Source organism: Saccostrea echinata, unplaced genomic scaffold (assembly GCF_033153115.1).
Source record: "Saccostrea echinata isolate AGI-Se365-2 ecotype Australia unplaced genomic scaffold, CSIRO_AGI_Sech_v1 ptg000033l, whole genome shotgun sequence".
NCBI lineage: Eukaryota > Metazoa > Mollusca > Bivalvia > Ostreida > Ostreidae > Saccostrea > Saccostrea echinata.
In genome coordinates, this window is record NW_026889782.1 from 13,678,120 (window position 1) to 13,822,298 (window position 144,179).

General features: G+C 33.2%; 6 protein-coding genes and 1 long non-coding RNA gene across 7 annotated transcripts; 3 read left to right on the plus strand and 4 right to left on the minus strand.

Annotated features, from left to right (window-relative positions):
- Nucleotides 1-31,970: 31,970 nt before the first annotated feature.
- Nucleotides 31,971-60,277, minus strand: LOC133198997 (beta-hexosaminidase-like). The gene is made up of 11 exons (XM_061334897.1): nucleotides 60,117-60,277; nucleotides 54,872-55,400; nucleotides 38,725-38,885; nucleotides 37,942-38,363; nucleotides 37,012-37,444; nucleotides 36,428-36,641; nucleotides 35,550-35,634; nucleotides 35,187-35,421; nucleotides 34,023-34,275; nucleotides 33,452-33,592; nucleotides 31,971-32,892 (listed from the first exon to the last, which is right to left on the minus strand). The coding sequence occupies exons 1-11, from the start codon at nucleotides 60,163-60,165 to the stop codon at nucleotides 32,736-32,738; spliced, it is 2,679 nt and encodes an 892-aa protein (XP_061190881.1). The 5' UTR covers nucleotides 60,166-60,277; the 3' UTR covers nucleotides 31,971-32,735.
- A 4,256-nt stretch (nucleotides 60,278-64,533) lies between these two features.
- On the minus strand, nucleotides 64,534-82,727 carry LOC133198156 (uncharacterized). The gene is made up of 17 exons (XM_061334295.1): nucleotides 82,691-82,727; nucleotides 80,112-80,795; nucleotides 79,129-79,562; nucleotides 76,937-77,668; nucleotides 76,450-76,690; nucleotides 75,363-75,612; nucleotides 70,912-71,052; nucleotides 70,618-70,664; nucleotides 69,829-70,521; nucleotides 69,221-69,642; nucleotides 68,326-68,758; nucleotides 67,833-68,043; nucleotides 67,475-67,559; nucleotides 67,015-67,252; nucleotides 66,417-66,669; nucleotides 65,861-66,010; nucleotides 64,534-65,003 (listed from the first exon to the last, which is right to left on the minus strand). Exons 1-17 carry the CDS (start codon nucleotides 82,725-82,727, stop codon nucleotides 64,877-64,879), a joined length of 5,178 nt encoding a protein of 1,725 aa, XP_061190279.1. The 3' UTR covers nucleotides 64,534-64,876.
- A 9,314-nt stretch (nucleotides 82,728-92,041) lies between these two features.
- LOC133198682 (putative nuclease HARBI1) lies at nucleotides 92,042-93,466 on the plus strand. Its single transcript, XM_061334716.1, has 2 exons — nucleotides 92,042-92,369; nucleotides 92,988-93,466. Exons 1-2 carry the CDS (start codon nucleotides 92,042-92,044, stop codon nucleotides 93,464-93,466), a joined length of 807 nt encoding a protein of 268 aa, XP_061190700.1.
- A 100-nt stretch (nucleotides 93,467-93,566) lies between these two features.
- Nucleotides 93,567-98,965, minus strand: LOC133198157 (uncharacterized). The gene is made up of 4 exons (XM_061334296.1): nucleotides 98,554-98,965; nucleotides 94,753-94,924; nucleotides 93,910-93,997; nucleotides 93,567-93,725 (listed from the first exon to the last, which is right to left on the minus strand). Exons 1-4 carry the CDS (start codon nucleotides 98,963-98,965, stop codon nucleotides 93,567-93,569), a joined length of 831 nt encoding a protein of 276 aa, XP_061190280.1.
- Nucleotides 98,966-105,487: 6,522 nt separating this feature from the next.
- Nucleotides 105,488-114,266, plus strand: LOC133198683 (uncharacterized). Its single transcript, XR_009722544.1, has 3 exons — nucleotides 105,488-105,573; nucleotides 113,308-113,390; nucleotides 114,030-114,266. It is a non-coding gene; the product is annotated as an uncharacterized LOC133198683 (long non-coding RNA).
- LOC133199124 (uncharacterized) lies at nucleotides 106,848-110,258 on the plus strand. The gene is made up of 4 exons (XM_061334996.1): nucleotides 106,848-107,259; nucleotides 107,865-107,991; nucleotides 108,187-108,351; nucleotides 109,337-110,258. Exons 1-4 carry the CDS (start codon nucleotides 106,848-106,850, stop codon nucleotides 110,256-110,258), a joined length of 1,626 nt encoding a protein of 541 aa, XP_061190980.1.
- Nucleotides 111,427-112,633, minus strand: LOC133199126 (uncharacterized). The gene is made up of 3 exons (XM_061334997.1): nucleotides 112,168-112,633; nucleotides 111,904-112,028; nucleotides 111,427-111,729 (listed from the first exon to the last, which is right to left on the minus strand). Exons 1-3 carry the CDS (start codon nucleotides 112,631-112,633, stop codon nucleotides 111,427-111,429), a joined length of 894 nt encoding a protein of 297 aa, XP_061190981.1.
- Nucleotides 114,267-144,179: the final 29,913 nt, after the last annotated feature.

The window sequence follows — 144,179 nt, forward strand, 5'->3', positions numbered from 1 at the left end:
ACGGAGTTGTTGAAATCCTTCGAGATATCAACTTATTTATCGATAGCTTTCCTCGATTTAAAAAAATGATCGTATTCAGAGTATTGCAGGATGAACCTACACCATTCTGTCAACTGAATGGACACTGAAAGGTCTGGAAAGGTATCTTGAAATGCTGTGAGATTTTAAATTTTCCAAAATTTCTTTTGATTTTCTTCCATATGTTGTAGAACAATACGACTGAAGTTTCTCCGTCACTGCAGTTTATGAAATAGTAAAAGATAAACCCCTAGTCAGTTCAACGTGGAAATAAAGTAATTACAATTCGTATTAAACACGTTCGATGTCACAACACGTTGTATTCATTTTTCCATATCTTTTCCAGAAGCTAAAAAAACTAAAATGCATCCGAGGATGTGAATGGCGAAGAATCTTTGAATTTTATTGAAGATGCAAGATGTATGAGATGATGCAAATAATGTAACTGTATTTTGAAGTTAATTGATTTTAATCTATATAGAGCAAACAAACAGACATATATTTAGACATTAGATATAAACAGATATACTAATTGTTAAAAAAAAAATACACAATTTTTTTTTATTAAATACACATGTAAATGATAAAATATTTACTAGCTCTCTGATTGGCGTTGATCGAACATTGAAGAAAAATTACTATGTTATGTTAACTGCACCTGACCTTCAAGGTAAAGGTAAGAATGTATTGCGAAATGCAAAATTGAAATAAATATTTCTGTAAAGTTATTTTACATGCAACCGACTTCCACTCATGTGAACATAACATTTAGGCACATAGAGTCCGGGAAGGGTACTGCCCCTCCCTAACCTTTTATTCTGAATGGACAATTTTACTATTTAGTACGAAAATGTTCATTGAAAGGCTGACTATCTGCCCCCCCCCCCCTCCCTTCCACACACACACACCTCCTGATACAATATTATAGTCAAATCCAATTCATCGTACCCATTCCCCACACACACCTAAAATTAAAAAGAAATGAAGTTTGGTTTGGAGAGTTCTTTTTTTCGGGGGGGGGGGGGGGGGGGGTTGGGGTTGGGGGGGTCCAAGCCCTTAGATTGTTAGTCGTCAATTCGTTTCGTTATAATCCCCTTCATCCACTCTCGAACTCAATCAAAAGTGCCTGACATTATACATTTATTGACTGGGTTCGAGGGGAACATGCGTTTTGTCGGACCCAAGAACCAAACTGTTTGCCTGTGGCCGTTAGGCCGAAGGCAAACAGTTTGGTTCGAGGAGTCGACAAAACGCATTTTGCCCGAGAATACAGTCAATAAATGTTTTGTTATACCTTTACTTTTTATTTTAATATAACATGATGTAAATTTTGTTTACCCGCACGGAGGTTTAAACTTGGATAATTCTGTAAAGTTCTGTCGAACTCCAACGAATGCAAATAAGATACAGCTGACCCCGCCCACACTGTGACGTAAGCGGTCCAACATCTCATCAACAGGTCCAATATCTCGCTCTGCGGTCAAACATCGATTTTTTTTTTTATAACCGCACAGTGAAACATTGGAAATATTATACTTTTTTTAGTATAGAATTATATAGGAAACATTTTTTAAAGGTATAACAATAAATTTTAATACATCGCACTTAAAATAGATAAAGAAATTTCAAGTAAATACAATTTGTTATTTTTATTTTAACCCTGCTTCTTTATTGTGTTTGGCCAGGACTTTGGAGAATTGTACATAAGTAGGATAACATGGATCGATTAATAGTTTTTTTTTTTTATTTAATGATTGAATCATATATTAACAAAATAATTATTGCTGGGGGTTTATTCAGTCAATAATAAAGTCAACATGCACCTCGCCATTTGGACTGGGTGAATATATTACTCCTGGCTAAATCAGCATATTAATATCAAAAACAGCAGTATTTGTATAATGTTACTGATTTCTCCTGAACTTAAACTAATCTGCTGATTTGAAAAAAACGACAAAATGTCAAATATTATATACTTTTGGAAAAGCCCTGCAATTTTGCTTTATATCTAGCTGGAATTCTTTTCCTTGCATACAAAACAGTAGAAAGTTAAGAAACTGTTCCTTGATACATGTAACTGCTGTTCTGCTCATTTGAAGGGCAAATTGATATAGTTTGATGAAATATGACGTAACTCTAATTGTTTAATAAACGTCAATTAATCATCTGCCCAAAAAAAAAATCGCCAAACGTTATTAATTTATCATGCAGATGAGCAGTACCGCAATTATCGTGGCAGAGCTAACAAAAGCCTCAAAAAAGTCGATAAATTTCACACACGTAGTAATGTCTGTTTACAGGATCCTCGTCACCACAATGAAAATCATTTTCACTTGAGGAAGCTAAGTGGGTCTCTTCTGGATAGTTTGTCTGTCTGAAGCTTTTGCAATAATATTTGAAGAAAGTACCATCATGAAATCTCCATGCCCCGTCTATTTCCTCTCCTTGGAGCCACACTTTATAATGAAAATTAAAGAAGGGCTGTTGTACTGAAAGATTATGGAAAAATTATGGTTACAATTTTTTCCACATTTTGATAGTGCAAAAATAAGTATTTGATGAATGGAATGCATATAATTCAAAATTCAAGGATAAATCAGTATGGAAAAAAAAGATGAACATTATTGAATTTGATTATTATATAATGAATACGGCGTTAACTTTTGCAATAGATAAATATTTTTTAAGGGAATATAATATACTTTTATCAATTATAATGAGTGAAATATCCGGACTAGACGCCAACAAATTTAAGTCGATGTGTTCTCATATTCTTATATTTTCATTTAAAAATGTATTACTTATATGTTCATTTAAAACAATACTGCATATACGTACACATATGACTTTGAAAAATGTGGTACTTTTCCATTGAGTCAAGTTTCACGAGATCTCCGCCCTCATTTAAACAGTTACTAACAGCCTCAGAGTGGTTAACTGATACTGGTACAAATTTCAAACAGATCTCAAAGTACGAGTACTTATACACAGTGTACCCTGACGGACAGTGGGCTGAAATAAGAATAAAACGTGAGGTCATCGATAAAATGATGGATTGCCTAGTTGGTTAGATGATTGACTGATTGGTTGTATTTTCAGATTGCAGCAAGGGTGTCTTTTCCATATCAATGGCATCTTTTACCTTTGGGTTATACTAATCACGCTATCGACCAAACCAAATTCTACAACTTACCCAGTTTATAAATTGGACTAACAACGATTATAGAATAAGAGTAAAACGGTTTTTTAAATTATTTTAAAGAAAATATTTTTCTCCTTTCAAAAATGTACATGAACAATTTATTGAATGGCTTTAATCATTATGGAGGTACCTTCATCAGATCCAATATATCTTGGATTTTGTACCACAGAAGGATATGAATATAAATACAATACCAACCAGACCTAACCTGACACCTAAGCAGTCCAAGAAAGCAGTCCCCGGGACTGCTTTGGGACCGCTCTGGGACTGCTGTGGGACTGCTCTGGGACCGCTGTGGGACTGCTCTGGGACTGCTGTGGGACTGCTCTGGGACTGCTCTAGAAAGCAGACCCAGCAGTCCCAGCAGTGCCTGGGACTGCTTTCTGGGACTGCTTTGTTCACTCATGCATGAAAAAGGTTCTGAGTGACATGATAGCTCCGCCCTTGTGTATTCTGAATTTGCAGGCTCCCTGTTGTTGTTTTGTTTACTTTCAGCAGAGAGATGTTTAAGATAAAGAATAAAAAAAAAATTACTAAATGTCTTCAGGGGCTGTAAATTTACACAATTGAAGTCTAGAATTAATTTTAAAAAATGAAAGTAGTTAAAAGGGAAGTCAGGAGATGACTTTTATCCTTTAAATTAAACTTTAATACAGGTGTTTGAAAAAAAAATATATCTAGGCCTATTTAATTAATTAATGCTAATTAAAACTTTAATACAGGTGTTTGAAAAAAAAAAAAATATCGAGGCCTATTTAATTAATTAATGCTGTCAAGTTACGGAATGTACTCAAAGTTTGCATCAGCACTATTTAAAAACAAACAAACTTGTCATTACAATAAGACATTCAGAGGGACGTACTCTACTGGATTCTTTTTAATTAAAAAAGCTAAAACCATATGCATGCTAAAAAAGAGCATTCCATGCTATTTTTACCGCCCTCAAATAAAACCTAATAATTTATTAAATGACCATGAAATAAAATTATTCTACCATTCTTCAGTCATTTAAAACATTGTATTTGTGATCAATTATTGGGGGATTTATTTATGAATTTGTTTTTGATTTATAATTTTGATTATAAGTAATTAAAAGAGTAAATTTATAAACATTTTCAAATATTGGGAATTGTGACTTATTTCTTATTTGTTTTGTTTGTGTTTTCCTTGCCGATTAATAAAAAGCCATACAAATGTATAAAATGATGTCAACACCTGACGTTTCAATCGCCTTCGGGCATGATTAGCAGAAAGTCAATGCATGTTATTTGGGTATCAGTGTTACACATCACTGAACATGCTGGTCAACAATGACACTAATTTCAATCTATGTACTGCAAAAAATCTTCGTTTCAATAAATGTGTATAAATTTATTTCGGGATTAATTGATTTTGAACATAATCTGAGGGTTCCATTCGCGTGATTTACAGATGTACACTCAAACGTTTATATAATAAAGTAGTATTGTTTTCTGTTACATAGATAATTTAACGATAATTAAATTGGCAAGTCAGTCCCCGGGACTGCTCTGGGACTGCTTTGTGTCAGGTTGGGTCTGGTTGGTACTGTAAGCACTTAATGAAATTAACAACTTTTTTCCCAACAAATTAAAATGAGCATATAAAATCTAACAAGTGACTTCTTGACACAGACTACATATACTTCTCTTTGAAGATAAAGAAATTATGTCTTTGGTAACCTTCATGGTTTGTAGGCAAAATAGACTATGAGGTTAAATTTTTACTGCAATATATCATGCATTACAAATCGGTTTAAATTTTTATTTCAAAATGCTTCTAAAAGTAAATATTAAGACTTATAGGATTGGGACGGTTAAATTTTGACGAATTCATGTTTGAAACTTTTGATATCCTCTGGAAAAAAAAAATCTGATCATGCTGAAGCTCAACCTGGTTTGAAATCATTATAAAGGGAGTTAGATGTAGAGATGATATTAATTTACTCTTTTTATTACACACTAACATATGCCATGCTTTTTAGCATTTCGCGTTTGTTTTGTACACTGTGATGATGTAAACTAGAACCAAAGACAAAGGGACTCAGATTTATTCTTAATCATATCCCGATGATATTGATTTTATGGGGAAAAGTATAATTGCCAAAAGTTTACTAGAAATAGACAGTGTAAATTTTATCAAGAAGTTTATCAAATGAGTTTTGATATTACAACAATACGAATTTCAGTTTAATTTCAAATACACCATAATGCAGATTTAGTACCCAGATATATAAAAGAGGCGCACCACTGTTTCTGTACATATTAATAACTTGAAACACGGTATACACATAAAAAAATTATACTTACGAGGTATGAAAGATTTCCATTTGGAATCATTCAAAATATTACCAGGAAGATCAGCACAGCACAAGCAACTCTGATCATCGACGCTGTGGCTCAGCATGTAAACGTGTTTCTCGGTTGATAAACAGTTGAAAAAGCAGTTCGAAATACTATGAATTCTGTTTTTCTGGAGGCAAGATGAAGTTGGGTGACTGTTAACTTTAACCGCTTTCCATAGTTCACAGCCATTTTGAGATAGTTGTCCATTTGTTATCACGGGAGCAATAAAATACGAAATAAATGATCTTAGTGCTATTCGGAGTAATAGATTATATAGTTTCATTGTTCTTGTCTGAATGACTGAAAATAATTCCTGTACAGCACATAATGAGTAAAATCTTTGGGTTTGTCTCTGGCAATATTATTATTTTGGACCAATCACAACCATTTCAAGTCAACTTGTACACGTGACTTTTTATATAACAAACATTTTTAGAGCTATGTTCGCAAGATATACATGTACGTCAAATTTGTTTTAAGAGTATCTATTTTAGTATGACATAAAAATATAGAGTGAAAATGTATTTTCAGTTAATATTCTATTATTTTTTGTTTTATTTGTATTTTTTTTTTGTCTAGATATGCACAGACGAAAAGTGTACAAAATGTATTTATTTTTTTTTAAATTCACTCCTTTGAATCCGAATTGGCAAACAATATAAGGTAGATTCATTCTCAAATGTATACCGGTCGAGAAATCCGTTTTTACTGAATAAAAAAAAACAAATGAAAATAAATAAACAAAGCAACAGACTTTATACACAGGTAACTCTCGATACTTCGAAGTCCGCGGGACCGAGGAAAAACTTCGAGAGATCAAGAGTTCGAGTTTTCAAGAGTCTGGAATTTTCCGGTTTGTTGACAGGTTTTAAAATTAGTCTAAACGGATGTTATGATTTTCATGCAGTGCTAACCTTTTACACGTGGTTTTATAAAACAGCGATACTTTTTCGTAACTAAGCTGGATATTTCATTTATGTAATATACTTAAACCATTTTCTTCACGGATTTTATGCAAGAGAAATTGTGTATTTAACTCTATTAACCAAAGTCAAAAAGTCAATAAAATTCATGTAAATTTCATGTATATCTGTTGTCACATGCGTTATGGTTGCAATTATTTGGTAAACAAGTGTTTTAAAAAAGATTTTCAAATCATATATGGACCAGTCACAGTAGAGTCGTGGTAGAGCTTTTGCTTTGTGATCGGGAATCTCGTTCGCTGAGACGCGCCAAACTTAAGACCTAAACATTAGTAGTGACTGTTCCTTCGCTAAGCGGCTGGCACTAAAAGTGAAAGTCACGCGCCTTTAGATGAGACCTTAAATTGAAAACTGAGTTCCGTGTCAAGGTAGCCGTTGACACGGTATTGGTCTAAATTCGAAACCCTTCACCGGTATATGGTGATGTCTCTTTATGAGTGAAAAATTCTCAAATGAGACACGAAACAACATACAATCAATCAATCAAATCATATATTTTTTATGTTTCCTTTTCTGCTTCTAATTCCGGAAAGTGCAATGACATATGCATTATGTACAAAGAGGAATTAGGATAATTGCAGCTCACATTTTTTTTTTTTTTGCTAACTTTATTCTGCTATTATCGATGAATTAAATACTTTTGCAGGCTCTTCGGATAATTCTATGTTTTGTTGTCATATGTAAATGACAAAAGTAAAAAAAAAACGCTAGAAGATATCTGGCTCTGTTCTAACTGTATAAAACCCAAAAAGATGTAAACGATGTATATACATGTATATAAATCTGTCCTAAATAGGTCTTAATCTCTCAGTGATTTGGAGATGGCGGGCTCAAGCCCCGGCTTCGACAATCCTAGTAAATAACTGGTAGGTAACAACCGTTCTTTCCACCGCTGTTCAATAACCATGAGTGCCGAGTAAAGTCTTTATTTGAAGTCTTTCACCGGCATAAGGTCTCGCCTCATAGGAGTGAAATAATCTTGCACGGGACAAACAACAATATAGGCTTACATAAATATCTGTTTAAAGTTTCATAGTATTTAAACTGTTTTAGAAAACTAGAAAGTCTGCAGAAGCGGTATATATGCTAAATTTTCCATACCTAACAACCGGATTCCCGTAAGATTTCATCGAAGAAGAACAAAAGATGGAGTTGCTATTTGCTAACTCACATATCAAAATAAAGCTTGATATCTGCAATCTTCTTCAAATGTCCATTAAACTCTTTGAACAGATTGGCAGAGGACCAGTTCCCAAAACGTACGTGTCCCTTATTGTATTAGGTGCTGACAACAAAGTTTCATCACCGAATTTTCGCGACAGCTCATTTCGTGTGATAAATATTTGGTATTTCTGAACCCAAAAAAAATTCGAATTTAATTATTTTTATAGCCTTTACTAATAAAAAGTGCAAGGACATTCCACGACCGGGCGGTCTCGAGTAATTACACGAAAATTTTAGATTAAAAAAAATCACATGAGAGCTAGGAAGTTTGTATGATCAAAGGATTATAATGTTCCTGTCGATGCGTTAATTGAAATATTTTAAAGAAGCAATTTGTGTTATATAAAAAAAATGGTTTGATTTTATTATTTTTATTGAATATCAAGTAGTATTATCATCATGGAAAGGATGTGAGCCTGAGATTGGTATTTCTTATGATAAAAAATGATGTATATACCATCAGCACTATTTCAGAATGTCAAATGATTTTAACTATGTGACAAAGGTCTCAGAAATTTTATAAATATTTCTTTTTAAAGTTCAAGAATATTTTACTGATTTACAAAACTGTCGATAAACAAAACATAAATTTTAAGCTACCTTATACATCTTAATAGCAGAATTTTTAGCGAGGATTCAAATTTGGCATAATAAGCGAGGGTTTTGAGATTGCTAAAACTAAAAGTCTCTCACAATCTATTCCATATCATTGGTTAAATCTATCTTTCTTCACATTATGAAATAGCTAAAATTACTTCTTGCTAAAAAATAATATATACCAATTTTTGCGATAAATCGTTAAATTTACCTCTTGCTCAAAATTCCACTAACACGGTATTTCTAGTTTAAGGTTTGTAACCAGCTATTCAAAGACACACTGATATACCCCTTCAAAGGCAAAGTGTGCACCTTTATAAAAAAGAATACAAATTTTTTGCCAAAAAAATACATAGCCTTCACCGTCCAGCTTTTTTTTTTTTATTTTGGTAAAGAATACATTTTATTGAAATAAAGCCACTCTTGACATTGAACACATATTCTCACAAAAATAAAATAAATTCAAGTTTACTTAAAGACAGTTTTTTTTTTCAAATCGCTTCAATTGATTTTGTTCAAATGTTTCTCAAGTTTTATATATATATATATATATATATCTCGACACACGAAAAGTAATTATAGTAAATAAAATCCTTGGAATGTACGGTAAATTTCACACAGTCATGTAATTGTGCAATGGTGCATAATTGCTGGATCTTCGTCAGTACAGTAATGAAAACTTGAGGAAACCATGTGGGTCTCTTCTGGAAAGTCAGTTTCAAACAGCTTACAGGAATTGCCGAAAAAAGTGCCATCATGGAATTTCCATTTTCCATTTATTTCTTCTGCCTGCACCTACAATTCAAACATGTCAAAGAGAGGTATTTGCACTGAAAATTTCGGGGAAAAAATATGTAATATTTGTACGTATGAAATTAAGAAGTCGAGATATATAGAAACAGAAATACTGCACATTCTTGCTTTAAGTAACCAATACATATATTTCAAAAGTTTTTCAACTATGGAGATAACGAACAGTATTCAAGCTCAAAAGTCCATTAAACAATACAAAATAGGAGCAGAGCAAACACGGATCTCCAAATATCAGAGGAGGGATCAGGTGCCATGGAGGAGTGAGCATCCCCTGCCGACCGGTCACACCCGCCGTGTGCTCCTTGTCATGATCGGGAAATAACGAAAAAATTCGTCAACAATTCAGTGTGTAAATAATGGCCTAACAATTAGTATGAAAAACGTCAGTCAGCATTTGACTCAATGATGAATTGTATTTGTTGATAAGGTCATTGTATCGACTACGAAATGACGACTTTAAACGAGACAGCTGATATTCCTGTTTCATCAACCTGTTTGTCAATATTTTACCTCGTTTTAGAAACTGTACATACGTAGAGCATGCTCTTGCGTATCGAATCAACTGAGAGATATATACCCCGTATGCAGGTGATGAAGGTATATTGCTGCATAAGTAAGGGAAGTTGACGATTGAAAAGGTACATTCATCACCTTTATCATAAAGCTTGATTGTTGGATTACCATTAACGTCTTTTTCAAGTAAAATATCCAAATATGAAACAGATGTGTCAGACTCTGTGGTATCTTTTATCTCAGGCTCACCAGGATATATCGTATCGACATAGGAATTGAAATAGCCATTGTTAAACTTCTTTTAATCAAAGTTCTGTTATATTTGATATTTTAATTATACATATCATGGTCTTTGAAAAAAGCATCAGAAATTTAAAAAAAAAAGTATCAGGACTAGTCGCCGGGAGAAAAAAGGTTATCAATTAATATTTATTTAATATGAAAAAAAATAAGTACATACACATGTGCCTTTTAAAAATGTTGTCTTTATCCTTGAGTCGATTTTTATCAGATCACCACCGTCTTTCCAACAGTTGGTTACTGTCTGGGAATGTGTTACTGACGTAAACACATATTTCAGACAAATTTCAAAGTACAGTGCTACCTCGTTAATTGCCCCCCGTTATATTGCCACCCCCGCTTATTGCCAATAAGTCTCCAAGAACGGATTTACCCCTGTGTTAATGCACCCGATATATTGCCACCCCCGCTTAATGCCATCCGCCACTGTGTTTGAGAAACAAAAAGTCAAATTATCTAAGGTAAACCCTCGATAACAATGCCAATTACCTAGCACGTGTCGGTGAATTAGACATCATAGCGGACGGTGCTTTGACAGTGGTTTCGGTGAAGCGTGACTGGCTGGACATGGAATTCAGGTAAATTAAAGATAATTGTTGAATAAAACTCAAATTAAACGTAAGTCTTTGGTGTTTTTTTTTAAAAGATAGCAGTGTTATTTCAATTAATAATGGAACCACCAGGCAAGAGGAAACGCACAACTTTAGAATACGAAAAAATCTAACATTACAGAAAACAACAGTTGTCTCACTTGATAAAGTGTATCGATCGAAGGGAAACACCGTCCCTATTTTTAGACTCTGCTATTCGATACGTGAAAATTGCTTGGGATTCCGTAACCAGTGAGACTATTATTAATTGTTGGACACATAGTGGATTGATCAAGAAACCTGAAGGAATAACAGAATCTGACGACAGTACTCAGGGTACTAGCGAACTTGAAAATATGTTACAACGGGTTCAGGAGGATTTAGAAATGGACCCAGACATGAGGTTTACTATTCGACAATTCATCGATTCAGATCGTGACGCCAACCCGACCGAAGTTTTAACTGACTCTGAAATTCTGGAGATAGTAAAAAAACTTACTTCCGAATCAGAATCTGACGACAGTGACAGTGAACCTAAAAATATTTATATACCGTCAATGTCAGAAGCTAAAACTGGTATCGACAACGTTCTTAAGTTCTTGGAGCATGACGAGAGAACGACAGAACAAGAAATTAATAAGTGTTTGAGTATTCAGACATATTCATTTCAATTGAGTCAAAACTCTAGCAAACAAAAAACAATTAGTGACTTTTTCAAAAAGAAATGAAAGTCGCGTTCTGTTCTTTTGTAAACACACGTAACGTAAACAAAATGTAACAAAATAAATTGTGTATATATATATTGATTTTGTTTTGATAGTCTACAATTGTAATTTTTGGAAGAACTCGTTATATTGCCAACCCTCGCTTTAATGCCAAAATCTGTCTTGGACAAAAGTTGGCAATATATCGAGGTAGCACGTTATATACAGTATACCCTAATGGACATTCTGCTGTAATGAGAGAAAAAGCATTGATAAACAAATTGATCGATTAATTGGTTGATTGATCAACTGGTTATAATGATGTTTACGAGAATATTTGTTTTTCTTTTTAGTTGTGATTATCCTCTATATTTTCTATTGACCAAATCAAAATATAGCCTCTTGAGGTTTTCGAGAACCTTACTAAATAAAACAATTTCAACTGTTCAATCTTTTGTACAGAAACGCGATATGGAAAAAAAAATGGCGAACTTTCAATTCCACAATCAATATTTCATATTTCAATTATCTGCATGAGTATATGCATTGGATAAGTTGATTCATTATTGAGCTGTTTCTTAAGATCCAATTTGGATTTTCGAGACAAGAGAAATAATCGATTGTACATTTAAGCACTTAATGTGATAAAGAATATGTTTTCAAATTATTGACATGTACTTGAAAATTTCACAGGGAATTTTCAACGAAAATAACCATACAATAAAAAAAATACTTTTTTGTGTTGCCTGCAGAGCAGAGCGACACTTTTGGATCACTTTAAAGGACGTTGATCTTCCTGTTTATCTGTCTACCTGTCTGAATGTCTGTCCGTCTGTCGCAACTTGAATCTCGAGAACTTAAAGAAGTATGAAATATCTTGCACATATATTGTTTGGCACTATGGCTTTTGTAAATTATCATCAACCTCCTGACCCTTGGCTTTGACATTTGACTTTCAAAATAGTTCATATAGTTCGAAGAGGATATGTTATTTAGCATGTGCACTGTTTGTCATAAAACATTATGAAAAATACCAGCATTCCAATCCACTTGACCTTGACCTAAAATACCCCGGACAGTTTAATATTACTTTTGTCTTTTGAGTATTGAGAGGTAAGATTTATTGATAATTCGCAATAATACATGTCCATGAGCTCATGTTACTTTGCTTTGAAACAATGTGTGTTCAGTTACCACACATATATTTAAATACTTTGAAAATAAAAATCGGGATCGGTATTCCAGATGGATAGCGTAGACTGACAATTGCTGTAAAGAAAGACCGAAATCTTGGAGAATTGTGGGAAACGTAATGATAAAATGTTAAATAATTGTATGTTGGAAACATGTATTAATAAAACGATAAATAAATGCATGTTTCTAATAATTTCAATTCAATTATTCATCTGTGGGTCGGGGAACTACTTTGATCGACAGATTCTATCTAAATTTTATACTATCCGTGGATTTTTTTTTTTTTTTCAGGGAAATGCATGCACTATAATGTTAGTAGTTCATAAATAGCTGACCACTCTTATATTTATTTACATCTTTGATGAAGCTACAAAGCAAGCCACACATGCGTTCCTTTGAACACCCTAGCTTGGTTTGTAGGCAAAAAGTAAAAGGTTAACATTTACGTATGAAATACGTAAGTAAGTTAAGTGAAGGTCTTTTTTTTGTTTCCCTTCCTGGCATTTTTGGATACTCATATTAATAAAACTACGGCAATCAATCAATTATTTCAAAATGTAATATTTTTCGTGTAAAAAAGAAATGAATGAAAGTACAAAGTGTTTAACTACTGTTCTTACATGTACAACCACTACAAGTCGATTGATAATTCGAGAGATATTTCTCTGATTTGTAGTTCTGCTTTCGACTTAATAAAGGAAATAATAGGTATCATTTGATCTTTTAAAAAAAAAATCTTTCTTACTTATACGATTATAGAATTAATGAAATATTCTTACATGCCACGCAAAACTAAGACAATCAAAATTTCAAAATGTAACATATAAAAAAAAAGGAATGAGATATAAAAAAAAAAAATGTTTGACTTCAGTAATAACCACATCTTTACAAGTCGAATGATAAAATTTGTTGAACAATAGTTCCATTGCTTTCTACTAACATATTTAAAGAAGTGATATGTAGCATATTGAAATCTAATCAAAACAAAAGAGGTATTGGCAACACTTTAAAAATATTCAACATCATTCTATTTTAATCTCAGGTACCGATAAAACATTATTTAGTGTTTTACAAAAGTAAATGTGTTCCTTAATGGGTTAACATAAAGTAAAAAGTATGGAATGACTACTGGTAATGTTTTGAAAATTTTACAGATATTTCTACTGACCCTCGTCGTTCCTTTTTATTGTTCGTTGAAACCAAACTCATCTACCCATTTAAAGAATTACATGTATACATGCATGTTAGAGTAATCTTTTTGTTAAAGGCTTTATACTCAATTTACTTAAGAAAGAGAAGCGTTTGGGGAAAAAATTCTTAGAATTGTCTGTTCTGAGTAAAGTAAAAAACCGCATATATTCGTCTAAATGGTTTAGAACGAATTTATGATTTTATCTATTTGAACATTTTCATATTTAAATGCCTGGTTCTTGTAGAGTTATAAACAAAAAAATGAATCAGATTTATCTTTAGCTCTCTGTGTTGTAAAGATTAAAATCGATATCAACAAAAAAAGAAATTATACAACACAAAAAACTCAATACTTACGATGTACAAATGATTGCCACTTTGGATTATTCAGTGTAATTCCTAGAAAATTTCCAGACCACAGACAAATTTGATCAATCTGACTGAAGCAGAACATGTAAAAACTCATCTTGTTGGATAAGCAATTTTGAAAGCAATGCGAATTATTTCGAATTTTATTTATATGAAACGGTTATATTATATATTATATTATATATATTGTATATATTATACGGTACATGTGCATGTGTCATCTCGCGATATTGTAGGATTCTTTGCGAAATTTTGTCCTGAGCTGACCATAGCAAATTGTGATAAATTTTGAATCTAGTCTAATATCGGTACTTCAAACTTTGTTCTGTTATAAGATTTACTCATCCTCTTCCTAACCTGGCAATGGAATAGGTGCAATGGAGTTCAACGATAGCTAACTTTTCGCTTGCATTTGCGTCCTTTTCTGCGTTCGCTCAACGTTCACTAACCGTTTATCAAGTTCCTTTCAGCGTTCACACATCTTTCACTTACCTCTCACTCATCGATTGATCGCCGCATTTGCGTTTGAAAAAAGTACGTCAAGTGTTAGAGAAAATTACAATAAATATCGTAAAAATATAGTTGCCGTATTTTAAATACATTTGACGCTTACCTCCATCTTTTTTTAAATTGTCGGTATAGGAAAAACTTTCTTGTGTCAACCTATATATCGTTCCGTTTCTTAGATGGTTTCAATTTTTTAATGCTATTACCAGTCTTTAACCTAACTAAAACCAGCGTCCAATATTTGTGGAGAAACTTGAAACAATTTATGGATAAACTTGAAACAACTCTTGGATTTTTTGCATAACATTGCAAAGAAAGTCGTTTTTCTGTGCTTGCTTCTTCTTACTACTTTTTCCCCTTTTGATGGATTAATTTCATATTCCTTTACAAATTCTTTTGCATGTTTTTATTGGGATTAGAAGCGGGTTTTTTTATCTTTGTCTCTCAAACAGGACATTTCCTAACATCCTTTGAATGACTATGCTTCATGATAAGTCGCTGTTTAAAATACACATACATATTGTATGTCCCAAATGTTTTGCATTTCATACGAATTGTTAAGGAAATAACATTACTGGAAAATACGCCGTTTGCATTTTGTTTCGCTCGGTAATTATTCCAAGAAATTTATATTAATTCAAAACTTTTTTTATCTTTCTTTTAGAGATATATCGAATGATTGTACAGAACATGGTCATTCTAACTTACTTATTATTAATTGAATCTAGCCAATGTTCAATTCACCCCTTCGTTTCATTATCCATGAGTTCTACATTGCGGTTTTAAAATAAAAACAAGATGTGTTTGTGAAACACTGATGCCCCCGGATGGCAACTTGTAGCAAAGGTTAAACTTTCACAAATGCAAATCAAATATGTTTTTACCCAATGTAAGGTCTATTCTCGAGGAATAAACCTGTGAAATATTAAAGCCCTAGCAGCAACAATTGAATAGATATGGAAAAGGTTAAAGTTTTTTTTCAAAAGTATGTCAAACGTCAAGGTCAAATGGTCAAAATTAATGGTGCCCAAAGAAAGGCCTTCTCCCAAGAAATACACAGGTGAAATCTGAAAGCCGAAGCACAAATCTTCAAAAGTTATGACCAAGGTTAAAGTTTTTCAAAAGTAGGACAAATTCCAAGGTCTAGGTCACAGGGTCAAAGTTGTTGGTATCCAAAGAAAGGTCTTGTCACAATGATTACATATGTGATGTATAAAATCCCTAGATCCAACCGTTCAAAAGTTATGACCAAGATTAAAGTTTTCCAAAAGTAGGTCAAATTCCAAGCTCGAGGTCAAAGGGTCAAAGTTGTTGGTATCCAAGGAAAGGACTTGTCACAATGATTACACATGTGAAATATGAAAGCCCTGGTACCAGCTGTTCAAAAGTTATGGCAAAGGTTAAAGTTTTGCAAAACTGGGTCAAACTCCTAGGTTAAGGTCAAAGTTGTTGGTACTCAAAGGAAGGTCTTGTCAAAAGGACTACACATGTGAAGTATGAAAGCTCTATCTCCAATTGTTCAAAAGTTATGGCCAAGGTTAAAGTTTGGTAAAATTTTGCAAAACTGGGTCAAACTCCAAGGTCAAGTTCAAAAGGTCAAATATGGTTGTACCCAAAGAGAGGTCTTGTCATAAGGAATACACATGTGAAATATGAAAGTCATAGCTCGAAGCAATCAAAAGGTATGGGCAAGGTTAAAGTTTTTGCGGACAAACAAACAGACTGACAGACAGACGGACGGACAGGGCAAAAAACTATATACCCCCGAATCTTCGACACGGGGGCAAAATTACTTTTAAAAAAAACAAACAAAAAGAAACCACAATGCAACATTTTTTACCGCTGAAGTTTTGATTTATTGTTTGCCCAACCATATCAAGGGCATCACATTTGTGTTTATCTCAATATAAATAAAAACTGGGATTTCAAGCTTATTTTGGCCTAATACTTATATACAAACTAGTAGTTCAACAGTAAATTGGAATAAGTAAAAAGAAGTCAATTTGAAAGGGATATATGAATGGTATGATTTTCATCGTTTGCCGTTCATAACGTTATGATTTAGTGAACGTTTGGAATCGAAATATCGGCATGCTAAGATAATCGCTAGACATGATGACAGCTCCCTCGCTTGCTTAATAGAAACGAAAGAATTCAAATGATTGTAAATATTCCTAGACTGTTTTCTGTTTTGAAAGTTTTTAAGATGGCTGTCCATAATAAATATAGAAAAATGTTATAATGCTCTTAATGATGGCCACAATGCCAAGTATGTTCGAAAAATATTCTATATAGACCATGGTTTAGTAAATACTTAAAAAATGAAACATTTGTAAATACTTTGTATGTGCAAGTTGCACGGCCAATGCCGACGAAAGGATGGTTTCAGGATAAATTCAAATATATGAATTTTGATTTTTTATTTTTTATTACATGTTTGTGGATTTTATAATGCCATGTTACAACGCACTTTGAAAAATTACGCACTTTGAAAAAAAAATCGAAGTGCGTTAAATTTAGACCAATTTAATGCACTTTGAAAAATTTAATGTACTTTGAAAAAAAATACATTTCCTTTCAAAGTGCGTTAATATCGACCATATTAACGCACTTCGAAAAATATAAATGTGCACGGCTAGGTCAACATTCTCGCAAATTTTAAGTATGATAAATAATTATCTGAATTTGTTTGGAAAACTTTTCGGAGATGACGTCACTTTAGAATCTGAGATATAGACGTTTTAAAGATTTTAGGGGTTGTCTTGTCCACAAAGGTTCTCGTAAATGTTATAAAAAAGAAATTGGTCTTTTAGATATAATAGAGGAATGATTGATTAATAGCACAATTTGGTTTTCTTTTTTTATTTTATCCAGTCTATAATAAGTACAGTAGATGTATGGTCGATAAATGACTTAAAGCATCGCAATTTCTTAGGGAAAAGGGGGCAATTATGATTTTTCCATTGAAAATGAGCCTTTTCTTTAATATAATAGGGTACGTTCTTTTTTTTTCAGGAAAGCTTATCTCAATGCTTTCCTCTATTTTGCGTTAACTCAAATTTATTGAAAGGAAGTAAACCATGTCATACCAGTTATGTAAATACATATATTCGGGTAGGAAAGATAAAGAGTTAAGCTGAGGGACCTTCAACCTTTACCTGTCTGTCTGTTTGTCCGCTTGTCTGTCTGGTTGTCTGTCTGTCTGTTGTCAACTTTAACCTTGCCCGTAACTTTTGATTGGTTCACATGTGTATTCCTTGCGATAAGACCTTCCTTTGGGTTCCATCGTATTTGACCTTTTGACCTTGGAGTTTGACCTACTTTTGCAAAATTTTATGAGACTTTAACCTTGGCCATAACTTCTGACCAGTTGGTGCTTGGGGTTTCAAACTTCACATGTGTATTCCTTGTGACAAGACCTTCCTCTGGATATCAACCTCTTTGACACTTTCATCTTGACCTAGGAGTTTTACCTACTTTTGAAAAACTTTAACCTTGACCATAACTTTTGAATGGCTGGAGCTAGGGCTTTCATACTTCACATGTGTATTCCTTGTGACAAGACCTACCTCTGGATATCAACCTCTTTGACACTTTCACCTTGACCTAGGAGTTTTACCTACTTTTGAAAAACTTTAACCTTGGCCGTAACTTTTAAATAGTTGGTGCTAGGGATTCATACTTCACATATGTAATCCTTGTGACAAGACCTTCCTTTGGATACCAACCACTTTGACCCTTTGACATTGACATAGGAGTTCGACCTACTTTCGAAAACTTTAACCTTGGTCATATGTTTTGAATGGTTAGTGCTAGGGCTTTCATAGTTCACATATGTAATCTTTGTGATAAAGCCTTCCTTTGGATACCAACAACTTTGACCTTGACCCTTAACCTTCGGCATAACATTTGAACAGTTGCTGCTAGGGCTTTCAAATTTCACAGGTATATTCCTCGAGACAAGACCTTTCTTTGAGTACCAACATTTTTTATCTTTTGGCCTGGATTTTGACTTACATTTGAGAAACATTAACCTTCACCATAAGCTGCCATACGGGAGCATCAGTGTTTCACAAACACACCTTGTACTTTTTTGCATGTAAAACACCTCTTATTTGTAAGAATTCGTCCGCTTCCGGAAGCTTGGTCCCAGGACCCCCACCAGGCCTTTGCTCAGGACCAAATGGGAGCTTAAATGCATCAACTGACTCCCTGCCTTCTACTGCCCCCCCCCCCGCCCCCATTATGACGAAAGAAATATAACAAAATAATGCTGTCTATTACTAAAATCTAAATTCAGAATTTTGTTTTATACATATTTTTTCAAAATGCGTTGTGTCTCCAAAAAGTGTCACCATGGTCCAAAATATTGATGTACACTCTAACCGCACTTCGAAAAAAAAAAGAATTCCAAGCGCGTTAAATTTGTTTCAAATTAAACGCACTTTTGAAATTTTATTTCAAAATGCTTTAATTTTGTTCCAATTTTAAAGCAGTTTGAAAAAAAAAATAAAGAGCGTAATTTGTTCAAAGTGAGTTGCCACATTGCCGCACTGCCAAGTGTGTTAGATAATATTCATATATAGACCATAACTGAGTTTATTTTTCAAAGTTCAAAACAATATAGGATAATTTACGAGCATCATCAGCAATTATACTTCTTATTCACAAGCTGCACATCCAAGTCCGACGCCGCGTTAGATTTATAACAAGGACATGAATAAGGATATTCTATTTTCATTAAAAAACAATGTTTCCATATATAGCCATGGTTTATTCGATTGTCTCATTCTTAAATGTAATTCATCAAAGTTCCATGATATTTCCCATAGCCAAACAAAATTTATTATAGTAAATCAAGAGTCTAAAGTACAAAGAAATTTACCATGGTATATTATAGGAATTCACAATAGAAAATCAGTTTTCACGATTACAATTATTAGTAAAACAAAGAATAAAGTTTTTTCATATAAAAGTAGTCTATGCACGGTTACGATATCATCATTGCAAATTCATAGTGAAAATACAGGTATTTGTTATTAAAGATGTAGGAATTTTACTACAATTCCTGTTTTTAAGGATAAATGATAAAACAATCAACCTTTTGTTTGTAGTTTAGAAAACCGGAATTTATGGATCCAGGGGAAAAAACTGAACATAAAAAAGAACATGATGTAATATAGCATTGTACAGAGCACATGTTGTTTCAAGAATTGTCTTTCTATTCACTTTCCAGTAATTTCCATTTATATCAAAGCTTTTATTCCCAGATGACAAGCTTTGCTCTAAAATAAGCCTGCAAGAAATGAAATTTATTTCTGGCATTGTTTTTTGAATCTAAGGGAATCTCTTGCAAGCTCTTTTTGTCTTTTTCTTGTTCAATATCTTTCTGTTGTGTTCGCCTTTCTTGTTTACAATTAAAAACCAGGGAAGGTACGATAAATTTCACACATAAAATGATTCAAATTTTCCGGAATTTTCATCCCCACATGGGTCTCTTCCGGTTTGTTACTCTCTATGACGTCGCAATATTAGTCGAATGAGGTACCCTCATGAAATCTCCATCTCCCGTTAATTTTTTGTTACTGAAACCACAGTTGAAACAACGTAAAGAGCCGGTTGTTTATCTGGAAGATTTTAAAAAAGGCTTTTTTAGTTTTCTCCTGATATATCCCACAGGATTGTGTATGGGACGGGGCAGGGAGACATAATATATGTAAAGCACGTAAAAAAGAACTTAGAATTTAACAAGCTAATTCAGAAAATTTGTGTCCCCCGCTTGGGGAAAAAAGAAGAGCATGCGCAGTTCCGGGGGGGGGGGGGGTAATGTATACATGTATATTGAATCAAATAAAAATTACAAATATGGATATAAAGATATGATTGCTTATTCATTACTATGTGTATAGAAGATTCTTTTTATATACATGTATACGATTTATCACACTGTAATAATGGTTTTATGAGTTTGTACACGCCAGACGTCATAACTTTTTTTTCATATGTTGAATATTATCTTTTAGTAAATCCAAAAAAAAAAATTTAAAAAGGGATAGTCGGGGATAGTCGGGGATTTGAACCCGGGACCTCCCACTTGCTAAGCAGGCATCATACCCCTAGACCACAAAGGTACTTGAATTAAACATCAAACTATATGCAAACATTAGGTCACATATTATACAGTTATGGAATGGGTATGAGGGAAATAGCAAATTTATGGTTCCCCGAGGGAAATAGTTTCCTGCCGAGGGGAACCAAATTTGATATTTCCCGAGTACCCATTCCATAACTGTTTTATTATAACGAAAAAAAACAAAGGAGATTTATTAACTAGAGACTTAGACATTTTTAAAACAATATAAGGGCATTTGTAAAAATAATAATAAATGCATGCGATTCCAATTTTGTTAAATATGTAATGCATCAATACGGAAAAAATGAAATTATTTTAAAAAAAATTATTATAAATTTTACTAATATTTCGAAGGATTAGCGTTGTCCTCTTTTTGCTTAGTATGATTTTGATATCGCATGTCAAAACGTTTTGACGTCATAGTTACATTGCTTAATAACATTACGTCACGGACTCGAGATTCCTTGAACGCTCCGCCCACTGTCCATTTTAATTGGTTAAAATTAATAATAAATATTCATGAGGGAGTAGTCCCAGGGAGTAGCTTGGTGGAAAGGAAAGTGATACAGACAGACAGAAATACAGACGGACGGACGGACGGACGAACGAACAGACGAACGGACAGACAGACCCAAATTAAAAAGTGAAAGCAAGGGAATGCGTTAAAAACTAATCAGGTTTCATACGTTTTTTGGTAATTAACAGCGTCAAAAAAGATGTAGAATACTGTAATCTTTTGTCTACTTTTAAAATACATGCTTTAGGTGTTAATATGTGTTTAAAGATAAACTATAAGTAACAAAATTTTAGAAATATGACACTTAATATCGTAATGATGAGGTATCTTATACTGTTATTAAATATGAGAACTAGGTGCCTACAAATTTGAGTTCATAATAATACTTCAAAACATACATATGTGAATTTTAAAAATGTATATTTCATCTGAGTCATTTTTTATCAGATTCCCACCGTCATACAAATAGCTGATCAAAGCGTCTGAGTGGGTAACTGATACTGGTATATATTTCAGAGAAATCTTAAATTGCGTGTAGTTATACTCAGTGTCTCCTGATAGACAGTAGATTGTAATGAAAAAATAAAAGATTGATTGATTGATTGATTGTTGATTGATTGATTGATTGATTGATTGATATTGACTGTCAAAGTTGGTGATTTTACATTTTAGCAAAATATTGCCAGATCTTTTAATCATATACTTTTCTATGGAGAGAACCTTTTGCATTTTAACCTCAAAGAGTGTGTTTTCACCTTTGTCATACTTAACGCAAAAATTGACCTTTTGGTTTATCATGCTTCCGTTTCTTTTTTTTTCCCCTGTCTTTTTGTAACAGTGTTAAAGGCTGTGACGTCATAGATATGAGATATCTTATTGCTATCAATGCCATCATGAGCCTAAAACATGAATTTTCGTAATAATGAGGACAATCTGTGACAGTCCTATTCCATGCAATGATGGGTAATTTATTCTCGCTATTTATAATTATATATTTAAAAAATATTGGGCAATTCATTCATTTTCTGCTTGAATTATTTATTAAATTCCTTTATTCATTATTGAAGCGATTTTATAAGATCTTAATTGGATTGTGTATGCAATTGAGACAAATCATCTCCAAACAGTTTTGCATTTAATGAGATTACTAATGTATTTCAGAATGTTGATATGAGCCCATGGGTATGAAACGATAACTTTCAAAGCACATTTTCTCAATATTAAAAAAAATGCAAGCCGAAAACAAATGTACCTTTTTGGGAGTTCGGGAATGGGGAGTAGAAATTCTTTGCATTGTAAAATGTTTATAGATCCGTCGACAATTCAGTGTGTCAATAATGGCCTACAATTAGTACAAAAAAAGTCAGTCAACATTTGACTCAATGATCAATTGTACTTGCTGGCTGAAAATATCATTGTATCGACCATAGAACTTAGGAAATGATGACTTCAAACGAGACTGCTGATATTCTTGTTTTATCAAATTATTCACCGTTATAAATAGCGAGAATAAATTACCCATCATTGCATGGAATAGGACTGTCACAGATTGTCCACATTATTGCGAAAATCCATGTTTTAGTCTCATGATGGCATTGATAGCAATAAGATATCTCATATATAGACGTCAAAACCTTTAACACTGTTACAAGAAGGCAGGGAAAAAAGGAAACGTAAGCATGATAACCGAAAGGTCAATTTTTGTAATTACCGCGTTAAAGATGACAAAGGTGAAAACACACTCTTTGAGGTCAAAATGCAAAAGGTTCTCTCGTAGAAACGTATATACGTATATACGTAGAAATGTATATGATTAAAAGATATGGCAATATTTTGCTGAAATGTAAAATCACAGTCAATCAACAACTTTGACAGTCAATATCAATCAATCAATCAACAATCAATCGATCAATCAATCTTTTATTTTTTTCATTACAGCCTACTGACTGTCGATCAGGAGACACTGTGAAAGAGAATCTGTGAAAGTCGTATTTCTTGCAATGATGGGTAATTTATTCTCGCTATTTATAACGGTGAATATATGCCTTATGATATCCTTGATAAAGGGAGAAAATGGAGACTTTGCCGCACTTTTGATGCTTTCACACTTTCATTCCATGAATAAATTTTGGTATCTCACTAATGAAAATGTTATGAATTAAACATAAAGGTTGAGAATGAAATCGACAATTCTTTTATTCGAGAAACCTTATTGGAAATTCATTCATTTTCTGCTTGAATTATTTATTAAATGCCATTATTTATTATTGAAGCGATTTTTTAAGATTCCATATAGATTGTGTATGCAATTGAGACAAACCATGAGAAAACAATTTTACACCAAATGAGATTACTAATGTATTGCAGAGTGTTGATATGAAGCCATGGAAATTAAAGGATAACGAAATATATTCTTAATTCGAAAAAATCAAAGATGAAAACAAAGGTACATTTTTTTTTTCGGGGGGGGGGGGGGTCGGGAGTGGGCTTAGAAATACCTTGTATTGACAACATTCTAAAAATATGTGAAAACCTGTAAATAACATCTTCTAAATAAAACGTAGAAGTATTTGTTTTATTTTAATTCTTTTTAACTATTAATTCGAGCGATTTTTTCTTCATTAAAGAGCAATCGTACTTGAATAGACCGATATTCTCTGTTTTAAAAAAATCATTAATATGACGTTTCAGAAATAAAAATGTTCTCATTTTCAAAGACGTTTTAGTCTAAGTTCAAGTATTATAAATAATGTACACACATGAAGTAAAAACACTTAATCAATATAGGGTCTAATGTATAAAATCATGTTGTAATGTTAATAATATTGATTTCGATGTATTATGATCGAAGCTCAGATATTTTTAATCTCTTCAGCAAATACTTATATTACCCATCTTGATATTTTCGAATTGAATACCTACATATGCACTGTATATGTGATATCTTAGCTATTTTGTATTTAAATTGTTTATAATAAAAAAAAAAAGTAACAAAATGAGCTATGGATGATCTTGCAATTCCTTTAAACAACAAAACACCAAAATAAAACATTAAAGGATAAAAAAGAAAAAAAACAATCAAAGAATAAATGCACAATACAACATTCAAAATTTTAAAATAATAAATATGGAAATAAAACATTTCCAGATACCTGACACAGAACCCTAAAAATATATTTAATTTGTTTTGAGAAGTTCATTCAAACTGTTAGATAATTATTTTCATAAAGAATATCTCAAAATTATGTCATGTACGCTTTTAAGACAAAGGGCTCACGGCGGGTGTGACTGGTCAACTGCATTAAATATTACTTTTTAGCATGCTTTCTGTTCGATACTCTTACATTTTATGCGTTCTGTTATTTGGATCACTCAAAATACATAAAAGGAAAATGAGTATGTGCAAGTTTCTACAGGTATGGGATCTGTCTGTCTTGCTTAGTACTAAGCTACAGACTTAAACGGTTTGGAAGCAATTTAAGTATTAAATCATTAAAAAAATACTAACGATGCTTGAATGATTTCCACATATTGTAATTCAGATCATTGCCTTGATAGTCTGAACAACATTAGCAAATCTCATTAACGTCACTGTAGCTGAACATTTAAAACCGCTTTTTTGTTGATAAACAATTAATAACACAGTGGAATGTGCTTAATAATTTCTTTCTAGAATGGCAAGAAGAGGTTGGGAGACTTATTGTTTTTACCGCTTTTCTTGGTTGAAACCATTTTGGAATGCTCTTTCAAATGCTATCACCCGTACAAGAAAATTAAAGTAAAATGTTATTAAAATTATTCCGTGTAATTCACTTGCCTTCCAAATTTTATTAGTCTTGTTTGAACGCCTGATAATTTTTAAAAAAATAAAAACACGTATTGGATGAGATTTTGTACTAAGTTAGTCAATATTATTGAATTGAACCAATCACAATCCAGTCAAATCTTCTTACACAGGTGACATTTACTCCGTTTAGCTGCCATCCATTCTTACAATTAGATTAGATCACTCTTCATCATCTTCACCTTTCATTGATGTCACTTCCAGTCATTACTGTATGGAAAATATGGAGTAGGGTTTTTTTTTAATAAAATAGAAATAAATATATCATATATATCTGTGTGATGAAATCATGTCCGTTTTTTTTACCAGAGGTACTGTTTTAATACAAATGTTACACATTGATTTTTATATTTGTTTTCATTTCAGACTTCAAATTTAGATATCCAGAATTAAAAAGAAGAAAGAACTGCGAACGATAGTATTGTTCTCCCGCCTACCTCCAAGTCAATTTTCAAAAGTGAAGATATTCGAATGATTTTTAATATTCATATTGATATTTATATGGATTTTCATAAAACATTACTTCTTTGGGAAAACAACGAGAGATAACTCTAAAATTTTGGTAAAACTCGTGTTTTTCACTATAGAAATCAACGGAAAACGGAAAATATTTTTAAAACATCTCCCCCCCCCCCCCCCGTGAAACAAAAATTCCTTTTTACGGGTAATATGAACCGTCATTTCACAAATTCATACCAAAGCTTTTTGTGTTTCACGGGGGGGGGGGGGGGGCATATGTTTATACACAAAAAACGACAAAAATGCTTATTTTTTCAGCAATTTCCAAGTGCTTTACGACTGAAACATTATATTTTACTAATATATACAGTACCGACCAGACACAACCTAACAGAAAGCGAACCCAGAGCGCACCCCGGGTTCGCTCTCTGGGTTCGCTTCGGGTTCGTTTGGGGTCAGCTAGTGCTGACCCCGAGCGCACCCAGAGCGAACGCAGAAAGCGAACCCCAAATTCAGTAGCGGTCCCAGAAAGCGAACGCGCGTTCGGTATTGCGTAACAGAGCTGTCAATCAGGATTATCGATTAACTCATCAGCGACCAATCAATATACCGAACAGGTCTGTCAATCAGGATAAGTCATAAAATGCGTTGACCATCAGCGCATCGACCAGTCAACATGCCAGTTTATAATCTAAACATTGTACAAGCAAAGCGTGTGAATGTACAGCGTAAAAATATTATTAATATGATTTTTAAACATGATTTTACATTTATATACTTTAATTCTCCAGACAACATGCAATATTTATACATCTATTTTCATTATTTTTTATCTTTAAAATCTATTGATACATTATATATTTTTATTATCCAGGTAGCATGATACATGTATAGTTAAATATTTATTTTCTTTATATTTTTAAAATCCATTAATATATTTTTAAAATCCATTAATATATAAATATATACATGTACATTGCGTAAATTTATCAGACAATAAGTACTTTAATTTATAATAGAAAAAAGAAGATAATGATGGTTATAACATATGTTACTAAAAAAAAAAAAGAAAGGGAAAAAAATGGTCTTCGATAAATTATAGAATTATCTCAAGATATAGTATAAGAACAGTTTGTATAAGAACATGTACGTGCTTTGATTTAATTATTTTTTATTAATTATTTCAATTTACATGCACGTTTTAATTTATCCAGATCAACTTCGAAAATATCGATCTTAATAATTGATCATGAAAAAAAATTAAATGTACATTGTACAGAATAAATGTGCATTATGTCAATACTTAAATTGGAAAAAAAAATCTCATTTAACTACTATGATATTTTTTTAAATTAATCTTTTACCAAAATTTAATAAATAGCTTGATTTAAATACATGTATACAGGGAAAGATTATTTTGTCAATTTTAATTATCCTACATGTAGACCTTACATTGTATGTTTTTGAATTTTTGTAACTACTTGCAAGTCAGTCAAAAAAAAAAACAAAAAAAAAAACGCAAAAATGCTTATCACTTTCCTTCGCGTCGATATATATAATTATACAGGTTTACATATTCACGAACCTCTTACATGTAATTTTCGAAATACTTTATATGAACATAAGAAATAGACTAGACGAGTACGTTTTGTACTTGTGCATGAAAAGTACACGTAATTCCAACATTACTAAATTTAACTTGCTAAGATACCTTAATACGAAAACTTACATATATTTTTTCATTACATGGGTACCTGTATTTGTCATAATTATTTAATTTCAACACTTTAATAACTGTAGTTTCAAAGTGAAGCCAAGGTCATCACGTATCGGTAATCATCCACCTGTTTCGAAAATATTGCGGGTATTAAGAGCAATTGCTGTGGGGTTTTTTAATTGACACTTACTAGCTGGATGTATACTGTCTCCATGGTCACGGTATACCTGAGTATATACTCCCCGTACATTCGATGCCTCTTAAGTTACATGTACCTCGTCTGGGCACGTTATCAATGAGAAATCCAATTATTATTCTAATTTTTTTTATTTTTGAATTTGGAAACGTCATAGTTCTTTGGTACGTTGCATTAAGAGTACATGTTCAATGCATGTAATTTGCTGCCATCTGAATGCTGAAAATCAGTAAAATAGCTTTACGAGAGAGAGAGAACACTGTATATTATTTGAAATGAAAATCGATACAACCGGCCCATAGAAAACAATTCAAGTACGGAGAGGGGTGGGGTGGGGTGGGGGTGGGGGCTCATCGAAATAAAACAATAAAAAAAAAAAAAAAACATCGGGTGTTATTATCTTAATTTCATCTACTTAATCATGCGAGTTTACAGTTATTGAATTCTTGTTTTGTTTGTTTTCTTTCTTGTATTTATTTATTTTTAAACATTAGAATTTTGTTTGTTAACATGCCGCTCCAGTATGTACATGTATGTAGTGGGGGGGGGGGGGGATCATGAACCAGTAAGGAACACAAACTATTCAAGTGATCATTTACAAGTATTTGAAAACAACTTAAAAAAAAATAATATATTCTTATCAGTGGACCAGTTATTAGTTTTTGTTTGTTTGTTCTGGTTTTTTGATTGTTGTTGTTGTTGTTTTTTCATAAGTCTTCCGTTAAACTCGCCTTATAAAACAATGATTTATAGCATAGAAGTAAATTATAAATGATCTGTAAAAGAAACTCAAGTTACACTGTATGAGAATTTTTAGTGATTATCACGACCTACATATACATGTAATGGACGACAACCTAGCTTAAATATAAACTGCTAAATATGAAAACTTAGCATTTTACGTGTACAGTATGTCACAGCTATTTTATAGATAAGATCGTAATTCAGTTATTTGTCTTTCAAACATTTAAATTACGATTTAGCAATTGCAATTACAATTGCAAGTTCCAACTTATTTTAAAACGCATGAATAATATAAACAAATGAATTTGAAAGCTTTTTTATTAAGATATTCTTATCAATTTCAATCCATCCGATACATCGAAAATAAATTTAACACCTTTTTTTTTTTCGAGATACGAGGGTTGTCCAAAAAGTTCGTGGACAAATGCTTAATTTTCTTTATTAAGTCCGCAATGGCAAACATTTACGATAATATCTTAATATAGACCATGATTGAGTAAATGTACAAAAAATTAAAACAATACACACTATTTACTGAACATTATAGGTGTAAATTCTTTGTATATGCAAGTCGCACGGGCCAGTCTGACTTAACGCTTTTTTTCATGATAACGTCAGAAATATGAATTTTGAATTTTGATCGCATGTTCATAGACGCACGCTATTTGTCTTTATTATGCCACATTGCCAAATGTGTGCAATAATATTTATGCATAGATTATAATCAATTTAAATTTTAAAATTCAAAACAATACACAATAATTTACGAGCGTCATTAATATTTTAACACTTCGTAAACACAGGATGCACAGCCCAGCCCGACGGCGCTATATTTATAACAACGTCATGAATAGGAATATATCCTATTTTCATCAAATAACAGTAGTTTTCCACTTCTTGTAGTGTCTCCGAAATTTTACACACCGTTGAAAAATCGTATACACCAATTACAAATCACTAGACTAAATATTTCCAATAAATTTAAGTTGTTTGAATAAATATTTTGTTTTAGACGACGTTTCAACCATATTTACCATAATTGTATGATTGGACGCTGTCCCGTTCGGATGGCCGACGTCGCTTTTTCTGTCAATTTTTGAAACATACTTCTTGCGGTTTTCACTTAATATTTTCATTGTCTATTCAGTAAGCGATACTAAAGGTATCAGAAAATAGCGATAACCGCTTTATTTGTGATATATTAATTTTTTATTCAGCTTTGAATCGTTTTAAAAAGAAAATAATCATTTCAATCAGATCACTTTATTTAAAAGTTCATGGCATTTTAACCCTGGTCCGTGCGCACTATCGGCGACTTTTAATGACCGAGATTTTTACAAAAATATTAAGTTCAAACAATAAAAACCAAACTATTCCGACTTGGATTTTCATGACTAATATTTTGGTATACAATAAGCATATCTTGAACCATTCATTTTGACAAAAATGCCATTGTCCACGAACTTTTTGGACAACCCTCGTATACTTAGCTTGTAAGTTAAGAAAAATAAAAGTGATAATTCTACGTCGAATGTACGGCGAAATTCTTGAAAATTATCAACGTTCTCCATATTGTCACTTACATGTACATGTTTCGATCGCCATAAAAACAGTGATGATCGATTTCACTGCTATATTTGGAATATACAAGGGGCGGGGCTTACTCGCGGCAAGATTAAAGCGGGGTCCGCTTCACGCATGAGTGCGTAAAGCGAACCCGGAAAGCGAACGCCGGGTTCGCTCTAGCGGACCCATGCAGAGCTGACCCCGAGCGAACGCAGAGCGAACCCGACGTGCACCCAGAGCGGTCCCAAATTTTCTGAAAGCGAACCCGCAGCGGATCCCGAGCGGACCCGGGGTGCGCTTTGGGTTCGCTCTGGTGTTAGGTTGTGTCCGGTCGGTACTGTATGCTTAATTTTATGTGCATAAAACATAAGAAAAGATTTAAGAAACATTTATTCATATCCAAGACTATTTCAGAATATGGTGATGCTTTATAGCCCGATTTCAGTGGAAAATATCGTCAACCCCGCTTATTTCAAGAGCTGGAATTAGGGATATTTTACTATTTAGCACTGGAATTAAAATAATTAATCAATTACCATTGAACTGTTCTTTGTATTAAACAAAGATTTTATGGCCAAATTGTCATCAATATTGAATTAAATGGTTGTAAAATGTAGGCGGGAATCGGGAGTTACCTTGCGTAGTTCTTACAACATGAACGATACAATTCAATTGTTTATTTCCTTTCACTTAACCAACAACCGTGCCTCTTCCTGCAGTATTACGACATACAAAACAGGATACAAAATCTGTTAAGAAGAGCCAAAACATTAATACCGTGTAATAAAAAATTTTAAACGTTGATTGCTATTGCTATATATCGTCGTCTTTAAACAAAGATGTATAAAGCAGATTTATTTTGTTGTTTATCTGGTCATAATAAGGCGAACATTATACAAAGGAGTGTTTGTGTTGACAATATCCGGACTCATATCAATAAAGCTTATTTTTTTTATTTTTTTTTTTTTAAAGTGTGCTAGAGAGTTTAAAATATTTTTCGTATTATCACAATGGTAAACATTCAATATGATATCAAGTTGGACAATTACATAAAAAAAATGTGCGAATCTAAGCCTATTCAAAAAACACTTCTACATTCCTTAAAGCATAATTATGAAAATTCGAAATCAACAATATGAAATAAATTCCTTCTTATGGTCCTTTTTTTATCATGCAAAGCTGGGTGTTAATTTTCATTTTTAATAAAAATCTAACTACAAACCAACCAAATAATCCGTCATGCATGATTTGTTGAAAATGTATTGATGGATAGTTTGTTTATAATTATTTTTAAATATCTTAATTTTGATATTTGCATCATTTGTTCTTTTTGAACACAATTTTTATGTGGTCAAAAGACGCGTAAATGTCTGGACGCTTTGAGGTAAATACACTATGTGTTTTACAGGGAAAAAATGATTTTTTTTTCCAAACTGTTACGGGGAAATCAACTATTCATAGTATCATTAAAATCGCTCATGTCTTCTGTTTAATTTCATTGCAATGATTACGTATATCACACAAATTTAAAGATATTTAGATAATTCATGACTTTAATACAATGCAGCATAGATAATTAGGGTTGTTACATTGTTCTAATTAGTTTCTATCTCAATGTGCCTTAGAGTCGACCAGTTTCAGGTAGAGCTTTCTTTAAGGCAAATTGCAAACAACTGCAAATCGAAAAAAATCGGATACATAACTAGAGAGATGAAGACCTCTCCTTTGAATAGAAAATGTTCAATCATTTATTACGCACCAAAACAATGCACATGGTTCTCAATTAATCTCTCCGCAAATATAGCTGCCATCTCAAAATTTTACTAGCCATGACTTCTCAATCTTGACTATTTCCTCAACAACAAATTCACCACAGCCTTTTTAATAGCCCTCCTGTTACTGAAATTGAGCTCATCGAAACATTTGCACATTTAACTACCATTTAGGGTGTCATGACTTCGTGCATGCCTTTGTATACATATTCTAATTTCATGTTCACGCAATTCTAAGCAATCGTTTAAGTCTTTAGGCCTAATATTCCCCTCTAAAAGTATAAATTTCCGTTCAAAATTCATTCAAAACTACTACTCTTCTTACAGCTGTAGTCTGATTTTAGTAAAAAAAATTTAATCCATATCAGTCTGTATACCAGTTTATAATCTTGACAAACGGTGTTATCATGGCAACTTAAATTAGAATCTTCTGTGAAATATTTTTTACACAAGTAGACTACACTGAAACACATAATTCTTTCAACTGAATTTTGATTTGCTAAATGCTATGACCATGGCTAATACTTATATTCTGTTAAATTCTTTCAGTAGTCTTCTCCTAAATTTTAGTCCATTGTTATTGTTTTTTTTCCTATGACAAACCCTCCCAGGATTACCTTAAAGGAATGGAACTAATATTTCTGATGACAGGACACCCCCTCTAAAATGGATAACGAAGAAAAGGTAAAAAAAAAATTTTTTTAAAAATCTCAAGAACCCTTTGACTTCTCAAAAACCACTTGACAAGAAAAAGTTTATTAAAGACTTGAAAAATTCAAGTTTATATTATAGTTCCAATGGATACGGATTGTTTCAGTAAGTAATTTACATTTAATATCGGCTTATGTAATGTAAAAATCTTTATAAATCAAAAACAGGGTTGTGATTATTCATGATTATTCATATTCAAATGCACGCATTCAGAATTATTCAAATAATGCTCCTCCTCCTCCTCATGATAATGAACAATAATATAATTAAACTTTTTTTTCAACTTAATACATTGCAAACATTCCCTACTAACATACATTATTTTTCCCATTATTGCCCTTATTGTTAGTATAAAGCAAAAGTGCGAGATTGGCTTCTTGTATAATTGCATAAATATAGACAAAAAAGGATCATTGAAAATCATTTCAATTTCCAAGAACAGTAATCCTGGTTATTCTCATAAAAATGAAGGATCATGTGTATGCTGAAATCAAGATCGTCAAAGTTATTATTTTAGGCTATGACAGGCCTGATACCACAGTCTCACACCCATGAACGCAAATAAAGTAATAAAGATAGTTGTGGTGTGTAGCTTGCTTGAGTCTGATTTTGACATGGCTATATTCATGGTTATCGTTCGACTGTACCGGCTGCCATCCACAGACCTGGAAAATAATAGAATAGAATAGTACAATGACTACTTTTTGAAAATTTGATTGTATATCTTAATCCTATAAATATTGTGCATGCGCAGAAAGACCACTTAACGGAAATAGAATATGGAGGGAGGGAACTGGGGCTCAGAAGAGGTAGAGAAGACGAAGGATAGACATAAAAAAGGCAAGGGGGAATAATGAAAAGGAAAATTGGAGAGTTAGAAAAAAGAAAAAAGTAGCCTATTAATAGTGTTGCCTCTTTTTTCTTTAAACTTCAATTTTAATCTATGGTGACCATAAAAAAGTTCTTTTCGATGTTTTATAGCAAAACGTGATAGCCTGAATTACATATACATGTATTATAAAATAAGTATTTCAATGTTGTTCCTAAATGGCAATTAAGATCTAAAATGAATTTATCGTTAATAAGTTTTAATTTATCATTTATTGTCGTTGTAAAGTATAAGGATGTCGAAGCGAATCAAAGAATATATAACATACTCATAGTTGACCGGGCACTTTAACTATGTTTTCTTACGCATTTTGCTAGATTCTCCATATATTTTACCTTGTTCTCAAGTATATTCGGGTTGTTGCCCCGTCAATCTTCGTGCCGGAAATTATAGGTTTCCATATTACATTATCATCACTATATTGAAACTTTAGTCCTGGAAGGGCTGTATTAAGCAGTAATTTATTTCCGTCTAATCTGAATAAAATAAGTTATTTTTTTTAAAGGGGGTCATTATATCATGGTGTATAGTAAAATTCCGCGTTACTTATATATTCTTATTTTGAAAAAAATACTGATAACTGTTTTTATACATTTGAGTATGTTATTGAATGTTTTAAGGTAAGAATGTAAAAAAAACGGATTTGCTAGTGTTTGCTTTGTAAAACTGTAATATTCAGTGAATTAATATTTCTGAAAAACTATCAGGATATCAAAATGTCATTCTAACTTTTAAATCATATTTGAAAGGACTTTTTTTCAATAAAATATATTTTCATTATTTTGTTCTCAGTTTTCAATGAATTAAGGGTCGATAGATTGTTTGCTTGATGAAAGTATTGCTGTATATTACTGTGTCAAAAAAATGGCTGTCAATAAACAAAAAATAACAACGAATAAGTTTTACCTTGCTCCAGGAACAGGAATTCTGTATTTAATCCCATTGTTTTCCAACCTTGACAGTTCTTTCTCAACCAAAGCACTTGCAAATGATGTCCACTCTTCGTTTGTTCTTTGGATCCGCTCCTGTTTATTTGGGATCTCTTCCCATGTTGATTTATGCCACGCTAGTTCTGCAAGAGCTAGCATTCGAGGAAACAACATTTCCTGTAGCTGCTGCTCAGTCCGAATTGTCTCAGTCCATATTTGACCTTGTACGCCTGAAAGATCAAACAGTGTGCATTAAGCATAAATTTTACTTGACACATTGCTTACACATTTAGGTTTTATAATACTTTAAAGGTGCAGGGACATACTTGCATATACAGCTCGTTTTGTTTTGTTTTTCATTGTAACAATAAATTCTCACTTGAGAAAATAATTACATGATGACAAGCCTTAATATTAAAATAAAACTGTTGTTCAGAACCTTATAATAAACACCTGTGTTTAAAACACACTTATATGCACATGTAGCTCTGTTATTTTTTCCCATATGTCTGATTTGCTAATGCCACACATACCACTGAACACGGGCAGACAACATCGGTGTGTTGGTTACTGGTTTTGCTTTCTTACTTTTTTATTATTTATTCCTTGCTTATATTTAAATATCACAATTTTAAAACTTTTTTCAATATTAAGAATATATTTTAGTTCCTGAAAGTGCCAGGATACTTGTATACGATAAATAAAACACTCTTAGTGTTGATTTATTTTGCTTTCATAACACGATTTTATGATACTGTAAAATAACCATTATTCGAGGGAGTCAATGTTTCTTGGTACCAAACTTTTATCTTTTATTAGTTCGTGATGACGTAATTTCGAATTTGGGGATGAAAATTTATGGGTAAGGGTTGCCCACGAAATCCATTGATCCCTCACGAACAATAATGATTCCAAAGTATATCGGTCTGAAACGCTCATTTAGCATGTTAATTGTGAAATTCTATCAAAAGATTTGAAATCTCTTTACTTTAAGTCTATGATTTTTTTCCTTTAAAGTGTGAGAGGTATTTTTAAAATCATTTCTATTCCAGAGTTTAAAAAAAATAACAATTGCCTATGATAAATAAAACCCTTTTTTCTGATTTCTCAATTTGAATAATAAAACATTTAATAGACAAACCTATAATGTTCTCGGGTTTCTCCAACTTAAAGCAACTGTTGTTGGGACAAATCTCTTCCTCCGTCAAGGGGTGTCCATCTCGAGCTTTATCTGCATTATAGGAAATGTTGCTAGGGATGTAACCAAAGGTCTTCCGAGTGTCAGTAAATCGTGTTGCCCAGTAGTACCCTCTCTCCGATGGATCGGGTTCTTGTGGATGGTCAAAATACAGGTGAGTTGCATGAGATAAAACAACCTGTCATGAGAATATAAAAATTCTTTTTTGTGGAACAACGGCCGTATTGCTAGCAAATCAAAAAACTAGTGATAATTTTGAGGGTGAAAAAGAAAATATTTTTTTTCAATTTATTTAATACATTTTACCTTGTAGCCAGCGTTGGCTAATTTATATGCCTTATCTCCGTGACCTCTCTCCCAAAGATTATCCCAGTTATATGCGATGATGCTCCTGAAATTGAAACATTACATCTTATCAACTGACATTGAAAGTTCTGAATTGATTTAAAGAGTCTGAATGTTAACCGCAGAAAATGAGGTAAAAGCTTATTTCCAAAATGTTTATTAACAATTAATATTGTTATTAATATTGTAATCAACTCATATTAGAGGTAAAAGACAAACTGGATTGTGTTGCATTAAATAAATAAATAAAAACAACAAACATCATTTTGTTAGGTAGCAGCTTAATCGATGTAATTTAAATGTAAAAGTTAACCTAAAACAGATAAAAAAGATTTTCAAGGTGAAGATTAAGAAGAGTATGAATTCATGTTCTTAAGTCCTATATATGCATATAATTTGAGAACAGAGCAAACAGAGCAGACCTCTTAGAACAACAAAACCTTCTACCGTGTAACTTTAAAAGAAAAACAAAAATTATAAGAATTTTTTTGATGATTATTAATGAACTGAATGTAAAATGTGAAGATAACAAATGGTGATCAATCTCGTAAAACCAGTAAGCAAAATGAATCGTGAACAGGGCAAAAAACATTAAAGATAGGATTAGGTGCCTAGGAGGAGTAAGTATACCCTGTAAACCAGCTTCACCCGCTGTGAGCCCTTTGTATTGATCACGTAGACGGTGTACTCTGTAGTTAAATTTAGTGTAAAAGCAATGACTTAACAAATGGTATGAAATACGTCAGAGATTAAATACGTCCCAATGATAGGTTATGTAACAAACAATGTCATTAGAAGTACAATAGAATTAATATTTGTAATAAAGCCGTTAAACTTACTGCTTAGTAGGAAAGTCGCTGATATTATAAGGTGTCTGTCCTTCTATCATCAAACCATCCGCCCAAGCAGCCACTTGAAGACCTTTGACGTCCGTCATTTTAGCCATGGATTGGGCAAAATATTTTTTAAGTTCCGTCGTTTTATGAAGGCCCTTCCTTTTGAGAAATTCTCGGCACTCGGGTGACTCAATCCAAGCACCAGCTACCTCGTCACCTACATACAAAAAAGCTTGTTTTTGCAAATGCTGTTGCAGCGTTAGAGGGGGAGCACTCTAACTGAAGCCTATTTACATGTATTCATTTGTCAAATTTCCTAGAAGCATAGTAGTGCCCATCAACAGAATATCTTTTTTGTAATTTAGTTTCTGTTACTGATATACAAGTAAAGGATATACAGAACATAAAAATCGATTAACGGTGATATGTTTCAACATATAATATGCTCTCCATGTAAAAGAAAAAGTAGAATATTGAATAATCAGATAATTAATTCGTTATTCCCTTAAGGTCATGTAATTAATACAGTTAAATTGCCCGGTCTTTTAAAACAATTCAATAATTTATTAACGTTCTAAAAGTCATACCTCCGAAATGATATATTTCCAACGGTTGTATATCTTTATGTAGATTGATTATGGAATCTATAAGGTATCGTATGAAAGTTTCTGTTGATTCCATACATATGTTGATTGCATTGTCTGTAAACCACTGAACAGTGAGGTAGTGAGTGTTATCGGAGAAATCTGTCATTAGATATTCTCGTGCTGCTGTTTCGTTTCCGTAACTCAGATATTTCTGGAATTTTGCCTCCATTGCTTTAATTCCTGCTCGACAATGACCTGGCATATCGAATTCCGGAATAACTTGAATATGACGGTCATTGGCATATCGCAAAATTTCTTTGTAATCCTCAACTGTGTAAAATCCAGAACCAATACCGCCTTCCGAAGACCCGGAACCTAACTGGGGCATAAGGCATTTATCCTCCTTTAGGTCATGACACCGTTTAGATCCTACCTAATAAAATATATATTTTTTCTATAGATATATTTCGTATCTTAAGGTCCAACGATCCTCTGATAATAGAGAATCGTTTTTCATACAAATTGTTAGGCCATTATTTTCATACTGAACTGTCTGCGGGTTTTTCCGTTTTCCCAACGATGACAAGGAGCACACGGCGATTATGACCAATCAACAGTGGATGCTTACTCCTCCACGGCACCTGATCCCACCTTTCATGTTTAAGAGGTCCGTGTTTGCTCAGCTTCCAATATGGTATTATATAATGGACCTTTGAGATTCATAACTGTTGAAGTGTTCGTTATCTTCATATTTCATCACTTTTTGGGATAAAAAAGAAATAAATATTCTCCTTATAAAAATCATGAGCCTCAAAAATCATGTATGAGTGAAATCGATCTTGGTGCTGTTTCGATCAACTCATGTTCCACTACACAAGATATCATTCAGGTATTAAACTTTTGAAATAGTTATATTTGATTTTTTTTTACCTTTGTTAATTCCGGAAGTCCAGGAATCTCAAGCCTCCATCCTTCGTCTTCTGTCAAATGAAAGTGAAACTTGTTCAACTTGTACATAGCCATTGTATCCAGAATCTTCAAAACTGTTGCCTTTGTATGAAAATTCCGTCCTACATCCAAATGCATACCCCTGTATGCAAACCTCGGCTGGTCTTTTATGGTACCCAATGGCAGTAATTTTCCACCTGTTGCTAAGCTTTTTAAGGTCTGGTAGGCATAAAACGCTCCAATGCGTGTTGTTGCAGAAATGTGTATGGTTTCTGAAGTTATTTCTATTGAATATGCCTCATTCTGTGTTTCAGATTGGCTCAAAAGATCTAGACCATGTGACTTGACTATTTCTATATACTTTATTTTTGGTTTGTCAGCTTGGATGCTTATGTTAAATAAACCTAGAAGGCATATTTATAACAAAAATACACATGTAATATAATGTTCAAATTTCAAATGCTATACCGAAACGTGTTTAAAATAGAAATAAGAATTTGAACTTTGAATCAAATATGTATAGTCAAAGTCTACACAAGAGTGTTTTTTTAGTTGTCCAACAACTATTTGGGGTTAATTTAGTCTAGAATAGGGTTGATTGTGATGTATATTTTGCAGTTTTCCACATTGTAGGTTGAAAGGTTATGCAATGAAACAGAAATACTCCGTTTACAATACATGATTAAATTCATGCGTTCAGTTTGTAAGGGTTGACACTATGTAACAGGCGAACGACCAAATTGGGGCAATAAATCTCAGTCTTACCTGCAATACGAACTGTTTCATGGTAGAACTTTGAAGAATTCAAGACAATCCAAGCTGAATCAATGGTCACATTTCCACTCTTTATTTCAATTTCTACAGGAGTAGGTATGAGCGGCTTCGGAGATTTATCATGTATAGTCATGGCCGCATTCAGATCATATCTATGATATATAGAAAGAAATGTTTGTTCTCGTTTTAATGATTTGATAAATTTCTGAAATGATTTGATCTTGGTTTGTTTGTTCAACAAACATACAATGTAATGTGACGTGAGAGTCTAAAATTAGTATCTTGCGGTTTGAAGTACGAATATCTATTAGAATATCAGTGTTAGCAATGTACATTTTTGTGTCGCCTGCAGAACAGAGCAGCACTTAGGGATCACTTAACCCGACGTCTATCTGTCTGTCCGTCTGTCGCATCCTATATCTCGAGAACTGTAAGAGGTATGGATTTCATATTTTGCACATAATTTATATTGCTTGGACCTATTGCTTTCCTAAATTGCCATGGTTACAAATCTCGGACCCTTGACTTTGACATTTGACCTACTTATCAAAAAGTGCATGTGTCGCATACTATGGAAAGCCGTAGGGTACCCCCACATTATTATTATTTTTTCCTATATAATTATACCAAAAATAATTATCTCTTCCAAAAATAAAAATCTTGCTTTTTTGACAACATTATTATTTTTCCTGCAACAATTATAATCTTGTCTGTCAAACGTGTACACATTATTTTTATTTTGTCCTAAAATTATAATTATTCACACTTCACAATTATAATCTTGCCAGTCAATGTGGACACATTATAATGTTTCGCCTCCAAATAATAATCTTGTCAGTCGATGTCTACATGCACACATTATTTTTATTTCGCCTCAAAATTAGAATAATTATTCTTACTTGATAATTATAATCATGCCTGTCCATGTGTACACATTATTTTTATTTCGCCTCAAAATTATAACAATTATATTCCACATCGATCATACAATGATTATAATGTTCAACAATAATAATCTCGACCAGAAAAGATGCAACATTATTATTTAGACGCTTGACAAAATCAAACGTTTGTATGATTCTGATGCACAGCACAATTATAATCGTTCACCAATTTTGAAAAGGTAAGATTATTATTTGGACGCTTGACAAAGGAAACGTTTGTCTGCCGAAGATAATCACGTGACTCAAGGCCATGTGCTAGTATCAACAGTGCGGCAGTGCCAGTGAAAGTCAGGCGGTATGCTGGTAAGTAAAGATGATTTTGTGATATTAATGTACAAGTAAGTGATTTACATTCATTCGATAAAGGAAATGTCTCAGAAATCAGCTGTCAGCATATTGTAATTGAACTACGGCTTCCGAAGAAACTAGTTCGAATTATCTCTGTACCTCTGTATAGGGGATGGAGATTGCATGGTGATTTTATGTTCCATATGTAGATAAAGTGGCGATAAATTATATGATATATCTTTACTAACAGATGTATCTTTACTATCAGTATATGCTCGTATTTTACAGTTTTAGCTTGAATTTTCTCTGCAGTAAATCATTTACATTGAGTCTTACTGTCAGTAGAAAGTCTGACTATTGATGACTTGTCTTGATTTGCTGATTTTAATATGTAGTTATCTATGATTGGAACAAAACATTTCTCTTAATATGGCACCAAACACCTATGTTTGTGTCTTTGAAGTTTGTTGTTTAAAGTTCCTCTCAAGAATTTTCCACTGATATGGACCTATACTCGGCACTCAGGGTCATTGAGCAGTCAGGGATCTTTTTCGTGCCAGCACCTACTGCAACACAGGTTTATACGGTCTATTCCGAAAGACCCGTCTCCACCTCCCGCAATGGGATTCGAACCCGCAAACGTATGGATCAACTCCTTGCTCCACGACTCTAAAGCAAATGCTTTAACCACTGCGCCATGCAGGCGACCCTATGTTTGTTAACATAGCCTATGTTTGTTAACATGAGCAAAAGCTATGTTATTGTTAATTTTTACATTTTACCCGGTGTGTTCAATTAACTACCAGTTAACTGCACAAATCACTAAACACAATCAGGTAACAGTCGTGTGTTGGATTTGGTTTTAGCTCACCTGATCTAAGGTCTCAAGTGAGCTTTTCTGATCACATTTTGTCCGTCTGTAAACTTTTCACATTTTCGACTTCTTATCAAGAGCTACTGGGCCAATTTCAACCAAACTTGCCATAAAGTATCCGTGGGTAAAGGGGAATCAAGTTTGTTCAAATGAAGGGCCATGCCTTTTTCTAAAGGGAGGTAATTACAAATTAGTGAAAAATTAATGGCATCTTTTAAAAATCTTCTCAAGAACCACTGGGCCAGGAAAGATGAAACTTGTGTGGAAAGACCTTCAGATAGTGTAGATTCAGATTTGTTTAAATCATGACCCCAGGGGTTAGGGTGGGGCAACAATGGATGATCAAAGTTTTACAAAAGAATACATAGGAAAAATCTTTAAAATTTTTCTTCTCAAGATCAGCAAAGCAATGATTGGTGATATTTATATAGAAGCATCCTTAGGTAGTATAGATTCAGATTTGTTCAAATCATGACTCCTGGGGGTAGAGTGGGGCCTCAAGGAAAGTACCCACTTATAGGAGAAAAAAATCTATAAAAATTTTCTAAAGCCATGAATAGTGAAAGAAATATGGAAGTCCTCAGGTAGTGTAGTTTCAAATTTGTTCCAATCATGCCAAAGACACTGATCAATAACCTTTTGAACAAAAAAAAATTTCACTTCTGTTTTTCCAGCCACTGCCATTAACAGACCGGTTTACTCTTACAATTTCGCCGTATTTTGTACGGATTTTCAGTCCAAAATACGTCTTACGTTTTGCTATAACGAAAATACGGAAATCCGTTCATATGGATTTTAGCAATTAGTTTTCGTTATCTGTCTCAGTTTGACGCTTTTTAATCGCTAAAGAAGAGAAAATTTTCAAACATTTAAGGTGCCCAAACGCGGTGGTTTAAAAAATGACAGAAATCACTCAAAAGAGAGCAGTCTATGACGTTTTGCTTTGTTATTAAACAATGTTTTGGTAATCAGAAATGTAGTTGTTTTCTGGTAATATATGTACAGTCAATGAAAAATGAAATCTTACTGGCAAATGCCAAATCTCACTGACAAATCTAATGAAAAATACTGAGAGACAACAATTTGGGTAAACAGGTCTGCATTAAAAGAGTCAATTGACAAATTCTTAAATATGAGAAATTCTACATTTTTTTGTTCAATCTTCAGTCACCATGAGAAAAAGAAATTATGCTTTAGTTTTTGAATTATTTGCACATTTAATTTTAGGATCAACAAAGAGTCTTGATTTTTAGAGGCAGGTTTTAAAGAAAGAAATCAGTGTTGTAAAGAAAGAAAAAGATTTTCCACTCAAAGAATTATGGATGACACAGAGGTAAAAAGGACAGTAATGGTTAGAAAGAATTAAGAAATTATTTATTTATTACATTGGTAGATTTACCCAGGAGAAGGGGGGGGGGAGGGGGGGTAAGAAAATGTAATTTTTACATTGAGATTTTTTTTAATGTATTCTGCAGAAAATATAAATTTTAGGATGTACATAATCTAGTAGGTGCTATATTTAGATTAACACTATTTTGATATGTTTAAAACAGACATCTACTTAATAATTAATTATTTACAATTTAGCTCACCTGAGTCTCTAAGGCTCAAGTGAATTTTTCTGATCAAAGGGTGTCTGGCATCTGTCTGTAATGTATAAATGTTGTGTGTCGTCTCTAAATTTTCAACTTTCCAAAGTTTTTGTCCAGAAATCAACCCAATTTATCACAAGGCAGTATTGGGTGGAGAGGATTTAAATTCATTCAAATGAAGGGCCAAGGGGAGATAATTAAGAAAAAGTTAAAGTTTGGTGGTGTCATTTGAAAATCTTCTATTCAAGAACCACTGGGCAGAAAAGTTGAAACTTATGTGAAAGTTCCCTTACATACATGTAGTATAGTTTCATGTTCAATTAACACCCCCTTTGAGAGGATGGAGCCAAAATATGGGATTAAAAATCTGCATGGGAATATACTACTAACTAGAAGTTTGTCCATAGGACATGAATCCCCACCCATAGTATATTATTAATGCAACATGAAAATTTGTGTATGAAGTTTGATGATGATATCTATAATAGTTTTTTGTTTGTTTGTTTGTTTGTTTGTTTGTTTTTTGTAAAACTTAGTTTTATAAATGCATACAATAAAAGGAAAGAAAAGGTCATTGGGACAGTCAAGGTAAAAAAAAAAAATGAACAAAGTTGATGAATTCTCAACAAATTATGTATCAGAGCTTACATAAAAGTATCTTGAATAATTTTGTTGAAAGTGAGTTATGTGCTTATATAAGAAAAAAAAAGTGATATCAAGGTCAAAGGGAAAGTCATGGTCAACAATTGTTGTTGCAGTTCAAAAACACTCTTCAAAATGTTTCAGTGTATAAAGTTTGATAAAAATATCATGATTATTTCTTTAAAACTGAGCTTAACACAAATTTGAAAAAAAGTCAAGATTAAAAATGTTCATGCAACTGAATAGCTCTTATCAATATGTATAAGCATATGAAGATTAATCAAAATCTCTTGAATAGTTTCTTTGAAACTGAGCTACTCACTTATTTAAGGAAAGTGAGGTCAAGGTCAAAGGAAAGGTCAAGTAAAATAATGATTATGACATTGAATAGATCCCATCAATATGTATCAGCACATATATAAGGTTTGGAAAAAAATATCTTAAATAGCTCTTGAAACTGAACTAAAGAAAAATTTAAGAAAAGTGAGGTCAAGGTCAAAAAAGTTCATGCTGTTGAGTAGCTCTCATTAATAATTTATATGTATCAGCATATGAAGTTCAAAGTGTGATGGAAGGACAGCAGGACATGTTATTGGGGTTAAAATTAATATAATTATAAAGAGTTAGGCTAAGATGAGGCCACAATATTGGGTCATTTTTCATTGGGAAAAAAGGGACATTTTTAAAAAATTCTTCAGAACCAGAACACTACATGTGCAGGACCAAGGTGACTAAGGTAAGCACTGTGGCCCATGGGTCTCTTATAATGTGTTATTTAATTCATCAACAATCAGGTAAAATATTAATTTTGTTATATTTCAGTACTTCCTATTGATGACGTCATAACCAACTTTGAATAAGTTTTGTTTGAAAGAAAAGGATCTGAAGAAGGAAAAAGATCTGTTTAGATTCAGATGGATTAATAGACTGTCAGACCTTTTGCCATCACTTAATTCTGTACTATTAGTTCTGTAACACTGAGCCTATAAGCTTTTGACTTGATGGTTTATCTAATTTGAGAGAGCAGAGTCCATGATATCAGTCTTTAAGCATTTCAAGATTAGCAATACAGAATATGTACAGATGTAATAGCAGATAAAAATCCCACACAAACAGGACACCGATATAAAGTTAATGGAATTTAGAGATATTTCATTTCTCTCTTGTGTGGATTGATTTAAGAAAAAAAAGTTTATGCCAGAAAAATATAATAAATTAATTACTTGAGTCTTGTTTTGTGCTTATATTTTTAGGTCACCTAAGTCAGTCAGGCGTCCTATTGCTATCTGTTTTCGTCCGTCGCCGTGTGGTGTGCGTCGTGCATTGTGTGTTAACATTTGAACATTTTTAGCTTCTTCTCTGAAACCGCTTAACCAATTTCAACCAAATTTGGCATATAGCATCTATGGGTGAAGGGAAAAATATTGTGAATTTCATGGTCCCTGTCCCCATGGGGCCTGAGGGGTGGGGCTAAAACCACCAAAATTAATGCAATCTTTAAACATATTCTTCTTTACTCCTGGACATCAAGCAGTCAAACTGTTGGCACGATTGTAATAAGCATTGAGCTCTCTACCAAAATTGTGAAATTCATGGCCCCAGGGGCAGGGGTTCTGGTGCTAGAGTGGGGCTCTGTAGAACATATAGTGAAAGTGCATTATTTCTTTGAAAATCTTCTTCTCTGCTCCTGGGTATTAAATAAACTAACTTAGTACATAGTTATGATGAGCAAGAGTGCCTCTTTCAAAATTTTGAATTTCATGGCCCCTGGGTCAGGGGTTCTGGTGTTAGGGTGGGGCTCTATTGATTATATAGTAAAATTGCATTAATTCTTTGAAAATCTTCTTCTCTGTTCCTGGATATTAAATAAACTAAGTACATAGTTACGATGAGCATGGCTGCCTCCTAAGAAATTATGAATTTCATGGTCCCTGGGTCAGGGGTTCTAGTGTTAGGGTGGGGCTGTATTGACTACATAGGGAAAAGGCATAAATTCTTTCAAAATCTTCTCTGCTCCTGGGTATTTTTCAAACAAAGAAAGTGCATGGTTATGAAAAGGAAGAATGTCTCTTCAAAAATTGTGAAATTCATGGCCCCTGGGTCAGGGGTTCTGGTGATGGGGAGGGGGGGGGCTCTATTGATCATATAGTAAAATGCATAATTTCTTTCAAAATATTTTTGCTACTACTGGTTATAAAGTAAAGAAACAAGTGTATAGTTATGATGAGCAAGGGTGCTTCTTCCAGAATTGTGAGTTCATGGCCAATGGGTCAGATCTTCTGGTGTAAGGATGGGGCTTTATTTATTTAATATTATAGTGAAAATGCATTTCTTTGAAAATCTTCTATGCTTCTGGGGAAGGTCAAGGCAAACAGAGTACAAGTTTTAATATGCAAGGGTATTTGTACCAGAATTTTGAAGACTTTGACCATTATGTGAAGTGTTCTGGTCCTGGCCAGGACTCAATTAACTTGTATCCTGCTGAGCAAAGTGATTCCCCTTTGCCATTCACCTTTGATAATTAATCAATGTAAATAATGTATTTGAAAGCTTAATAGAATAAGAGAATTATGCAAGAATATTTATTGTATAATACAAAAAGTACTTTCATAGTTTTAATGACCTGGAAATAATGGATGAATAAAAATGAGACAAAAATAACATCTTTTTAAATGTTCTTTAAAGGCCAAGAGAGGCCAATATGGGGTTAAAAAATAGACATTTTGTTAATAGTCTGCATGATAATAGTGATAAATGGGGGGGGGGGGATAGATACTAGACCAATTATGTTGTTGATGCTAATCATACTATTTTTCTTGCTTTTGGGCAACAAAGCTCCATTTATCAGTTTATGGATCCTCTAAATTGTTGTATTGTACACAGGTGATCGTTAAGGCCCTTGGGCCTCTTGTTTGGAAATCTACCTACATGTAGCTTTTTTCAATACTAGATTTGAATGTGAATTCCTTCTCTAGGTCTAGCATATGGAGGTACTGCATAACTCATTTTTATATTAAAATGTGTACATGTAACATGTATAATTTATGGATTATCAGACACATATACAGGATTTTGCATATAATCATAAGATCTAATTTTATGTAACTCTAAGGAATCTTAACTCTTTTTTCCGATATTGATGTGGAAAAAAAATTGCATAGATTTTTCTAATTTTTATCTTTCTTTGAACCAATATTATGGCCAAAATTTGGTTAAGGTACACTGTGAACAAATCTGTATAATATAGTAGACCTTTTGCATTAGTATTTCAGGTTTATGCCTTGTTTGTCTGTCTGTTTGTTCTCAAAAAACTTAAACCTTGTCGATAATGTTTGATTGGTTGGAGCTATGGCTTTCATATTTCACATGTGTATTCCTTGTGACAAGACCTTTCTTTGGGTAAACATTATACAAGTATATAATAGTATGTCTTAAAGGTGACATATAGGTCCATCGTGCCAGGTGTTTGTAAAAAGTGATATAATTGTAAGTGATTATCTATTTTGTTAAACACATGTCACTATAATAAATAAACACTACTACTTTTATTTGATCTCTTGGAATTTGACCCACTTTTGCAAAATTTTACCAAATTTTTACCTTAGCTTGGCCATAACTTCTGAACAGTTGCTGTTGGTGTTCAGTGCTTTCATATTTCACATGTATTTCTTGTGACAAGACCTTCCCTTAGACACCATTATTTTGACCTTGATAATTGACTTACTTTTGAAAAAAAACTTTAACCTTCACCATAACTTTTCAACAGTTAGTGCTAGGACTCTCATATTTTACAGGCATATTCCTTTGAGACAAGACCTGCTTTTAGGTAACAACATTTTTGATAGCTTGACCTTGGACTTTAACTTGCATTTGAGAAACTTTGACCTTCACCTAAGCTGCTATTAGGGGGCATCATTGTTTCACAAACAAATCTTGTTTTTTTATTCATTTATGGCTAAGTGGAAATTTTGATTTTCTAAAATCTCTCCTCTATTTTCATTAATGTAGACCTGAATGTTCAAAATATAGGGAGCTCCTATATAGGCCATATACTAGCTCCCATATTTTGAACATGTATTTTCAATGTTGGTGAACAGTATTTGGGTCAATTATGACAGAACTCCAATAAGTCAATCCGGATTTTCCAACATGCCTTCCTGTGCATGTTTCTTCTTCTTCTTCCCTTTGTGGAGTGTACTCAATTTGAGTGTCAATACTCCAGTTTGTCATTCAAATCCAAGACAACACCATAAAAAAAAATCATCGCAATTTATTATCCATTTTCATATAATTTTAGTACATTCCATCTCCCACCCCGCCCTGAGTGGCAATTTTTGGTCTTGATTTTTCGACAATGAGTAAATATTACAAAATAATAATGTACCTCTTGTCACCAAATGGGTAGGTTAATAACACATCATTACCAGATAACTTTCAATAAAATAAATGTGCAAATTACTTTCAGGAAAATGGCAAAGAAACTATTTGCAAAATATTCAAATAGCAAATGCCTCGATTACTTTGGTATACATATATACAAATTTAACAAGAGGCCCAGGGGCCACCTCGCTCACCTGAGTACTGTGGCTAGGAAAAAAGCAAAAAGCAGTTTAGTATTGAAAAGTTTAAATGCACAAGTGGTTCCGACCTACCCCTAAAAAGGGGGAGTATAATTTGAACAAAATTGAATCTACACTAACTAAGGATGCTTACATATTTTTTTTTTTTACTGTGACCTTTATTTCCTAAAAGCTTGAACTTTCATTGTGGCCCCACCCTACACCCAGGGGGTCATGATTTGAGCAAACTTGAATCTACACTACCTGACAATGATTCCACATGAGGTTCATCTTTCCTAGCCCATTGGTTCTAGATAAGATTTTTTAATGGTGCCATTAAATTTTCGCTATTTCGTAATTATTAAAGTTTACAATGACAATGAGAGACAACGGACAAATTTTGATCAGAAAAGCTCGCTTGAGTCTTTGGCTCAGGTGAGCTAATAAATTCAATCAATTTAAATGCAGAAATTCAAGCTGTTTTTTTTTTAAACATGCAGATCCTAGTTCATCAGCGGTAATCTGAGACATGGATGTGACATTTTAAATGGAGTATCAAATGGACATATTTCAAATAGAAATTTATCAAAAATGCATCACTTCAAACGGAGTGTCAAATGATGTCAAAAGGACAAATTTCATGTACAAATTAATCGTGAACAACACATGCATTCTTTCATCAAGAATTCTCTGAAATTCGCCAATACTCTTCTTTCTTCAAAGTTATTCACATTGCAATTTTTTTGTCCAGACCAGCACACTCTTCTATCGAGATTTCTCTGATTTTTATCAAGGCTGTGTTATCTTCCCATTGCCAGATTTTTGTCCATAGGTCTTAAACTTATGACATGCTCAAAGTCCATCAGTGTGAAGTTAAGACTCCAACATCAAATTTATGGTTCCTGAACCCTGAAAAATAACATTCAAAACACAATTAGAGTTTTTATAATTATCATGCATAATCAAGGGGACTGGGTAGGATGGAGATTTTTTTCATGATAAGTATGACAAGTGGAAGGCTTCCAATGTGACAGCAAATTGGGTATTCCTTGTGTGAACAGAACTGGCATTTCTTATATGAATTAAAAAAATTGTCCATTTGCCAAGAGTTATTTCCCTTTATGGAAAAAAAACCCTTCCCATTGTTCTCACTATATCCTTTGTACAAAAAATGTAACTTGCCTGTAAATTTTTTAAGAATCTTTAAACTCTTTTGACAATTTTATACCGTATCTTTATTGGCAAAGTATGGCAAAACAAAAAAAACAAAACAAAAAAAAAAAACAAATCGTAATGAACATACACTAGGCTAATTTGCATAGAAATGACTATGGTCAAATAAAAATCCCATGGGCCACATTGCTCACTTGAGCTCTTTGGCGTTCAGTATTGAAAAGTTAAAATTCACACTGGGTCCGAACTAATCCCAAGGAGAGGGGAAGCAGACATGGTTTGAACAAACTTAAATCTACACTTACTGATGATGTTTTCTATTTCTTTGACTAAGGCCTAGATAAATAAATTGTGTGTTTCTGGTTCCCCGATCAACCCTAAAATATATGAGCCGACCCTGAAAAATTTATCCATTGATATCTTTCCGGAAGTAAACAATTCCATTTTCTCTATTAGAGATCCAAATCTTGATCACTTCGGTGTTTGGGAAAATGCATATCCTATACACATTAAACAGAAATGCCATTAGTAAGCCAACCTTTTGGGAAAAAGAAATGAACTTTTTGTTTTTCTCATTTTGTTTATTGTGAAAGTTGAATTTTAACTTATAAAATGTTAAAATAAAATAAAATGTTTTGCCTACCTACCTATTTTTTCTCGGGTTGGAATATGAAACATACAATTTATTTACCTTAGCCTAATCATGGCCTCAGAAGATTTCTAATTATCTTTCCTTTGTATTCTTGTGTAAAACTTTGATTGTCCATTGTGGCCCCATCCTAACCGCAGGGGTCATGATTTAAACAAATATGAATCTACCCTACCTGAGGATTGTTCCACACGTTTTTCTTTCCTGGCCCAGTGGTTATTGAGAAGAAGATTTTCAAATGACACTCACCAAACTTTAACTTTTTCTTAATTATCTCCCCTTGGCCCTTCATTTGAATGAAATTAAATCCTCTCCACCCAGTATTACCTTGTGATAAATTGGGTTGATTTCTGGACAAAAACTTTGAAAAGTTGAAAATTTACGGATGACACACAACATTTATACATGACAGACAGATCCCAGACACTCTTTGATCAGAAAAATTCACTTGAGCCTTAGACTCAGGTGAGCTAAATTGTAAATAATTAATTATTAAGTAGATGTCTGTTTTAAACATATCAAAATAGTGTTAATCTAAATATAGCACCTACTAGATTATGTACATCCTAAAATTTATATTTTCTGCAGAATAAATTTTAAAAAATCTCAATGTAAAAATTTGTCAGAACCCATTACATTTTCTTACCCTCCCCCCCTTCCCCTGGGTAAATCTGCCAATGTAATAAATAAATAATTTCTTTATTCTTTCTAACCATTATTGTCCTTTTTACCTCTGTGTCATCCATAATTCTTTGAGTGGAAAATCTTTTTCTTTCTTTACAACACTGATTTCTTTCTTTAAAACCTGCCTCTAAAAATCAAGACTCTTTGTTGCTCCTAAAATTAAATGTGCAAATAATTCAAAAACTAAAGCATAATTTCTTTTTCTCATGGTGACTGAAGATTGAATAAATAATGTAGAATTTCTCATATTTAAGAATTTGTCAATTGACTCTTTTAATGGCAGTGGCTGGAAAAACAGAAGTGAATTTTTTTTTTGTTCAAAAGGTCATTGAGCAGCGTCTTAGGCATGATTGGAGCAAATTTGAAACTACACTACTTGAGGATGCTTCCATATTTCTTTCACTAATCATGGCTTTAGAAGATTTTTATAGATTTTTTTCCCCTATAAGTGGGTACTTTCCTTGAGGCCCCACTCTACCCCCAGGAGTCATGATTTGAACAAATCTGAATCTATACTACCTAAGGATGCTTCCATATAAATATCACCAATCATTGCTTTTCTGATCTTGAGAAGAAATTTTTTTAAAGATTTTTCCTATGTATTCTTTTGTAAAACTTTGATCATCCATTGTTGCCCCACCCTAACCCCTGGGGTCATGATTTAAACAAATTTGAATCTACACTATCTGAAGGTCTTTCCACACAGGTTTCATCTTTCCTGGCCCAGTGGTTCTTGAGAAGATTTTTAAAAGATGCCATTAATTTTTCACTAATTTGTAATTACCTCCCTTTAGAAAAAGGCATGGCCCTTCATTTGAACAAACTTGATTCCCCTTTACCCACGGATACTTTATGGCAAGTTTGGTTGAAATTGGCCCAGTAGCTCTTGATAAGAAGTCGAAAATGTGAAAAGTTTACAGACGGACAAACTGTGATCAGAAAAGCTCACTTGAGACTTTGGCTCAGGTGAGCTAAAACCAAATCCAACACACGAGTGTTGCCTGATTGTGTTTAGTGATTTGTGCAGTTAACTGGTAGTTAATTGAACACACCGGGTAAAATGTAAAAATTAACAATAACATAGCTCTTGCTCATGTTAACAAACATAGGCTATGTTAACAAACATAGGATCGCCTGCGTGGCGCAGTGGTTAAAGCATTTGCTTTAGAGTCGCGGAGTAAGGAGTTGATCCATACGTTGGGGGTTCGAATCCCATTGCGGGAGGTGGAGACGGGTCTTTCGGAATAGACCGTATAAACCTGTGTTGCAGAAGTTGCTGGCACGAAAAAGATCCCTGACTGCTCAATGACCCTGAGTGCCAAGTATAGGTCCATATGAGTGGAAAATTCTTGAGAGGGACTTTAAACAACAAACTACAAAGACACAAACATAGGTGTTTGGTGCCATATTAAGAGAAATGTTTTGTTCCAATCATAGATAACTACATAAAATCAGCAAATCAAGACAAGTCATCAATAGTCAGACTTTCAACTGACAGTAAGACTCAATGTAAATGATTTACTGCAGAGAAAATTCAAGCTAAAACTGTGAAATACGAGCATATACTGATAGTAAAGATACAGAGGTACAGAGATAATTCGAACTAGTTTCTTCGGAAGCCGTAGTTCAATTACAATATGCTGACAGCTGATTTCTGAGACATTTCCTTTATCGAATGAATGTAAATCACTTACTTGTCCATTAATATCACAAAATCATCTTTACTTACCAGCATACCGCCTGACTTTCACTGGCACTGCCGCACTGTTGATACTAGCACATGGCCTTGAGTCACGTGATTATCTTCGGCAGACAAACGTTTCCTTTGTCAAGCGTCCAAATAATAATCTTACCTTTTCAAAATTGGTGAACGATTATAATTGTGCTGTGCATCAGAATCATACAAACGTTTGATTTTGTCAAGCGTCTAAATATTAATGTTGCATCTTTTCTGGTCGAGATTATTATTGTTGAACATTATAATTATTGTATGATCGATGTGGAATATAATTGTTATAATTTTGAGGCGAAATAAAAATAATGTGTACACATGGACAGGCATGATTATAATTATTAAGTAAGAATAATTATTATAATTTTGAGGCGAAATAAAAATAATGTGTGCATGTAGACATCGACTGACAAGATTATTATTTGGAGGCGAAACATTATAATGTGTCCACATTGACTGGCAAGATTATAATTGTGAAGTGTGAATAATTATAATTTTAGGACAAAATAAAAATAATGTGTACACGTTTGACAGACAAGATTATAATTGTTGCAGGAAAAATAATAATGTTGTCAAAAAAGCAAGATTTTTATTTTTGGAAGAGATAATTATTTTTGGTATAATTATATAGGAAAAAATAATAATAATGTGGGGGTACCCTACGGCTTTCCATAGCATACAGCAATTTTTGACATTTAAGAGGTAAGTCAATGCTATTTAGCATGTGCACTATTTGTCAAAAGACATGAAAAATACCAGCATTACAATTCACTTGAACTTGACCTCTGACCTACTATGCAAAAATACCAAGGGCAGTTAAATTTAACTTAATACTTTTGAATTTTGAGAGGCAAGTTTTTGATAATTAGCATTTATACACATGTCTGAGCCCATAAAACTGTACTTTGAAACTGTATGATATTCAATTACCACACAAACTTATATTTAGATACTATGAAAATAAATCGGGATCGGTATTCCATAATGGATGGTGTAGACTGCAGTAAAGACGGTCTTAATTCTCTTTTGGAGGATTGTTGGAATCACATATTAATAAAATGAAAAAAAGTTATTTCGAATAATTCCAATTTAATTGTTCATTGGAGGGTTAGGGAACCATATTTGCTTTGATTTTCAGGTGCTATTGCAGTATTATATTATTATGCTTTTTTTTTCTTTGCAGGCAAATGCATGAACTATCAGAGGCTCATTATATTAAATGTATTTTAGAGGAACTTGGATTTAATTCTACAAGTGGTAATCCAACTTATACTCGTAGTTCCCTTTCTAAGGCAGAAATTCTTCAAAATCATATGTCAGTTTTGAATATTTTTAATATTCCAAACAACCAAAATGAATTTGAATTACCATATTTATATTGGATTCCGAAACTTCATAAAAATCCTTACAAACAAAGATACATAGCGGGTTCCAGTAAATGTTCAACCAAGCCTCTTATTTACTCCTCACCAAGATATTAACAGTGGTGAAGGAGTAACTTCAAGAGTACTGTTCAACAATATATTCGAGAAGTGGTGTAAATCAGATGTGGATACTTAAAAATTCCAAGGAACTTTTGGAAAATTTGAAATCACAAGATTTTACCAAAATCAACAGCTTAAAAACTTTCGACTTTTCTACGTTATACACAACCATTCCACACGATAAATTAAAGTCCAGGCTTTTTTATATCATTGACAGCTGCTTTTTCAATAAAAATGGGACTCGTAAATATACTTACTTTGTCATTGGTCATTTGCAAAATTATTTTGTTAAAAAACATTCTGATTGTACACACAAGTACTCTGAAGTTGACATCAAAAAGATGCTTGAGTTTCTGATTGACAATATCTATGTGGTTTTTGGAGACCAAGTCTTCAAACAATCTATTGGAATTCCCATGGGTACCAATTGCGCCCCGTTATTATCAGACTTTTTTTTGTATTCATATGAAGCAGAATTTGTCCAAAATCTTGTACGTGAAAAGAAGAAAACACTTGCTGTGGCCTTCAACTCGACATTTAGATAAATCGACGACGTATTGTCAATTAACAATGGCTATTTCCATTTTTATGTCGATACGATATATCCTGGTGAGCTTGAGATAAAAGATACCACAGAGTCTGACACATCTGTTTCATATTTGGATATTTTACTTGAAAAGTTAATGGTAATCTAACAACCAAGCTTTATGATAAACGTGATGACTTTAACTTTTCAATCGTCAACTTCCCTTACTTATGTAGCAATATACCTTCATCACCTGCATACGGGGTATATATCTCTCAGTTGATTCGATACGCAAGAGCATGCTCTACGTATGTACAATTTCTAAAACGAGGTAAATTATTGACAAACAAGTTGATGAAACAAGAATATCAGCTGTCTCGTTTAAAGTCATCATTTCGTAAGTTCTATGGTCGATACAATGACCTTGTCAGCAAATACAATTTATCATTGAGTCAAATGCTGACTGACGTTTTTCATACTAATTGTTAGGCCAATATTTACACACTGAATTGTCGACGGATTTTTCCGTTATTTCCCGATCATGACAAGGAGCACACGGCGGGTGTGACCGGTCGGCAGGGGATGCTCACTCCTCCATGGCACCTGATCCCACCTCTGATGTTTAGAGGTCCGTGTTTGCTCTGCTCCTATTTTGTATTGTTTAATGGAATTTTGAGCTTGAATACTGTTCGTTATCTCCATATATTTCATAAAGTAGATAAGAAACAGACCACTCTTAGATTTATTTTACACCTTCATTGAAGCTTCAAAGCAGGCGATGCATGCGTTCCTTGGAAAACTCTAGTTTACGGTATCTAGTAATAAAAACATAGTTGTTGTAACCGAATCTTTCGGACCGTCACACATATTATTTTAATACCCAATATTACGGAAATGTTATTGTGGTTATATATAAAATCATAAGTAATGAAATGTAGTGAGTAAAATATAGATTTGTAAGATGTAAAAGCAGAAAAAAGAATCACATTACCTTACCTCGGGACTAAATGGCTGCCAGTCGTCGTCTGTGTAACGTTTATATTGTTCAGGTTTGTTAAATGGTCCTACAAAAGACAATCCCTCGCCTTGAGTGGAAATGATGTCCCTTGGTTTCATCCCCTCAGACACAACGTACCAGTTAGGCATTGTATCTGTTGTTGCAGATTGCCAGTACTTCATATCCAACTCACAGTATGTACTATCTTTCTTACTCAGCAAAAAGTCTCGCATTGGACATAACTTGTATAAACTACCGGCAACATGGAATAATTTCATTTTGCAGTCATTCAGCTGTAAACCGTCATCATATGGAAATTCATTTGGTTGCACGAGGCGAATTGCAAAAAAGTAAATTTCCCATTTTTCAGGAGTAATTGGTTGACTCCCAGTGTTCTTTAGTGTTAATTTTGATGTAAACGTTCTACGTTCATCAACGAAGTTGCTAATGACGTCAAATTTGACGTCAAGAGTTTCTGCGATATAGTCTACCAAACTTTGATCCCCTAAAGGCAATTGGTTTCCTACAATGGTAAAGGATACATTTTAAATCAATGAAAACTGTTATCTTGATCTACCTGATTTGTTGAACTAAGCGTCACTGACAGCAACAAAATTAAAACCAGGGTACAAAGAACAAGACACGGTTTCAGTACAAATCTGATCCTGTATTTTTCAAATATGAAAGTGATGTAAGAAAATAAAAGTCATTCTTTCTGAATCGTTGAAACTCCATGCAGTAAGAATATAAAAATCGTTTTTCTCCTATAGCCTCCTAAATGGTAATTGTGACGCCCTTAACTTGTGAGTTTTCCCGTATTTTCTTAAAAAGTAGCAGAAGGCATCAATTTTCAGTGAAATTTTATGTCAAATAATGTACAGCACATACTTCGGCCACAAAGATTTTGATAAATGTGATTTTTTTAAATGATTTTACACAGCATATCCAAAAATTGAAGTAGGCTACGGCTGTGGACACTATTTTCTGAACGAAAATAACCCGAGAAATGTGTCATTTTCATGATTGTTCTGTTAAAAACTTAGAAATACATCAAACCAATGACGTCATACTTCCAGAATAGTCCTCCTTTATGCCACATTCTTTCATGAATTATCACATTTATATGCTCAACTCATGTTTAAACCAATTTCATAACTTTTGAGAAACATTCAATTTTTAGGGCACAGTAAAGCCCAAATCATATCTTCGTTTTCTTTCATTTTCCGCTTAAACCAAAAATGTCTAAATACAAGCAAAGAGGAAGAGTCGTTATGGGTCATAATCGGCCCTGTTATTGAATATGATCAGGATTTTTTCACAGGAATTCTACAATGCATATTTCCTAAAACAGTTTAAATTTCTCCGATAACACTTTTAGTTTTTCATTAGGAGCCTCTTAAAAATGGCATGATTGTCCACAAAAGTCGTGCTTTATGGCATGACGTCACGATGTAATTTTTACGTTATCAATATTTGCTGTAGACAACTACCAAAATTTCTACGTTTAAAATCTGTTAACTTTCTAATATGAAAATTTTTTCTATAAGTTTTCAAATAACTTTTTTTTTACATTACCCAAATTACGTAATATACTTTCTGTAGTTTTAATGTCATGATTTTGAATTGTTTTGTTACGATATGTATGCTTAAACGTTCATAAAATAAATGCATAAAAACGTTTTAAAGAGAAAACTGCCAAAAGTTGATTTCCTTGAAATAGATGAATAATATTTTTTTTACATAATATACTTTCTGTAGTTTTAATGTCATGATTTTGAATTTTTTTGTTATGATATGTATGCTTAAACGTTAATAAAATAAATACATAAAAACCGTCATTTTAAAGAGAAAACTGCCAAAAGTTTATTTCCTTGAAATAGATAAATAATTTTTTTTTCATTACAATGACAACAACAATAGAGATTCTTTATACATATGAAGCAGTTACACAAAATAATTTTAACTAAAAAAAATTAAAATAAAATAACAGTTCGAAAAGATTACAGTTTCACGTAGTAGAGGTCTACGGAGACTCATGGTCATAAAAGAAAATTAGAGGCAATCACATCGGACATTTCTACGATTATGAAGGATTACATTCGATACTCGTACGAATGACTACGATATGACATGATACATATATAGGATATTCCGATGACTAATGACGATTTCATACGAACATACATGTTACGAAATTCATATAGAATATATAGACTCTGAGAGATTTTTGAAATTATTAAACATCATATTAAAGTTGATTGATCAGGGTAATAGCCACAGTGTGGTGCGCTTTGCTGCGTTTAAACACGAATAACGAAAATATTAGTCTCCTTACGACTACCTTAACGATGAACCCCGATTTGCTGAGATTTTTGAATTTGTAACGAATCGTACCTCTAAATCGTCGCTCCAGGCCACCCCCTTCCTTCCCAAAAAAAAGAAGAAGGAAAAAAATCTAGGTATAGTTTACTGTCATTGATGAAATGAAGTAAAATAACAGCCATTCTAGTGTCAAAATAAGACTTTTCTTTCCAGCTTACGGGGAATTCATCCTTGACCCCCCCCCCCCACAGGACACTTTTTTTTTTATCTAGCTGATAGGTATTCAGTCCCTTTAATTTATGTAATCAAACAAACACAAAAGACATGATCAATTAATACACTAATAATAATTACAAGTGTTTTACAGTTTTTGTTTAGGAAGACAATTTGATCAATGGAAGAGAAGGACGCAACTTTGTAATGATTAGACTAGCAAAAAAGAATATCTTTGGGATTGCCGTGGTCGCGAGTCGTATATTATTAACATTTCCAAATGTTTTCTTTGTGATAACTCTGAAAGTTAAGAATAAATTATCCCACGTTTCCAACTGCCATTAATGCCCTGGCATACCCAACAAACTCATTCCTTCATTAAATATATAGTTGTTTTCCCCTATATATGCTTAATTTACTTCAGTAAAGCTGACTACTAACATTTTTCTAATCTTGGGTTATTTTTAAATATTTCTTCACTTATGAATTAGTAGCGGCATTTCAATGTATGTCTGATTTCGCTACCATATGCTAATTAAATAATATAAGGATAATTAATAGGACATAATTAAACGATGTTCATTGAAAACAAATAACTAATGTCATCCAAAAATTAGGGTCACAACAGTTCGGTCCGAGGTGTCCAGTGATTGGTTATGGTAATTACTGTATATACTGTACATGTACACAGCCACAGGCGATAACAGGTTTTACATCCGTGGCGGATCCAGGAATCTTGAAAAAAGGGGGGAGGCGACCAGTTTGGGGTCAGGGGCCCACGGCCATACCCTAAAAAATGATTTATTAAATCTTATGTATATTTTGGACACAAAAGGGGGGCCCCCTGGCCCCCCTCTAAATCCGCCAGTGTACATGTAACTGGTGTAGGTGACGATAATTACTGTTTTTGATGGGTTTTTTCATAAATATATGCATTTTAAAATATGACAAAATATACATCCGAGTACCGATTTTTAAGCATTCGATACTCGGACGTTCGATCAAGTACCCGGTTAACCGGGTACCCGTTGACATCCCTAATATTTAATAAATACAAGTCATGTAAATCGGCAATGAAATCAGGGACAATTTTATGCTTTGTAAAATGTTTTAGTTATTAAAAGGGATAAACTGGTAGTTTAAACATAATAAACGTTAAACGTAATAAAGGTAACAACCTTATGAGTAATGTGTCTATTATAATGAAAACTTGGAGTTTCAAATTTAAATCTTAGCGGCACAATCATACATTTTCAGAAGGGGTAGGGCACTATCAATTATAAAAAAAAAATCCATGACCCCTCCCCCCTCCCCCCAAAAAAAGGAAGAAAGCTGATCAGACTTCATTACTCTTTCTCATAAATCTGTTCAGCACATCAATTGATCACAGGTATAGCAACAATAAGTTGCTGATTCCAGGTATATTGTGACGTCATTTTGTACATGTAATACGTCATCAATACGCCGTTATAAGCCAACGTTAATAATACTGAGATTTATGGCTCTTGGCAATATTTAAATTCTTTGGCGTTTTTAGATATCGACTATAAAAGAAATAAAAGTAAATAAAGAAATGTACGTTCTCAGTAAGCTCAGGGTGATTATTTGGGATTTATTCAACACAAGTGTCATTTATTTACATTATAATTAATTTATGAAATACAATGTACAGATAAAACCGTTACCTGGGTAAACTTATTAAAATACACAGACCTTTAAACATTTATTTTATAAACAATTAGTTGTAAGTGTTTTCTAGTCGTAAGAATGATGCTTAATACAAATTAACTTGCAAAAAGATTATAATAAATTTGTGAAATGAAGAAAAAAAGTCACCGATAGCCATGATTTAATGTTATTTGCAGAATGCAAATTATTAAAATTCGTCATGTCCGCATCTTTGTAAGGTTGAAATTAAGCGTTTAATTTAATGATTATAATATAATGATGCATTTGTAAAAGTTTGGAATACATACTCGGATGCGGACACATACAAAACTGCATGAATACACAAAAAATACGCAAAAAAACGTAGATTTCCGGAATACTTCCATGGTTTTGACTTTTACTGTTACTAACCGGTCGCGCTTTTTGCCAAACTTATACCAAATCTTTAAAGTTAGTGTCCTGGACATATATTATAGACCATGAAATTATATATCGCTTTACTTTATTTTTTCACATTTTTACAGGGTCAATTTTGACACATAACGACTTTTGTTCTTTATTGTGACAATTTGGATTTGTGAAATGAACAATACATGTAACTGAAAATGGTTGCTGTTATCAGAATTCACTGAATTCACTTAGAAATTAAGAAACCAATATTCCATAAGATTTTTTTTTACAAATTTCATTCCGTTCTATAGCTTTTATAGATCTATTTAAAAAAATTCAGTCTCTATTAATTACAAATGTAATCCTTTATTACTGTATTATAGCATTAAATTAAACATTTTTTTCACTTTATGCCAATTAAAAATTAAAAAAAAAAAAACAATATTTTTAATTTTTTAACACACAAGTCAGTTTATTTCTTTCTTTTTCCATCATTAAACTCGTTTAGGATATTTTTTTTCGCATACCTCTTGTTCTGTTACTTCTAAAAAGTCACAATAAGTGCACAAGTTCTTTTTTTTAATGTTTCGTCATGCAGGCATCCACAAAGAAACGCCAGTAGCAAAGGTAATCATTTAACGCCTACCTGTAACAACTGCAAACACAAGCAGCAAAAGAATCCTGACTTGATCCATTTAAAAAAGGGAAAGCATCGCCAACTTGACATTAATTATGCCTAAAACGAAGTAAACTTTACTTATTTTTTTTTCGTAAACTATCAGAAGACAAGGTCGACTTTCTTAATTCTTTAATAACAATGGAGACAATGAATAGAGATGTGCTCCGAGGTAAACATTATCAAATACCTATCCCGAATCATGGCTCAGTAAGTTGATTGACTACATGGAGTAGAAGGTATGTCAGTTGTGCTCATTACGATATTTTTGTTTCTAGGACGCGCTTCAAAGATAACAGCTGTGACTGAGGTAACTCTTGTTTGCGCCTAATCATCAGTTAATTTGCTCCGTGGAAAATAACTGTATTTGTTTTGAAATCTCTTTACTGTCATACCTATTTTCCTTTCAAATTTTGCACTAGAAGCACATAATTTGACAAAACTTTTTTTAAATAAATAAATAGTGACAAGAACCTTCATAGCATAATGCAAAGATTCCTTTAAAATGTTACATGTAAATTTTTTATCTTAATCAAAGAAAATTAATAATTAAAATAATTAAAAAAAAAACAATTTAAAAAATTATGAAAGAAATTAGATGAAATGAATTTCTAAAGGGAGGAGATACTCATGAAATATTGAATTCATATGCAGAATTTTAGATAAACTTTCTACGGTTCTCAAACAACGAAATATTGCTGCAAGAACCATCTTTTCTATCATTCTTTCTCAAAGTTATACTTCGATCTAAAAATTGCAATAGGGACGCTCTAAAAAAGATTAAGTCCAATGCAAGGCTTTTTGAGTTCGAATGAAATTACTTTTTTATTCAGTCATGAAGACTGGTAATCTGAAAATCTTGATACAATTGCTATGTACAAGTTGAACAAGTTTCAACTTGACAGAAACCTAAGTGTAGAAACCTATCTTTAGTTGAAATAATTTCAAATCCTCTTATAATCTTTATATTTCAGCAAAAACTTATGTCATTCAAAAATTGAGTAGATACATGTAGCATAGATAGAACAGATAGGATGATTTCGGTGTTTTTGGTTTTTTGGATGTCTTGTTTTCTTACGTTTTGGGTTGTTTTTTTTTTTGTTTTTTTTTGGGGTTTTTTTTTTTTTTTTTTTTGTTATTTACCTATTTATTTTTTTTTTACTACATGTTCTGAACAATAGGGAGCTGTCATTTTGAACCTAAGAAAATGAAAAGTAAACTTGCACGTTAGATCAGAAAACATAATTTTATACTTAATATATGAACTTGACGGAAGTACTGCATACATTTATAAATGATAAGAGGTTAGGATACATTCTGATGTATACATATTTAACAAAGAAATAATTTATTCTCAATAGCTTCTACCCTCAAAGTCGCATACTCAAATAGTTTACACGTAACTTTTATGCATAGAGCAGCCCGGTCAACCCCGTTTGCAATTATCCTGCTCTTGATTTGTACAGATTTTTAAACAATATATTCCGATATAAAATCTCGATCAAACTATTGTGACAACTCTGTTTATCTGGACTTTGGTTAGTACAGACTTGAATTTACATTACCGTAGAGAATCTTTAAATTAAGATCTTTTTTTGGTCCCAGGACTCTTGGGAAGAAAAATTATAAATGACTCAATACCTTTTTTTTTTTTTTAAATCTTTTTTGGATTATCCCACTTTGTTAATGTACGGCCTTTCATTAGAGTTTGAATGTCATACCTTCAAGAAACATTTTTTTTCAGGTTTCATTTAAATTAACCCAGTGGTTCTTGAAAAGAATATGAAAACAGAAAAAGCAAAAAACAACTTCTAAAGACAACGTACACTTGTACAAATTTTGATATGAAAACATTACTTAAGCCTTTGTCAGAGATCAGCAAAACTGAATAATCTACAACATATTTTTACTCTATTTTTCGGAGTGTTGTCGAGTAAGGTCAATAATAAAAAAGGAAAGCACTGTTAAACAAAGGTGATTGCACTAATAAATTGTAATTCAATATTCGTGTTAATCGGGAAAGTATTTTTATTTAACATTAATAAAAGTATTATTTTAAAAAAGTGCCAGGTTCACTTTAAATAATATTGCCAGGACTGTTTTTTTTAGTTTTGTTTCTTATAATTATTTTCATATTTTAAAGTATGGATATATATAAAAAAAAAAAAGAAATAATTACAAATTAGAACAATCAAACACATGTATTGAATTCTCTCAAAATTTGAAGCAACTTCTAACAAAATTTATTTGTCTGATTATATTGTGAAACATTTGTATTTATAAAAATGGTTTATAAACAGCAAAAACAATAAAACAAAACCAAGTAATGCTTTAGGGGGCCGAGTGGGGTTTCCACTGCGCAATACTTAGCGCAACATAGTGCAATCAAGTGTATTTAAACTCTTAAAGCAATTATGTTCATATTATTTATAAAATTTAACAAAATTAAGAAATTACAAGTTAAAAAATCCTATTACGTTTTCAAAGAACTGTTTTGTGGATTTATCAACTGATAGGAAGAAGAACATCGACATAGTATTTTGTGACATTATGACAACTGAAATTCTTTAAGAGGGGGTCAATGAAAATGCTATAAAAGGAAATAAGGATTTAATATATGCTCTTGATATTTTAAACACATTTTAAATTTGAAAATCTTCAAATTATGTTCAGATTTCTTTTTGGTATAAATCCTTAAATATGGGTTATATTTTGTAGTACCCCATAAAAACACAAAAATTTCGTAAATTTGACATTTTGAGATGACCCCTCTGGAAACCAGTGGTGGAATTTGCGTTTCTTAGATATAATGTACATAATAATATTGCTTATCACATATTATGAGATAATAGTCTATTGTAGTATTTGTATAATATGATTTGAATGGAGAAAAACTAGCATTTTCCCATATAATCCTACAGGAACTGTACCTGTATTTTGAGATGGTCCCTAAAATAGACCCAGACTATAGATTTTCCCAAAACTTAGTATATACATAGTATATACACTGAAGTCAATGTAAGTTACAAACAGTAAAAAAATTTAAGAGTTCTTCTATTGTAATTTTCACACAAAAAAACCCCACTGGGATCCTTGAAAAACGTGACAATAAAAATCCATCATACTGCAAAAGAAATATTTGTTACTTCTACAAAACACAACAATATATAAAAAATCCAGCAGTCTCTTACATGACTGTAGGTTTACTAGTTTATACTTAATATAACAAAGGAAGAGTACATGTAGCTCTTGGAGTTGAAACTATGGCAACGGCAATAAATAGAATAATGATTGTTTAGTCTATTTTCTGGGCAAGTTTAATTGCAATCAGAGTAAAACTGTAGGGGAGTAGCGTTTTACAAAAATGTTACGGAAATTTTCTCTTTTTTGTAACCATTGCTACACCTTTATTGCTTTGAGAAAAAACTAATATATAGACTTATGTTTCTTAATGTAGTATACTTGTATAAAAAAAATTCATTGAATTCAGATCATAACTGTAGGAGAGGTACCGTTTTGGAAGAATTTTACAGAAATTTTTATTCTATGTAACCATTGCAACACCATTCGTCCAAATAAAAACAAAACAGTATTATATAACAAACAGTAGCCTTGTTCAGTAACAAGATATATATTAAAATCGGATCAAAATTGTAGGAGAAGTAGCATTTTGAAAAATTGTTTACAAACAGACAGACAAATGAAAAGACCCAAACATTCATGCACTCAATAAAGTGTGAAAATTTAAATATACGTATGTAACAACTTAACGCTTCTGTAATCATGAAATCAAATCCCAACACACTAATATATTTCCTCAAACCACAGAAATCGGACCCTTCAAAAATATGTGATTTTACATTATGCAATTTGAAAATCCTTAGATCATTCTAATAGCATATGTCTATAAGATGATATTCTGAAACTATAACAACTGTCTCACAAACAAAAATGAATGCAGTGATGATACAAAATAACACAATATTTGTTTGATCTTGTAAACAAATGTACAATTTATAAATTTAATTCAGATAAATAATAGTAAATAAGCAAATAGAAAGTAATGATTGTACCACATTTTGAACACTGTGCATAGTAGAAATAATATAATGCTGATGTATGAAAAAAAATCTCTTGACTCATGCAAACAAAATGATTTAGTAGGTGAGCACCACTTTTAATAAAGTAAATACATTCCTATCACAGAATCCAAAAGTTAACGTGTTTTAGTCAAAGCAAAGTAATCTGGTTGGGCGGAGCACATTAAAGTACTTTAGACATATGGTTGCCTCTTCACTTGTATGTAATCATTTACCCTAGCACAAAAAAACAATCTAAAGCATTAAATGCACTATTAAAACTTCACAATAAAAAGAAATGTGTTTGTGTTTTTTTAATATGCTTGGGAAATTTGTCATAAAATAAATCTCCTTTGTTAGATGTAGAAGATATTTTCATTCCAAAAATAGAAGTATCTTTAATTTTGCAAAAAAAAAACCATATTAATTATCAAGTGATTTTTTTTAATCCTTAAAGCTTAAAAAAATACTTGTTAAATAATTTTACCGGTCATTAAATACAAATCTGAAAATGCACACTAAAGCCGCGCCTGTCATAACAAACTGTTCAGATTATGCCACCCAAAAACAAACTGCAGTTCTTTGACTATAAAAAACCCCCATACATTTTGTACACACCATTTTATATATCATGTATATATGTCCATTATGTTAGCTAAAGTACATTAGGACCATACATATAATTAGTAAAGCAGAAGGGACTTTGTTAGGTGAAACAGAAGCAATCTCTGGTGTTCTGAATGATATGACTCTACTGTAGCGAGCTCCATCCACCGACCTGTATAAAAAAAAATGAACTAACATGTACATAAACTGTTTCCATTTTATCATGATAAAATATCTATCTATGGTTGATCATGCATGTGCTGATGACATATCAAGTTGATTCATTTATTTAATTGTTCTCTAGTTTGTTGGCTTATATCTGATCGCAAACGAAGTCCATAGTGGTCTACAGTATAATTTCTTTGTTTTGTTAACCAAGTCAGTTATCAGGACCATAGGAAACAATTTTACTTGGGGAGGGGGCTCCACCGAACATTTTTTTTGGGGGGGGGGGAACTACCAACCAAAACTCCTTGACAATCGAAAAAAGGGTTCAATAGACGTTATTATTGAGGGGGTACAAGTATAAAGTAGCTATGTTTTCTAAAGTATTCTATATATCGACAAAATAATTGGGGGAATGGGCACGACAAAGTTCCTACAGTTTCAACGGCCATGGGACTTGTTTACTTTCTATCCTTTCTTCGAATAAATTTTCTGAATTTGATGACTTAAATTTCAATGCCTTTGTACAAATATGATTTTTGTTTTGACATGAGAGATACGGGAAAATATCTTTAATGTCATATTTTAAGGCTATTTCTGTCCAAGTTTTCCAATCAAAATTATTTACTTATGCTTGGATCTGTAGCTGTCTTGTTTTTCTCTACCAGAGAACTACAGTTCTGAAGCTACAGTAGAGTATGCTGAAATTGTATGTATTTTCATGATAAAATAAAATGCTTTTGGAAGCCCATAAACGTTGAAGATTAATTTTACACGCCTGAAAAGACGAATGATGACCAGCAGTTGGTACCACAACGTCATAATAGGGAAGAAATCAATGTTCATTGTTGACAGATTGCTTACCTTGTTCTTAAGTATACTTCCTTTCCATCCGGCAAGCCTGATATCTCTGTATGGACAGGTATATCATTCCATGTTCGTTTATTATCTGCACTGTACTGAACCGTTAGACTAGGAAGATCCGTGTTAACATTTAACTTTTCCTTTATTAATCTAAAATTTAAAAAATTTCAATTTTATTTCAATATTATATATACCTGTATGAATAAAGATGTTCTTAGAGAAATATTTTAATATCAAGCTATTTCACTGCGTTTTTGTAAGAAATTAACAAGTCCACCTTTCAACCAGGTGTATTTTCAGGAACAAATTTGTAAAACTAATTCATAAAGCATCTTAATTTTAGCTCTGTTACTCAAGATTCAACCTGAACCTCAATGTATATAAATTATATAAATTATATAAAAGCAGAAACCCATCGGGTTAAGCTTATCTATTAAAATGCCAAAATGTATCTACCAGCCCACAGGGTAGTTGTTCTGGCAGAACTTGCACGTTCTAAATTTTGATTGCCAAGAGCAACAAGTGATGGAAAATAAAAGAAACTATATCGTTCTACCTTCCTCCTGGAACAGGAATTCGGTAATTGATTCCAAGTTTTTCTAGGCGTGCCAGCTCCTTATTTTGTAAAGCCTTCGCAAATGAAGTCCAATCCTCATTTGTCTTTTTGATCCGTTCCTCTTTATTATCAATATTTTCCCACGTGGATTCGTGCCATGCTCTCTCAGCTAGAGCTAGAAGGCGAGGGAATACCATTTCTTGAAGCTCGTCGGCGGTCCGAATTGTTTCTGTCCAGACGTGACCTTGCATCCCTACGAACGAATCAATTTGAAGATGTACATGAAGAAATAAGGTCAATAAACATTATTTTTGGTTGTTGTCAAGTGTAAAAATAGGTCTATTGCTAATTTTCATAAGAACGTTACTAATTATTCATAAGTGTACTAAATATATTAAGGTTATGAAATTGTTTTAGGAGAGGACAGGCTATTTATATGCGCGAACGAATTTCGGAGCAAAATCGTTACGAGATGATTTGATTGAAATCAAATCTGCATAAAGTACAGTGTATTTTATTATACAGCTAATGTATTACAAAAAGCTTTAATCAATTCACAAAAAGAGCGGGAATAGCTTATTTTCGAAGGAAATATAACCTATGATATTTTCTGGTTTTTCAAGTTGTAAACAGGTGCCATTGTGAGTACAAATTTGATCCGGGGTGAGAGGTTTTCCGTTGCCTGCTTTGTCGGCATTATAATATATGTTGCTTGGGACATAGCCAAAGGTTTTTCTAATGTCTGTAAATCTCGTTGCCCAGTAGAAGCCTCGTTCCTCAGGATCAGGCTCGTATGGATGGTCAAAATAAAGGTGAGTTGCGTGTCCGAGAATGACCTAAAAAGTTATTCACAATCACATTTGAGCATGCAGTCATACATACAAAAATTTCTAATAGGGCAGAAATGAAATTTTGAGAGCTTTCGTTCATTTCAAGGAATCTGTTTGTTGATAAATGGTATACCGTATAAGATCGACATTAGACTAAGAGTCATTTCATGCAATCGTCTTTGCATGTATTGATTTTTTAGAGAATATATCGATTAGATATCTAGGTACCTTATATCCAGCATTGGCCAGTTTGTAAGCTTTATCCCCCTGTCCCCATTCCCAGACGTTTTCCCAGTTAACGGCAGTTATATCCCTGAAATATAAATAAATAAAAAATAGTAAATGATCTACAAGTAAATTTTTCAACTGATTAATAATTAATAATTTTTATGACGTAAGTAAATCGAAAAGAATATCTGTTGTGGATATACACACTTATTTAACAATAAATATTTTATAAATATAGAAAGATTTTTCTAAATTGTTTAATTTATCATTATATATGACCAAGCTTATAAACAATTGTTATAAAGAAAACTTCTAGATCTTCAAGATTTTAGGCTTTATCGTGAACTTCGCATTATACCTTTTACTGGGGAATTCAGACAGATCGTATGGCGTTAGTCCCTCCTTCAGTCCGTCTCCCCACGCAGCCACGTTAAGACCCTCATTGTCAGTTAGCTCATCCATCAGATGAGCAAAATATTTCTTGAGTTCACTCACGTGCTTAAATCCGGAATTATTCATAAACTTCCGACATTCAGGCGAATCTTTCCAAGCCCCTACTACTTCGTCACCTAAAGCGATAATAACGATCACAAATTATATAACTGTCAAAATTATGAAGAAATTCAGAGTACATGTTTACTGAAAATAAAGAGTGTACTTAATGCGGCATTTAAGAAAGATGTCACTGACATAGAATTAAAAAAAAATGATTAATTTTACTTAGTATTTTTCTAATAATTAGAAGATGCAGAATTAATTTTCAATTATATATGAAATATTACAGGTTCACTTTATTAGTCCTAACTATGATAATATTTGTTTTATTCGTAGGAAATATAAATTAATATTACCCCCAAAATTATACATCTTCAGCGGTTGAATATCTTCATGCATAGTTTTTAATGCTCTAATAATGTAAGTAATGAAGGCCGTCGTTGAATTCATGCAGAGGTTTATTGCATTATCTGTGAACAACTGCACAGAGAGGTATTGAGATATGTCAGTGAAGTCCGTCATTAGGTATTCTCTTGCCGCCGTCTCGTTTCCAAATTTCATGTACTTCCGGAACCGTGCTTCCATTGCTTTAATTCCAGCACGACAATGACCAGGCATATCGATTTCTGGAATGACTTCAATATGGCGGTCGTTGGCGAAACGTAGTATTTCTTTGTAGTCTTCGATAGTGTAAAATCCAGAACCGAGTCTGTCCTTTGCTGACCCGGATCCTAATTGAGGAAGTACGCATTCGTCTTCTGACAGATCATGACACCGCTTGGAACCTACCTGCAATCAATGTAAGTTAGTCAAAAAAATACGGCCAAACATGTACATAGCGAACACAGATATTGCAATTTCATGTTGAAAAAGGACTACTTTTTTACCCCAAGACCTATATAATATTATTTAATAATGAACCAGATATAACTAAATGCAGACATGATAATAATTTCTGCCATCCATTTTTTATTCTGTGCGCGTGTTTTCTTTATGGGGGGAGGTGTGTTTGTTTGTTTGTTTTGGTTTTTGGATTTTTTGTTGGTTTTAATTATTTTTTGCCATAACACTAACTGTTTTGCTAAAGTTTTAACAGATTTCAATATACAGTGTAAAGGACGCTTCAAGCGAAGTGACACTGCCGAACAATTAACGTCATTTAATTCGTTCTATTCTCTACGTGCCGGAACAAACTATAAAGACTTTTGGTTTTAATAATTATTTTCTAGATACTGAACTAAAACTCTTTACCTCAGTGAGTTCAGGAAGACCAGGAATCTCCAGCCTCCAGCCCTCATCCTCAGTCAAGTGAAAGTGAAGCTTGTTTAACTTATACATAGCCATGGCATCAAGAATTTTAAGAATTTCCTCTTTTGAATGAAAGTTTCGTCCAACATCAACATGCATTCCTCGGTATTGAAACCGAGGCTGGTCATTGATGACACCAACCGGAAGTACCTTTCCTCCATTAGTCAAGCTTCGCAGTGACTGATAAGCGTAGAACACACCTTTTGTGGTTCTCACAGAAATAGTGATAGATGAATCGGTTGTAACAATCCAGTAGGCTTCATCATGTGTTTCATTTTTTTCGAGAAGGTCTAAATTTTCCACTGTTTCTATTTCAATGTATTTAGACGACGGCTTCGTGTTTTGAATACTGACACCGAAGAGATCTGAAAAAGAAAATATAGGCTGCAGTAAAAATAAATTTAGACACTGATACATGTATATGTAAACAATTTAGATTTATTAAACTTAAAAGTTAAGTAAAATAATGATGTAGGTTTATAGTTTAAAGATAACGTATCGATATATTTTTTTTAATTCCTTTATTACCATAGAGGAATTTAACAACTTACTAGAAATTAAGTGTATTCCCTGACTGTACTTTGTAGAATTAAGAATAACCCATGATGGATCGACGTTCACAGATCCTTCTTCTAGATTAATATTTACAGGAGTTGGTATAATATGTTTTGCAGGCATTCCAGATACGGTCATAGCTTCATTAATGTTGTATCTTTCTTCTGGTGTGTAAGGATGATAGGTATCTGCTGGATATCGACGATATTGCTCAGGTCTGGTGAAAGGTCCAACAAAAGTCAGAGCCTCGTTTTCAGTAGACTTAATATCTTTCGCCTGCATGCCTTCAGCGGTTACGTACCAATTTGGCATACAATCTGTCCTGGCTGACTGCCAATATTTGGCAACGATTGTGCACGCTAAGTTTCCTTTAGATTTCAATGAAAACTCTCGGCCCGCGGGTGTTAGTTTGAACAAACTACCACCAGCATGATACACCTTCATATTACAATCCTGTAATAAGTAGCCATGCTGGAAGGGAAAATCATTTGGCTGTATAAGACGTATTGAAAAGAAGTATATTTCCCAGTTTCCCAAGGAAATATCCCGAGTTCCCGTGTTCTTCATTGTTATTTTCGCCGTAAAGTTTTGCCAGTCATTTACAAGATTACTGGTGACGTCATATCTAATGTGCAAGTTTCCGGCAATGTAGTCAACCAGATGTTGATCGGATATTGGCAAAGGTTCCTCTGCAAGTTAAAAAGTTACCTATTAAAATTATGGGTGGGGGGGTCTTCAGTTTTTTAATATAATTCGACAATTTTCAAAATGAAGTCAAATCCTACCTGGATAAAATTTGACCACTCTGCTAAACCTTGTTCTATCCTTTGTACTAAAATCATAAAAAAACTGAACTATTTATTTAACTATTGCATAAACTTAATAGAAATAACTATTCTATTTTTAGAAATTTCCCGCAAATTGAATTATCAAAAATATTAAATGAAAGCATTAAAGGTTATTTTGAAGAATTTCTACAAATGTAGCATATTTTATACATTTATATAATTTTATAATGATTGGAAAATAAACTCTGCATGTGCATTTTATTAAGGATACCTTCGAGACTGTCTTAATACCTTGTTCTCATTAGGAAAGATCTGTTATCCTTAAGGAACCATTCATTTGGGACATCAAGCCAAGAAGTTCCATTATTTTTGCTGTACTGTACAATATGCCCCGGAAATTCAGTACTCACTTTCAGAAAGCCATCCTCCACTCTAAGAAAAATAGTTACAGATTAAACAACAACAACAACAAACGAGGGTAATCAAAAATGTTCGCAAACTAATTCAATAACTTCCATAAAAGAAATAGCATTAGGTTTCAGTGTTCATTAATTTTTAATGTAGTTCTCTCCAATTTTAATGCATATCTCCCACCCTTCTGCCAATGCGGGAATCACGTGATCCAGGCGGTCACGTAACAAACTCCGTAGCGTTCTGTTCACAGAAGCTAAAAGATTTTTCTGAGTCTTATATTTCTTACTATGCAAGTTATTTTTAGTTAACAGTCCATTTGTCAGAAATGACCAAATCTCGGCAATGGGGTGGGTGGATAAGGATATCCTTTCCCAGAATGAGCACGGTGACCATCACAAACCGAGCCATCTGTCTTTGGAGAGTCTTTTTTTTTCAATGTGGATAAAGTATGGGCGCTTTCTTTTCATCATATCTGATATGTTTAAAGTCTAAACTAAATGATATTTTAGGGATTTAATAATTATATTATTGTTAAGATATTCAACTATTTTTCTAACTGTAACTTGGCGAACCTTAATGACAAATTGCTCAACTAAGGACACATCTCTTCCCCAGCTTTCATTGGGCAACAGAAAACATCACTTTTAACCATCTCCCTTCCTTCACTAAAAGAATCTATCCAATGAATGGCTTAACTTCTGGCAAGTCTTTTGTCTTCATTTTTTCAAAGTGCGTAATTTTTTCAAAGTGCGTTGCCACATCGCATTCAAGTCGAATAGGATTTAAAGTCCTACGCAACGCACTTTTGAACTTTAATGTTTTATTTCCTGTATAATTTAAATGTTCAAATACAATATAAGTGAAGGACCTTTGTGTGCATTTTCTTGAATATACTAAAAAAATAAAAAAAGAACAAGAATTTTCATCATTTGTTATGTTCAAAACTCATGTTCTTTTTTTCCAACGACATTGTATGGTACTTTGATTTTAAATTAAAAATATTTTAGAGAATTATTATTTGGGAAAGGTACATGGTGATGTACATTGCGTATGTCCTTAATTCTTATTTTAGCATGTTTAAATCAAGAAAAATGCTATCTAACAATATAAATATAAACACTGAAATCCTATTTTAACATGCGTTGTGTCATAACAGGGACGACCGTGCTGAAAAAAAATAATTAAAGGAGCTAAAGCGCGTTATACAATTTGCCGGGGCAGCTGTCCGTGTTCTGAATCATGTCAAAAATTTTAATAAAGGCTTAAATGGAATAATAAAGCATTCACAAAAGAACCATCGGCCATAAAGATCGCATGAGCCAAATTGGCCTCTCTTCTTCATTAAAAGACCTTTATTTTAAAAAAAAACTCCTTTTCTTCACATGAAAAATTCTAACTCCGTATATTAGTCCCACCTAGTCCCAAAGGCTCATGACATATACCCTGCATCAACACATCATGGGGATGTGAATGCTGACATATTGATATCAGTAATCAAGCCGGTGCTGAAAAAATTTCAAATCATTTTCCCTTTACAAGTTTATTTGCACGAAAAAAAAACTTCAATCCCAGATTGAGATCCAAACGTATCCCTAGGAGTAATCTCACCTCTGGGATCCATGATTGAACAAACTTAGATCTGCACTATTTGAGGATGATTGCCTCTTAAGACTAAATCATGGCCATCCTGTTCTTGAGAAGATTTTAAAATTTTTATTTTTTTTTTTCATATATTCCCAAGTACAGCTTTGATTTGAGTGGCTTTTATTTGAATAAATTTGAATTGTTTTGTGGCAAGTTATTCCCCAAGTGGTTCTGGAAAAATGAATATGGGAGGAAAGGTTGACGACAACAACAACAAGAGGCCCAGGGGCCACATCGCTCACCTGAGCACTATGGCGAGGAAAAAGCAGAAATCACTTCAATCTTGAAAGGTTGAAAAGTTTAAATATAAAAGTGGTTGGGGGGGGGGGGGTGTCAGGAATTGAACAAATTTGAATCTACATTATCTGAGGATGCTTCCATTTAAATATGACCAATCATGGCTTTGCTGTTCTTGAGTAGAAGATTTTTAAAGATTTAACCTATGTATTCCTATGTAAAACTTTGATCACCCATTGTGGCCCCACCCGATCCCCAGGGGTCATGTTTGAACAAACTTGAATGTACACTATCTAAGAATGCTTCCATATAAATATGACCAATCATGGCTTTGCTGTTCTTGAGAAGAAGATTTTTACTATGTGTTCCTATGTAAAACTTTGATCGCCCATTGTGGCCCCACCCGACCCCCGGGGGTCATGATTTGAACAAATTTGAATGTACACTATCTGAGGATGCTACCATATAAATATGACCAATCATAGCTTTGCTGTTCTTGAGAAGAAGATTTTTACTATGTGTTCCTATGTAAAACTTTGATCGCCCATTGTGGCCCCACCCGACCCCCGGGGGTCATGAGTTGAATAAATTTGAATGTACACTATCTGAGGATGCTTCCATGTAAATATGACCAATCATGGCTTTGCTGTTCTTGAGAAGAAGATTTTTAAAGATTTTTCCTATATATTCCTATGTAAAACTTTGATCGCCCATTGTGGTCCCACCCGACCCCCGGGGGTCATGATTTGAACAAATTTGAATCTACATTATCTGAGGATGCTTCCATTTAAATATGACCAATCATGGCTTTGCTGTTCTTGAGTAGAAGATTTTTAAAGATTTAACCTATGTATTCCTATGTAAAACTTTGATCACCCATTGTGGCCCCACCCGATCCCCCGGGGGTCATGATTTGAACAAACTTGAATGTACACTATCTGAGGATGCTACCATATAAATATGACCAATTATGGCTTTGCTGTTCTTGAGAAGAAGATTTTTAAAGATTTTTCCTGTATATTTCCTATGTAAAACTTTGATCGCCCATTGCGGCCCCACCCTAGCCCCGGGGGTCATGATTTGAACAAACTTGAATCTACACTACCTGAGGATGCTTCCACATAAGTTTCATGTTTTCAAGCACAGTGGTTCTTGAGAAGAAGATTTTTTAATGATGCCATTAATTTTTCACGAATTCTTAATTATCTCCCCTTGGAAGAGGGCGTGGCCCTTCATTTGAACAAACTTGAATCCTCTTCACCCAAGGATACTTTGTGGCAAGTTTGGTTGAAATTGGCCCAGTGGTTCTGGAGAAGAAGTCGAAAATGTGAAAAGTTTACAGACGGACAGACGGACAGACAGACGGACAGACGGACTACAGACAAAATGTGATCAGAAAAGCTCACTTGAGCCTTCGACTCAGGTGAGCTAAAAAGGGACGATTTTTGATCGAAAAGCTCATTCATGTCCAGTTCACTTTTTTCAACTCGATATTGTCGACATTGCAGTGTTCACATAATATCGTGTTAACATAGGTTTTTTTATGTGGACTTCGTCGACATCGCAATGTAAACAATGTTGATGCGATATCAAGTTTACATCGTCTACAGTGTTATTATTTCTACATTGCATGTCGACATCGCAATGTAGAAAATGTTGATATGATATATCGGGTGTACATTGTCTACATTGTTATCATTTCTCTGTCTACATTGTCAACATCGCAAAATGTTAACACTGTGATATGAAAAATGTAAACAAGAAAAGATAAAGCAATGTTGACATGATTTTTATTTGATATCGTCCAACAATGCGATGTCGACGAAGTGAACGATGTAAACAAGACAAGAAAGGCAATGTTGACACGACATTGACTCGATACCGTACAACATTGAAAAGTCGACGATGTTAACATGAAAAAAATAAGTAATACTGACACGATGTCAAATTGAAATCGGCCAACATTGTTATGTTGACGGTGGGAACAACATAAACGACACCAAAAAAGGACAATTTAAACAAGAGAAAAAAAGAAGGCAATGTTGACAAGATTACGACTTAATATCGTCCAACATAGAGATGTCGACGATGTAAACAAGAAAAATGCAATACTGACACGATATCGACTCGATATAATTGTTTAACACTGCAACAGAGATAAACATTGAAAGTGTCCACCATTGTTTAATCGATGATGTAAGAAGAATAAGAAAGTGCAATGTTGATACGATGTCGACTCGATGTGATCGAAAATTGGGATATTGAAATAGTTTACAATGTTAGTTGAATGAGAAGCAATATATTAATGTGTGTTTTGAATTTTGAGGTATACATATACAGTAATGTCGACAATATCGATAAAATATTGTGCACTGGACATACCTCAAAAATATCACTTGAGCCTTTTTCTCAGATGAGCTTAAAACTATTAAATATGGCTTTCTTACATGGCACCAGGTGGCGCTATTCTGTACTTAATTCCTAGCTTCCCAAGTCTGTCCAATTCTTTGTGGCCGATTGTGTTTGCAAATACCTCCCAGTCCTCTGCTGCAACAATGTCCTTTTCTGGGTTTTCCAAATCTTCCCATGATGCTTTGTGCCAAGCACGCTCAGCCAATGAAAGTAATCTAGGAAATATCATGTAGTCGAAAATTTCCGGAGTCATGAATGTTTCAGCCCAAGACTGGCCCTGTAAACCTTTGAAAGTTAAACATGTTTAATGAAAGGTCTGAACATAAAAAGTGACAGACAAAACTGTGAATCGTTGCCTTCACTTCTAACATAAGCATTGGAATTATACACACAGTGTAAATCAATTCATAGTTTTTTCCTTGATGATATATTTTTAACAGTAATGAAGAATGAAATAATTGAAGACGAATTGGGTATTAAAAAGGGCCGTTTATATACATTTCCCTGCAAGTACATATAATTACCTTACATTATTACCTTCACTTAGGGTTATTACACAATACATGTGCATATATCATTCATATGATTTTTATCTGAGGGATTTAATAAGGAATCAGAATATCGGCAAGAAAACAGGTATTTCAAAAATTTGATCAATAATGAATTGCAAATGCTACTATAGGTATCATTCATACATCTGACAATAATTTATCCCTGAATGAGTCTTCTTGACCCTTTTTTTATTTTTATTTTTTAATAATATATATTTTGAAAATTTTCATTGTTTTATTCAAAATTGCAACTTAATGCTTTGAAAATAAACAACGTCTTAAAATGGACTCTAATTAAAAGATTTATTTTTTGATTAACTTCGTTAGCACGATTCCTCACTGCTCAATGGCCAAATAAAGGTCTAAATTTCAAGCCCTTCACCGGTATATGGTGACGTCTCTATATGAGTGAAAAATTCTCGAACGGAACGTAAAACAACATACAATTAATTAATCATTACAATATGTAACTTCTTAGCTATTTAGTAATGTACTGTACTTCTCTACAAGTTGGATAGAAATTACTACCCACAATACCATTATAAACTATCTTTTACTTGAACAAACTTACCTATTATATTTTCTTTATTCTGTAATGGAGGACATTTTTCGTTATTGTCTCCACACACCTCAGCTTTTGTAATTCTCTCTCCAGAGCGTTTGATATGGATATTGTCGTAAAGTCTATCCGGCAGGAAGTAAAACGTCTTCATGGCGTCGGTGTAACGTGTGGCCCAATAGAGACCACTCTCTTCCGGATCCGGTGCTTGTGGTTGATCAAAGAAAAAATGAGTTGCATGGGACATAACCACCTAAACATAGACAAAACAATTCACATGGTAGTTTAATTTTAAAAGCTAATAAAAGAAAAAAAAGAACTCAGGGCGGTTTTGGGGGAAAATTAGTTGGAATTGTTTAGACTCAACTTGATGTTATATCTATTTACAAAAATGATCAAATCTCTAACGGGATTTAAACCCAGAAGCTCTTTCACAGACTAGCTGCTGGTACTATTGAGCTTTCATGTTAATTACATGTATTACAAAAAAAATACAAACCTTATATCCATTGTTAGCAAGGACATAAGCTCTTCTTCCTATTCCCCATTCCCAAATATTCTGCCAACCGTTTGCATATACCTCAGAATTAGGTATAGACGTTCTTTCAATTGGTACTTCATCATCACCCATGAGTCCGTCTTCCCAACCAGCTAGATTAAGTCCTAAGCTATTTGTTATGTTGGCAATCCGCTTGACAAAATATTCCTTAAGGTGATGAGGTTTCTCATAGTAAGAATTCGTATGTGCCAGTTTCTGACATGCGCTGGAATTTACCCATGCATTTTTTGCTGTTTCATCTCCACCAAAATGGAAAAACTTCAGAGGTTGAATTTTCTCATACATTTTCTGAATTTCCGATACAACTTTCTCTACAAAAGTGTATGTTGACTCAATGCAGGGATTTATTGCATTGTCGTTAAACATTTGAACAGATTCATATTTACTCGTGTCGTTTGGGTCGATAAGTCTATACTGGTTCGCTAATTCTGGGTTGGAATTCTCATATTCAAGATACCTTGCTTCCATAGCTTTTATTCCAGCATGAAAATGTCCTGGCATATCTATTTCAGGAATGACATCAATGTGTCGTTTAGTGGCTTCCCTTAAAATGTCTTGAAACTCAGAAACATTGAAATATCCGGAACCTGAAGTGTTGTCATCTCCACCAGAACCAAGCTGTGGAATAATACATTTCGTCTCCCCCAGATCATGGCACCGTTTTCCTCCAACCTTTAAAAGGAAAATACAAATGACAACATGTATCTTATTAATATTATCTAATGTATGGTTGATTGTATGTTGTTTTACGTCCCGATCGAGAATTTTTCACTCGTATAGAGACGTCACTTTCTACCGGTGAAGGGCTTCAAATTTAGACCTTTACTCGGGACTTTGGACCATCGAGCAGTGAGGGTTCTTTATCGTACCAACGCCTACCTTAACACGGGGCCTCGGTTTTTAAGGTCTCATCCGAAGGACCCGCAACTTTCACTTCAAGGTGCCGAGCGCTTGGCTAAGGAACAGTTGCTATCTAATTTTATTGTAATAGGTCAGTAGCGGCCGTGATTCAAACACACGACCTTCCGATCACGGAGCGAGCGCTCTACCGACTGAGCTACCGTGACGGTTTATTTAAGATAAAAGATCACGCTAATGAAGAGTCTGCTAGCCCTCTAAGATCAACATTTAAGGAATGAATTTAATAGCTACCCAATGGAGTATGATGATATCGAATAGTAATCAAACTCATAAGTCAAATTGGGAGCAGAACAAACTCGGACCTCTTAAAACATCAGGTGGGATCAGGTGCCATGGAGGAGTACGTATCTCCTGTCGACCGGTCACACACGCTGTGTGCTCCTGTTCAAGAACGAACGAACGAAAAAATTCGTAGACAATTCCGTGTGAACATAGTGGTCTAACAGTTTGTATGAAATACGTCAGTTAACGTTCGATTAAACGACAGATTGTATTTGCTGACAAGGTAATTGTATCAACAATAGAACTTGTTAAATGTGGACTTAAAATGCGACAGTTGATATCCTCGTTTCATCAACGTATTTGTCAAAAGCTTGCTTCTTTTAAGAAAGTGTTTGTACGTAGAGCATGTTCATGTGTATCGAATCAAATGCATTTCTGTCGTTCCTATTCCATACAATTAAATCCTTTTTTTAAATTCCAATAAACTTTATGATAAAAGTATATATAATGGCAGATCATAGATTCTGTAGATATCATAACTATTTAAAAATTAGGTTTCACTTTTCAAAGCCACTATTGTTTTTATTATAATTATTGTTACACTATTAGTTTTTTGATTAACATATGTGTTTTATTGTTTTCTAAAAGAAATAAGATTTCCAGCGGAATATACAAAAGTAAATAGCATGAATGATATTATAATACAAATATGCATATTATGTTTTCAGATAAAACAAGAATTAAATGAAGGACGTACATCATATCATTTCATAATACAAATTTAGCATATCATTTTATAACACAAATTTAACAAATAAAGTGCATTAATGAATTACAGCTTAAAATTAGGAATAAATAAAATAAATAGATAAATGAAGACCAAAAAACTCTGTTTCTATTTGTTATCTTATTGTTATCCAAACACAAATAGGACAAAGCAAAACTATAGTTACTGTAGAATATACATGTAGTAGAATAGGAATAATTACCTTCGTCAATTCTGGGATACCTGGGATTTCTATCCTCCATCCTTCATCGTCAGACAGGTGTAAATGTAGTTTATTCATCTTGTACATTGACATGGCATCCATTAATCGCAAAATATCCGTTTTTGTCCGAAAGTTCCTTGTCACATCCACGTGCATACCTCGGTGTTGAAAACGAGGCTCGTCTTCAATTGACACGTCTGGCATACTATTTTTATCATGAGATCCTGCCACCAAACTAAGGAGAGACTGTATCCCATAATGCACAGCTGTAGGGGTGCTCCCTACCAGGGTTACTGTTGATTTTGATATATCAGTGTGTAGTCTATAAAAGCCAGAATTTTCACCAATAGAGGAATTTGTGAAGATTCGAATTGTGTTCCGTTGTTGGTCGTTATTAGCATTGTTATCTATATTTGTGTTCATTCCTAATTTTTCTACAAAAAGAAAAATATATATTACAAATCTTGTTACCATTTTCATATAACTGTAATTTCTTAGATGAATTGTACTTTTTTTTCAAGAATTGTAATCATTTTTTTTTTTCTAACTCTGAGATGAAAATGACCAATTCAGTGCTTTGTTTCAATATAGTAAAAGCAATAATTAATTTAACTGCACATGCACTCATTTTTATTTATTTTCAATCCATTTCATTGGGGGGGGGGGGGGGCTTATATAGAGGAACATTTTCCTAAAACTTAACAATGAAAAAAATAGTTTTATAAAATTAAAAACTAAAGCTGTAAACAGTCAATTTTTAAAATCAAGATGCTTTCAATATGATTATCCAGTCAAATTAAATTAAATATTAGAAAGTCATCTTTTTGTCTTTTTTACAAATTTTAAACATAATAATGACAATATTAATGTGACTTGTTAGTAATCTATCTAGATGTTGATATTCTATTAGCATTTTTAAGATCCAAGCACCTCTCTTTAATGTAATTACCAAGTATGATCAATTTATGATGAAAAAGTCTTACCATTCAAAAGGATACAACTTCCTGAAACATTCTGGGTGCATACTGCTGTCATTTCACTTATACGCAAAGACTGCTGGGAAAGAACTGTAATGTGTTTGGGGGTAGGGATAATCATTTTTGCATGAGTGTTGAAGTTTCGAACTTTCTGTCTTCTATAACGATCTTGAGGCGTGAAGGGGTTAAACTGGTCGTTTCGATATCTCTTCCATTGACCGATAGTATCATAATTTGTCACAAATTTCTTTCCTGTCGCAGTTGATTCAATATTCGCGGGGTTCATGTTTTGCCCTGTGACGTACCAGTTTGGAGGTATATCTGTTCTTGTAACAGTCCACCACTGTCCGAAAAATTCAATGAAATGAGATCCATTTGGTAAAATATTTGGAAAATCTGGAGTCGGGGTCATACTAAATAAACAACCTTTAATATGGTTAAATTTCACTTTATAGTTCGGTAATGTGTATCCTTCCGCCGAAGGGAGGTGTCCAGGTTCAATCATAAAGAAACTGTAAAAGTATATGGACCAGTTGTCTGGTCTGATTACTTCACTTCCGGTGTTTGTGAGATATAGGCTGAATCTGTGTTTTGCCCCGTCATATTTTGTGTTATCGTGAACTGAGATTTTCACTCCTAGATTTGCACCAATGTAGTCTACGTCAGCCTGTTGCAAGGCGGAACAGGATGCTACAAAAATATTGTACGGAAATGATAAATTCATGTAAAATATTGGATCCAGAAAAGTCAAATTTAAATATTATCTGAAAAGAATCTGATTTTTTTCATAATTACTGTAGAAATATATTTTATTTTGATTAAATCATGATTTTCTAAGAATAATTAACATTTAAAAATTAATCCAATTCCATCTTTACGAGGCTTCAAAAGATAATTGTTAAAACTCAATAAACATAGGTAGAATCGCACATGCAGTGCGACATTTTCTTAAAATATCAAATTAAAAAAAATCGTTAATCCCTTCATATCAAACTTTTCTGAAACCAACAATTAATCATTTCACAAATCGGGAAAGGTAAATCGAAAACATCTGTAATTTTTGCATTTACGTATGTGTAATTAAAATAAGGATTATATACATTGGAACTCGGAGTAGTGTGGTCACAAAATAAAAAGGGCTCAAATATCGATGTTATGTAAACAAGCTCTTAAACCTATCCCAAACTTAAACATTCTCCAATTTTTTACGTGCATGGCAACTGGTGCATTTTTGATACAAGAATTACTACGCATAGACTTGCAAACAAGCTCATTTTCTTGTTTTATTGCCGGGTAGAGCTCATCACCTTAATAAACTTTATACACGACTAAAGATTACAATGAAGTAGAGAATAAATATAGATAAAGCCGGAAAGGCAAACATACTTCGGGTCCTTAATCTACATGTATAAGGTGAGATATATTCTTTTTTTAAATCATCAAGGAAATTCTCACAAACATGAAATGCCGGTTTATTTTTAAACAAGAAATTAAAAAAAAAATGGAAATGTGACTTCACCTGACAGTGTGTTTTATCTTTAATTTTTTTAAAATTAAAAGTGCCAATATTATTATTTTCTTAAGATACGCATATATAAAACACATTAACAAAGATCATATTATGCTTGTTAGGATATTATCAGGTTATGATATCTTACTTTGAAAGGACGGATGATTTGGATTGTTTTTAAATAAACAAAGAAAGCAAGCCCCTCAAATCAAATATTTCTATTTATGCACTATAAAGTTATATCATTTCCAAAAGAAAAAGCAGGAAGTGTTTGCATTAACGTACATAAATCAAGATAAGGAAAGGTTCACCCCGTCGTAAATTGAATAAATGACTGAGACCCTTTCTGTAAATGCATGATTGTAATAAAAAAAAATCTAAAGAAAACTGAACAAGAAACATAGCATTAAAATCATGGAGAGCGTTCTCGTCTTGTTCACTTCTAGAGACTGACCAGTTTCTTTATATTAGAGGAGACCGACTTGCGCAAATTTATTATTTGAACGCGCTTGACCTTACCCGAATACGTGTGTACTGGAGTGTTAGCCAGAACTGTCATATCATTGGGTTCTTGGCAAAGGACAGTTATTTACTTAGCAAGCCAAAAAATATATATACTTCAATGTAAGTCAGTCATAATTAGATTTATAAAAAGTTTATGAGTGTTATTTTTAATTTGACGAGGATAGCCTCTGTTAAAAACAATATTCATCCAATAAACAAAACAATATGACAATAGTAATATTCGGAAGCGTTTGGTATTATTGTCATTCCAAGAGCATGCCATTTTTGATTAATGGTAATGCTTTTTGTTTGCATATTTATTTTCGATTCAATGTAGGCGTTAAGAGCACTTTCTCCCAGCAAATACAGTATTGTAAAAGAATTTAACATTAAATATATTCGTTTAAAGGTAGGAAATTACTGCATCCTTGAAAAACAGTAAATATATAAGCAACTACAAACACCACTGTTTTGGCTGGCTGCATATTTTACCTGTCACATGTATGTATAGATTTAAAAGTGCATTAATTATGTTACAGAACACTAGTACAGTAAGGTAAATAAAACTTACCTGTGATAGCCACGAGGAACAATACAACACGATCCATGTTTAACTCCGTCCGTGGCGATCTATCTTTTTATACAGTCGACCTATTTCAAATATTCTCTTTACCTTTTCAATCGCAGCCCGGAAACGACCAACTCTCGTGGCATTTACTTTTGTTTGACGACAGCCCTGAAGGAATTCCGAATGTTGTCAACATTGTAAAGACGTCACATTTTTATTTATTTCTTCTCTTAATATGTTTTTCTTATGAAGTATTTGACATCTGGGTTTTATTTCTTCTACTTTTTTTTCGATGTCACAAATGAAAAATGTGGAGGGGGGGGGGTATTTTCTGTAATATGTGATAATATTTATTATTTCAAAAAAATGAAATCAATAAGGTCAATTAAAACTGCTTGTAAATGTGATATTTAAATAGGTTAAGTATTTTTTTCAGTTGGTCTGTTTCGACGGTTTTTGCCTCTGTTCAATTGCACAGCGCATCGTCAGGAATTTTCATGGGTTATATAAGTATCTTCTATCTGTTTTGAGCTCAGCATATAAAATTAAAAACAAGGTATAGGTAGAATTTTGCGTCAGGGGATTATGAAGAGTTTTTCTTGACCAGTTAAGTCCCAGCTGAAAGTAGAATCTTGACACATGATCTTCCTCCGCCATGCAAATTGATTGAAAAAGAATAAGTGAAAAAGAAAAGATTAAGAATAAAGTAATTTTCAAAGGTTTGTGCAATTCTAAAATTTTGCAAAAAGCTTAAGTATAAAATCAGGCAACCAATTAGTCCAATAGTCATCCATGAGTAAAAAAGGATGGAGAAAGTGAATTCTATACGTTTTGTTATTTTTTACATGTCCACAATAAAAACCTCTACAGGTGGGATGTGAAAATTTAACTACGTTAAAAATTGAATATTTGTGTAAATTTAAATGCAGATTCTAAATTTGAAAATTTCGATTCAATGAATGTTGAAAAAAATTGCACGTTGTTTTCTGGTATACATGTACCATAAGATCTGCATATTTTGTATTTTGTGCTTATTGAAGCAGTGCCTCAACAAGATCATTTTTTAATAGACATGTATGAGGACTTCTAATTTTCAAGCCAGTGTGAAGAGCTTTTGAGTGTTAAAATATTGAGAGGACAAAATCCTTATATAAATTAACATACGATGCATGTACCGAGTATAAATCAATGAAAAATAATTATACATTTTTTTTTCAAAATTGAATATTACCAGACACGATATAAAATATATGTATCTTCAGTCTCACAAGGATCCTTGATTTAATAAATATTCAAATTAATCTCTTTAACAAGATAAACTAAATAAAATCATTTTAATGATGTCGGCCATATGGTACTTCTCTGTGCGTTTAGTACGTTTTTGGTGAAATGTGGTACACTGTACGAAACAGACGCAGAGCAAAGGAAAACTTGCCTGCCTGGCCTAAGGGCCCATTAATTTATAAAGGTAGATGAAGATGGGCACATTCATTCAAATGGAATAAATACTTTATTTCAAAATACTTATGTCAATTTTGAGTACCCGGATAAATATTTTTATAACTGTACGTATTTTGCAGAATAGAGTTTTATTATTCAAACATCAAACAGCTAAGTTCTAAGAAGCCTCCTTGATATCAAGATAGAGTAAATATCCTAGATGTAATACGTTTATGTTGATCGATAAAGCTTGTGTGTTTTTATTATCTTAGTACCCTAATTCCTGATAAGCATTACATATCATTTAAAAACCTTGAATAGCAGGAAGTTTATTGTCAGCCCCCCCCCCCCCAAAGTTTTACAATCGATGTAATAGTTATACCTTTCAACTGGTACTTGTAAAAAAAAAATCCTGATTGTGAATTGTATATGTACACTTTATGTTGATTTTCACGTCCCTTTCGAGATTTTTTTCATTCATGTAAAGACATTACCTTATACCGGCGAAGGGCTTCAAGTTTAGATCTATACCCGACACTCGGAGGATTTAGCAGTAAGGGTTTTTCTCGTGCCAACACTGTGACAAGGGACCTCGGTTTTTAAGGCCCCACCCGAAAGACCCGTGACTTTCACTTTTAATGCCGCTTGGCGAGGGAACTTTTTACATATACCTTATGTTTGACGCAACACGGAGAACGAAAATCGAACCCGGGCCTCGATCCCGATCACGTGGGGTGGCTAAATCGCGAAAAGGAAATCGGAATGGAAAGCGGAACGGAACGGAAAATCCTATAGCAAGTTATTTACTTCACACACATATTATAAATTAGATAGGAACCAGTAATCATTATCTAATACTTCATATCTCATTAACAATATCATAACATTCTAACAATGTATTTTATTTCTCAGTACATACATGCGATGACCAATAAAATACATACTAATTAAGCTCAAGACCAAAGTATCTATCTGATATCACTGGTCCAAATCTAATTTTAAAAAAAGCCTATTATGAAAGACAAAACTCCCCTTTTTATCATTTATTTTAAAACAGGCCATGTTGTTTTAAAACAAAGAGGGAGAAATAATAATTATGTACACATTTGTGTTCGAGACAACGATCACTGGTATTGAGAAAAGAATAAAAGACAAGTTTATTACAACTACACGACTGCTGATGCAATCCACAGGCACCTGAAGCGTGGATAACGTACATCTGTGCATTATCACCCCTTACCCCCAGTAGTCTATATTCTCTCGAATACAAGTGTTTTCTCCATCACTTCAACCTTTATGTCATCCTGTACAATCGTTTTGTGGGTTTCTTTTTTTCAGTTTTACAATTTGGTTTTTTGGTAGTTGGAGGGGGTATGCAGACATGCATGTATATGTACGTTATCCGCAGTTTATGTTGATCAGAATGGTCTTCAATAAAATCATACCACTTATATATATTTTACCACAAAGAAATTTTATATATGCACGGCATTAAACTTTCTGGATCGTTTTCCGTACTCTATGCTATTCCTTGTTCAGGGATTTTCATATGAGAATAAATATGTCTAAATCAAGTAAATTGATAATCTGATAATCAAGGATTTAATATGAATAATATATATAATATATATCATTTTTGGTTTGAATTTATATATTTGTCATGTGATTTGACCTGGTATCATATTTTCCGTTCTCCGTTCCGTTTTGCGTTCCATGTTTTAGCATCACCCCGATCACGAAGCGAATGTCCTACCGCTAGGCAGACGTGACTGTTCAAAATGTCATGAAGCTTGATGAAAGACAAAATTAGAAAAGACAATCCCAGTAAGATCAATGTGATGGGATGTTCTATTTCATTAAATGCAAAACGTTTTGTGAAAGATGCGTCTCTTCCTGAACATATTTTAGTATGAAATATAACTCATAGAACAAAAGGCCCATGGGTCTTGGTATGAGCCCTAGCTCAGATGTCTTTTTACTTGGTCATGGAACTCTGGACTCTTGCTACATGAGGGTTCGTTCTCTATAAGATCGTTTTTTGACCTACAATGAAATCATGTTAAACATGATTTTAGTTAAGTAAATTCCCTTTTTTATGATTTTGGTGTTTATTTTTCAACATCGAGCATTTTATTCACGTTATTGAGAGAAACAATGGCGGGCAAATAAAGAAAAAATGAGGGCTGGTCTATTCAAATCAAGTTTATATGAATGTTCTTTGAAGTGAAAGGTAAAAAAAAATGTTTATATGTGTAGGTTACATATACTTTCTAAAATAACACATCCTTTCAACAAAGAATAACATCAATTTTTATAGCAAGAAGTGTGCTGCATTTAGATTTTGCATATTTGAATGTAAATCTTTAGAAAATGCAATCCGTATGACGTTCATACATTCTTAATTGTCAATTACTTTAATTAATTAAACTAAGTTCATATAAGTTTGAATTATTCCTAAGTAACCTTTTTGTAGATATGCAACCTATTTTCGTAAAATACTCGCATAAAAGAAATGTGGTATGGGGGATTGAATTATGAAAAAGAAGAGTATATCATATCAAACACATTGAAAGAGTCTTGTTTATGAATGAACATTAAACAATTTGATGTTAAAAAAATTAAACAATATTTAGATATATACTAAATAAAGAATCCTTTAACTTACAGGATGAAAATATTAATATAATGACTTGTTGACTAATTATATGAGCACACTGTGTATAAAGACAAAACATTTGTATTAAAATATACTTGTATTCATGTATAGAAAATAAAATTGCTTTGGTTTTTACCTTTAATTTGTAAATATACATGTACGCACGCGTTACAGCGCAATATTTAATTAAAAGCAAATGTTATTGAAAAAATTATATTTTTAACAGACAGATATGTCAAATCCAGTTCTCTACCCCCCCCCCTTTTCTCTTTAACTGACATTCCATAAAAACTCGCCAGATGCTAAAACCTTCTTTCCACTGAGGTCTCTGCAACTTCTAAGTTGCGTGCATATGTGTCGTAGCTCTCACAGAAGCCTAGAAGTAATTGGGCGATCGCTTCGTGAACTGGAGGCCCAAGGTTCGATTTCTGTTTGATCCGGCTTATTCTAAAAACTTTATTTTTAAATGCATTTCATTTTCATGTATGTAGTGACTGCTAAGCACCCTACATTGTGAGTCATAGTTCTACATTTCCTTTCAAAGGGAGATCCATTGTCATGGTCGAATTAGGCGTCACGCATAGGTCAAAAATTTCTGACACGTAGCCTGAATTGATTATCTCTACATTGTTTAAAAACTCTTGAATGGTGCAAAACAACACAACGGAACCCCCCCCCCCCTTTGGCATCTGGTTTTGTAAGATGGAGCAGCTATTCTCGAAGATGGTTTTGCTATCAAAGATGTGTGTTGCTTCCATAAAACGTTTTACATTGAGTCACATCTACAACAACCTCAGCCTTAACATAAAAGGCTAAAAGACTATAATCCCTAACAAAAAATACTATAGTTAACTATACTTTACCATAGTATCAAACTTTTTTACGATTTTTTATATTGATTACAGATTGTTATACGCTTTGTTTTTCAATTCATACATGCTCATTTTTTACATTATAAGGAAGTATCATTTGTATATTCACATACTACATGTATTTCCAAATTTTACATAATCTTTATCCAATTTAAGAGATTTAAAGCTTTGAAATCTCCCCCCCCCCCCAAAAAAAAAAAAAAAAATTCAGAGTAAAGTTTCATAGTAAATCAAAGACTATATAGTTAACCGCAAAACGGCCTTATAGAGAATGGTCCTTCACCATTTGTTGAGGAATCTACGTTAATTAATATCTATGACACTTAATTAAATAAATAACAAGAGTAGACAAAAAGGTAAATATGATTGTTTTTCTACCACCTGGAGACTGAACTCTCAATATTTTAAGGATAAAAGAGTAAAGGTTTGTGACTTACTATTATTCTTTGCCGCAGCGCGAGTTATCATTCTTTGTTTTGTTTTCAACATATTTTATTGAGATAATCAGAAACTAGATTTGACAACTGTCGATTTATTAGACAACTTATTCTCCTTACATATAACGCATAGTTTTTAAGCAAAATAATTTTAAAAACGTATACAAATAAACTACATGTAATTATTTATATATAGCTATTCAAACCTACAGGATCCCACAATTAAATTTTGAACGGCAGCAAAATGTCATTGTACAGATGTAGTAATAGGTTTTCGTTACCCCAAAGTAGTTGGTGTACATCTATGACCTCTAATAAAGTGTAACAATGATATTCGAAAAGATCATATCTAGCATTAAGATACTTTCTACAACCAAAAATGTTTACAATTCGTTTGTATAAATCTTGACTGAATATGCAGTCATGCTTCAATTTGGTATGGATTATATTAGAAATGCGTTTAACGAATGAAAAAAAAGAGAGTCCTTTTGAAGCATCACTCTGATCATTGTACGGAAGGAATTTACCGAGACGCCTTCTCTGGTATCTGTACATGTATTTGATGAATTCCATTTTTAATAGCGTCTGGTACAAATGATGAATGAAGCACTTTTAACCTGCCTTTTTGGAATGGTTAGGTGATCTATTATATGTTATATTATATAAAGCAGGTAACAACATTGTCTTTGTTTGTAAGGCTCATTATATTAAATGTATTTTAGAGGAACTTCGATTTAATTCTACAAGTGGTAATCCAACTTATACTCATAGTTCCCTTTCTAAGGAAGATATTCTTCAAAATCATATGTCAGTTTTGAATATTTTTAATATTCCAAACAACCAAAATGAATTTGATTTACCATATTTATATTGGATTCCGAAACTTCATAAAAATCCTTACAAACAAAGATACATAGCGGGTTCCAGTAAATGTTCAACCAAGCTTCTATCTTTACTCCTCACTAAGATATTAACAGTGGTAAAGGAGAAACTTCAAGAGTACTGTGCAACAATATATTCGAGAATGGTGTAAATCAGATGTGGATACTTAAAAATTCCAAGGAACTTTTGGAAAATTTGAAATCACAAGATTTTACCAAAATCAACAGCTTAAAAACTTACGACTTTTCAACTTTGTACACAACCATTCCCCACGATAAATTAAAGTCCAGGCTTTTTGATATCATTGACAGCTGCTTTTTCAATAAAAAAGGAACTCGTAAATATACTTACCTTGTCATTGGTCATTTGCAAAATTATTTTTTTATTAAAAAACATTCTGATTGTTCACACAAGTACTCTGAAGTTGACATTAAAAAGATGCTTGAGTTTCTGATTGACAATATCTATGTGGTTTTTGGAGACCAGGTCTTCCAACAATCTATTGGAATTCCCATGGGTACCAATTGCGCCCCGTTTTTAGCAGACATTTTTTTGTATTCATATGAAGCAGAATTTGTCCAAAATCTTGTACGTGAAAAGAAGAAAACACTTGCTGTGGCCTTCATCTCGACATTTAGATATATCGACGACGTATTGTCAATTAACAATGGCTATTTCCATTCTTATGTCGATACAATATATCCTTGTGAACTTGAGATAAAAGATACCACAGAGTCTGACACATCTGTTTCATATTTGGATATTTTACTTGAAAAAGACCTTAATGGTAATCTAACAACCAAGCTTTATGATAAACGTGATGACTTTAACTTTTCAATCGTCAACTTCCCTTACTTATGCAGCAATATACCTTCATCACCTGCATACGGGGTATATATCTCTCAGTTGATTCGATACGCAAGAGCATGCTCTACGTATGTACAATTTCTAAAACGAGGTAAATTATTGACAAATAAGTTGATGAAACAAGAATATCAGCTGTCTCGTTTAAAGTCATCATTTCGTAAGTTCTATGGTCGATACAATGACCTTGTCAGCAAATACAATTTATCATTGAGTCAAATGCTGACTGACTTTTTTCATAGTAATTGTTAGGCCATTATTTACACACTGAATTGTCGACGGATTTTTCCGTTATTTCCCGATCATGACAAGGAGCACACGGCGGGTGTGACCGGTCGGCAGGGGATGCTCACTCCTCCATGGCACCTGATCCAACCTCTGATGTTTGGAGGTCCGTGTTTGCTCTGCTCCTATTTTGTATTGATTAATGGACTTTTGAGCTTGAATACTGTTCGTTATCTCCATATATTTCATGTTGCCTCTTTTCTAATGCATTATTTCTCCTAAATTCCCGGTGCATTATCATGATTAATTTTAAACATGGTTGTCTTTTTGCTGCGTAACGACGATTCTTCGAAGAGGTACCAATCCTGTTTCGAAGTAAAGCGATTCTCTCGAGGCTAGTATTGGATGATCAGTGACTATCCTAGCAGCGGTTAATTTGCACGTATTTCAAGTTTTTTCTACATCAGATAGAGAGCAGCAATCAGAGAACTGAAGCGTATTCGAGTATGTCTTTTATACAAAATGGAATGGCTCTTACTACTCATTGAAAATTTCTGTTTCTTTAGTAAACCCAATTTCCTTGAAGCTCTATTTACAATACAACCAATATATTCAGTCCAGCTTATATTTTGTGAAAACAAACGGCCTTCATGGCGATGAACTGGTACATATTCCAGTGAATTGCCTTGAAAAAAGTAGTTTTAGTAAAACAGGCTTATTTCTTAAGTGCCGTTTGCTCGATCATTTATCTAGAACACTTAACTTATATTCTGTATTAATAAATTAAATGACGCGCATGTTGCAATGCATGTTCATCAGCAAATAGTCTACACATTGATAGCATATTTTCAAAAGCAGTATTGACGTATATTAAAACTAAGAGGTCCAAGAGCTGAGCCTATACATTAAAGTTGGAAGAAAGCAGGATCCGGTTGCACGAACGTTAGTTAAATTTAACTGGCCGTTAACTTTACGTTAACGCGACGTTAAATTTAACGGCGAGTTAAATGGGTTGCACGAAAGTTAACTGACAGTTAAAGCTTAATTAATTTTCTGATTTAACTAACAGATTTAACTGAGGTAACCTAGGTACATTAAATATTTAATTAAACATTAAAAATCAAGATGGCGGATTTGTTATTATTTGGGAACTTGTTTGCTGAGAAGAAAGAGAGAAAATACAGAGAGAGAATAGAAATGTCCGACTTGAGTGACACTCAAATCCGATCCCGGTTTCGATTTAGACGAGATTCGCTTACTTATATTTCGAACATGCTGCGAAATGATCTGCAAAGAGCAACAAAGCGAAGTCAGTCCATATCTGTGGAAATGCAGGTATTTATTTCTCTGGGTTCACATACATGAATTGTCATTACCACGATTATATTTAAACTGAACATTTAAACGATCATCATGTTACTACAGTATAGCCTCAGACCAGTTACTTGAAAAAGTTTGTTCAACGCCATAATAAATTTTAGACATGTAACATAAACATGTTATGAAACTTTTTTTTTTCTTGCCATACTTTCTTTCAGAAAGACAATCATAGTTCTCCGTAACTGAATATGACTTAGAAACTACATATTTTATAAAAAATATTGCAAAGTTTTATATAACACGTTTTATTACACGTAGTGTCAATGTAAAACCTCATATTTAAAGTATGTAAAAGCAAAATATTAAAAGATAACGTTTCATTGTTTTTACTGCAAGTACCGAAAATCTTTAATTACACACAATATTAGTGTAAAAATCAAATGAAGGAACTATCTTTAACAATGTAAAGATGAAAATTTGAAGTAAAAAATCTAAACAAATTAACGCTCATAAAAAAAACGTCATTTTGATTATGACGTCATTAATTTATGCAAGAATTCTGACAGCGGCGTAACCATGTGCACTCTTTATATCCTCTTGAAACACATTTAAAATTCAACAGAAAAAATTAATAAACAGTACAAAATCCTTGTAGGTTATGCTGGTGCTTCGTTTTTATGCCTCTGGGAGTTTTATGGAGGTGATAGGAGATACTATGGGGTTTGATAAGAGTACAGTTAGCAGAGCCGTCAATCGTGTTACTGATGCACTCCTTGCAAATAAAGACAGATTTATAAAGTGGCCCAGTCAAGAGGAAATTGCTAGATCAAAACAAAATTTCTTTACAAGGGGAGGATTTCCAGGAGTTATCGGTTGTGTCGATGGAACACATGTTCGAATACAAGCGCCGACGGAAGATGAGGCCGTATTTGTTAACAGAAAGGGGTATCATTCCATCAATGTACAGGCTATTTGTGACCACGAAGGTACATGCATGTTGTACAGTGTAGTATCTTATCATACATTGATCCTATTTCATACTTTAAAAACAATAATTCTTCGACAGTGACTATTTTCGTTCAGCTTCTAGAGCACAAGATCTGAGAAGGACTCCCTCTCACCTCCCCCTCCCCCCCCCCAAAAAAAAAAACAACAACCTATGTTTGTTTTTTTTAAAAAGCAAGGTAAAAAATTCTGATATATGCCAAGATATCATGTCTAAATTAACTAATATCCTAAACCTTACTAAACAAATTATATAGTTGTTTTGTTTTGTTTTTTTTGTTGTTGTTGTTGTTGTTTTTAAAGAAAACCATTAAGCATATATAATTATGATATGGACCATGCACCCTTCCCGAAATTAAAAGAGGTGCGTTTAAGTGAAATCCTCGAAAAAAATTTATACCCATCCCTCAGAAACTGTTAACATCAATTGCTTCCCCCCATTCTAAGATGACTATCAGAGATTAGCGTAAACTAAACTTGAATATTTTTTTTTATCTAAATCTAGAGCTATGATGATTTTTTAGCATTTTATTTACCATAGAAAATTTTGAACTTTGGTTGAAAGCATATTTTATACAATGCATTTTATATACATGCAGGGAAATTTATAAACATTGATGCACGGTGGCCTGGTAGTACCCACGATAGCCACATTTTTCGGACGTCCGAGGTCAGCATTTTCTTGGAAGGAAACCATCGTGGCGTTGAGGACGGCTATCTTCTTGGTGATAGCGGCTATGCTTGTTCCAGGTTTCTCATTACCCCGTACCTCCACCATGCGAACCCTTCCGAGGAAGCCTTTAATGCAGCCCATTGTCGCACACGAAACACCATTGAGCGAGTTTTTGGGTGGTGGAAAAGAAGGTTCCATGTCCTGCACAGTGAAATTAAGATGAAGCCTGCAAAAGTCTGCAGAATAATTGGCGCATGTGCAATTCTGCATTATACTGCATTGTCTCTAAAGGAGGAGATGAAGGACGATGATGCACAAGATGACAACCCCGCAGCTCATTTGACTTATTGTGGACCTGAGGATGGAAGGGCTATCAGAAACTTTATCACCAGAACCTATTTCTAAATTGAATCAACAGAAATGAATTTTTGAATAAAAACTTTTATATGTTAATGATATGATAATACAATGTGTGATGTTTAAACACAGTAATATGCATGCTATTTTATTCATCAGTAATTGCTTGTAGAGCTAGGAAAGCATTTTCATTCTGAGAGACAGTCTGCTTCAGGCATTCAATCTGCAACACAAGCTTAGTATTTTGTAACTCGATGTTCTTCTTCTCGAGGTCTGTCCGTTGCAGGTCTTTAATGAGCTTCATGTTCTGCAGTTCAAAGTTTTTTTTTCTGACAGCATAAAACCTTCGGAATAAAACAGATTTTTTTTTATTCGTCGTTTCTACCTTTTTTAGTCATATACATATTTATATTGAACAAAAAAATGTTTAAAAGACACATCAGATTAATTATATCCTTTCCATTGGTAGAACGAATTCAGCCCTTTCTTACCTCATACTGCATCTTCTGGAGTTGGTCAAGGGAGATCTTCCTTCTCTTTGCCTGTGCAGATGGGGCCGGAGAAATTGTATCGACTTCGCTATATAATTGAAAAAAAGCTACACACAGAATCACGAAACTATAAAAATCAATTAAAAGAAAACCTGTCCACCACACTCTAAAATCGTCAGTATTTCCTTCCCGGGGGGGGGGGGGGGGGGGTTCCTCTAACTTTTCAGCACTTTTTCAAATGCTTGAATTAGCGTCTTTTGACCTTCCAGCAACGAAATGTGTGGGGGAAGCATCCAAATCAAAACTAACATATTAAAACTACAGCAAAAGATATTATTCTCAGATTAATGACCCCTTGCTCGGGGCCAGTGTTTTGAAGCTACATGGAGGAAAGCTAATACTCGAAACTCTATCTAACAAACAGAAAGGACAGAGATTGAACTATTTTATTCAAATATTAGACCTAAAAATATCTATATTTATTTACAGAAAAAAGAACACACGCTTTCTCTCTCTCTTTCTCTCATTCTGCAAAATAAAGTGGGTAAAGCTTAATTCATATCTATGACTTTTCATACCAACTTAATACGTATCCACGTTTTCTAGGGGGAGATCACCTTTTGTTGGTTTAGTATACTTTTCATAACTCTGCAAATTTCGGGGGGGGGGGGGGTTCCGGACCTCCCCCTTCCTAGATCCGCGCATGTAGAAAATATCATTCAGATTCCCATTCGATATCAATCTATGGGAAATATTGCTGATTTCTGAAAAAAAAAGTTTATTTGTGTTATTTATCCTTAAATTAATTATTTTATGTTGTGTACATATAACAGTATGATATACCTTGCGGGTTCACGTCTTGACTCAATGGCCGTCTCATCTTGCTGTGTGTCTGCTTCCTCCTCACAAGATTGTTGAGTTGTTGCTTCCTCCTCACTAGATTGTTGCGTTGTCGACTCGGATATTGAACTGAAAGTGGTAGTCGAGGCAGACTTTGAAGAGCAGGGTATATCTTCTAAAACAGAAGATACAGGCATTCTTGCTGAAATTTTAGTATGGAAATTTCTATTTAATCAAAGCCCCAACCCCCCAACCCAATTTTTTGCTGCACTATGCTCGAAACTTACTATGTGATGTTGTATTATGCTATATAATATTGAATATTGAATTAAACTTTTTTTTCTGCTGAGAATGAGAAAGAATTCCGCCTTTGTTCACGAAATATGATTTCTGAATTTTTTATTTTGTTGAAACTTTTTGCAGACTTAGCATTTTTGTGATCGGCCAATCACTTTTGATGCCAAATGATATAAATTTGCGCACACATTTAATTTTCCCATTGATTGTTTTAACTGACAGTCCATTAAAAATCTCTATTTATTAAAAATATTTTTGACGACACAAATGAAATCATGATCAATGTATTCGAGAAACATTATATATGGTATGTGTTTTAACAAGATTAAAGGTTTTGAACTACTTGTTACATGTTTCCTATGAAAATCTGTAATGCTTTAGAAAATGTTCAAAACATTACAACCTGTGAACGGGTTGGTGGTGTATCGATCTTGACTAACTTTGATCCAATCTCTTATATAATTCTTAGGAGCGGCGGATCAAGAATTTTCTGAAACAAATAACTACAGTGCTTTATATGGCATTGAAAATGAACGGTTTTATTTTTTTTTTTTTTACATGTGTTCTTTAGATAACGTGTCACTCATATTGGGACACTATTATTTCCCTACTAAAAGCTGCGAATTTCGACATCTACGCTGCACTGTACATGTATATGTCCATAAATCAGTGGCAGGACCTTCCGTGTTCAACTTTTGACATGTACTCGGCGGCATTTTTTACTTATGAGCAATCTTTCTCCTGCAATTTTCTATCTGTACTCTGCACTTATAAACAATGAACAGAGAGAGATCTTTCTCGTGACTCTGCACTACTTGATCACCGAGGAATCTTTTTCGTGCCAGCACCTACTTTAACAGAAGACCGCGGTTTATACAGTCCCAGGACCGATCTCCATGTCCAACATCACCGCACCATATGTATGGATTAAATGTGAATCCAATTTATTTTGTTTAAATTGGTTTTATAATAAGAAACTGATTTATTACGTCTTTTTAGGCCTACTAGTCATCGATTGAAATAATACAAGTTCTTCGGAACTAAGGAACAGGATGAAATGGGAGGGGGGGGGGGGGGTGGCAGGTTGAATCTTCTTACAGAAAGAGAAATCTAAGTTTTTTCCTATATATAATAATTAGTTTGAAAATAATTTTTTTATGACAAAATGTATACCATCCTTGCTGTCACTCAAGTTACAAATTCTAAACGACTACGGGTTAAAAAAAAGATATAAAGGATAAATTATTATATGAAATTAATTTGTTTAATTTATTTAATCCATCCACCCCAGTCTCTTTTAAATTTTACATCTCATGAACTTAGAAAATAATCTCAGTAATTACAAGCAATTCTCAGTACCAACAGTAACTCTCAGCAAATATCAGTAATTATCAGAACCCACAGTAAAAATGACAGTAAATATCAGTAATTATCAGAAACAACAGTAATTATCAGTAACAACAGTAAAACTTTCAGCAAATATCAGAAATTCTCAGTACCAACAGTATAATATCAGTAAATATCAGAAATTATCAGTAAAAAGTGGCACTATCAGTAATTTTTTAGGCCAGTAGTGTTGGTTTCCGGACCCCCCCCCCCTTGGAATTTGCAGAGTTATTAAATGTATACATATACCGTATTTTGTTATGCTTTAGATAAATAATCACGCGAAATTTAAGCGGGGTTAGGCGGTTGACGAGAAAAGAGTTGCAAGCCTTCTCTCTTTTTATGTATCAGTCGAAAACGATATATTTAAAAACAATGGGTTAGATAATCGATATCATGTAGTGCATATCAGACTATACCAAAATAGGAAAAAGGTGTGTCGACCCCAGATTTAAAAAGTAAGAAAATGAAGGGGGGGGGGGCGGTCCAGCCTCCAAATGCCTGTGATTTTAACGTCCATATATGTCAAGGAAACTTACGATCGGTATATATGAATTATATTTTTGCACAGTCGGATGCTGAAAGTCCAGGTATAATTTTCAAAGAATTCTCTCCACATACAATGCAGGCACAATTCACATTTACACCCAATATTTTTAGTTACAAATGACGGGATATACAATTTTCGATCTCACAAATCTTGAATTTACATGTACATGTCTGAGATTTTTTAACACGATTATCCCCTGCGGAAATTTTAAAACCATCTATTCCAAAACACACAGTATAAATGATTTTCCCTAATAGAGTCGTATCTGTGTATAAATTAATAAATATCTTACGGCAAACAATAGAGTGTACAAAGATACTGAGATTACATGGAATGAATTTGAACATTATATCCACTATATGTGTACGAGTACATGCGTGGATCATTATAAGATTTTTTCCGGGGGTGGGGGGAGGGGGCTGTGGGGGAAGGGGGCTGGCACACCCACTCAAAAAAAGATCCAACTTAGAATTTTGTGAATGAATATTTATAGAGTATTGAGATCGTTGCTAGGGAAAATTTGTTTGCATGTTTTTTTTTTCTGTTTAACATTCCTTTCTAAAAAATTTCCTCATATTGAGACGTCACCACTTGCCGGTGGAGGGCTGCAAATTGTAAACATGCGCGAAGATCACATCGGATTGTTTTTTAAATCCACCTAAGCTATTTTATTACGGACAGTGTAAATGATAAATCAAGATGTAATTTCAATTTCAGGGAGAATATTTTGAAATTAATATAAATTTCGCAATCTGGGTCGTACATGTATTTATAAGGGGTGGAGTTGAGAGCAACCCCCCCCCAACCCCCCCCCAACCCCCGGGCTAGATCTCTGTAATACTATGCAGTATGATCTTCCATTTTGTTCATAAATATAATGTACATATGTATTGTAAAGTTATGTATTAGAATCTGTGAATTAAAAGAAAAATGATCTTCCATCTTTTGGAGTCTACTCTCTCTCTGAGTAACGCATATCTAGCACCCTATTTAGTGCCCCACTTATGACGTCATGTTTGCAAACGCACTGCATATTCTGAATGAGTTTCCACATCGTCGAGAACCCACGGTGCAAACAAGGATTAGCGCAAGGATCACACTGTTTTGCGATCTACAGATTCAACTACATTACTGATACATTTTATCCATGGATTTTATGCATGTACCATGATTGAGCACTTATAAGATAGCATGGTTGAAGCATGTGATCATCCATATGCAGCTGCACCAAGTAAGAATATTTATGATTTGCTAATGAAATTCCGAATAAAAGGTTTACTAGGATCAAGAAATCGCATCATTATTTTTTGAACAAGTCAATCTGTTTTAAACACCAATTAGGCCAATCAAGTTAAAGTAAGTTCTATAACTGGGTGTAGGCTAGGCTAATCTGAAATATGACGTCATCATTTTGTCAGTCGATAATGTAAACAAGCATACAAACATTTGATGCCTGACTGTGTACTACAGGTATTGCTATTTATAACTAAAATGTTATATTTTCGAGTTAATAATGCCGTTGGACTTTTTACATGTTTTCTGTCCATTCTTTGTAATATTCATTGTTATACCTGTTGTGCCTGGCATTGATGACTCGAAGCCCCCAGCGATTCCAGAGAAATTTGGCTTGTCCTTCATTAGATCAATTATCTTCTCCTCGGCGGCAGTAGGGGGTTTGGGTGGAGGTCCACCGCCTGTTTTCCTGGCATGTTTACGGGCCTCTGTAAATGTCTTCTTAGCCCCCTGTTGCAGATTCCCCCATTTAAACTTCACTTGCTCTACCGACCTGCGTTGTACCCCAGCTGCGTTGACTAAATCTGTCACTTCTGCCCATTTGCTGTTCTTTTTGGCATTTGTTATCAAATTGCTCTGTTTGGCTTTTAAAACTGCTTCGTTCTTTTCGACGAAATCTGTTAAGACAGTTATTTCGGCCAAGGACCAGTTGGTACTCCTCTCTCGCTTTACACTTGCACTTGCAGCCATTTTTACTTCGCCGTAGGTACGGGAAACGCGCGCGTGCAGAACGATTTAACAGAGAGTTAACTATAAGACATCAATTGAATGTGAGTTAGCTAATTTATTTTTAATAGACTTTCGAACAACAACTTTTTAACTGACAGTTACGTAACTCGTCGTTAAAAATTTAACTGCTAGTTACGGCACTAACTGAGCTTTAATTTAACTAACGTTCGTGCAACCGAATCCAGATCTTTTTGATATATTTAGTAACTTCTAAACCATTGTAAGAGATTGTCAGATTAACCATGTTTGTAACTTGAAAAGAAGGCCATTGTGCCATTTTCTATCAAGTGCTTTAGATAGATCACAAAAAACATACAACAAAATTTACCTGCATCAATACTTTGTACAATTCTATTATAAAAGTTAATATATACTGAGTTACACTTAATACGCGTGATATACTAGTAACAGTGCGACATTTAACTCCGGACACGACATTTGTCCGGACTTTTGCCAACCACTTTTCCAAAGATACATGGAAACCATTTATGTCATCTGGTGGGATTTTTTTAATCGCACAACATGGACTAACCTTTACACCTGAATATCTTCTAGATTAAAAGATATTACACCTGCAATCAAGAAATCCCATGGGATTATGGTGGGATTTTCTCTCCTAACTAATATCCCACCATTATTCTGTGGGAGAAAAATGAGTTCTGTGGGATTTTTTCTCCTACAGAAGCAAAACTCCCATTTTTAACCTTACATGGGATTTTTTATCCCATAATTTGTGAAATAGGACAAGAAGTTCTATAATTGTCACTAATAGGATTAAAAGTTCTCTAACAAAATGATTTATAGAATATTTTATCCTACAGGAGAATGGAAATTGTTTTTATCTCTTTAATGTACAGGGAAAAACAGTCCATCTTCTTTTAATCTAATACAGTCAAGGGTCAAAATTATTTTTGAAAGCTTTTTGCCATATAATTCATTGCAAACTTAACATTTTAAAATCATAACTTTAATATTTCTACTCTAGCTTTATATCACTATAAAAAAAAAACTTTACTGTCATATTATATACATGCTGTGGTCTAGATATGAAATTGTTATTCTTTACTTTTATCAGTGTTTATCATAAACCTTAAATAGACTTCTGCATGGATCTATCTTGAAATGATTTCATAATGAATGGTAACTAAAATATATTTGTAAATATCATTGAAATAGGTTTGTAATGGGTTATAATTATAAGTGCTGAAATACTTCCGACCTTTAAATGTATTTTATGAAACCACCTTCTCGGATGCTCCTTATACATAGGAGGGAATTCCATAACTGAACTGAACTAAAGCACCTTTCTTTTTTACTTATTAATTGCGCTGAGGTGATTGTGAACTAATTCAAGCATTACGTATTAAACCAATATCTCAATAAAATGAATATAAATGAGACTAAATTGATTTAAAAGTACGTGAATTAATCCTTTCAGCAGACTGCATCTTTCCCTGTTCTTGCATCACAGTTGCAACAATGCATTTACAGAATGTGTAATTTTACTACGAATACAAAGCGCAGTGGAGATCTTGATCGGTATTGGGTGGATTCGTCTCGACTATGTGGATTCACTCCGGGCGTTTCGTTTCATTCTAAATAAAGTATTCAATTGTTCTATAACGACTATATTTTTCTACTTTAAATGAATGTTGAATTATTTTTAATCATGGTAGCGTTTTCACTCGGAGAGCGTTATCAAATAAAAGTACTCAGCCAAGTGAATTTGCATGAAATAAAAGGAGAAAACTTGTAGTCCACTCAGGTTTCACAGATGAATTTAGGGGTCAAATAAATTCATATGTTATATGCATGCAGGTATCTGACTTTAAAAACTTAATTTCTATTTTTGAATAGTAATTATGACTGTATTTATAAGGCAGATAAAGCTCTCCCTTTTCAAATAATTTATTTAAATTTTAAAACCTGGTCTTGAGTAGAAAAAAAGTCTCCCATTGGTCATTTTCTTAATGTTTCAAAAATTATACACAAATTCATTTATTAGGTTTGATTTACTAAGTGAATGCTATGACAAAAAAATATATTCCAAACTGGCTAAATTTCATTGAAAAGTACAAAAAGTTATGGTAATTTAATTAAGTGAACACACCAATTCCTATCGATGGAGTATACCATGATGATGGATTCTCCCTATGAAAATTTCAGTCCTCTTACAATTTATCAATTGACATTTAGAAAGTACATGCTATTGCAAGCAAAATAATATCAAACTGGCAAAATTTCATTGAGAAATAAAAAAGTTATGGCCATTCAAGAGAACACACCAGTACGATTGACAGAGTATAATATGATGATGGATTCTCCCTATGAAAATTTCAGTCCTTTTACAATTTATCATTTGACATTTAGAAAGTACATGCTATTGCAAGCAAAATGATATCAAATTGGCAAAATTTCATTGAGAAATAAAAAAGTTATGGCCATTCAAGAGAACACACCAGTACGATTGACAGAGTATAATATGATGATGGATTCTCCCTATGAAAATTTCAGTCCTTTTACAATTTATCATTTTATATTTAGAAAGAACATGCTATTGCAAGCAAAATGATATCAAACTGGCAAAATTTCATTGAGAAATAAAAAAGTTATAGCCATTCAAGAGAACACACTAGTACGATTGACGGAGTATAATATGATGATGGATTCTCCCTATGAAAATGTCAGTCCTTTTACAATTTATCATTTGACATTTAGAAAGTACATGCTATTGCAAGCAAAATAATATCAAATTGGCAAAATTTCATTGAGAAATAAAAAAAGTTATATATAGCCATTTAAGAGAACACACCAGTATGATTAGGTGAGTTTAATTAACATGGCAAATGTTCCCTATGAAAATTGAAGTCTTAATTTTTACAATATCAGAATTTCTACTCTTTTTTCTATATCAGTATAACTTTAAATTTTGGGTCATTTTTAAATTTAAAGGATTGTAATTATATTGATAATTTTTTCAAGGAATGAATCAAAGAGCTGAGATGTATACCTATATAGTTTTTCTTCATACAAAAACTTACGATGAAATATGGCACAGTTAGATATTCTTCATTTAATTTATACACTTATTATTATCATTAAATTTCCCAAACAATTAGTTATGAAATGAAAAATACAATTTCTGGTAAATTGAGTCTAAATTCTGTAAGCGATTGTAATCTGCACCATAAAAGACAGTACTGAATGCATTGTAATAGGAAAGGTCATATTATATGTATGCATATATATAAATTGGTAAAATTAAATTGAAATGTTAGAAAAGTATATTTTATGAATATATATTTTTAATCTGTTAAATAAGAAAAAAATAAAATGTTGAATAAATGATGTTTTTTTAATTATGAAAATGAGTTGCAACAGATCTTTGAATGAGCAAACCATGAAGCCTCATGTGTACATTCAAATACATGTATTTTGAATTTTTTATTTTATTTTTTTTTTTTGAAACAGATACCAATAACTGTTTTCATGTGATAATAGCACTAACAACATAATTAGTCCAACATGTTGTTACCTAAACTTAATTAACAAGGTTAACTATATTTACTAATTATTAGCCATTGTCATCTTCATTGTTTTGCAGTAAAAAAAAACTATAACTATACATATTTTTGTATGTCCATTAATCAACACTTTAAAATGTTGTTGTTTTTTCTTGGAAAATGTTTTAAAATAATTTTTAGAGTAGGTACTCCAAAACAAAGTATATACACAAATTGATAATAAACAGGAAATGGCTCGAGTCATCATCAGTCGGTGTGGAGATGAATTGTTGAATATATGTGTATATCACTGTTTACATTGAAGTTCTGGGGAAAAAAAAGGTGTGAGAATATTCCCTTCAGGCTAAATTTTACAATATATTTTCAAAGGTGTGAAATTGGAATCCATTCAATGATTTCAATCTGATCACTCTTTTACAACATTATATAAGATTTTCCAGAATCAATAAATTACTCTAGATCTCTTGAAAATTCTTCAGCAAATCAAAGATACTGAAATACAATCAAGCCTTTGGAAGCAATTTCAGTACTCTTTTGAGATGGGGTGGGGTACATGTAAGGAGGTGGGCTCAACTGATGAAAAATTTATAGAAGCATACAACTTTTATAATTTTGTTGCATAATATTCGTAGCGTAAAAGAGACGTCTGCATATGGGGGCAACATTTCTTCTGCTTGATTTTTTAAAATTGTTTTAATTTTATTTTTTGTTTTACTGAATAACGATAAAATGTGTGAATCGTTAGCTTTCCACTCTTACTCTGTATTTGGTGTTGATGTGCAGTGCTAAGTTTGTACAATCTCGTAAGATTTCAATACATGTATATAAAAAAAAAATCTGAAATAGACTTGAAATTAAACAACAGTGGCCTTATCGGCAGACATATGGCTGCAATTAGCCCTTTGTTTTCTTTCACAAGTCCTGCATCTAGTATCTGGAATGTACTGTTTGTACACTTTGAATACAAGATCATTGATAGGAAAGTTAAGTATATGACTGTGTATACTTTTCACACGGAATTTACATTTGGTACATCATTAACTTTCAAATATCAAATTATATATTTATATTCATTTTTACTATTTACAATTTATTCAGTTTGGTCTTCCACGAAAGATATTTTTAAATGCGAATGTGATCTACAGGATAACATTAAAACAAGATGATTGAAGCTATATAGTAGAATGACATATTATCTTCTTTATATACCAACAGTCCTAAGGGGACCGTTTTGATTATTTACTATAATTTAAATCAAGGATCTATAAATTGTCATTTTTTTCTACTAAACTTTAAAAAAAAATTCCTTTTCGTCCAAAGTTTCTTAAAATAAAAGTTACATTGGCTATTATTGTTTAGATGAAAAAAATAAATCACGTAAACGTAAAGACCATAAGTATTTAAAATCTATAACTTACATTCTAGAAAGGGACATAACTCTGTAAAGAGTATCGTATTATGCTATAGTGTCCTAGATCGGACATAGATATTCTTTAAGCTAGAGTTAAAGCTATAATTTTATAAATGATTTACTTTTATTTTATCGATAAAAAACAATAATAGGACATATTCATAAATGCGTCACAAGACCCACTTCGAGATATTGACTCTGCTGACTTCTAAACGCTTTAGCTTTGGACGGGACTATATTTTTGGACGGGGGTGTCGATCCCAAGTTAAGCTCAATCTGATTTTTTTTTTTTTTTTTTTTTTTGATATTTGTCATCTGAGTTTGATTTCACAGAAAAATAATCAACTTCTGTTGTATTACCTGTTTTTCTTAATCTTGCAGTAAATGTTTGAATACTAATAAAGCAACTTAAGTCTGCTGTTAAACCTACCCCCCCCCCCTCCCCTTGCTAACTTCCAAGAAACCAATGTCTTCACCCCAGATCTCCATTGGGTATGATACATGTATGTATATACCTAGAGGCATTTAAGAGTCTTTTGTTTTCCCCAGGTAGCAAAACTGTCACAATTTGCTTGGAACTAACAAAACATACACAAGGGATATTAACACACAACAAGTCGATTTAACAAATGAATCTACAATAGAAATTCATGAAAAACAAACTCCATGCTTTTACTAAACCTTTGGATTAAGTCATAATTTTTTTTTCATTTTCAATTTAAAAATTAAATCCAAACAATTTTACATCGTTCATAATTGATAGCAAACAATTAATATAAAATTGCATACCCCCCCCCCCCCCCTTAAGGACAGATGATACAAACAAACGTTTGTCAAAAAATTCGAACATATAAACATATAAACTTGAATCATGTTTATGAAAGTAAAATGAATGCTCGTATAGCTTTTGATTTTTCATTCTACGTTTCACAAAAATGGGATATGAAGTGACAAAAATTTATAGGTTACTATTGATTATCACATGAAGGATGGTTGGTGAATGATACAATTTGAACATCATAGAAAGTTAACAATATATCAAAATGTCGTGAATTAAAAGAAGAAGAAGGGGCTTTATTGAGGCTATGTACTGACTGGACTTTTAAACTTGTACTGAATATCCCACTGACCATGCAAATAAAATTTTCTTGACTTTTCAAGGGAAACATTAATTTTTATTTTAGAGATACAGAGAGACTACCCACCCGTCCACTACCCCTCCTCCTTCTTATCATGTTCTCAATGATCATGATGATGTCCCATTTATATAAAATGTTAATATTTTTGGTATTGGGCATTTTAATTACCATTATTACCCATGGCAGTATTTACAACAACAACAAAAAAAAAATCTGAAAAAAAATAGGCCTGATAATTTATTTCATTTCTTTGTTTTCTCGTGAACTATGCATTGTTTAAATTTAAAAAAGATAAACCAATAAATAAAAAGAAGCAGTAATATTCTATCTATGGATTCACTTCTTAAAAAATCTGTGCAGACGGATGCATTATATTCCTAGAATTACCCAATACCAACCAAAGAAAAAAAAACGGCGACAAGATTATTATGAGGATATTGGAATTTCCACATGATGTTTGTAAACAAAATTATGACGAAGACCTGCTCTATTTTTGTAAGTAGATCTAGAATTATTGAATTTGTTATTTATTTCATTTAAAGCATGTTAATACATGGCTCATAGATTCTTTTTTTTTTTTTTGAAGTCTAAAGATCTATAGATCATCCTGATTCCTCGTTAACTGATGAAACAATCTTATGAATTTCTGTCACTGTAAAGTGTTTGCAGAGCTAGCAGTCGATGGGGTTATTCAGTAGTACATTATACAAGTTAATAAAGTAAATAATCGTCAGAAAATTATACACATCGGAATATTATTCTTTCGTTCGAATTTCCTCAATGACAACGTTGTAGGCTAGTATTCGTTCGTTCGAATATTCTCAATGTGTACACTAGCTGATGATTGTACTTAAAAAATTATACTGTCATGTCTAAATTTGTCTGTAATTTGCAAGTTACAGTTTATAAGTATCTTGATCACAGTCATCAGCATTACTGATTAGAAAATTAATTATCTTCTCTCAGACATGGTTAAAAGTATCCTACTACTGTAGTGTACTAGGGATTAACAAACATTGCATGTGTTGCAAGTACTTTTTTTTTTTTTTTTTTTTTTTTTTTGGTGTCAAGATAAATTTTGAGATATGGGGGTCAGTGCTTATAGTACATGTCATGATGGACATAATTAATAACCCGCAAAACTCCTACTTATATTGTTTGGAAGTATCCAAATATCAAATTACTAATTCTCTGTTAGAAAATTGGTTGATCCTCTGAAGTTTACATAGGACATGTACCCACATGATTATTGATATAATCAATGTTTTTTTTTTTTTAATCTCTGAAAAACAGTCTTAAAACTTTGAGTGAAAAATCAATCTTTATACTGCTAAACTCATTTTTTATACCATGAATACATACTTAGGAATATCATTATTAAGTTATGTTCATGTTCTTTTGAGGGGAAAAAATATACATCATGTAGATGCTTATGTGTAAGTAAATTATAAAAGACAAAAATGCTAGGACTTTTTTATTTTACATATTTATTTGTAAAAATATTTTTTCTATTAATTGGAAATGAAATAAAAAAAAGTTCTAGCTTTATTACTAATAATATGATTTTTTATTAGAATTGATAGGATATTGGATGTTTAAGAAATAAAGACCGCATTCTCGTGAATGTTGCAGGATAACCTGCAATGTTAATGTAGACATAGATTTAAATTACACAAGGACTCCCATGCCAATACTTGATATTTCCATTACGGCACTCTTCAAATTAGAGGCGCGTTTAGTAGGGTCCCCTGGGACAAAATTTGGCTGTGATGGCGTCTAACTCTGTAAATTATCAGAGTTTACAGTGCACCGATCTGAAGAATATATTGAAATCGAAAGGTATTCCGTTTTCTAATAGAAATAAGCAAGACTTGGTTGATTTATGCGAGGGAGCAGAGGCGTTAAATTTGCCACATATCGGTCATTATGATGGTGATATACAGGCCTCCATTAGCAGACGAACGGTTCGTGGAAAAACATATCCACACCCATATCATGATGGTAGCATCGCTTGGACTCCGAATCTTGCCATTATTCCCTCTATAGATGCCTTTGACGTGTCATCTTTTCTTCAAAACTACTGTGGGTGGTCTGAAGAACGCTTACGGAACAGGAAATCCGACAGTGGATATAAGCTTCATTGCTCTGGTCACATTTATGATGTCGTCATGGCTCTGTTAGGTAGGCTTACATGAATACTGCATTGTGTAACGTTTATTGATAAGATGAGTATGAAATATTTCTTCTGTTTTGTTAAAGTGATTTTTTCGTCGGGAAGGTGTGTGCAATTACCAGATTAATCTAATTCACCTAAATTTGTAAATACAGATAATAAATATTATGTAATATTTGGTATTTTCAGAGTCAAGTCTTTTTTTTTTTTTTAGAATTGACATTAGGATTTTTTACTGCTAGCTTTAGATTATAGTGGCTACTGGTTGAAGTACATAATTTGACTTGGTTATAAAATCAAGCATTTTTTGTACTACAATCCTTTGCTACTTGTTTAATCATCATGTCATCACCATCATCCTTCCATCCATGTCCATGAACTTTCACCAACCATGCATATCTCATCAACATTTAACCATCTGCTGTCACCAGATTGTATGTACGGTATATCAAATATTTTTTTGGATTTTTTTTTGTGCCTAAGAAACAAACAAGTATGTCTCACAGGCACTTGACGTTATACTTAAATATAACTCCATTCCTAAATTTTATTTATTTAGAATTACAGCAAATAAGAATGTTTTTGAAAATTTTGTTTACAATTTAAATTTTAGGTGATGATATGTGTTTTATCAAGGGAAAGTGTGTTCCTGAAACACGGCAGTCCAGTGATCCCTATATCCCGTGGATTCTGGTTGAAAAGTCTGGACACATATTTTCAGCAGAATGCACATGTGTTGCGTAAGTTTCAATTTCTTCTTCTCACATTTGAAATGTTATTTTCTTGATTGTGCTAAAAGTTTGATTAAATTTTATGAGACTTCTGCTTTTAAGTTTTTTGTGAATATTAAATATGTGTATACAAGCAAAGTTGAAGTGAACTGATTTATTTTTATTCTACACAAAAATATAATTGTAAGAAATAATCTTAAACAGAGGGGATGGGTCCTGCAAACATGTTGTCGCCCTACTATTTGGCATTATTGATCACGTCACATCCATAGAAGACCGAAGTACCATTGGAGTCACAGATACTGCAGCATATTGGAATAAACCAAGAAAAGTATGCAGGCCAGTGGCTGTTCATGACTTAGATATCAGGTATTGGCCATACTGTACCGAGTTCTCCTCAAAGAATGCTGTTTGGTGGATGTATCATATTCAATTTAACACTGAGTTAATATTTTTTGCCATGCATTGTTTCATGGATGGCTGTGTTGACAAATTGAATAACACACCTAAGATTGTTATGAAAATTTGTCAGCACAGCCACCTGTGTTTTGTTATGATACAAAGCATGTCAAAAAGTATTATTTCATTGCTTTTATATATTTATCTTCTCAGATGAAAATGGACCATGTATATCTTTACATGTTTTAAAATTAAATATGACATGCAGCCAATCTGCCTTTGTATGCACTGTATAGAATAGAGGACTGATGTTAATCTCCACCATAATGGAATATGACATCATGGCACAGCAAACTTGAGCTAGTGCAGGGAAATATAGTTCTCCTTTGAGAAAAGAGAAATTGTTTTATATCTTTTGTCATTTAGAATTATACTTTAACAACAGTAATAAGAAAATGAAGAAAAAAAAAGATGACTATATGAAACACAAAGAAAAAAATAAAATAAATGTATTCATACATCATCTTTTATAAATTGTAATTTGGTTCTCATCCATGTTATTAAAAATTGAATATTATTAAATTTCGAATGTTAAGAGTTATTTATATAGATTAGAAGAAAAATACATGTGAAATGAAAAAATAACAGTTTAGATGTTTTTATATGAAGAATTTATGTAAAATCCCTTTCCTTCATGACTGTCAATTTTTTTGCCTTTTTTTTTTTTTTGGTTTTTGTTTAAACCCTTTTTCACTTTTGAGGGGTACTTTTTCTTCAGAGGGGAATATCTTGAATCCACTTTCTATCTGTCTAATATGTACCGGTATATTTTAAAATCAAGTCAAAATCTCTCCCTCCCAATCTTACAACCATTTTGGAATATATGTAGTGACAATGTGCATTATCTAAGCATTTTTAACATTACTTATATATTTGATATTTCTAATGATTATAGGATTGACACGAATGAACCAGATAGACCACGACCGTCGGAAGATTCTGGATATTTGCCACTTAAGTCATCAGCATTGGATTTAAAGTCTTTGGAGAAGAATATTGTTCAAGTTCTCAAAAAGAGCAATACACTAGCAGTGGCCTTGTATACATTGTCAGATTCTGATGATGACAATGATGTGTCTATGGGTATTGAGGACACACCTAAAAATATTATTGATTTAATGTCAATGCATGGTCAAGAAAATTTGAAAGTAGATGATTCTTATGTTAAAAAAGTAAATGAATTCACTAAAGGGCAATCCATCAACCTTATGTGGCAGTACCAGAGAAAAGGTAGACTGACTGCTTCAAACTTCTTCAATGCCTTTCACTACAGAGGTGATAAAGCGGACAACTACATTGTAAGAAGTATTATGGGTCAGTATCATTTCACCTCAAAATCAGTCGAATACGGAAAACGAAATGAATCTGTCGCTCGAGAGAGATATGTTGATCACATGACAAGTTGTCACCCTTCATTCAAGTGTGCAGAGACTGGAATCTATGTTTACAAAGATTTCCCTTTCTTCGCTGCATCCCCTGATGGCATTTCTGAATGCAAGTGTTGTGGAAAAGGACTTGTTGAAATTAAGTGTCCTTACAGTTCAAGAAATGAAACATCTCAGGTTGCTATGTCAAAAAATTCATCATGTGCAATTGTCAATGGAAATTATGAATTGAAAAAGAGTCTGTCCTCCCCATTTTATGTCCAAATGCTTGGTCAAATGGCAGTATGCAAGTTTTCACATTGTGATTTTGTTTTGTTTACTCAAAAAGATATCTATGTAGAGAGAATTCATTTCTCAAAAGCAGATTGGGAATTGTTATCTGAAAAGCTTAAAAGTTTTTATATGCAGTACGTTTTGCCAAACTTAGTTTGAGTATATCATGTACATAGAATGTATCTACATCATATATACCTTAGTCAGGTACCTTGACTATTGTAGATTGTAATACTTTGCAGAATTGAAGGTGATGTATGTCACTTCAACTCATTTTCAATATTTTTTGTTCTGTCATAAGAAACTTTATCAAGTTCTTTGAATTTATTTATACACTCCATTTTACTTCATTATTTTTATAACATGTTCCAAACAATATTTCAATTTTTAAAACCACTCTAAAGACTTTGACTGACTTCATTTTTGTACTCAATGACAGTATAAGTACAAAGCTGGATTGATTCAGATGTATGAAACTAGCAAGTTATCTACTAGCATAAATTTTATGCTGCATAAAAACGAATACTCTTCTATAATAAAAATGAACATAATTTGCCATGATACTAGTAAACAATTTCCTTCATTTAAATTTCTTTGACAAAGGTGGCATAAAGTTGCAAAATGCTGCTGCTACTCTAAGCATTGCAGATGACAAATTTTTCATTTTCAGAGGGAGAATGCCTCCTAACATTTTGAAAGATTTCAGTCTGCGGATAGCTCGTTCCACATGGATACGTAGTGAAGCAATTTTACGAGTCTCAATAATCTGTTTTGATGTTAGCACTCTCCCTCTGCCATTTCTTCTCTCATTGGTGAAAGGCGGCATATTCAAATATGCTCCTTTCAGGGTAAGAAGATCTCTAATTTGGAATCCTCTGTCTGCCATGACCTCGTCCCCTGGGGAAATGAGGTCAATATATTTGCTGTCAACTGTAATTTTTCGGTCACTGACATTGCCACTCCAGAATTTGGAAACAAAAGTAAAAGCTCCATTTGGTTGAATAGCAACCAGTGCCTTCAGGGTGTTGTGGGACTTGTAATTACTCCAAGTACTTGCTTGTGCAGAACAATTTTTTGGTTTTTGAATGAACACTTCTGTGCAGTCAATTATTGATGTTGTATTGGGGTACTTGAGCTTAAATGATAATGGCATGTGTTTTCGAATCTTTTCACTATCTGGCCACTTAATAACAGGGTCTAGAATTTGAGCTAGGAAATTTATCTATGTGCTAAATAGGTTTGAGACATATCCAATTGACACATTAAACAAAACGGAAAGAGTTGTATTGTCTACACCAAGTCTTAGTTTCAACATGGTCATGACAAACTACTCCTTCATAGTGAGTTTTCTCTGTTTCCCTGGTTTTGTTTGAATCTTTTCTTGCCACTTTTTGGATCCTGACCTCCCAGCTCCTTTCCAAAATGAAACTTTGTCATAAAAAGGGGCCAAAAACTGAAGGAAAAATGTGAGAAAACTAAGTGAAGGCAGTCCCAGAAAATGCTTGACGTTGTTGTCATCATGTAGTATTTTCCCCATAAGGTTCTCCCGGAAATCAACTTTACGTGATTTGAGTGCTTGATTCTCCTCTTTTAGTTTCCTGTTTTCTTTCTCTAGCTTCTCACATCTAGCCTAGTATAAATTCAAACCTTCAGTATAAGTATCAATGGTTATTTGGTAGCTTAGAAATTGAATATATATTTTAAAGATAGGTTTGTGTTGTAGTGTGAATGATCCATCATGGTAGTAGGGTTGAGAAAGGACAGCATTATAGACAAGTAATACATTTTGTCAGTGCCAACTCACCTCTAAAAGTGTAATTTTCTCCAATAGATCATGTTCCCCACTATACTTCTTTTTTGGACTACAGCAGATATAAGGATGATCATGATGTACTTGTGTGTTTTGGCACTGAATGTCACATTCAAACTCTAAAGTAAACAAGGAAGTAGTTTTACAACATGAACACCCTGGTGAAGTATATGTTGAATATAAATAAATGTACGGTAGAGGTAATCATAAATGTATTTATTTAAAATATCTTATATATTAAGTTTTTATTCAACATACCTGGTTGACTTTTGTTGTTATTGTTGATATCCAGACAATCCATGAATGGGATGTCCAATTCACCCACAACATAGGGATAGCATATCTGTGTTTTATCAGTACTTGGATCACATTTCACAAGTCTAACTTTTTTGGTGGTTGGACAATCTTGACTTATGGTGCTTGTTGAAGTTCTACCTAAGTTCGAGTTCTTCGTTTTTCTTGGGGTTGACTTTTTGTAATTATTATACGCAAACAGTGTTGGATAAGGGTTTTGTGGAGTTGGTAGGGTGTCTACAAAATGTTTTGAGCATACAACGTAATGCCGTATATCACTCGTTCTATCTACTCTCAACCCCTCCCTCCTTATTAAACTAAGCCACTTCCTCAGCTCACTCTCAACTTTTGGGAGCTGGTGAAAACTTAAATCCGTACTTGTCCTGCTATCGGCAGTGCAGCCAACAGCGATACAATGTCGAACAGGCATTTCAGCGTCATTGACTACGTCTAGAATGTTTGTCCCGGAAATCTCGCGAGATTTGTACCGTTTTCACTCTCCGATTTTAAAGAGCGATCAAAGGGCAATAACTCTTTTTGAGTGGAAATAAAAAGTATTTCAATAGTCCTCACCCACTGAAGTCAAACACAAAGGTAGTCGCACGAGATTTACATGCATATTTAGCCTCCTTAGCGTCAGACACAGAGACAGGTGCGCACGAGATTTTCATGCATATTAGGCCTTCTTAGCTCCTGACCTATCGACCTGCCTAATTTACATTCCGATAGAATTATCAAGAAATCAATTCCGCTAACTTTCAAAGAGTTACCACAGAGAAAAAAAAACAGACATGGAAATATTATGGCATGACATCATGAAAAATTCTCAAGGGCATAAAACTACTATATACAGATACTGGTAAATGAATGCAGAACATGCACAAAGTTTCATTTATGGTATATTGATAGATAAAAATAATTTATACTTTTATACTTCGACCTCAGTAGGGGTAAATTTTAGCGTCAGTCATTTTGGCTGGATCGAGAAATTTGAGTAATCGATATTCAATTCATTTTCTAATTTTAGTGAAAAATTCATCCATGCTTTGTTATTATACATGTAATTGGTATTGTATGATTTATTCTATTTTTTTTCTTTAACAGAAAATGAAGGTATAGTAGCTGACATATAGTGTACATGTACCACTTGAAGATTTGTCCCCCTTGTAGATACAAGAAATGCAAAGGTAATTCTTTGTGAAAATAGAGAGAATGAGTAATAAAATTTTTCAAACCATACAACAAAAACTACTTTGAATAATTAGTACGCAACCAACCATTTACAATTTAATTTTGCAGTTTTATTTCATTAACATTGAAAAAAAATCAAATTTGATATTTTTTTTAGCTCTACTGGTCAGAGACCAGAAGAGCTTATGGGATAGGAAGGTGTCCCTCGTCCATCCGTCTAGCTGTCCGTCTGTCTGTCTGTCCATGGCGTCTAGTTGTCTGTCTGTCTAGCTGTCCATCTGTTTGTAATTTTTCAAAACACTACTCCTCCTACAGTTTTATTCTGATTTCAATATAACTTAGACTGCACTAAGGTACATTTCAATGAACGGTGCTGCCATGGTTACTAAAAATAGAAATTTCTGTAAAATTCCTTTAAAACGCTACTCCACCTACAATTTTGGTATGATTTCAATATAATGTGGCACACAAGTAGACTACACTTAGATACATAATTCTATTTATTGCTGTCTGTTGCAAAGTTTCAAATCCAAGTGTTACTTTTTCTTTGTTATACATATAGACCAGGAGAGCTACAGTCTCATCAGAGACTTCTGGTTTATCCTTTTCATCACACAGCGACTTTTTTTTTTCAGTGTACACAGATACATACACATAAAAGGAGACATCACCTCATGATCTGTGGATCCATTGAAAACTTTAAGGACAAAACTTTTGATAATTCATTCATGTATAGAGTGTTGACTCGAATATTGAAAATCTAATGAATGGAACCAAGAGAATTAATTTAAGAAGTATTATATTGTATATTACTCTTCTTATTCATCTGTCAAATTTCTTAATTAAAAATTAAACTTAAAGGCTTAAATAAGGATTTTTTTTTTAATTATTTTAATTAGAACAAGTTCTTTAATTTATTTTTCTCTTATATAAACGGGCATTTAAGGTCATACGCAACGTAGTTTGCACTTTATTGGGTTCTTCCCTGGAGTTGAAGAGTTCCACTAAATGAAGGACCTGTGTGCAATATTTTTATTGTCTATATATGGATTTGCAAATCTCTTCTAAAACAATTTTGATAAAAAAAATCTGGAATTTATGTTTTGTAATTTTTGTACATTTTTCTTTGAATAATGCAAAATTTTTCAAACTTTAATATCTTTTCAAAATCCCTGGAAATGCATGCTGATTTTTTGTTTAAAAATATGTTATATGGTACATGTATTATAAGTTTAAATTTAGAATATCTTGAAAAATTATCAGTAGGTAAGGTATCTTGCGTATGTCCTTAAATGTAAAATGAAGGTATGTGTACCTTTATTTAATGAACCAGGGAACTCATGAAGTGTGCATATTTATATAATAGTGTTGTATTTTGCATGCACTATTCTTAAAAAGTAGTCAGGGTTTGACACATGGTGCACAAGCCGGAGGCTTTCGGTATAATGTACAGATAGTTTTAGAGAATAGTAGTTGAGTGATGGGGTCAATTGCAAGAAACTATTTTAGAAGAATTATTTTGTTTATTTTTCATCTTAAGTGTTAGCTGCAGAACTGTAGCTCTCTGAAAAAATATATATTGACAGACGGGAGAGCTACAGTGCCACCCATAGAAAAAACTGTATATTTATTGTGCACTTTTTGTGCGCTGTTTCTCGATTTATTTCTCAGTGTTTTTAAAACTGTCATCTCAAAATATTACTAAACGTGTGTTTCTAACATATTCTTTCACTGTTTCCACAATAAAACATTCCTTATAATTGTTTTTAACAGCCCTCCTGGCCCTGAAATTGAAATCATTGAAAATTTTGCCTATTTATACTGCCATTTTGGTCTTCACGAGAATTCGGTCCAACGCACTTAGTACAAGTGTAAACTATGAAAGTTATAGAGGAGTAAGGACTTTTTTGAAATGTAGCTTTTTTTTCAATTGAGGTAAGAATTTCGAAGAATTAATTCAGAACCGAGCGCACTTTTTTGTGCGCAATAAATATACAGTTTTTTCAATGGGTGGCACTGTAGCTCTCTGGTCTGTCAACATATATTTTTTCTGAGAGCTACAGTTCTGCAGCTACTTAAGTGTAAAATATTTGAAACTAAGTTTATATATATTATAGTACATTGATATTTATAACGGCGTCTGTGTTGTAATCGGTAGCGCGTCGGACTGACAATCTTGGGGTTGTGAGTTCGCTCCCAGGCGTGGGCGCAGTCAGTTTTTCTTCAGAAAATGAAGTCGTGCACTATTTCGGCATAGTATGCTTATGCTATTTAAATCCTTAGAACACTATGCAAGAATAGTAGGGTATGGGTTATGTAGAGACAAACTGACAGGAAGCATAATAATTGACAATATGCATTTATGACAAGAAAATTGAAAATCTTCCTGAAAGAAGTTGAATAAATTTAAGCCACTTAAGTACCAATCTAGTTAAAATTAGATGTTAGATCCGCTCACATAGTCACTACAGTCAGTTTAGCGAGTATGCGTGCGGATCTAACATCTTATTTAAATTGCTGAGGTAAAAGTTTAATACATGTACCCAATATCATTCTGCTATATTTGCATCCGCGTGGGTATTAACAGTGAGCATTAACTAACTGTGGCCTGGACCTCTTATTTTATGTGTTATGGGGTGTCCAAAACAAGGTGCATGCTGACGTTTAACAAAGAAGAAACTTGCAATGGCCTAAGGTGACTTGGCTATTATCAGTTGAATACATGTCAATGGTGCATGGTTATTATATGTACCAAAAAATAACAAGTAAAAGATCAGCAGAGTGCTTTTATTAAAGAAGTAACAGAACTAAGGAAAACTTGTTTTCTACTGGATGATATGAAACAATGAGTAGAGTACCACCGCAAATATTTCTGGATCCATGCCCTTTCATCATGTTTATTTTTGAACGGGTTCAATGAACTGTCAAAAATGTCTTGATATGTTTAGTAGGTGTAGGTAGAAAGTTTTGAAATTAGTGAAAAGGTTGTTAAATATTTTTAATGCAAACTACCAGTAAATGTGCATAATGAAGATGGTTGAATTTTTTTCAACATTATTTTCTGTTCATTTGTCAGATCGGGTTCGTTATGTGTAAAATAATTTCCAGCTGTCATTGGAACAAAACAAGGCATGATCAGGATCATACAAAGAAAATTAAAAGTAAAAATTAGGTAAATTATTACAGTTTGTGCGTCTAAATAAGTTTTAAAACTCTCTTAAGAATCTCAGAGTGACTGATACGACCCAATTTCATGTGATTTTTTAATTGGAAACCTATCAGTTTAGTGCAGCAAACAGGCAAAGATCTAACAACGTGCATGGATCTGATCATGTTGTAAAGCTTGACAAATGGCACTTATGCAATAAATTAACCTAAATGATTAGGAGGAAAATAAACATAAAAAGATTTGTTCTTTCTTAATTGCATTTTTTATTTTTCCCATTCAAAATTTACATACAAGGAATAAAAGAAGGTAATCTACATACAAGGGAAATTGCCTTTTTACTTAAAAAAAAAAACAAAAATAAACTGAAAGTTATAGAGATAAAACCACTTTTGATTTTTTGATCTTTAATCATTGAAAAAATTAAACATTACCCCAAAATTGGTTAATTTTAAGAAATTAAAAAAAAAAATGGTTTAGGAAACACATAACTTAAATGAAAATAAATAATTAATAGTAGTTAAACTGTTCAATAGTTTCTTTATTTGGTTTAAAACTGTTGTTTCTTTATCCCATGGGAGAATTTTTTTCTATTTTGTAATGAATATGGGATAAATCCCACATTTATAAAGAGGTGGGAGATTATCTTCTATATACAAGTATATGGGAGATTTTGTCCCATTATAAAGCATTCATGGGATTTTCAAACTTCTATGGGAGAAAAAATCCCACAGAATACCTTTTTCTCCCATAGAATAATGGTGGGATATTGGTTAGGAGAAAAAATCCCACCATTATCCCATGGGATTTCTTGGTTTCAGGTGTAATATCTTTTTACCTAGAAGATAATCAGGTGTAAATTTTGGTTCATGTGTTAAGTTTTAAAAAATCCCATCAGATGACATAAATGGTTTCCACATATCTTTGGAAAAGTGGTTGGCGAAAGTCCGGACAAATGTCGTGTCCGGAGTTAAATGTCGCACTGTTTAGTATATACTACGAATATTTTGATCAAACTATAGAGAATGTGCATTAAAATTCACAAAAAAAATTAAATAAGATTTATACACACCTCTACAAGGCATAGAAAAGACCAATTGCAGCACGGTATTGTTAAATGGAGCTACCCATTGTCTACTGTTTTGTGAAAAAAAAAATTAAGACAAAATATGTTCAAAAGACTACTATTTTAATAAAAGTAAAAATGGGAAAATGGTTTTAGGGAATTAGATGTAGTGGGGTTAAGCAAAGCATGACGATTGAAATTAGGAGTTTCATTAATTTTCATACAAAAAAAAATTAATACAAAAACGATGAAAAAAGTAAACATATAAAATGAAAATAAACAATCGTTCGCAATACAGGTGCATAATGTATAGAAAATATAAACAAACCCTACATTTTACACACAATATGTTGTTTATGATGTTGTTTTAACAATACTTAGAGTTGAAGGTTGTTGGTCCTCAAAGTTTGGAATGACAAACACAAAACATTAACATATGCGGTTCATTTTGAACATGTCAACAAAAAAGAACTGGTGTGAAAGAAAGGACGGGATATTATTTTCAATTTATACACATACAAGTATGGCACATGTCCAGGTCACATTTTACAGAATTTCCATCTCGTGACAGAATGGTATAAGATCTGCCTCTTTGTGAATAAAGTGCACTAGGTTGTTTAGATCATACACTTTCATCTGACCTTTTGAAGAAGACACAAACTTGATCCCTGTGTTTCGGCATAGTTGTCTGCCTGGGCATATAACTTTTTCACGGAATTGTGTCAAGTACTCGTTAATGATGATATCAGCAGTGAGATGTTTATTGGCAAATTTTCCTGGATACACAAGATGCAATTTCAGGTTGACGGACACAAATCTGGCAGTAATTTGCCTTGGCCGCGTTCAATTGGCATCTCGTTTTCCTAAGCGATGCTAGACTTAGCTGCAGAACTGTAGCTCTCTGCTTGAGAAAATTCGGACAGACAAAGCAGAGAGCTACAGATCCAAGCGTTGTAAAAACCTTCGATTTACGCAGCCGCTTTTTTGTCGCTTGCTTCGGATATTATTTCTTGTATTTAATGCTTTCCACTGCTTTAAAAGTGGTATCAAATAATTATCCATATATTTTACTCCTATTCCTGACACTTTATTAGAATGAAATATTTGAACTTACAGAAACCATTAAAAATTTGGAAATGCGCTTACAAGATGTTTTGAAAAGTTCAGAAACTAGTAGAAAAGAAGTATTCAGAAACAAAACCAAAAGAACACTTAGATTTTCATTATGAAGCAAAATATAAACCTTCACAGTACACCAAAGTTCAGTGACTTCAATAGACCATTATTTTCAGAATCACGGGACGCAAGATCCTCATATGATCCAAGGTTTGGGTTAACACAGTCCAGAAACAGAGACAGAGATGAAATGTTTGGTCAAAGAGTAGGGAACACTGGATCAGTATCTGATCCATCCTTCTTAGACACATTTGGTAGAGTGGGGTATAGAAATGAAAACCAGAGCCCACAATTAGGGAATGCTGGATCTGCATTTGATCCAACCTTAAATGCTTCCTCTCACTTGGGAAGGTCTGGGTACGCAAATCCAAGGCATGTAACATTTCAAGCTTCAAGTCCAGAATTCTGTTTTACCCCAGGTCATACAAACAGCACACAGACAGATTTTCAATCCAACTGTTATCCCAGTTATTCTGTGCCTACACAAACATATCCACCTACCATGCACAAAGTAGTTGAACAAGACATGTTTGACCCTAACATCACAGACTGGACAGACTACATGGCATATTTTGAACTTGTTGCACACTGGAATAGGTGGAATGATAGTGAGAAAGCACAACGCTTAATCATGTGTTTGAGAGGGTCTGCACAAAAAGTGCTTAGTGAGCTAACATATCATCAGTGTACAGATTACACCACTCTCACACAAATACTCAACCAAAGATTCAATCCACAAGAGAGAGAGATAGTTGCTCGTTGTGAGTTTAGAAATAGAAAAAATTAGACAGTGGCACAATATGGGTATGCCCTTAAAAGGTTGGCACAGCGTGCTTTTCCCAAAGAGCCTAATTCTTCTCTAGAAATCCATGTTATCGACCAATACCTTAACGGACTGGGACATCATGAACTGAAAAAACACATTACTTTTAAACATCCTCAAACCTTAGAGCAGGCCATTTCCTATGCCTCAGAGTTTGAAGCTATTGAAGGGCCTAAAACCAGAAAGCCCATATGTAGTCCTGAAACTGAAAATTGTGAAAAAGTCCTAGCATTTAAACAAAAGAGCAAGAAAGATGAAGAGAAAGAGGATTTAGAGAGTATGTTGTCCAGACTGTTAGATGAAAAGTTGGAGAAATTATTTAAAGGGAAATTAGAGAGTGAGAGTAACAAGAACAAACCATCTCCTCAAATCCCCAATCAGTACAAACCATTTAATAGAGGAAGAGAGAATGATCAGAGAAAATTTGTGCGAAACATTGTGTGTGATTATTGTGGGAAAGTTGGCCATGTAGAACGTAGGTGTTACTTCAAACAAAGGGATGAGGGTAAATCTCAGAAAAGTACAGAAAAAGTCAGTGCCCTCTCTCACTGTGAAAATTCGGAAAACTAGACAGGGCTGGTCTTATGACCGTGAGCTCAGCCCCTCAATTAGAAAACGAACAAGAAAATCGGTCATCTACACTCAGTGTGAATGATACAGTCAGTGATGAAAAACCTGCAGAACATAGGGTTAAAGTGTCAGTAGGCAATGCCTCTAAAGCTTGCTTGTATTTGAGGGTTAATGTTAAACAAAGACCTCTTAATATGTTAATAGATACAGGGAACCCTTTTTCTTTCATCACTAAAGAACTTTTTGAAATTATTGGTGTTGAGCCCAAGAAAACAAATATCTATCTCACCTCTCCAGATGGAAGGGAGATAAATGTTCATGGAAAAATCAATGTTGATCTGGAAATTATGGGAAAGAAATTTTGTCAAGAATTTATTGTTGCAAATTTAGACAATGTAAATATTTTGGGGATGGATTTCCTAAAAGACATCAATGCATCAATCAACATAAAGAAGCAGGTTTTGAAAACATCTTTGGGCCAATTTAAGCTGTTTAAGAGTAACACAAACAGTTGTGCTCGAATTCAAGTTGCTGAGACTGTATCAATTCCTCCTAAATCAGAATATGTTTTTCAAGCATGGGTTGATAAACCACTGAATGGGTTGGGACTGATAGAACCTACTAAAAGCCTGTCAAGTAAGGGTCTTTTCGTAGCTAGGTCTCTCTGTGACCCAAGTTTGGGAGCAGTGACTGTATCAGTCCTGAACACCAGAGAGAAGCCTGTAACCCTTGAAAGAGAGAGTATTGTTGGCACCATAGGGAGTGTGAGTGAGATAATTAAAGATCCCAGTATATGCACAGATTAAATACAAGAAATAATAGCCGAAGCGAGCGACAAAAAAGCGGCGGCGTAAATCGAAGGTTTTTACAACGCTTGGATCTGTAGCTCTCTGCTTTGTTTGTCCGAATTTTCTCAAGCAGAGAGCTACAGTTCTGCAGCTATGCTAGACTATGATATCCTCCCGCTAAAGGGGGCGGGGGGGGGGGGCTGCCAGCTGCTCCAATTATATCGATGATTTTATCCGTTGTTTTTTGTTTGCATCTTCATGGATGCCAGCCACACGGAATAAGGGTCTGCGCCCATATTGTTCCAGCTCATCTATTTTAAGAAATGATTCTCTAGGTGGTTGATTCTTTTCTTGTAGAGCATTTGTAGCGTTTTGTTCCTCGGTCTAAATGATATTTGATGTTCAGCTCTTTAGAGACGTTTGAAAGTCAGTGCTTAGTAGGGATTTGACTCCTGCAGTTCATTGTATATCCTCACTACACACTGGAATTGGTCCTGATACGACGGATTGTAGGGTGGGATAATGATCACCATGATGCTGCTTAGAAGGGTCGTCGGTTATACATGTAGGTTTAGTTATTGTTTTTCAATTCTGATATTTTCTGGAGATGATATTTGGGTAGGAATCATACTGTATGTAGGTTCTGATAGTGAACCATCCCCGGACTTTTTTGACGATTGCTCTGCTTCACTGAAGGATTTAGACATGTCTAGTGATATCCCACTGATGAATCTTTTGTTTAATTCTTTTTCGGTCCGATTTACTCATTTTTATACAACAGCAAAGCTACTAATATGGAGAGTTTACTAATATAGCAAAGTTTAATATTGCAGGTGGAACAAATCTGATAGTACAGCAACAAAAATAACTAATATTAATGGTTTTTGCTAGCGATAAATCTAGAGTACACTGTTCTGGAATCTGAACTTGGGTGAGTTCATCTCATTGACGTATGTAGGAAAACTGGTTTTTGTTTACAGCCAAATTGCTTACCTTTTCCTCTTTACATCTTTAAACTTGATTGTTAAGAGTTTTTACCTCATTACTTTGGTGCTATTCAACATATTTAACTTTAAACACAACGCGAAGTCAAACACATGTTGCCGGTTCTCCATTTGTAAACAATCTATGTAACTTCCTGTATTGTGTACTCACATACCTTTGTAAAGTCCGCTCTGATTGGCTAATCGACGATATGTGAATCCAATAGTTCTATTTGTTATAAACTTATCGATTCATTGATTTTCTATTGTTCAATAAAGTATAAAAGGAAAGTCTTGTCCTTTTTCTTTTTGGAGCTGTCCGGCAGAACACTCCGTACAGGTACTGTTTCAGCACCTAACTCTTTTTCTGCTACTTTCACTTTACAGTGCATTTTTGATAACTGAGTCACTGACTCATTCGGAATTTTTTTTTTTTCTAAAAAGTTTATTTTTTTGAAATAAATTAAATTTCTTATTTGAAATAAATATTTTTGAATTATCTTTCTTCTTAAGATTATTTAGATATTTTTTTTTTGAACATTTTTTTTACTTTAGGAGAGCTGAGCAATTATTTATCACAATTTATATCTGGAAAATATTTACATTTTCCAATTTATTTTGGTGCTTTTTATAGAGTATTCATATTTTGAGAATATTTCTATATAAATATTTCATATTATACAATTTTTCCTTTCTGAGAGTTTCTTTTCTCAATTTTGTGTACATTATTCATATTTTTCCCTCATTTTTGTTATTGCATCTTGTTAACATTTTTGTTATCATCTTTACCCATCAAAATCATTTTTGTTATATAAACTACTGAAATTTAAACCTGACTTATGTTGTTCTTCTCTGTCATAAGCACATCCAGTGATATGATTGTGGTATGTAAGAGACTAATTGCTCCTGCGCAAAGCTAAGGTATAATCAAGCACGGTATACATTTAATAGATTAATCTTGGCTTGCGGGGGCATGAAACCCTCTTCCTTACTACACGTATATAAACAAATCATTGGTGATTTCGCGTAACTTCAGTCCATACTGACATAATTTATTATAATAAAGTTCTTATAAAGTATATATATGGTACCTTACAAAGGATAACTTCCACCAATCCACACTTGTTTGCTGTATAATTACATAATCTGTCTAAGAGAAAAATGCTACCCTATTTTTTACTCCCATATGCATGGGCTCGTTGCGGCTGTCCTACCGGTACTTTTTCAGGGATCTGATTGCTTCGGATGCTTTTGAGTTTTTTTCTCGAGTATAAAAAAGTCATATTTATTTTTAAAAAGGCTTTATTCAATGACATTATACTTATATTTTAATCATAATTCATCTTACAAATATGTATTTGTTAGTTAACGAGTCCTACAGTTATCTATTCAACATAACTCTTGTGTTAGGTAAAGTTGTATTTTTTTTTCTCATTCACGTATGAAGTTTTACATCAGACACGGTAACCAATTCTTAAAATCTTATCTCTTATGGCCAACAATATCTAATCAAAACACTGCTAGTATGCTCATATGAAGCAAATTCCATTATGCTCTAAAATAAATTAAGTAAGTACACATAATTGAACTTATAATATGATAACATAGTTACTTGTAGAATTTTATGCCGTTATGCCTTGAATGTGTTTCTTCACTAAATTGAATTTGACACCAAAAAATCCGTGCTCTTTGATATGCTGAAAAAAAGAGTTTAATGTAGGTATGGCTATCAAAATCCTGGCATAGGGTGACAGGGATACTTTATAGTTGTCTCATACAAGAGAACGTACAGGATGGATGATATTTTTGTGTTTTTTTTATTCAGTATGTACCAAAAATCTGTTTTTCGAGAAAATTTGGAGGTTGTAAAATGATTTTCATGCGTCTGATTAAAAAGTTGAATAAGTCATTTTTAAACATTTTTGATGAATTTGTGTCCATAAAGTTCTGCTTAATTTTAATCTTGACTACTAGCTTTCATTTTTCACGAAGCAAGTTTTTTTTTTCTGTCGAAACTCTTTTTGACATAGATATAGTGAAAAATTACATTGATCTATGAAATGATGTTTTTATACATTACGTTCATTGTATATGAATCTAAGGAGATAATTTGTTAACTTTTTCTAATTATAGGCTCTTCAATTGCTCACGTGATTAGAACTATTTTGAATCCAATGCATTTGAACAAATTTGTAGCATGCACAATACAAATACGTATATAGAATTTTTTTTTCCTAAATATAATCCAATTTCGATAAAATCTTGTTATACCCCCGCAGCGAAGTTGGAAGCGATATAGAATTGCGCTTGGTGGATGGGTGTGAATGCATGAGTAAGGGAAGTTACGCAAGTAATAATTTACATCGGAATCGATGTGTTCTTTTGCGAGGGGTCTTACACTTTGCGGTTGTTTGTTTTCATTAACCAAACATCAACAACGCAGCTAGGTTAAGGACGCTCATGAAATATGCGCCTTATATATTCAGAGAAAATAAATACAATTTTGATTTTATTTTAACAGCATTAGTTTTGATTGATTGTGGTATATGTTGTTTTATTTCATTTTCAACAGTGAAATAATGTGATTTATTTATTGAATAAAAGTGATATTCTCTCACAGTGTGAAAGGATACCAAAATGATTTTCTCTCACAGTGTGAAAGGATATCAAAGTAAGTTAAAAATACTTCCTGGCCTGTCATAAGATGGAGATAGTAACCAACCATCTTGATAGAGCTAAAACTGCAAATTTCCTTCCAAATATGTTGCTAAAATCCATGCTATGTAATGTTTTCAATCTCACAGCTGGTAAACTATGACGTCTCAACCGCTCAACTATGACGTCAAGCCTATGACACTGTGTTACGAAAAGACAGAGGAAAAGGGAAAATAAAAAAAAAATGTAATAAACAGGATAGACAGGATTTTTTGATATTTTCACTCTTGCTTCGCACTCGTAAAAAATATTAAAAAAAATACTGTCCCACTCGTGAAATAAATTCCATATTCATCTACAAAACATTGAATATCCTCTATTTACGTCCCATTCAAGAATTTTTCACTCATATAGACATGTCACCATATACCGGTGAAGGGCTTCACATTTAGACCTTTATTCGTCACTTAGGGCCATTGAGCAGTGAGGGATCTTTATCATGCCAACGCCTGTCGTGACACGGGGCCTCGGCTTTTAAGGTCCCGCAACTTTCACTTTAAAGTGTCGAGCGCTTGGCGAAGGAACAGTGGCTACCTGGCTCTAAATTAGCTCTTGAGTACATCTGGGAGGACAAATAAAGAATTCTGTAGACACGTTTTTTTTCTTCTTAGATTTCTTTATGTGTATTTGAAGTTTTGACTCTAAATAGGACAAAAAAATGTCTGAATAGATAATTAAATCAAAAATAAATATTTTATTAATGTTTGAAATGTGTGTCACGTAACACATGACAGACATATAACGTAACATGACAGACGTATAATAAAACGTGACATTTTTAAATTACATTTCTGATGCTTAGCAATACAAATAATCTGTAAAAAATAAAATTAAACAATTCCTTAAACAATGCAAAAAAAAAATTTCACTCTTACATAGAAGAAAAAAAAGATTTTTAAGCTACTTTTGATGCACAAACTGATGAACGTAACACTGACAGACTCCTCTACTTAGCCAGCCAAATCAACCATAAACTTTCATTATTTTATCAAAAAGATAATGTTGCCGTAAGAAATGGACATTATTAAAATTTTGATTCCTTATAGGTTTTAAATTTGAATTTTTAAAAAATAAATCTCTGCTATACGCTTTGTAACATACAAAATTTCCACCATGTCTGTCATGTTACGATATTTCTTGAGCAATATCTGTTTGAAACGAGCCAATGAAATATATCATTCAAAGCTTATCATTTATTCTTGGTAATTATAATACGCAAGATATTATTATTTATGAAAATACTAATGAAATTTTAAAAATTTGCAGGTAGGTTAAGACTTCCCGTAGAATATCACACTGCACTCTGTGCCTTCACATCTCTGAACTACCAAAGTATGACGTCATAATGGAAAATGACGTCACGTCACTGCAAACTTGAGGTGTTATGACGGGGAGAGTATCATGACCTATATACTTTATTTCAAACTGCATATAAAATGCTAGATAGCTATTGCAAAATCCACGGGTCGTTAAAGGTTTTATAAGTCTTATATGTCCGAATATATTTTAAAAATACACCGCTCACCTACCCTTGATCGAAATTCAGCAGGTTCAAAATGCTTATGAAAAATATACTTTTGAAACGTACTCCGTTTTATACCCGTGGTGGGAAGTAGACTTTATTTGTGTGTAGAAATCTGTAAGAAGAGGTTGTTCTCTAACTGAATCTTGCTTGGGAAAAAATGTGTGTTGGCTTTGTTTTAATACAGATTACGATATTTTGTGGAAAATACCCTCAAATTTGTAGGTAAGTTGAATTTCTCAGGAAATATTTTGTATGTAAGTAATACTATGACTTTTCCCAAGCACATTTCTGATACACAAGGATACAATGAGTTTATTTATATAACAAAATGTTAAAAATAATTGTGTTAATCAGCTGCGCTGAACCGATTTATATGAAACACTTCAAAAAATTATAAATGACCGTCACGTGATCAACAAAGTCATGTGATATCATAACAAATATTTAACATATAGCCGAGGAAACCTTCTATATAAATTGGAAGTACTAAAGTTCAATACTTATAAATTTAAACCAAAACCGACCTCGGAATAACTTATTATGTTTTGAGCGCATTTTAAAGCTTCGGGAAGCCTTAAGGTATGTCACTCGTGAAATAAGTTATATCAAAGATTTTTTGGGAAGTATATTTTAGATAAGTACTCATATAGCATGACTCAAAATCGCAAAGAAAATGGGGGGTCAGTGCGCATCTTACTGAGCTACGATACAATTAAGTTGACCTTTTTGCACTTAAATTGTAACTCTTTGGTTAACCACTTTAATCTTGATTATATTTTATCAGATCGGCAATTATGGCAATAAATATATCTTATTTTACGTAAAATAGTTTGAATAATATTTATCATTGAACAAATCATGCAAATTAATGCGCATAAATTATTGTGTGACCTTTTTGCACTAAAAAAAGTATCACATTTGGGGTATAAAAATCTAAATAGGCAATTAAATATTTTCTTGTATCAAACTTTTTATGACTTAAGTGCTGATCGGTTGGAAGTATTGTGTTGTTTAAAATAATGAAAAAAAAAGTTGGGGTCAGTGATGTATATTTTGAGATATTGGTCAAAATGTGCGATTTTCAGGCAAAAAACGGTGTAAATTTTATCTTGACTCCCTTAATACATCTTCATGTCTTGGCAAAGTGTGTTGATTGATTGATTGTATGTTGTTTAACGTCCCATTCGAGAATTTTTCACTCATATAGAGACGTCATCATATACCAGTGAAGGGCTTCAAATTTTGACCTTTACTCGGCACTCAGGGCCATTGAGCAGTGAGGGATCTTTATCGTGCTGCCTGCCGTGACACGGGGCCTCTGTTTTTAAGGTCTCATCCGAAGGACCCGCAACTTTCACTTCAAAGTGCCGAGCGCATGGCGAAGGAACAGTTGCTACCTATTTTTTATCGACTTAGGTTAGTCGCGGCCGAGATTCGAACTCACGACCTCCCGATTACGGAGCAAGCGCTCTATTGACTGAGCTACCGTGAACGGTGCAAAGTGTGTTGAGTGAATGTGTAAAATTTGTTCTAAAAATATAAATTGAGACCTAAAGTTAATATTTCTAGCATATGATAACGGAAAATATTCTCTAAATAAAAATAAATGGGGTTAAAGTTCCAAGATACTAAATTTGACAAATGTGTAGATTTGAAGAATTTTCTTCAAAATATCCTTCCACCACAAGAAATTGTCCGTAAGAAATTGTCCGTCATAAATCTTGTTTCTTTATGAATTTGTGAGCAGTTTTTTAATTGAATGTTGAATAATTTGCATTGTTTGATTTAAATATGCTATAGAAATTGAATTGTAATAAATAGTTTTGAAATTAAAGGTTCTGACTAAAGTTTTCTAAAGAACTGACGAGTGACATACCTTAACATAGCTGTGAAATAAATTATTTCATATAGATCAAACCTATATCGTAACATGTACGGATGCACGTAACCCTGACGGACTTGTTTTAAAAACTGCAAGAAAACAACTACAAAATTGTATTGTTTAAGTTATAAAGACAAATTCTGCCTTATGATACATTAATATTCTTAAATAAAAATACTTTTTGGTTTAATTCACTGAACGTATTAATCTGAATGCACCCGTTTGATTCACGTAACATGAACAGACATTCGTTTTGTCCGTCACCATTACGATAGTATTCAGGCAATGTCTGTCAATTGGTACGTTATGTAAGAAATGTCAAATTTCAAGTGTTTATGTAGTGATGAAGAGAGTGCAAGTTCGTAATTTTAAAAAAAAAAAAATCCAAAATACACTTACTAGTTGACAATATTTGATGATATGTGTTTAAAATCTAGGATAAAGACAACTTAGATTTTTATGAACGTAACATACTTTGTGTAACGTAAAACTTGACAAACGTTCATGGCTTCTCGGGCTCTCTCGGTAGCTCTCTTCTTATCGAAATGTTAACACATTTGTATATAACACTGGAGAAAATTTAAATATTCATAACCTTTAAGTCAAATGTATAAGAAGAAGCATCTCCGAGCTCCATTCTTAAAATAGAACGTAACGCCCACTTGCTATGACAGACACAGGAAGCATCCCACAGATTTGTTAATTTCTAAGCACACGTGCTTTTCTGTTGAATCTGCGATCACTTAATTGATAAATACGTAATTTTTCTATCAGTAGACAAGAAAGATAAAATAGTTTGCATAAACAATGGTCCATTTTATAACAATTTACCCGCGGTATTGAGACTGACAGACGTTACGTTCAAAATCTTAGAAATAAATTCCAAATTTTCTTTTATTTGAGACATAATTGCATTAAAATACTTTTGTATGTTAATTTTATCCTTCCTAAACAGTAGTGAATGAAGATATTCTGTGTAAAGGTATTATCGCCGTATATTTGTCTTTTATTTTGACATGGTTGAAAATGTCCCCCTATATACACATGCGTAATTCTAATGCAATTATCAAATTCATTTCAAGAAAAAAAAGTAAGTTGATGAAAAAATCTGCTTATTTTATCTTTTTCATATATTTGCAATATACTTTTCAATATAAAACATTTCCTATCTCAATTTTTTAAATTTATTTTATATTCCTCTTGTTAAAATCAGAGTCAAGATGTACTCAAGGGCGAATTTAGAGCCACCTATTTTTTTATCGACTTAAGTCAGTCGCGGCCGGGGCTTGAACCCACGACCTCCCGATCACAGAGCGAGCGCTCTACCGCATTAGTTTTGATGAATGTGCATTGTGGTGTTTGCACTTGTATATATCGTGCTGAGTTCGGCCAAAGCGACATCGCTTACATCAGTTGTTTGTCACGTGACAGGTTTAAAATTAGAACATATATGTACTACTACAAAGATCGTAAAAGTTCAACGATATACGGGTATCTTTTCGCTATAAAATTTATTCTGTTTTGTTTAAGACAAAGAGCTAAATCCACGAAGGGTTAAATCGGCCTATTTTTTCAGGAAAATTAAACTGAGAGGAAGAAGAAAATTAACAATAGAAATATTATCCTTGGGTATCAAACTTAAAAAGTTTATGCCAATTTTTTAATTTGATGACGTCATATTTAACAGGAAACGTCTTAACACGCGCACTTTGCTAGTTTTTATCAAAATAAAGCATTTTTTTCGTCTTTGGTTCAAATTTTTGCTGTGGCCACACCCTTCGAACAAAATAAAATTTATACCATTGAAAAGAGGATTAAAATGTGAATAAACAAAGTATATTTTTTATTTTGTTCGAGGGGTGTGGCCACATTGAAATTAATACTTTTCCTTCAATTCAAATACCTTAGCACCGACTAACACAGTGAAAATAGCGGGGATTAACCTACATTAATAGAAAAGAAAAAGATTCTATATCGTTTTTGTAAATATTAAAAAGTTTCGAAATGCGAATGTTATATTTATTATAAGTTATTTTGTGTTGTGGTGCAAAAAAGGACGAAAAATTCTCGCTAAGCATGACTGCATGTAGATGCAATAATGTCGACATTTTGTGTACTACGTGCCTCATGTAAACCTATAGGGTTTAGCACAGACATATTATTTGAACATTTTAAACTTAGACAATATTAATATCATAATCATTTTTAGTTATGAGTAGTGAAAGTAAAATGAAATAAAAGTTTATTAAATCAGAATGTATATTATTAGTACCTCAAGTTCGATGACTTTATAATTGGAAAAAGGACTTTAATTTTATGAACTATTATTATCTTGTTAAAACAAATTGGATTTTGTTGTTGTTCCAATGTACTATAATTTGGTAAATCATTTTGTACTGAAAGTGATCCGAATAGACCAATCAAGCCCATCGATAGTAAGTAATAAAATTTGAACGGAAATGCAATGGTATTATTAAGATTTTAGACCAAGAGCAATAAAATTGGGAGCTTTGAAGTAAATAAGTAAAAGAGCTTAAGGCTAGAACTCCTGGGGTGAAGAGATGAGGACTGAGCCCATAAATATTAGTAATGAGTGTTTACTTGCATTTGAGGGTGGTGCCATGTTGGGGTTCATAGGTCAACGGACAGACCTGCGGACTAAGCGTAGGTGGTATGGTAATGTTAAGTCAGCCAATGAAAAGTACTTTTATATCCGGGACCATGAATACCCTCTGAGCACAAAAATACCCTGTTTTGCCGGAAAACGGCATTCGATTCTATTCTATTCTATGACTCTATTCTTTGACTAGTTTGGAATACTTTTTGGACTCTAATTTATTTGGACCTCACCTTAATTATTACTTTTGGAGTTTTAGTTCTACGCTCTTCGGGAATCTTTGGGATGGATCTTTAAAACTTTTGCTAAGACTAGAGTATTGGTCTATTCTGGTGAAATTACAGGAACAAGCATTTAAAAATCTATACGATCACGGTTGTTTAATAAACTTTTCAAAAAACTTATAAACTTTGTTATTGGCTTACACTCAGTCCTGACCCGAGACTTTTCCTTCAAGAAGTTGATCTATAAGTCATCATTATGCTGAAATGTTTTTAAAAAAATAATAATGTGTTTTCTTTTCCTCTGACAGCCTATTTATTTATGCTTTTAATTTGTTTTCCAACTCCCGGCTCCTCGTCACCATGGTCACTATGTAATCAAAGGGAGATCACCCGAGAAACATGTAGGCTACATCTTTATTTTCTCCTGAGTGGCCGTGTCGGAATAGCCTAAAACATTAAACAATTTACATCGGATGCAACTACCAAGACGTATTTATAATGATTGTTTTGCCACCTTACAAAACATAAATTGTGTATGTCGTGAAATCTGCATCGACAGCATACAAATGGTTAATGTTACGCAATAAAGTCTTTTATAACTATACATGTATTATAATTATAACCCATACCCAACATGCGTTTCAGAAATCGCCAGTGGCATTTTAAGACAAAAGATTAATTTATATTTATTAGTTAAAACCTTTACTGATCCGAGACTTCTAGACATAAATTATGTTACGAAGTATTGAACCTAGAAAATTCGATCAAATAAACAATAGATTGATTTCACAGATCGCGTGTAATTTTTGTGATAGGCCTCTATAAGAAAAATGCCCCTATATTATATAAACGAATAACGTACTACCAAGGCAGTGACAACTCTTTATAGTTTTAAGTAATTTCAGTATCGCATGCATGCTGTGACCTAGCCAACACATGAAAAAAAAAATGTCAAAGGGAGGCTACTTGCTATCTCTTTCTATTTTGAGTTACTCCGCTTAAATGTAACAGGCCCAAGGGAGAGAGGGCAACCAAGATTAGCAAGTATGTTTATAATGTAGTAGTGTAAATTCATAAAGGGGGAATTAGAGCATTGATATAAAATAAGTAGCAAAAAAAAAACCTATTACATTTACAAAAAAAAAAAAAAAAAAAAAAAAAAAAAGACAAGGGTTATTGGGGGGGGGGGGGGGGTCGGGATTCCCACTCTCACTCATTAAATACGCGGGACAGTTCGACCAATTACTGCTGCCATTTAAACAAGAAAGTAGTAAAGTGAATAAATAACAATGCCAATTATATTAGTCCTTGTATATATAGTATAAAAAATATAATAAATTCAATAGCAGTTTTCTTTTTTTTTTTTCAATCTCCTTGATAAAAATTTAATTTAAAAACGATTGATTTTTCGTGATTCGGTCATTGCATAAATTTATTATTATAGATCCCAGGCCCGTAGGTAGCAATTTCAGTTTGGAGGAAGTGGGGGGGGGGGGGGGGCACAGCCATACATTTTCAGTTGGGGACACTATCAACTACCAAAATTCCTTGACAAGCAAAAAACAACAAACAAAAAAAAAACGGGGGGGGGGGGATAAGACGTTTTTATTGACGGGGCACAAGCATATAGTAGCTTTGTTTTGTATAGTATACTATATATCGGCAAAATTATTGGGGGGAGGGGCATGGCCACCCCCCGATTGCTACGGCCATGTATCCTGAATGTACAGAATGTAATAGAGAGGTTGAGATTTCATACGTGTACGGGTACGTCTAGTAGGGGAATTCCCGAAATATTATTTTAAATATTTGAAAATTATAAGTAAAATGTTAAAACTGGTTTTGAACTATATGAAAGTCTTAGATGTTGTTATGTTTCAATTTAATTTTCACTTCTCACCAGATAATCATTACTTTATGATTTTATTAAAAGGGTTTATAATAGGTAATCCAAAAAAAAAATGAGAGTGTGTAAGATATGATAATATGATAAGAAAACGATTAGTTTGCAATAATTAATTCGATCGTTTTTGTCATCTGAAATCTTCATACCTATTGTGGGTATATAAAAAATGTTTCTCTTTGATGATATAACATATTAATCATAATTAGTGAACTTTATTTCGATTAAGTAATTTACATTGAGTAAAGTGGTATATTGCCATTTCCGTTTATCTTGTTTTTTTTTTTTTAACTTCAGGTTCAGTTTTGAAATTCAAATACTTCGAAATCTTGTGTTTTCGTTGGACTCTTAATTTTGTTGAGGCCGATTTGATGCTTTGTATCACTCTTGTTTAAAAGTCTATAGTGGCTTCTTTCCTGTCAATCTGTGGTGCGAAGGATTACCGACAAACATCACTATTTTACGTGTATTACATGTATGAACTACAATTTCATTTCAAATATCCGGGAAATGCCATAAATTAGGGAAGTGCAATGAAATTCTCAAAATGACAATAAAATAGATGGTAACTTTAAACGTATTCATTTTTTATGCAACTTTTCATTTTAATTTTATGTTTTTGTTATTAAAGAGTACTAGTACTTGTGTATTTTCTGAAAAAAAAACGTCTATTTTTTGTTTGTACGCCGTATGACCATACAATAACACATTAAAGAATGATAAAATCCTTATCCATGGCTACTATAGTATTTATTTTACTACATTAATTAATTCAGTTTTACTCAAATATGACGGATTAACACGTTGTGTTTCTTTCAGATTAACGTGTCTCTTATTATCTGCCATTTAAAACGTGTTACATGTATCAACGAGTATACCAGACAACCGTTGTATATAACAAATATTTGGCATTTCTTTAGAGTACAAATAGCTTTAATTAAAAAATAAACCAAAAGTTTTCAGAACTTCTTGAAAAATTCATAGTAAAATTTTCCCAAAAGTTTAAAGAAGAGCCTATATTGGTTATTTTTATTCCATATGTACATATGTTACTTTCTTATACAAAATGTCAACGTCACGACGTTTAAGTATGTAACGTCAACGTAATGAAGTGAAAGTATTAATAAGGAAAACAATACCAAATTTAAACGAATATTAAAAGAAAACCAGAAAAGATATTGTTAAAAGATAAATTGTTTTACAACATACAAATCTTAGAGTTTTATTTGAGAAAGTTTCATTTATTTTGATGACTGGGCCGATTTAGCCCCTTCGTGGATTTAGCTCTTTGTTAACATGAAAAGTCCTGGGAGCAACTTCCTCATGCTCGGGAATTGTGTAAAATTTAGCCGTCTTTCTATAAACTCCAGACATAGATGTAATACGCACTTGAATAATGTTACATTACGGGATAAATAAACAATGCACAACCAGCTCCCAGCACTTTTCAGAATAGTAGGAATAATAGCTACAAGAATTCCAGAATTTATAGTGAAGCGGATATCGTTGAATTTTTGATATTTTTGAGGGACTGGACCCTCATTTTAGCACAGTACTGTACAAATGTGATCCCTACGGCTACATATAAGGTCTACACATTATCAATTTAGTTTGACAATCAAATGTGGATTAATATATTTTAGAATATGTATTTATTTTGGTCCAATTAAGCTTGTTTCGTATTTATTTTTAATGTTACAAGCTACGATTATAATAGCTTGATCCACGCCTTAAGTAGGGTGAGTTAACCATGCATCGGACAACTTCAAGCAATAAACTTTCTTTAAATCTGAGTGTTCCCGTGTTTTTACTTGTTTCTGTCTTGAAGCTGAAGATTAAAAACTTTTTATTGATGCCGATTTTTATTATCATGTTGCGATAAAAATACCCCGAGAATGGCCTTGAAATTACGTCATATGTTACATCATCAAAGGGGAGTAACCAGAATTTTGTGATTTTGCAAATTTTTAGAGTTGTCGTTCTTTAATTAGACTTCAACGGAACTAGTAGAACTTTGGTGAAATTTGTTAATGATTGGTAATTTTACAGAACTTTTAAAGAAATTTCACTTACATGTTTGTATAATTTTTTAGAGTTGTTTTTTACTGGAACGTTAATTTCACCGTACATCAGACACAAATTAACCATGCATCGGACACTTTCCGATGCATGGGTAATCACTTCTATTTTCATACAGAACCAAACTGACATCTGTTTTTTGCGGAAATAGAAATTAAAAACTCTAAATTTTTAGTAAATATACAAGTTATCGATATATGACGTCTAGAATTGGACTCAATTTACTTTTACAAACCAGAGTATGATAACCCACGAGACCAACGTACAAGTTGACATGTAAATAGCATTGTAAAGACTAAAAACTCTCCTCATTTGTGGATCGATGTAGTCAATCAAATTTAACTTGAAAGTTAATTCTGAAATAAAAGATAAAAATATTTCAAGATCACTAATCTTAAAGCACCGAGATAAAGCTATGACATTTTTCTGGTTCAAATACCGTTTGTCCGAGGCATGATGAATATTGTCCGATCCATGGTGAAATCTGGCACATTAAGAAAAAAATGATTTTTAGTGATATTTTCTCAATAAATAGCATATATTTGTATCAAAAATTTATATTTTAATCCCATACTACATGTTAAGCTCTTTTTGATAATATTCGGCCGGTAGCGATATCGCTAGAACTTGTTGAAGTACGAGGGTGTCCGATGCATGGTGAATTCACCCTACAAAGAAACTGTGTCAAACTAAGAAATGACGTCATCTCAGTAAGTACAGCGAGATCAAGCTTGCTTTCACTCTACATACTCAAAGTGCTATTTTGACAGGTTATGTTGTACATCCATTTATTTTTATAATATTTATGAGAAACGAAAGTATTTTAGTGTGTTTTAAAAAGAACATATAATATTTTTTAGTGTGTTTTGAAAAGAACATATAATATTTATTCATCGAGATTCATATAAAATGTTTTATCGTGACGTCATTATTATAGTTTTCCCGAACCTCTGCATAGGCTGACGTAGATATGGGAGTCCTTAACCTAGCTGCGAAACATGAAATCAATGTACAAATGAAATATTTTGTTTTAAAAGTGCGCATACTTAAATTACTTTATGTCAATAATAAGGGAAAACTTTTAAAAGTAGATGACTAAACAGAAAAAAAAGAGAGAAAAAAGTCTCAATTAAAAAAAAGAATATTTTTTAGCATTTTATTTGTTTGTATCTTTCAACAATAACAGAAGGGTTTTTTTTATATATATATTGATTAGACAATGATCAAGTCAGGGGAAAATCACAATATAATAGATGAATCTATTTTCGATTTGATGTTGAATGTAAAAATATGGAAACACGTTTGAATTATATATCAGGCCATCTTTAAAAAAATGTTTGGTTGCCCTCTCCAGACCGACTGGCTACATACAGCCCGACACAAAACTTTTTTTTTTTACCTCCTGGAAGCAATAATATTTTTTTAAGTATTCTGGACAATAGATTTTTTACAAATTAGCATTGAAATGGAAATTCTCTGAGAAATTTTTTTTCTTACTTACCTACCGAAACATTTTTTTCATCCTGAGTCGGAAGAGGGTAATCAAACTTTAAAGTTTGCCTCATTGAAATTGCTATAATTGTTTAACTGTTTCAAAATACTTTTTCTTCCAAGAGATGGGAAACTATTTCGTGTTCATATAGACAATCATCTTATGGAATGTGAGAAAAATGTCTGAAATATGTAGATGAAGCTACAATACAGTCTTCATCGACATATTTTTAAATTAATGAAAATTAGCACCACAAACATAGCTTGGTACATGCACATTGTACAATAGTTGTAATCAAATTATTTCAATTTTTTCTGGATATCCTAGTAAACGTCCATCATTATTATCATTATTGCTGAGCAATATATATACAGAATATAAGCAATTCATAAGGTATATGAATGTGTAAGTACATGAAATAAGTCATGCATCATTATACTATTAACTTAAGAGAAAAAAAACTTCACAAAATTATACAGTGCTAAATTCGATACTTCCAGTTAAAGTTCAGAATTATACAAAGCTGACACAGAGTCTGTTTAAGTATTGTTGTTGCGAACGTGAATATGGAGATACGCTGGATCTCCCTGGGAAACAAAGCCCTCTGCGATAAACTTTTCATCGGGGGAATAACTCGATGTCCATTTCATAGTTCCACCGCTAAAAAAAGTTGTCCCTATTTCCAGCATTTTGTCATCAAATTTTCTAACAATTTCCTTTTTTCGTTCACACCAAAGAAACCCTGCTTTATTCATTCCCCTGAATGGGTTCCCGTACATTATGCATAGCTTGAAGTTATCAACATCGTATGCAACAACACCGACTGTGCCATACAATGAATACTTTGTCTTGTGGAATCCAAGGCAATGAAACGAGTTGGGTGCGATAGCAGCAGGTAGAACGGAGTGAATTATACCACGGTTTGGGGCTACACATCCGTTTATCATCGCTGTATCTGACAAATTTTTAATCTTCATACAAAGTGGATGACCATTCTAAAAATAAAATATTCTCAGATTAATTGCAGTACAGAGGGGAATAATGCGTTTTAAACATATACAGGCGGCAAGTATCCATTTGCTTATCACCCGATAAGAGACATTCATACTTTTTTGCTTCATATGCAAAATTAACAAAGGAGAGCTTCGGGAAAATGGGTTTTCCTTACTTTTCATGTTTTTTTTTTCTTCTTACCGAGAAAAACAAATGAAAGTATTTTTTTTAAATCTGCGTAGCATTGGATACTTACTGTAAGGCGTTTACCAAGCTCCACCAAAATGTTTTGTTCAGTTTCTGTGATTGCATCGGTCAGGATTTCATTTTCTTTACCTGTTGCCATTTGTTGCTTTAAGCTTCAAATTGATGTAGATCTATTAACACATTTAATAAATTCATTTAAATAAGATGTGCATTATCATACAATTGAGACTTTATATGAGATGAAAAAAAAAAAAAACTAATTCAAAGTTATTTGGCCAGAGCTACCCCAGCGGCCTTCAATCTGCTACAACTTGTGACCTCTTTTTACTTAATATGACATCACATACAATGAACAATCTTCAACATTTTTCTCCATTCCAACATTTAAAGTTTACAAGGTATTATACTATAACACATCTAACTTTGCAGCGTAACCGGGTTTTAGACTGCGGTTATTGAAAAGGAGAAAATGACAGGTAGGCGTCCGCAAAAGGGGTACATTTTTTTCCGGATAACTCATCCTATGGTTTCAAGATAGAAAAAATTCTGTTTGTTTGTTTATTTTGCAGATGACATATACAATTATATTAGAGAGAGAGATGCACAGCACTTTAATTTGATAATATATGAGAAAATTACCCGTTGATGAATTTCGTAATTTTTATGCAGAATATTGCAGATATGGTACATCATTTGTTCGGATAACTCCTCCTACAGTTTTCAAGATAGGAAATTTTTATTTTGCGGATCAATTGAACATATACCAGAGATGAGCAAGGTACATTTCTTTTAATCATTTTGGGGAAAAATACCAGTAGTTGAAGTTAAAATTCGTCCATAAGGTATATTCATATTGTTGTGACGGCGCCTCCTACACTTTTCAGAACAGAAAGTTTTTTTTTATAATTTGAGTGATGAATACTAGTTCTGTTAAAAACAAAATGCTGGCCCATTGATACAGCGCGCCCCAAAAGTATTCGCGCATAACAACAAACAACAAAATGGTGGATTTTTTTTTTAAGTAAATAAAAAGTAATTCTAATATCAAATATGGAGATAACAAACAGTAATCAAGCTCAAAAGTCCATTGAAACAATACGAATCGGGAGCAGAGCAAACACGGACCTCTAAAAACATCAGATTTAAATTCATCGATTGTTGACTAATTAAGGGTAGTATCCTGTATTTTTATATTATATGATAAGAAATAAATGTTATATTTTTTTATATTTTTTTTTTCTTTGATCCAGGTATCAAAGGAAACTTGGACGGAAAACTTCATCAATGCGCTACTCTTATGAGTTAAATTAATAAAAATCAGTTCCGCTGATGTGATCCGATATTTTGCCAGCATTCATTCTTCACCTGTTACGTCAATATATAGAAATTAAAATTATTATATTTAAAATAAATTAATCTTTAAAGAGTAGTGAGTAGCACATTTATGAAGTTTTTCGTCCAAGTTTTCTTTGATACCCCGATCAAAGAAAAAATACAAGATTCATTTCTTAAATCAAAATAGCAAATTTCGGCTATTTGATTATCATACATCCTTACACTTTCATTGTCTAAACTTTTCCTTGTCATATGTAGTAAAGAGTTAATGTGGAACAACAGCGATTATAAAGAGTACAAATACCAGGTATTACTCTCGGTATAAGTGTGTTAAGAAAAAAACTTTGTTCAGGACTCGCCAGTGTTTAATCCTTACGTTCATGCTTTCATAAACCAAACATAATTTATCAAGCGTGACACGCTTGCATTTTCGGCAGAGTAATGCTATTGGATCTTGAAAACCCTTCTTTTTCAGAAAACAAACTAAATTCCAAAGTTCATGGTGCATTATATCAAAAATTATTTTCTTTGAGCCCGGACGTGGAGAAGTGATTCATTTTAAACCATTTTTAATGGAAGTTCCTTTGTTTGATCTATCAGCAAACGTCAAGAGTAAAGTCATTGTTCCTCAAGATTTTCTTAGTTGTAAAAGCGGGCGATTGGTTACTGTGCATACTGTTCGAACATTTTTTCAATATCGTAAAAAATGGGGCGATGCTTGGGGAAGCCAAAAAAGTTTAGAGTGACTTCCAGAACTCTCGGGTTCGAGAGTAATGTCACCTAATCAGATAACAGAAGATGCACAGGTTCATAGGTACGCTAAACCTTCCGTCCTCATATCTCGCCGATGAATTGATAATAATAATAATCGAAACGACTGAAAAGGTTATGTATAAATTTCTTTCTCCCCTCTCAACAAAAACGACAAAATTGTCCGTTTTTTTCAATATATCTAATTAAATACTCGGTTTCTGAACGTGATTTACCCTTAAGATGTTTTAAGTTTATATTTTGAAGACATACCTTTCTCAAAAGGATAAGTATCCCCGTTTCCTTTTTTTAAAGACAATGATAAATAATTTGAATCGGACCTGTTCCTAGCTTGCACGTTATTGATTCACCCAAGTGCACGTTATATTTGGGTATGATGTATATCAATCTACTTTATCTAAATAGATAATCAGATGCCTAGATCATCGACTTGATAAGTTGAATTTAAATACACGCCATCTGTTGGTTACATGATTACCTGGCATATATATAGAGGTGAGATTACATAAAAAGTTTTCGTCAGCACTACATTAACTTTTAAATTTATTTTTACCAAAGATGCTCTTATGATATTATACACTTATCCACTGGCTATGAGCTTTTTATTCAAATCCGCAACAGGAACTATCCCCCGAGGGGGGGGGGGGGGCTGCTAGTTTTATCATACTGAATCTGAGGGTTGGAATAGCACTTTTTACAACCCTGGTTATAGATTTGTGGCACTCTTCAGCGTTGGAGAAGGTGCCAAACAATCAATTTCAGGATAAAGATATAAAAAAAATATGAATAAAAATTTTCCGAGGGTTGGATAGCACGAACTATACTCCGGGGTATATCTTTGCTATAGATGAAAACTTTTCAGATTATAAAATTAGTTATTTCACCTTCTTAACTTTATATAGGAAATCTTTTGACAGAAGTATAATTATATGATATAAACTATTACACAGTTTTAATTGAATGATATGCTGATCAACCGAAAGACAAAATTTCGCAGAGGGGAAAATTCACACTATGGCAAATAAATTTTAATCATTTAATTTTTAAGGTCACCTGGGTCAAGTGACCTATTGCTATCGTACGTCGTACGTTAACATTTGAACATTTTTAGCTTCTTCTCTTCAACCGCCGCCGAAATATGGCTGAAAGATTGCCGACTCGGCGTTAAACAATATTTAATCAATCAACCGCTGAAGCAATCCTAACCAATTTTCGCATACAACATGTATGAGTCAAGAGGAACAAAATACGTGAATTTCATGGTCCCTGCCCTCCTGGGGCCTCTGGGGTTGGGTTAAACCATCAAAATTAGTGCTATATTTAAAAAATCTTCTTTACTCCTGGACTTCAAGCAGTTGAACTGTTGTCATGATTGTAATAAGTATTGCGCCCTCTACCATAATTGTGAAATTCATGGCCCCAGGGTGATGGGTTCTGGTGCTAGGGTGTTGCTATAAAGATCATATAGTGAAGAGCATTATTGTTTTGAAAATCTTCTTTTCTGCTCCTGGGTATTAAACAAAATCTTCTTTTCTGCTCCTGGGTATTAAACAAACTAACTAATTACATATTTTTAATGAACAAGGATGCCTCTTCCAAAATTGTGAATTTCATTGCCCCCTGGGTCAGGGGTTCTGGTGTTTTGGGTGGGGTTCTATTGATAATATAGTGAAAATGCATTAATTCTTTAAAAAACCTTCTTCTTTGCTCCTGGGTATTAAAGAGACTAACTAAATACATAGTTATGATGTTCAAGGGTGCCTTTTCCATTTATTCTTTGGACATCTTATTCTCTAATAAAATAGTAAGTTAAAGTTATGATGATCAAGAGTGCTTCTTCTAGAATTGTGAGTTACCCGGCCCCTGGTTCATATGTTCTGGTGTAAGGGTGGGGCTCTATTGATAATAAAGTGAAAATGCATTAAGTTCGAAATTGTGAAATTCCTGTCTGCTCCTTGGCGTTGATCAGATACACAACGTGCATAGTTATGATGAGCAAGGGTGCTTCTTACATTTTGTTTAAACTGGTGGTCCCATGGTCAAGGGTTCGGGGGGAGGGGTCTGGTGTTAAAGTAGGGCTGTGTTGAATTTGTAATGAAAATGCATTATTTCTTTAAATAAAAATCATCTCTGCTCCTGGCATATGAACAGTGTAAAAATTTTAATAAACAAGGGTATTTTTGCCAGGTTTTTTTAGGTCAACTGAGTCAATCAGGTGACCTATTGCTATCCTAATTTGCCTGTCGTTATGCGTTCTCTGGAACTGCTGAACCAATTTCAACCAATTTTGGCATAAAGCATCTATTGGTTTTTTTGTTTTGTTTGTATGTTGTTTAACGTAACTCTCGAGAATTTTTCACTCATATGGAGACGCCACCACTTGCCGGTGGAGAGCTGCAAATTCTGTCCTATACTCGGCACTTACGGCCATTGAGCAGAGAGGGATCTTTTTCGTGCCAGCACCTACTGCGACACGGGACCTCGGTTTATACGGTCTCATCCGAAGGACCGGTCTCCACGTCCCACATTGGGATTCGAACCCGCGACGTAAGGATCAATTCCTTACTCCGCGACTCTAGAGCAGACGCTCTAACCACTGCGCCACGCGGGCGACGCATCTATTGGTAAACGGAACCAAAATTGAGATTTTTATGTTACCTGCTCCCCTTGGGCCTGAGGGTTGGGGCTAAAATCACCGAAATTAATGCAATCCAAAACTCTTCTTTACTCCTGAACGTCAAGCCGTCTCTTGGCATGATTGTAATAGCATTGAGCCCTCTACCAAAATTGTGAAATTCCTGGCGTCAGGGGTTTAAGAGTGGTGTCTGTTGAATATAAAGTAAAAATGCATCATTTTTCAAAAAAAAAAACCTCCTCTTTTCCTGGATATTAAGCAAACAAACTAAATGCATAGTTATTATAAGCAAGGAAGCCTCTTCCACAATTGTGAATTTCATGGCCCCAGGGTCAGGGGTTCCCTTTGGAGGGGGAGGGGGGCTTGTCTGTTATGTATTGGAATTGAATTAATAGTTTGAAATTATACTTTTCTGTTCCTTGGTATATAAGCGAACATTAAATGATGAATAGTTATGATGCACAAGGATGCCTCTTCCAAAATTGTGACTTTCATGGCCCCTGGGTCAGGGGTTTTGGTGGGGCTCTATTGATTATATAGCAAAATATGTATTAATGCTTTTGAAAATCATCTCCCCTGCCCCTGAGTATAAAGCAAACAAACTTAATCCAATAATATAAATGTAAATGTATAAATATAATTATAAGTGTGTCTTTTCCCTGCTCCTTGGAGTCTTAAGGACAAAATTGGTAGGCAATTAAGTTAGGCAAATGAGAGTTACTCCCCTTTGCTAAATTATTTTAATCAAGAAATCATTTGTGTATCATTTAATTAACAGGTCATTTCATTGATTGAGAATACAAGAAAGAATGCTTTATATATGTAGAAACAAAATAAAGATGAATATTTGGTTTAAATGAGCAAAGCAAATCCAGATTCTTGCCTGTAAAGCAGTATAAAAGATTTATATAAAAGTTATTAATGTAGCAAAAGAGCCTTTTATTTTTAGGATGTGTATACTGTGGTGTCCTGATTGACAATTGAGGAGCTATTGTCAGGTAAAGTCATGCTTGGCAAGTGACTGCATGAAGATGGTTTACACTTTATCAAATTGAACAACTGATCACAGAGAGCCAGAGTGACTAGGAAATATGATGTAGTTAGTGACAAGTGGCAAATAGCTACGTTGTATAGCTAAGTCTATTTTTGTGACTTGGCAAGTGACAAAAACATATACGCATATATTGAATACCTTACACACTAGGCAGGTGACCATTGTATTTGAATATTTTGCATTCATTATCATCCCTGTAAGACTTTGGAAAACCAGGTACAATCAGAAGATCACTTGGGTCTCCCACATAACAATAAGCAAGGGTATTTTTACCAGACTTTCAAATTTTCAGCAACATTGCTTCATCTATCAGTTAATTTTGTTTTATACTTCTATGGATACTCTACAGTGTTGTATATCTATATCTATCTCTCTCTCTCTCTCTCTCTCTCTCTCTCTCTCTCTATATTATACTCAGGTGACCGTTACGGCCCTTGAGCCTTTCGTTTTATTTTTTGAGTAAATTTCTTTTGTTCTGCATTTTATGCTATTTATCAATATTCACCATACTTAGCAGATAAAGCACGTAAAAATAAAACTTGATATTGCTCATGGTCAAAATGTCAAAATAATATATGTTTATGTGATTCACACAGTAAAAAAAATCATTTTCCCCCTAAGTTACCAATAGATATATAGAGCCTATACATGTATATATTAGATACTACAACAAGAGTCCTTGAATATTTAATCGCTCTTGTTGCTCTTATCAAGATAATTGAACTATATACACAGATCACATGAATTTAGGTACATTGTATTCAAGTCAATCTGATTTAAG

Excerpts from the sequence above, each read along its gene's own strand:
- LOC133198997 (XM_061334897.1), bottom strand. The coding sequence starts at position 60,165 with ATGGATCAAGTCAGGATTCTTTTGCTGCTTGTGTTTGCAGTTGTTACA. Across the intron at positions 38,886-54,871 it reads CCATTTAGTCCCGAGGTAAG|ATATGATCTGAATGCGGCCA; the intron begins GTAATGTGATTC and ends TATATATCATAG. Across the intron at positions 35,635-36,427 it reads AGCGACTTTCCTACTAAGCA|GAGCATCATCGCATATAACT; the intron begins GTAAGTTTAACG and ends TTTCAATTTCAG.
- LOC133198156 (XM_061334295.1), bottom strand. The coding sequence starts at position 82,727 with ATGGATCGTGTTGTATTGTTCCTCGTGGCTATCACAG. Across the intron at positions 67,253-67,474 it reads TGGCCAATGCTGGATATAAG|GTCATTCTCGGACACGCAAC; the intron begins GTACCTAGATAT and ends ATAACTTTTTAG. Across the intron at positions 66,011-66,416 it reads ATTCCTGTTCCAGGAGGAAG|ATTAATAAAGGAAAAGTTAA; the intron begins GTAGAACGATAT and ends TTTAAATTTTAG.
- LOC133198682 (XM_061334716.1), top strand. The coding sequence starts at position 92,042 with ATGCTGGTGCTTCGTTTTTATGCCTCTGGGAGTTTTATGGAGGTGATA. Across the intron at positions 92,370-92,987 it reads GGCTATTTGTGACCACGAAG|GGAAATTTATAAACATTGAT; the intron begins GTACATGCATGT and ends ATATACATGCAG.
- LOC133198157 (XM_061334296.1), bottom strand. The coding sequence starts at position 98,965 with ATGGCTGCAAGTGCAAGTGTAAAGCGAGAGAGGAGTACCAACTGGTCC. Across the intron at positions 94,925-98,553 it reads ATCAATGCCAGGCACAACAG|AAGATATACCCTGCTCTTCA; the intron begins GTATAACAATGA and ends CTTCTGTTTTAG. Across the intron at positions 93,726-93,909 it reads TCCAGAAGATGCAGTATGAG|AACATGAAGCTCATTAAAGA; the intron begins GTAAGAAAGGGC and ends TTTGAACTGCAG.
- LOC133199124 (XM_061334996.1), top strand. The coding sequence starts at position 106,848 with ATGGCGTCTAACTCTGTAAATTATCAGAGTTTACAGTGCACCGATCTG. Across the intron at positions 107,992-108,186 it reads GCAGAATGCACATGTGTTGC|AGGGGATGGGTCCTGCAAAC; the intron begins GTAAGTTTCAAT and ends AATCTTAAACAG. Across the intron at positions 108,352-109,336 it reads GTTCATGACTTAGATATCAG|GATTGACACGAATGAACCAG; the intron begins GTATTGGCCATA and ends TAATGATTATAG.
- LOC133199126 (XM_061334997.1), bottom strand. The coding sequence starts at position 112,633 with ATGCCTGTTCGACATTGTATCGCTGTTGGCTGCACTGCCGATAGCAGG. Across the intron at positions 112,029-112,167 it reads TAACAACAAAAGTCAACCAG|AGTTTGAATGTGACATTCAG; the intron begins GTATGTTGAATA and ends TGTTTACTTTAG. Across the intron at positions 111,730-111,903 it reads AGAAAATTACACTTTTAGAG|GCTAGATGTGAGAAGCTAGA; the intron begins GTGAGTTGGCAC and ends AATTTATACTAG.